Source organism: Excalfactoria chinensis, chromosome 6 (assembly GCF_039878825.1).
Source record: "Excalfactoria chinensis isolate bCotChi1 chromosome 6, bCotChi1.hap2, whole genome shotgun sequence".
In the NCBI taxonomy this organism is placed as follows: Eukaryota; Metazoa; Chordata; class Aves; order Galliformes; family Phasianidae; genus Excalfactoria; species Excalfactoria chinensis.
The window spans coordinates 7,230,542-7,374,720 of record NC_092830.1 but is presented as its reverse complement, the minus strand read 5'-3'; the positions used below and the strand labels follow the sequence as shown (position 1 = coordinate 7,374,720).

The 144,179-nt window shown below is 40.6% G+C and overlaps 1 protein-coding gene across 4 annotated transcripts; it reads right to left on the bottom strand.

Moving 5' to 3' along the window:
- Positions 1 to 43,421: 43,421 nt before the first annotated feature.
- Positions 43,422 to 139,759, bottom strand: BICC1 (BicC family RNA binding protein 1). Of its 4 annotated transcripts, XM_072340832.1 has the most exons (23): positions 139,174 to 139,200; positions 105,908 to 105,954; positions 96,533 to 96,659; positions 93,635 to 93,787; positions 91,496 to 91,565; positions 68,536 to 68,615; positions 67,216 to 67,374; positions 66,056 to 66,109; positions 64,918 to 65,112; positions 63,824 to 64,075; positions 61,632 to 61,763; positions 60,347 to 60,533; positions 59,187 to 59,345; positions 58,611 to 58,807; positions 58,208 to 58,349; positions 57,099 to 57,255; positions 55,592 to 55,754; positions 54,520 to 54,559; positions 53,698 to 53,852; positions 51,752 to 51,905; positions 49,002 to 49,162; positions 46,885 to 46,984; positions 43,422 to 46,368 (listed from the first exon to the last, which is right to left on the bottom strand). In XM_072340832.1, the coding sequence occupies exons 4-23, from the start codon at positions 93,674 to 93,676 to the stop codon at positions 46,238 to 46,240; spliced, it is 2,730 nt and encodes a 909-aa protein (XP_072196933.1). In that variant the 5' UTR covers positions 93,677 to 93,787; positions 96,533 to 96,659; positions 105,908 to 105,954; positions 139,174 to 139,200; the 3' UTR covers positions 43,422 to 46,237. The 4 variants fall into 4 exon arrangements, with proteins under 4 accessions (XP_072196933.1, XP_072196932.1, XP_072196931.1 ...); XM_072340831.1 differs by lacking the exon at positions 96,533 to 96,659 and having other exon boundaries at positions 139,174 to 139,244; XM_072340830.1 differs by lacking the exons at positions 93,635 to 93,787; positions 96,533 to 96,659 and having other exon boundaries at positions 139,174 to 139,759.
- Positions 139,760 to 144,179: the final 4,420 nt, after the last annotated feature.

Sequence of the window (144,179 nt, the reverse complement as noted above, 5' to 3'; positions counted from 1 at the left end):
GCACTAATAATAGGTGCCTCTTTTCTCTCCAGCACTGACTTCCTCCCTTCATCATGCATGACCTGACGTAGGCCTTGTCTATCTGTGATATCTCGATGCACAGCAAGTGGGAAGAGGAGCCTTTGTCTGCTGTTTTAAAAGCAGGAGCTCTGAGCAGAGAGTGGGTGATTAAAATGCTCCGTGTGGCAGCGGCAGACAAGTGACTGTCTCTGTCTCCCTGACAACAATGATAATGCTCACATGAATAAAATCTTGTGTTTACATGCAAGCACTGAAGGTTCAGGTCCTAGAAACGTCAAAAGAAGCTGAGATGGGTGTATAATTTAGTATTGCTATTGATTTCTTAATTATCAGGCATGGAGCACACTGATATTCAAGTTTATACTATTTATAGTATTCTCTTTTACAGTTGCTATTCCAGAGAAACATAACATTTATAAAACTGTGGGTCCAACTACACCATTTTTTTTCTAGTACATGCTGGTAAATGCAGTGTCTGATACATTTATTGCTCGACAATTTCTAAAGCAATTCATTACATTAGGAAAGAACATTATTAGGTTTTCTTTACTGCCACAAGGCATATTAATATTAATTAATTACATCGGATGTTCACATAAATTTCCCTCATTTCTGTAGAAAACATATGAAGTTAATGTTGCGCAGCTTTGGGGAAGTGATGCCATTAGGTCTTTGAGAAGAACTCTGATGGGAAAGGCGCCTCATTTCTGCATGGAATATGGGTTTAGGTTTCAGCACCAGTTGCCTCTCATACTCCAAATCTACATCTACAACTTCATAACAGCAAAGGAACTACATGCTTGAGAACTGTAACCAATAGATAAGGGCAGGTTCACTGAACTAGCTGCAGTTAAATTGTGGCCCAGAGGTTCCACCAGTAGCATGGCCTCGATCTCCAGGGCATGGTACTTGCTCTGAGCAACAGAGAGAGCAGCTGGCACTGCGCTGTGTGCCCAGGCACATCCACTGCATTGGCAGCACCTCCTCTGTAAGGACAACACAAGGCTGGGCAACTGAAGCCTTGCACCCTGTGAGCTCTGGATACCAAGCTGCCCTGTTGAGCTCTCATGTCACGCAGCAGTGTCAGCTAAGACTCCCTCAGACTAGCCTAACCACTAAGGAGCTGTGCTCTCTTTATACCCTACATCTTCCAGGATAAAAAGCAACCCCACTTAGCAAAATGACCAGCAGGTCTTACTGCTGCTGCTGCTCTTGCACCGGCCTGGCTTGAGGAACATGCCCAGAGCAGGACAAGCTGCTGCCTGCCTGGCACAGCCACTCTTGCACAAGGCTAGGGCTCTGAGCTCAGTGCTGCAGCACAGGGCAGGGCAGCACTTGCAATCAGCACAGGAACTGTCAAGATATGCAGAGCTGTACAGAATGAGGACCTTAGAATCAAACCATCATTTGAGCTGGAAGGCACTTTTAAAGGTTCTAAATCTCCTCTCCCTCGGATCATTTCTGTGGCCCTCCTGTGGGGGAGGAGTCTGTATCTCTTCTGCACTGAGGACTCCACATCTGGATACAGTACTCCAGGTGAGGCCTCACCAGCACAGAGGAGAGGGGCAGGATCACCTCCCTTGCCCTGATGGCCACGCTTCTTTTGATACAGCCTGGGATACAGTTGGCTTTCTGGGCTCTGAGGATATGCTGCTGGCTCATGCCCAGTTTCCCATGCACCGGTACCTCCTGGTCTTTTTCAGTAGGGCTGCACTCAAAAAATTGTGTTGAACTTCATGTGGCTCTCCCAGGCCCTTTGCTTGAGCCTGTCTGTATCTCTCTGGATGGTATCCCGTCCCTCAGGTGCGTCAACCACACCTTATCTCTGTCTATGCAAAGTGGATGTGAACTAGGTTTACTTAATATGATTCACACAAACCTGCCCCAAACTTTTTTCATGCTTTTACAGATCACGTCTGTAAGCTTCTCCAAAGAGGCCAGCACCTTGTGAAATCACACGTAGGTTCCCACCACTTCACTTGTTACAGATGCACAGATCCCGAAGTGTCAGCAGAAGCAGACTGACCAAGACCACAATCAAGAGTACTTGCAGCGCTAGCTCTCAGGCCACCCAAGCCCCCTGCATAGCAAGTACCCCATGGCAGCAGGTTGGCCCTAGCTAGCTGCCAGGCCCCTGCTGCCAAATGCTTGCTGAAGCCCAAACCCCTTCTCTGAGCCTTGCACACAATTGGGGCTTTCTGTAGGAACTGCTTTAACAGTGAAGTTCTCTCATTTCCAATCTTCCAGTGAGTGATGTCAAATGAGAAGGAAATTGCTCAGGTGGTACAGATCGTGATTGTAACAGGCTTGCTTATCACACCTTTGCTACCCATGTCTGTTATAACAGTGCTCAGGTGTGTGATTGCTCTGAGCAGCGCACTGACACAGGGGAAGGCGATTCCCTGCATGCTGATTGCCTTGCACAAATTATGGTCTATTTTCCTGTAGTTAAAGGTTGGAAAAAAAACCTGTAAACACAGTGCTCAATTTTCAAGGATACAGCTTCTATAGCAAAAGAGAAGTAATTAGTAGTGTGGTCCCTGGCAACCTGACAATAACCATTTGAGAGGTTTACTTTGAATAACTTCTAGAGCTGTCTATTCACAACATGCTAGTTTCATTCCTGGGGGACAACTAAAATTTTCCTTCCTTTGTGATGGAAAGGCACTCCAATTAAAAAAAGAACTTGAAGAAGCAGTAAAATGAAGTTTGGATTTGAACTATTTCTTAGAAACAACCATTATATTAGTTAAATGAAATAAAGTTAAAGCTCGCAACAGTGTGAAAGATAACATCAAAAAGGGAACTGTAGAATATGCTTCTTTGTTTGACTGATTCTTTCCATTGATTTTAACACAATTATTACTGCTTTTCAATCTGTCTGTAACTGGGCTTTACTCTGAGGCTTTGGCAACACTTCAGTCCGACTTGCTCTACAACTCTTATTCCTGAGAAGCTAAACAAGAGAACTATGCTGCTTTGGCCACTCAGCTCTTCCACCTTTGGGCGATGAGCTGAAGCACCATTTCCTAGTGCTCTGCCAAGCAGAGCAGCAGCACACTAACTGGGAAGCACAGAGGGGTTTCATCTCAGCAGGATGAGCAGTCAAGGCAAATGCTTCAGACTGGAAGTTTTCAGTATAAAAGCATTTATGAAGATGTTCAGTAGGCTGAATTCAGACACTATAACCATCTGTTCACAGATAATTCACAATAAACAAGGAAAAAAAAAAAAAAACCAAGAAAAAAAAAACGAATGGATTATTTACTATGAATAGCATGCCAGGTTGTGGGCATAGCTGTAGCAGATCTTGCACATTTGCCCGCTCCAAGCATGCTGTGAAATGCAGTCAGGGCTGCAAAGCTGATGTGCAGAAGGGGTGGATGCTCTTTTCCATCCATCTCAGCAAAGGCAAGGGCCCGATTTAGTTACAGTCACAGGTACAAAGCACTCCTTTTCAACACAGTCACCAAAAGTAGCCCTGTGTTTTCACCAACCTGAACAAGAATCTGCATGCTACTCTCATGAAAATCTGCACCAGCAGAGGTGACCCACTGTTGCTGTAGCCTCTGCTGAAACACAGCACCCACCACCTCACTGTGCTCACATCCACTGCTTGGTCTCCAGAAACATTCAGCAAGCACTGATGAACATCAACAAGTGCCTTTTCTTTCCCCACAGCAGCTGCCATGAGAAACACAGTTGCCAATCACACCAACCATCCAACCATGCCAGTCAAGGCCCACAGCAGACAGAATGTAAAAGCATCAAAACTTAAGGCTAGTTTCTTCAGGACTTCTCATTACGCCCCCTAATTTTGTATCATTATTTGTATGGACAGTACAGAGGTAAAACTATGGAAATAAGAAAAGGAAGACTTAAGGAAGGGGAGGGATTCTTTTCATGATAACACAGACAGACAGACAATCCTCAAGGAACACTCGAGTAACTGAGGATAGCAAAGACTATCCTCAAAGAACACTGCATAGGCTTTATTATAGTACAATCAACAAATATACAGAGTGGTGTGGTTAGGCTGTTATTTTATAGATCATATAACTAGAAAGATTATCACAGTGGAAAGGGATAATAAAAAACAAAAGAAAATACTCATCCATGTCCTAGGCTCACAGAAAAACTCCCAAGGGAGTGATCTCCAGAAAGAGATTCCTCCTCAGTGGCAGTCAGCCCTTAAATGGGGTCTAGGAGAGGTGCAGCCAGGCTCCCCGCTTTCTGGTCACACAGCTTCCCATACAATTATGTTATATGCTTATCAAAGAATATTTTTTTTAATTGAACTATTTGGCGATTTACATGTTTCAGTCTAGGCTGGGTATTTCCTATCTATTCCTGCTATCATCTAGTGAGATCTAACAAGCAAACATTTTGTGTTTTTTGGTGCACGCAGCTGGAGTTCTGCTAAGAGACCAAACCTGATGTTTCAAAGACGATGTATTTTGGCAGCAAATGATTTGCTCAGTCTGTTTGTCTTTCTCCTGGATGTGGGTTTAAGCACTGGTAAAAGACTGTTGAATTTTTGTTTGTTTGTTTTCTTCAAGAAAAAGAGCAAATGCCATTTCATGGAAGATAACACTCTTAGAGGCTATGAAGATACCATGACCACAAATGTGAACTGAAGCTACATCAGCTCTCTGCATTCCTCTGCATCCTCCATGAGCTGTTGTCCCTCCTTCTAGGCAACAATAATGACAGTGAAATAAAAGTTACTGATCACCCTTTCATCACTACTAGCTTTCCATTTCTAATGTATATGGTTAAAACTCCTCACATCAAATCAGGCCTTTGCAGAACGATAAAGAATTGCTTTATTTTCTCCACTGTGCTGAAGAACAGGCCTGTGTTAGTTCATCTGGAATAAACGTGCATTCAGCACTCACTGTCCTCTGGTTATGTTGTTTACAGTTGTTCACTCTGTCCAGTGTGTGGTAGCTGCTGGCTGTCACAGATGCATACTGTGTCAGAAAGGACTGTATCTGCTACCAGCATGCAGGAGCTATCACTCTTTGTCTTCCTATGGTTTTCATTAGGTCTTATTCACATGTCCCCGAGAGTGAGAGAGTCAAAGTCATCTGCCCTACGGTTATTATGCTATTGCTCAAAGGGGTTCTTCAGCCCACAGCAGGAGACTGAAAATAAGCCTGTTGACAAACTATTATGACCCATCCTATTTGTATTTAGAACCATTGCAGCTGTCCTGAAGCTGAAGTTTACGTTCCCCTCTGTACACCCAGGATTTTACATCCCTAAGCAGAACAAAAGCACCGTGGATGGAGGTCATGTCAAGAAATTCAGGTGAGGCCTCAGCTACCTCATATCACTTCTTTAAGTATTGAAAAGTACATGAAAAATTATCTGCATATTAAACTAAATGAGCAATTTCTCTCCCCTAGCTGGTATCACAAAGCTGAGCATACCACTGGGCTCAAGATTTCACATCACTAGAAGATTATGTCAGAATAGGTACAGAAAACAACTTTAAATTGTCACAGCCAATGAGAAGACACCGCTAATAAGCAATTAACCCATCTTACACATTTTTTTCCTGCATGCCACAAAACCCCAAATTGCTTTACCAATAAATGCACAAGATTTCCTGCAGTCTGGAACAGAAGTACATAAAGCTTGAGATGTGTACAGGGGAAACCAGGAAGTCAATAACTAAAAATGAATACCTACAGCAGCTATTAATATTTCTGTTAGAAACAAAATACATAACAACTTCCAGACGGAAATGAAATCCCTTTACTGTTATTCGAGCAGCTTCCACAGAGCAACTGACTGTACCTTAGGAACAACATTGATTTTTCAAAGGCGCATTTGCTTCTGATAGATACCTTTCCTATCTGACATGATTCAAAGTGCTTTATCACATGCAAATCCCTACAGTGAGGAAGGCAAAATCAAATATGCAGTACTGTGTCAGTGATAATGTGTCAGGCAGCAATACACAGGAAAGCATTAAGAGTCATCCTCAGTGGAGCAGGCATTTACAAAGCAATGCTGACAAACAGGAGGCAGATTTCATGGGCTGCATTAATAAGGCAGGCAGTGATTCCTCTCTATTCAGTGTCAGTGAGGCCTCAGTTAGAATAATGAGTACAGACCAGAGCCTGACACTCAATTTTTGTCTTTAGAGGTTGGGGAAATCTTTGTAAAAGGGTTTAAGAAGAGGTTATACAACTGTTTTTCAGGAATGCAATAGATGAGCTTGGTCTTAGCAGAGAGTTAGACTGAAGCCTCTCCAGAGGTTGCTTCCAGCCATATATAACACAATTAACATATGTGAATATCAGCCCTAGTGCCCCTGGTTAGAATGAAAATAAAAATAAGACAGCCAAAATTAAACCAGAAGGCATCTGCTGCACTAATGGATTTTGTGCACTGACCTAAAGCTGGTATTAATGACTGCTGCACTACACCGTTTCCCAAAGATATGTATTCTGCAGTAAGTGGCCCAAACATTCTTAAATATTCTTAGATTTCAGCATCAAAAAACTGTCTCCTTGCTACAATCTCTATCTCACAATGCAGATAATTTTCCAGAACTGAATTATGAGATGACAACTACTTCAGTCCTGGAAACAATGGACTCTCAAAGGAAAAGTGGCAGAAATGGCTGCTGTCTATCCCTACCTGGGGAGATAAGGATTTCCACGGGAGTTAACATGCTAGGACGGAGCAAGTCTGCCAGCACAGCCCAAAACAGGGGCTAACATAGCACCCAGGGAACCATTGGGCTCACACAGCTGCCAGCTTTCCTGGAGCCCAGTGGAGCCTTGGCAGCTCCTGCTTGCCCTGTCCAACCATGAGCAGCAGCAAGCAGAAGGCAGGCTGAAAGCCCCTCTGCCAACAGGCACCAGCACCGAGGCACACAACTATATGTGGTGATGAATTATTGGGTGCTTTCGGGTTTTAGAGATGCAGCTCCAGCACTCAGCTGGGGCGGTGCAGACACAAACCAACTCCTGACATTGTCTGAATGCATTCTCCCTCAGCCTGATTCAATTAACAGGTATAGGGAGCGCTAAGTCTAACTGCCTCCTACAGATCTATCGTCCAGCTTCTCAATCAGCTAACATTTAAAGTGGATTTAAGTTAACCCACACATAGTTAGACCTGGACCATGATTGCTGGCAAGTAATTTATGTTCTACATTTACCTACGTACAGGTTTCTGACTAGCAGGTACCAAACCAAAAGCAGCAGAAGGATTATGCTGCTACTCAAATCTGTTCATAGGAAATAATCAACTCAAACTTTCACTGTCTTCTGAGAAAGACAAGATCCAGTGTGGCTTTTCTAATGTTATCCCAAAGTAGATATAAAGTTTTAGTTAAAATGAAGCACATTACTGAAGCCTTTCCAGTGTCCGTGGAGTGCAAGTGCCCTGAGATAGCCTAGATTTTGTTTCTGAATCCTGCTGTGATCAGCCTGAGAGGTTTCTGCTTACAAAGAACTGAATATCCAGCATCTCCTATACAAAAGCAATGGAGAGTGCAAATTCCAATTCTTCATACTGTTTTCTGGATTTGCAGCTGCTTTGACACTGTTGCCAGAAGGTGCAATTCACAGCCATTCCAGACCAAAAAAAGAGCCCAACCCTCACAAATCAGTATCTTTGCCTTGATGCTCTGCACCTTCCTAGGAGGTGAGAGTTCTCTTCTTTCACTGATCCCTACGAGAAACAGCAAAATGGGGAAATGTACAGCTAATGCCTCCCCCACGTAGCATGGCCCAAGCTGCAGCTTTTAAGGAGTTGTTATGATGACTGTTCACAGCAATCGAGCTCAGCAGAGGCTTTCGTGTTCAGCACACTGCATCATCTCCAGGGAGCTTCCTTTACAACACTTATAAATGAGAAAACAAGATAACTTTAGACTGCACAGCTGCAGGGTGCAGGAGGAAAGCGATAAAATAACACTGAATTAATCCATTCATTCAAAGGCCACTAAATTGTAGAGGATGGATTTAATGAGATCTCTAAATAGCTGACAAGAAAATTAAAAATAAAAATAAAAATTAAAAAAAAAAGGAAAAAGCCTGTGCTTGACCCCTCTCACACCACACTGAGCCCCCCAACCCACCTCACAGGAACACGGGCAGGCAATGCTGCCCACATTATGTAGGTCAGCACTTACTCTAAAATTCATCTGGTATAGTGAAAGTAGAGGGCAGGCACGGAGCTCTGTTTCCTGACCCCAGCCCTTCAGAGCCCCCCAGCCAGAGCTTGCATGCATTTTTCCAGGCACCGAGCATTTTGCCCCTGGCGAGGCTGGAGCTCGGCAGTACGTGCAGGTCAGGTCACCCTCCCTGTGTGGGAGCACAAGGGCTGAGCAAGTAAGTTATGACGCTCTGCGGCTGTCAGAACAAACTGGGCACTTGTGGTTCAGACTTAAGCACTGCTGATATTTTTGATAATTACACGTTATAAGCTGAGCCAGGCAATAAGAGCCACAGGGACGTGGGACTCAGAGCAGCCTCGGACCTGGTCACTCCCCACAGGCTGCTTCTCCTGTCTGCCCAAACACACACCATCTGTCCCTGCAGAAACTGCTTGCACCTCCCTTGCTGAGAAAACAGGACATGGACAAACGTGTGACATTGATATACTGCACGAGGCACTCGCAATTCAGGCTCATCAGCCTGGGATAAGGATCTAAGCAGAACAGTAGAGGGGGAAGAAACGTGACATTCTTTTAGGGCATAATATCAGGCAGAGTCAAGCTTTGCAGATGTGAATCACAGGAACATTAGGACTACTGCATCAGGAGAGACGCACAGCGGTTGCACAGGGTGGGGGATCTCCATCACAGCTCTGCATTGCTGACTCAGAGCCCGCGATGCACCACAGCGCAGTGCCGACACCGGCACTCCTGGAGAACAAAGCAGCGCAGCTCTCTGCAGCGGCAGCGCGTTCACAGCCGTGCACGGGCGTTCAAAGGCGCTGCTTAGTGCCTCAGTGCTGCAGCAGGGGCTGGTGCTAATCTCTGCTCCAATCGGTCACGGTCTTGGATGGGACTGCACTGCTAGCCCTAGGCAGGGTAGGGCTTTCACATCCTAGTTTTCCTCAGCTAGGGCTCTGCTAGGAGCTGGACTCAGCAGGATCTTACATGTGAGGCATTACAAAGCAATGTGAAAATACAAACACCATCTTGTAACCCAAAATTAGCAGTCAGCAAGCTAAACAAGCCACTTCTGCACAGAGAAACTACTAGACAGATTAAATGTTGCCCTAACAGCTGATGCTGAATTCCTGTCTGTGACAGCTTCCTGTGCCAGCAGGATGATACATCTTATAGACAGAGCAGGGGCTTGCAAAAAGAAGAGGTTCAGATGCAGACATACCTCAAGCACGATTTAAGGACCAGCAGTGGTATTAAGCTCTGGGAACTCTTCCAAGCTCCTGGGCCACACTGACAGACACCCACTGCTTGGCAAAGCACTCTGCCCCACGCTGCCTCACACTTCACCATCCGAGACTGCAGTTTCTGGCATGGAGAGATGAGTCCTTAGGCTAGGCTGGATTTTGAACAGGTAATACCCCACAGTAGAAACTGCCTCATGCACATACAAAACAACTTGCTCCAAACTCCAATAATTTATCTCTTGTACAATCCCTAAGAAGGATTATTCATAATCCCTGTGGATGTTTTGTGAACTCTCAGGGAGCAGATGAGGGTACAGGGAATACCACAGGTTGGGAAAAACAAAGCCGTGGATAGGCTATTTCGGACTGTCAGCTCTACCTTCATCTTCAGTACAACAGGTGGTGGCAGCGTCCCATAGCAGCTGTCAACCCCCTGCCACGCATTCATTGGGACATTCTGGCCATAAAAACACAGGGGAGGTAAAAGACAGCACCCAAAAAGCTCTGTGAAATTACAACCGCCCTCTCAATGTGAGTCTCCAAGTGGGTGATCACCCACAGCAGACACTGCCCTTCCAGTTCCTCAGCTCTCCAAACCTGTGCATACATGTGCAAGATCAGACAAAGAGAAAACCAACTCCCTAAAATACCTGCCCACAGACTTTTCATCCTGTGCATCAGAGACAAGTAACCCACTGAGGATTTCACTATTGCTATTGACTTGATGTGAGAATTACCTGATATAGCAAAACCCCAGGTAGCAATATAAACCCATCGAAAGAATGCACTAAAAATAACCAGATCAATAGAAACTACATACAATATTTCCTGCATCAACTGAACAAAGGTGAAGAAGTTTTTTTAGGCTGATCACTGAGATCAGAGTTTGGAAACTCAGAATTTCCTCATTTTCATAAATTTCATCCTATTCCATCTGCCCCATGCATCCCTCCTGGTATACTTTTTATGTACTAGGCTTTCAGTTTATGTACTCAAGACATCTTTATAATCTTAGCTGTACCTCAGCACAGCACGTTGCCTAAACACTGCAGTGACAGCAGAAACAACCCATACCACAGCATAGCATCCCCACCTTCATTTCTAAGCATGGTTCAGCTCTCCTGGAGACTTAAGACATTTTTGGATTTACTCCAGTTCAGTGCAGACTGTTTTAAAATTACATATATATACACACATGGAGATAAACACACTCAGCGTAGGTGTGCCTTTGACTCCATCAAAATGATGTGCCCATTGGACTGTGAAGAGCAAAATTAGTTCTGCATGGAAAACCTAATACTCGTATGTTTTCGGTGATGAACCCCCTCAGACAGGAAAGGTGTTACTAGCGCTGTTACTCTGACACCATCACACCCAGATCCCTTCAAACCAACTTTCTTCTTTCTCCTCCCAGTAACCTTCTCACCAGCCTGAGTGCTGCAGCTGCTGCCACCAACGTGGCTTTCCAGCTCCCCAGAGCCGTGAACCCAGGGTTTCTCCAGGTTACAGAAAGGAGACAACTGCTTTAAATCTCTTTTGATATGATGTCTGTCAGCACACCGAACACCACTCCTGCCTTCAGGTGACTGGGAAGGCATGGAGGGGCCGGTGCATTGCTCCTTTGTGCCTGTGGGGATGCAGGGCACAAGGGCCACATCTACCTAAGTGACCTCCACCATGCCCACGGGCACAGCTGGCTGCCATACCTCAACACCACAATGTCATCAGGACTTTATTCTTTAAAGAACATTTTAGAATTCAACTCCTCCTTGTCTGGGATTTGTCATGGTCTCGTTCTCTATTCATTTGCTGCTGGGTATGGTTAGGCAAGATCTGAGAAACACAACAAAAGAGAAACAAGCATTTATCTCAGCTAACTCTCACTTCCAACATGTGGTTATTAATGGCAAGGTATATTGCTGCCAGGGGTGGTTTGTTTGTTTTCAAATGGAACATGGTTTACACTTCCTAGCAGCAGGCAGGATTTCTGCTAAGCACTACACTGATACCAAAATTAGAACAATTTACTCAAGATCACATGCAGATTTATCTCAAATGTGTGTGTCTTCAGTCCTCAGATTCAGTACTTCTTTGTAAATCTCCCTGATTAAATAAGCCACTTCCAGGGAAGGTTGCAGTTTCATTTTGATACAGTCTGCACTCTAATCAAAACAACAGAAATACTAGGCCCACTGGGGAAAGAAAGAGATGAGAGAGGGAGAGAATGCTGAACACACTTCATTTACAGAAAACAAAGATAGCCTTGTTTTTTATAGCACTGTACTGCAGTTTGTGCTTTCTTCATCTCAAACCATTCAATCTCTTCCCAGACTCTCTCCTCTTCAGTATCTCCTCTCATCCATTTTCATCCTCAGGCAGGAAGCCCTGATTGAGACACAAGCAACTTCAAGTCTACAGGTAACACAGCAGCTGTTGTATGCTGTCTGACAGGGCAGTGAAGGTTTGTCTGTCCTGAAGGGTTTTGATTTTGGTTATAGAATGTCTGACATGCAAACGACAGTATAAAGGAGTAACCATGGGCTTGTCAGCATCTGGCCACATAACCCATTTCTAAATGACCATGCTGCCCAAAGGAACATGTTGTTGCCTCTGATGGTGAATGTTTCAGGAGGTTCCAGGGTTCTTGATTTCTTGACTCACTTTGTGCTCATGACTGCCTGGTAGAATAAGCTGGGAGGTCTGCCCTGGAGATGGCAGCAGATTATCAGGCTGCTCCTTGGTGGCACCAGCATTGCTCATCAGGTATCTCTCAGCTCTGTGCAAGAGAACAGGCCTCATTGTCCCTAACTAACAAGGCAGAGATGCCTTTTATGGCAAGGCTGTTTATTCCTTTGTACATCTGCTCAAGCTGCTGCCAGGAGATACTGGCAGGGACTTCAAAAGCTGTTTGAAATCGGCACCTAGTGAAGTCACAGGCAGGTTGAGCCTTGACATCCTCTATGGAGCTGCACCAAGGTTTTAGCACATTCCTGATCCCACCTGGCCTTCAGCCAGAGCTGAGCTTTTCTACCCGTGAGAAGAAAATCTGAAGGATATGTAAGCACATGCATGCTCCCTGCCTGTCATTGTCCTCGTGGAGCCTATGCTCCCTCTCACCATTACCACCACTGTGCACAGAGCTGTCCACCTTTGCTTCTGCATGGTGCCATCCTGCAGCCTCACAATGCTCGCTAGAAAACCAGACAAACTCAAACCAGAACCTCATGGTTCCCTTTCAGACTGGGACTGCTTTCTGCAGACCCCGAGCAGAAGTACTGCTTTGCAGCAGCATGCTCTTCCCTGGCAGAACAGATGCCAGGTTGTCTGCAGCAACTGAAGAGTGTCACTGCTGGCTAGAAAAAGCATGAAATCTCACTCCCTGAACATGGAGCTTTTCTCCTAAGGAAGAACCTGTGATTTGCTGCCTGCTCAGTGAGACAGGCCGAGGGCTGTGCTATCTCCAAAACACAGAACCAAGGATGTGGGCAAGCTCAGCCCAGCTGTGTGCTATGTGATGCTGCCTTGTTAAAAAGCTGTACAATTGACTTGTGGGGTGTGCTTGCATTACCTGAAACATTTTAAGACTTCCTACCCTTCAAAACCCCATTTTCCTTCCCTCCCTGCCTGCCCCATTTCTTTTCTATGCATGATATAAACTCTAATGACAATCCGAAACCCTATTTTCTCCATCCATAGGTTAGGTTCACCTGAAAGAAAGATCACTATCAGCTGCTGTACATAAGCCAGGCAAACACAAGCCTGAGTGCCACCGTTTCCTTAGCTGGCCATCTAATGTATGTCTGTCTTTTCCCCTCAGTGAAATTTGGGATGAATTACCCACTTCCCCTCTCCTCCAGCCCAAGGTGAGAGACAGACTGAGAGGTCAGTGACAGTGCTTCAGACCACTCAAGTTGTTGCAATCAAAGGGAAATATTTTCCCTCGTGCACATTTGGAAGATGTGGCTTCTGTGGTTATTAAATGCTTCCGTGATGTGCTGACATCTAACCATTCTTTGTAAGCTGTTGAGAGTACATTGCAGACCATACTCTTTCTACTGTGGCATTATTTTTTAGTTCTTCTAATGAATTGTATGCTTTTGTAGTAAACCAAGTAGTAAATCACATAGGGAATTGGTTTAACAAAATGGCCTTCAATTAAAGCACAGGGAAAAGACCAGTGAGAAAGGCAGTTCAGTTACTACCAGCAATTATACACTGAACCCTTAAAGCCCATTTTCTTGTGCTGCTCCAACCTTCATGCTCCACACACCAGGGCTCACACACCTGGAGGCCACCCCACACGTGCCTACCAAGCACCCCCAGCCCTTGCATCCTCCTACCTCACATCCCCCACACTGCACAAGTCATCTCTGCCCCGCTGCAACCAAAAGCAGACCCAGCAGGCACTGGGTATGCACTTGGACGCTGTGCAGCTGGCTCGAGCTCAGGCTTGGAAGGAAAGCGGGCAGAACAAACATGGGGCAGGAGATGCAGCTGTGGACTCAGCATTGTGGAAACCGGCACATGGGTCTGGGAAGTGCTGCAGCCAGCCCAGCACACCTGGAGCAGCTTACAGCTCTTTGCCAATCATAGCTCAGTAAAGCTATCCAGAGGATGCAGTGTAAATTAATTGAGCAGCTTAGGCACATTGGTGATGCTACACTCTGTAGAGATAATTAACATGCTTTCTCTGTGCAGAGAAACTACTTAAACTTTGCATTGTTTCTGCAAGAACCAACTGAAGCCCACTTCTAGCTTGCAAACCACCTTATGCTGAACCCCCAGGAATTCTGAGTTGAACAGCAGGATTAAGATACAGCACAGTACACTCTAGGCTGACACCCCTCAAACTGGGGCGTGCAGTGGGAGGATAAGGCACAAAAGGAGAAAAAAGGTCAATAAAGAACAGAAAGTATAGCACACAAACACCTGCCACAAAACCCTGGGAGTTGGTTTCAGTCCGTTTCTAGTTGTTATCTGCTATGTCCAGGATGAGGGAGGGGAAGGAATCTGAAAACATAAGAGTCCCTGTGGGATATTTGGAGGGTGTGGGACAACTGCTTTCCCTCCAAGAGCACCAACCTGTACCCGTTGGCATTTAGCAGGCTGACAGCCACGGGGAGGTGACAGATTTGAGGAGGCATGAAGATCTGCCTGCTTCTCCAGGCTGTGCCATGCAATGCCACTGTTGTATCAGCCAGATTATAGAGCAGCCCTGTTCAGCCTGCAGCTGTGTTTATTGCTGATATAATTGAAAGCCAACCCAGAATGAAGATTAAAAAAAAAAAAAAAAAAAGCAAGTGAAAGAGACAAAACAACACGTTTTAGTTTTGGCTTATGACACTTGGGGCATTTTATATCAGAACAAGTGGGTGTTTGTCTGGAGTAGTTCTGCAGAGACACTCCAGCTGAGATGTATTTATTATTTATCCAAGCTCTGGGCCCGAAGAAAGCAAAAGGCTTACGTAAGCCCCTCAGTTGGGATTTCTAGATCCTCATTTAGACATTTGCTGTACCAGCTTCGTGTGGAGACTGCCCACTCAAATCAGGGATAGAGAGCAAAAAGGATTCCTCCATCAGAGTGTAGGTGCCATTAAGTGTGTGACTTTGAGCTGCTCTTGTGCAGCTGAAATGTAATTTTCCTCGAAGAGGGAGTGGGGGGCAGGAAAGAGCCCTAAGGACCCACCGCTGAGAGCGAGCTGCAGCTATTACCTCTGCCCACACAAAACTGTCCAAGCCAAAGCAGCTTGGCTCTCTGCTGGCAATAGGAGGAAGTGGCAGCCCCTGGCCAAGGCTGGCAGAAGGAAAGCAGAGGGCTGCCCCAGCGCACAGGGACGTACTGTCCCCTTCTCTTCCTTCCCAGCAAGAGGCTAAGTCACAAATCCTGACTTTCCAAAACTAATCACAAAATTATCTAACCTACCATTTACACACTCCTCCTCACTGTCAGGCAAACCATTCTTTAGGACCCCTTGGTGTCAGATCCCCAATACCACGGAGCAATGGACCCCAGCCAATACCCACAGCTCCAGTTTCAACCTTTCATTGGCCACTCTCCTGACAATAGCAGAGGCCGGTGAGATGAAGATGTACATTATGCACCTGATGCACAAGTAGACAAGTCCCAGCTTCAAAATGGTCACCACAGTTTGGTGCAAAGCTTTGTAAAAGTTAAATTTTTCAAGAATTCAAGCATATGTCTGTAATTAAAAGGCTTTTGCTAATAATGTTGACTATGAAATAGTTGGCACCCAATTGAAGCTCACACTGCACAACAAAGGTCAAAGAAGCAAATCATTTTTAATTGAATATGCAAATTAGATGAAGTGTCTAGATGTCAAGAAGGCTGAAAGCGAAGATGCAAGTTGGGTAAGTCAAATGAGATCTGTCTAATTAATTAATTGTAGTTGGAGGGCTCTAAAGCAGCAGAGGGAGCATTCCCACCTGCACTGGGAATTGGAGCCTAACAAACAGAGATACGGCATGAAACTATAAATGAACTCTTGCAGACTGAGGATAATTTGAGCTCTGAAGGAGCATTACTATTTATTACATATCCAGCCATTTCCAAATAGCTCCAGGCACTGCACTTCTACATTCCAGCTATTTATTTTCTGATTTCACACTCTTTACGCTTTCTTCCATTATCTTTCACTGCACACACGTAAAAGCCCACAAAAACAATATCTGACAGACTGTGCTGGGGAACAGTAAAATTGACTCTACACAACGTGCTGTAAAATGCAATGAACTAAACAAATAGAAAACCAGGTGGTATCATTTCTTAATTTGTTTCATCTACCTTGAGTGTTACTTGGAGCAGCACTAGGCAGGCATTTGCTAACAAACACACAAGTTTGCAGCAGATGGTCCTCTACTAAAAATGAGCTCTCAGACAGAGAGCTCTGGGAAGCCCTTGGAGAGCTGAGGAAACTAGCAGAGTAGTATTTATGCCTCGCCCCAGAATTCAGGATATAAAGCCAACCCATGTGAGCCATATACCCAAATGAAAAGGATAAGCAGCTCTCTCCAATCTCTGCCCTGTCAAGGTACTGATTCTTGGCAGGGCATGCGTGGTCTGCAGCAGTGTTCTTTAACCAATGATTGCAAAAAGATGTTGAGAAGCAGCAACGGCAAGCGTCAGCAGTAGCTTCTGCATCAGCCAAAGAGTGGCCACAAATAAATCAAGTTAACAGACAAATTGGTTCTTGACAAAGAGCATAAAATACCATTTTTCTATTACATTTCAATGCCCAGGGAAGGCTGGACTGTGTGGTTATGTCTCAGCTCCTAGATTTCCCCATGCTGCACATGGATGAATTTTTAAAACCTGATTTTGATACAGTATCTTTGAACCTCAAAACCACCAGACCAGGTGAGGACTTGGCAGACATCATGTAACTGCAGAAAAGGGTATTTTATGTTTTGGGACACAGAGTAACCCTAACTTGTCTGGAAGGATGACTGTAGTAAGTCCCTTGTGCATATCTCTATGTGCAAAAACTAATTTGAAGGCAAGGAAGCATTTTGCAGGGCCATCAACACAGTGCAACCACAAGTGCAGCCAGGCTTGCTGGGATGCCAGAGCAGCCCAGGGCTTTTCAGCCTGTGAGAGTCAGCCCTGAGCTGCCATCCCTACCCACACAGACAGCAGCACCTCTGCTCACACCACAGCCAGCCTGCCAGCACAGCACATGGAAACCCAAAAAAATCCTCCAAGAGATTGGAGCTTTCAGCTAAAGCACCACCCATTTTAAAGGGCTGAGCAGTGCAACACTCACACATGCTGCGCTACTGCACATCAGGAGATGAAGACTTTATGCATTTTGGAAGATCTACCAACCAAAATCAAGGGCAAACCTTCTCTATGACATCCGCTCTGTCTACCACCACTGAGGTGCTCAAGACAAACACACTTATCCCACCCGAAGTGGGGTCACAGGTTGGTGCAGGGAGAGAGAGGTTCTGCTCCTCTTTGTGTGTGCTTGTGCCGTTTCCCCATATTTAGGACAGAAATAATCCTTTTTATGTCCTGTGTGGATCATTTCAAGATCTACAGATAAAAATTCAATAGCAGGTGATTTCATGAAATAGAAAATTACAATTCCAAGTGACAGGGAAGATTTGCTCAACCCGGACACCGCAGCTCCCCCTACAACACTGTGCTGCTTCTCCCATACCAGCACTTTTTCAGGTTGAGAAGAGTGCTGGCCTCAGGTTTCTCCCTGATGGAAGCATTTCTACATATCAAAAGGGGGGAAGCTTACACATCCCATTCACCTCCAAACATGCTGTTTACACAATACAGCCTTCTCCTAGCCAAAGACACGGAAATCACACAGCCTGTACAATTTACTCCATTGATCAAGTGTAGAATCCTACTGGAAATCTGGCCAAACACAAGATGTTCTTGAGAAATTAAGATGTCCTTAACATCGAACAGCAAGGGATTATTACAGCTGTTGCCTGCAGGCATTTTCTTTCCTTCCTATCTTTGGCTCCCAGACTCCACCCTGAAGATATTACTTCTCTAATAAATACATGCGGCAACAGAACACACAACTGCTGCAAAAACATTTGGTGCTCCAGTTGCTTGGTGGTAATATCCGAATGGCTATAAACACTCATCCATATTTCTGGCTAAGCTATTTACAGTAATCCCTACTGCCAAAAAAATGCAGGTGCACTTATTTACACACATTCCTGTGGCTCATTCCTGAGATGACACTGACTTCCACAAGAGGAATCCTCAGCTGTGACAAGTACACACCAAAGGCTCCCTGCTGCTGCACAGCGAGGAGGGGGGCAGGGACCCACGCAGAGCCTGTGCCAGCAGAGATGGGCAGAGAGAGATGGGGATGGAGAGCTGCATGGACTCAGTCACACAGGTGTGAAGGTAACTTCTCTTGGTATGGTTCACTGCCTTGCCTACACTGGAATAGATGCTCATTTTTATAGCTGCTATCACACTGGGATGGTTGAATCACTTTAAATGTCCTCCCAAAAATAGTACAGCAATATCTTTAGAGAAATAAAGCTGATTCCAAAGTTACATTATCCATAGGAGGATAGCTACCTTTTTTTCTTCTTTTTCTTTCTTTATTTTAAAGCTGCATCTTTAAGTAATACCACCAAGTCATCCAACACTGTCTGGGTTTACAGCTTTGGTAATCCAAAATGCATTATAATTGTCTCTGGATCCTTCTGGTATCTCAGAGAACGTGCGCTTTAAGTCAAAATGATCTAATAGCTGCAAACTGATACAATATTTGGGGCAAAGATTCTTACTTCCAATCTTGGAAATATTAGCATGCCTACCAAATCTTACTGAGCTTGTCCTACAAACCCCTCTGCCCCGTCACCACATCTCCCATCTGCAGGCCATCAGGCCCAGAATCACCATACAGCTTCTGTTACTGTATGGAAAAATACTTCTAATCACAGAAAAGCCAATGGCTTACAGCAGCAGAATACTGAAAGCAACAGAAAGACCTGAGCACACATTGCTTTATGTTCCTGCCTCAAATCTAGGGAGAGCTCTCAGGTGCCCACCGGTCTCCTGGCCTTCAGAAATCTGTGGGAACACTTATTTCCTCTCCTCATTTCCCATACAGAGCTGTGGGGTACACACAAGGGCTGGCAGCTGTGCAGGCACATCCTGGCCCTTCTGTTGCCACAGAAGCCTTTAATAAACTGGGGCAGGGCATGAAGCAGCAAGGCCAGTTGGGCAGAGCACCCTGCCAGAAGCTCCCCAAGCTTCAGCATGGCTCCGCAGAGCCTGGCTCCTTGCAGGGAAGCTGCAGCATCACTGCTGAAGAGCAGGGCACTTCTGAGTCATCGCCACGCACCTCCTGCAGATATCACGCTTGATTTGCTTCATTATTATCAAAAGCTCCACCACTGCTGCCTGGCTTCATTTCACAGCCCAAAAGCATAAATACAATTTCCCCATCTAGTGGTCCAACAGAGTAAAAATGACGCTTTGCTGCTACAGCTGCTGGGTGACAGTATCTGGAAGGGTCACCCCAAGCTGCACACTCAACCCCCCCCCGGGCAGTGGGCAAGGAGCAGGGTAAGGACGATGACAAACCTTGTGCAGGCTGCAGATCTGCTGAAAAGATGTTGAAAAGCTTAAAAACAAACATACAGAAAAAAGCAAGCAAAGTTCCTTCGACTGCTCCAAAGAAAGCCACATAGAAAGAAGCGTATTCCTCTGCATGATGTAGGATCGAGTAAGCCCAGGGCATTCTGAAGCAATTAAACTGGTCCCCTGAAAAAATCAGAATTACCTTGGAAACTCTGACAAGCTACGAGCTGTGACAGCAACAAAATGGCTTCCTGGAGCCCAAGCTCTCTGATCAAATCCTCCTTCACTGCTCCAGCAGCCAGCATTATTGAAGCAACACACTCGCAGAAATAACAAACCAAATCAATTCGATGAGGCAGCATTCGGCTGCAGTGAATTACATTTTCATGGACTTCGTTGCAGTGATTCTCCCCTCAGTGACAGGATTAAAGCAGTGAAGGTGATGGGGCTGCAGCCCCCAGCCCCTCCCTCCTTGCAGTCAGCTGGGCTTCCCAGGAGGCTTCAAGGTGTGAACAATGCTGCCAGAACAAAAAGCAGCCCCGGCCCCAGGGGCCACCAGGCAACCATGTCTGGGCATTTCTCCTTCCTCACCTGCCACAAAGTGATGTTAATTCCTGTGCCGTGCTTCCTCACATGCTTGCTTTGTGGCAACAAGGCCTGGAACCAATCTCTGGCACTACCAAAGCAGCAGAAATCTTCCCTTCACAGATCAGCTTTAACTCATTCTCCAGGAACACCCGGTGCCTGGTCCTCACAGCACTGAGAACAAACCACGCTCACCAGCTGTGCCATCCCTTTCTAGTCCAACACCAAACCACACTCCAGTCCCTTTTCTTTACTTCCACTTGGGATAACCATCCAAAGACTCTCAGAAACGGACACTCTGTGACATTCACTATTACAGGGACTCAGGGCAAAGAGAATTTAATATCCCAAGGAACACAATCCATCCGCCTGGATGCAAATCTGAACCAAATAACCCAAACTCATCTCAACTTGATAAATTTTCTTTTAGAAAGAGTACCCAGGGAGGTATTTTTGCTGGCCTCTTTGTATTTCAGAAAGTTTCTCCTCTACTATTCTGCATCGGTAAAGAAACAGTTTCTTATTTTCCATTTTATTTTATGGATTTTCCATAGGGATCATCTAACATATGAAAGAATGAGGTACACCCAACTCTTGTAACTTGAAAACATTAACTTCTTTTAAACATACTGCAACTTATCTGTTCCATACAGTTTATATCTAGCTTGGTCTGTTCGCGCACACACAAATATCTTTATAGAGAATGAGGTATTCCCATAAATATCAGATTTCATTTTAAGAGAGAAAGTCTTGTTAATCTCACAAGAGAGAAGAGAAAGAAATTGGCAGACCAGACTGCCTTTCCAGTGCTATTATTTGGGCCTTTTCTTGACCACTCACATTAATGTGACAGACAGCATTTTTCCTAACAGCCTTTGGTTCATACTGGCTGGAGCTGAGAAACAGTTTAATACCTCAACTTAAGCCATGCAAAATATTTCACTGGCGACCTGCACAAGGAAAAATCCCCCTGGGGTGATCTGGTCTGTGCAGCAGGGCTGAGAAGCAGCTTCTGGCCTGTGACTGTGGATGACTTTGAGCTTGGAGAATGTGAAATGTGAATGAGACACCACAAGTGGGGAGCAATGGGCATCAAAGGGAAAAATCTCCCTGGCCAGCAAACACTCCCTGAGCAGAGCCTTATCCCTGTGATCAGCTGTGCTCATTCCTCACAGAGAGGACTTGGAGAGAGGGAAAGCAAGCCTGCCAGATATCTAATGGTAAAGCATAGCTAAATCTACATCCATTTTGTCATAGCTGTACTGAGGACAAAACAAGCCTTTTTGAGTTTTATTATTGTTACTGGAAGAAGCAGAGGCTGGGGACTTAGGGAGCGCACAGGAAACTAATGATGCTTAAAAAAATAAAATAAAAAAAAAATTAAAAGAAAAAGAATAAGGAAATTTAATTGTATAAATAACACGTCAGAAAAAAAATAAATAAAGTCCATTCATATCCAAGGGAAACAGCCCAGCAGGGTGAGCTGTGAAGCCTGGGAAGAACGCCCAGCCAGGCCAGGACACCAGCCCAGAAGGTGACTGGAGGGAAGGGAGCTTTCAGTGCACCATGCACTCATGGACTTGTGTTTGTGCAGCAGCCAGCACTCTCTGCGCTCACTGTCTGTCATACCAAAGGGAGGTGAACCTGCAGAGATGTCACCCTGACAGCCTGGGTCATATCCAACAGCCTGCACAGTTTAAGCACAGGGTGGCTGAGTTTCTTCCAGTAGTTCCCAGTTTTAGTGCTGACCATCAGATGAAGTTTTGTATGATGCTTCTCTGGCAAGTCAAAGTGCTGTCACAGCGCCATTATCTTACAGTTCTGAAACCACAAGGATCTCATGGCTCTCCCTTCAAAGAGTAGGCTTGCTTTCCTCTTTTCCCTCTCCTTCCCCTAAGCAGATGAATAATTCCCTCAAAACCATGCCTTTGGATTCAGGAGACCCAAACCACTCTCTCCACAGAGCATAAACTACTTGGAGAGCAGCACTGAAAACTTTCCCACACTGAGGCCATCACCTTCTCCCCTCCCTTTAGGAGGATCACTGAAACCAAGACAGTAATTCAGCTTTCTGGCCGTCTCCCCCCTTTCATTCCCTCATTCAGCACTAACAACAACATGGCTGCATGCCAAGCACAGCACAACATCTGAGGAGAGGACATGCACACGAGACGGGTGGAAACAGAAGATGCAGCCCATTTCTCACAGGCCTCCTCAGAGGACAGCCGTCCCCTGGGCCTGCGTTCAGCCACTGCTGCAGGTGTGGTGCAGGCAGCTCCACATCCCATAGGCTGTGCAGCCTGCAACCTACAGATCAGTGAGCAAACAGGGAGAAGAGCAATGCACTGTGTGGTGGAGCAGTGCTGGCCATACTGCACTAGGCTCATGTGGGCTGGTCACCAGAGACTGACCAAAGGCACAGGGATCTGGCAGCACTGCCCACCCAACGTCAGGCACCTCCAGCTTCTGTCTTACTTCCCAGCCTGTCCTCCAAGAAGCTGAGCTCTTGCACAGTGCTATGGATTGTGGACATAACCTTCTCTAAACAGCTGAATATTGAGATATGAAAGAGCCTGGGCTGAAGCCTCTAGCAACAGGAAGGAGGTTGTTACAGCAGTAATTTACTGTGGTAGGTTTTGCAGCATGATTGCAACATATCATTACACCAGTTTTATCCCTTTCCATTTGGCTGACGCTGATTCCTTCCCCCTGTTCCTTACAAAGCGCAAGCCAACATGGCAGTGTTTCAAACGGTTTTAAACTCTGCCAATGACAATAAAAAAAAATAACTGAAAAGTTCTCACAATTGCATTAGCTTACCCAAAACCAATACACACACACGCACAAGTGAAAAATACACAGAGCTCAGCCAACACATGAGGGCGGTGCCAGAGCAATGGTAAGTTGGGCTGCTCAGGGCAGGCAAAATGAGCTGACTGCGGGCAAGTGGGAGGCTGGAAGAGGGGCCTGAAGCTCTCCAGCACGTACAGCCTTTCCTTCCTCAATAGCCTGCCACCTCACACATATTTGGAGCTTTGCAGGCCACTCTGCCAGGCCTGTGTGCACTACAGGATGTGGAATCTGAATCACAGCCCTCAGGGATGGCAGAGGATCAGTGCTACACACGCTGTGGGGAGGGAGGGGCACTCAGGAAATAAAATGCTCTACTGGGTTCCCTGCTCTTAGACTCCTCTTTGCTATTCCTGTAGATCAATGGAGTCCCACAGTGAGAAGTACACAGAGGTTCAATACAAACCTTTTTCTGAAGAGGCACGAAAGAGCTGAGCCTTTTATTTACACTAACATAAATAAGAAATAGCTCCTGTTACATCAATAAGTTTGACTAGGACACAGCTGAGGAGAAAGAGGAGCACTCTCAGTCTTTGTGGAGCTCTGACATGGTGGGACTAACAAGCTCCGTGCAGAGACCCCAAAGCCATAAGTGGGGAGGGCAGTGGGGCTGCCCCTGCCTCCTGAGAAGCACAAGGAGGGTGGGCTTTGCTCTGCATATCATCCTGCATTTCTGCTGAGGCATTTTGTTGCCCTTGTAAGCTCTGGGATGATATGGCAGGATGCTTCCTCTGCTGCAGGAGCTATTATCATATACATCCACCAGAGCAATAAAACCAAGGAACAACGTCACTGCCAATCAGCATCTCCTTGCAGAAACCACTGCTCCTTCTCACTCCAATCAAGTTTTCTTTTAATGGGATGAATTCAGGAGCACACAGCACAGAGTGAAGAAGGTGAGGGAAGCATAGGGAAGAGTCTGGGTTCGGCCAACCATGTCTTCACAATGCAGTCAGAGACCCAGCACCTACAACAGCCTCTGTTGCTCATGCAACAAACACACAGAGAAAGGCATTTTCTTTTCTTGCTAATTTTGATGGAGCCACAAGGCAATACACAAGCACATCCCAGATGTAACAAAGTGCCCTGGAAGACAGAAAAGTCTATGTTCTCCTGCTTGTACCTATTTAAACGCAACAGTTTAATTTCCCCCTTGAAAGCAAGGCATCATGCCCAAGTGATGAGGAGAGAAAGAATGGATATCAGCCACAAATGGCTCTCACTTCTCTCACTCAGCAGAGGATGATTAGGAGATAAAAATAGGGCTACATATTACTCGCTTATTTAAAAGAAAATAAATTCCTTTAAGATACTGGATTCTCCTTCAGAGGAACAGTTTATAATTTGATTCAACTAACACAATTCTCAGCAGAATTCATACATCCTGGGAAGGAACTTAACTGTAAAATATATTGAAGCAAATAGTTGTGAAAGTTGCAGCCATTTTTCAGCTTAGACCTAGGAAACTGGCAATTACGCATAGCGATAATTCTATCTTTGCATTATAGATTTGAAAAGCTGGTTGAGCTCCAGCTCTACCCAGAAACACTTGCTTCTTATCTGCCACCTTATGTACAACTTGCACTCAGACTTGGCATCGATGGCAGTTTCTTGCATTTAAATTCACATTTATGATTTCAGGGGTGCAGCACGAGTAACCATAAGCAATGAAATAATTTGTTTTCACATAAAAAAATGTGAAGCATCAAAAACTGTCTTCATTAAGAATGGACTTCAATAACTTGTCAGAGCAATAAAATCATTCTTTTAAAGGTCGCCTGTTACACTTTCCATGGGGAAAAACAGAAGAATAACCTCATTAATCCTAAGTGACTTCTTCAAATGAAACCATAAATGACTTATTTCCTTCCATTTTACAGTGTATATTATCAGCAAAGCATTAATGAAAGGAGACTCCGGTGAAAATCCCTCAGAGGGCTTTTTTTTCCAAGTAAGGATCAGTTTGGTACAGCACAGCAAACATACGTGGTCAGAGGGAACAGTTTTGCAGGAAATAAATCTGCAGAACAAGTAGTTCAGCAGTTAGAGGGAAAAACTCATACGATGTACAGTGTTTCCATATGAAATGCATTTGAATATGAATGTTTCTATTTGCAGAAAGACCTTTCATCCAAGCATGAAGAACTGTTTTTAGAGTTCATATTTCTGCTAAAGCTTCACAAAGCCAGCAGCCCGCTCCTTGCAGCACGGTGGGCCCCACTTCTCATGCACCTGGCCACAAATCCCAGACGTGGCTCCTCAAGGAGATAGATTTCACTTGCCCAGCAGTTTGGATTAGCAAAACTGAGCTTGAATGGAGGGGGAGTGAATTTCACTGTGTGTAATGAGCCAGAAAAGGAAGACTGAGGTTTACCATGTTTTGGTTATTTTCCTCTACAACTCCAAAGCCAGTGAATACAAGAGTGATATCTGCAGTAGTTTTTGCTCCCATCAGCAGTTCAAACAGCTTAAATATTCACATTCATGTAATAATGTTGCAAAAATTAAATTTACTTAAAAAATTACACAGAGAAAGGCACAAGGGAGAGAGGCCTTTTTACCAGAAGGTTATTTTCTCATTATTTAACAGAATTTCATGTTAAATGCCATGCGGTCCATCTCTGAATGATAGCTCATAAAAGGCATAATCCTCTAGAAATTAAACTCTTATGAAATGCATTTTACTGTTCTTACTAAGGAACTGCTGCCAGCATAATTCTCAAATCTCGCCCAAGCCTACTTATGTCAGGTGAGCACAGAGCAAAGAGAAGAAGCTGGAAATACCTAATATAGAGAAGCACTGCCTACAGAGCAAAAAGACAAGCTCTCACAATTTCCCTCTGAATTACAGACTCTTACTTCAACCACATAAAATTGTCACTGCTGCTAGAGCTCCACTGAATTAACACAATCCCTGATACAGAGGAAGAAAAGGGTTCTGACACTAAGAAACAAACAAACAAACAAAACCATCAACAAAACAAACCTCTTTGCAAACTGAATAAGAGAAACTACCAACAAAAGACTGAGAAAATGAAGAGCAAAAACTTTACACTAGACTGGAGTGAAAGCAAGGTTATTAAAATGGAAACGTACTCACATGCCACCCAAATAGATTAAGACTGAGGGGGATAGATAATGCACTTTATTTACTTGACGGGATATCATGAAGAGAATCCTTTACTTGAATGAAGAAACATCAGGAAAATCCTACCTGTTGATCATCAAGGAGAAAAGGACCAGAGTGCTCTTTCGTGGCACTGAGCTGACATCTTCCAAGAAGTTCCTCTAATGACCTTGGAAACTCTTTCCTAAAAAGCCAGTCACTCATTCTGAGCTCTGAGTTTGCCCTGCTGGAGCCACATCCTGCCATTACTGACCATAAAATTTATTTCCATCAATACAAAGTCCTGACATTTTCCCTCGTAGCTGCTCAGAATCATAAGAGCTGTATTTCTACACCCAGAGCAATCCTGAATAACCTTCCCAAATGACTTCGCATTTCCAACAAACTGTCACTCACTGGTCGCCCAATCCCTCAGAAACTTCTAAGTTCACTGAACATTGGATAGCTCTGGCTTCTCAATGGAGAAACTTCCTCCTGTGTGAAGGCTGGCTATTTGTTCCTCCCTTTTTGGCCTTCTCTTACCTATATCTGTTAACCCACCAGAAGGAAAAAAAAGTAACCCCTATTACTCCACAACAGTTCAATATCTGTAGGAACACACGCTGAAGCACTTAGACTGCCACAGTAAGTTGTTTTGTTGCTCTTGACACCTTAAAAAGCACAGGTGATTTCTCTTGGTGACAGCTGTCATGCTTGTATTATTTGTTTCTTATTACAGTATTCCATTTCTATAGCATTTTGACATATATTTAATGCCTACATTCTTATTTAAATCAGACTCCATCCCATGCACCTTAGGGTTTTTCTTATTCTTTTTTTTTTAAGATCTGCAGCATTTGAATATAGAATGCATCTACATTTGCTACTAGTCCTGTCTGTTTTTATGTACTGTGATTATCAGAGGCCATTTGCTTGCTGTATTGTTATTCCTTCATAAATTTTATTATACCCTATCATTTTCCTTTATGCATTACAGGATTTTCTTATTCCTGGATTACAAGACTTTCATCATTCCACCGCCTTGTGATCCATCAATCAGGCAAGTGGCAAAACACAGCAAAGTATAAACCTCAATGATGTGTTGTACAGTTGTAATTGTACAATTGTAAAGTTGATGGATAACCAGAGCTTATGTAGAAAAGAAGATAAACAACAAATGCTCACCAGTGTTGAAGCTCGCAGTAAGGGTAGATGCTCGCTGATGCCAGGGCTCACTGCAAAACTCCACACAGAAGCAACCTGCAGAAAGAGAACCTGCCTTAGTGGTGGTCAGCCCTTAATGAGGTCTAGGAGAGGTGGAGCCAAGCTCTCTCCCATCCGGTAGCACAGCTGAATTCCCTTCACCTGTGCTCCCACAGTTGACACATCACTTGCCTCAGATGGTTAATCATAGGTTCAGGATGTGATCAACAGTTTCCCATACATGTGTAAATGGTGACAGGCTGAGAGCTAGGGCTCTTCAACCTGGAGAAGAGAAAGACTAGGGGGACCTGATAACGGCCTTCCAGTACCTGCAGGGGGCCTACAGGAAAGCTGGGCAGGGACTTTTTAGAAGGGTAGGTAGCAACAGGATGAAGGGAAATAGCTTTAAACTGAAAGTGGTAAGACTTAGACTAGATATTAGGAAGAAATTCTTCACCATGAGGGTGGTGATGCAGAGGAACAGGTTACATAGTGAGGTTGTATGTCCCCTCTCTGGAGGTGTTTAAGAGCAGGCTGGAGGGAGCTGTGAGCAACTTGGTCTAGTGAGAGGCATCCCTGCCTACAGTAGGGGTTGGAACTACTTGATCTTAACGGTCCCTCCCAACCCAAACCATTCTATGATTCCATGATAATGCTGCCAGGGCATGGCTGAATTGAGGCCCATCTCTCTTGCATACGTTTGCTCCAAAAGCAAAAGGTTCCTAAAAAACCTTATCCCTGCACCTGAGTGCTACCTTTTTAAGTCGGCATCCACCTTTGCTGCTTAGCCCTGGCTCTGCAGACCCCTGTGGGAACATCCCTGGCACAGCAGTGCAGCTGCAGAAACAACCTGCACAGCTGACTCTTTTCTGCCCCTCTCCTGTGCTCCTGTGCACATCTCCCCTCCACTTGAGCAGGACAGGTCTCTCAGAACAGCAAAATGCACACAGACACGACCCTAGTTGGTTTCATAAGTATGTGGAGGAATAAAGGAATACATGAAGACTCCCTGAGCAATGAAGCTGCTGGCATAGCAACAGCAGAGGGGAAAATCAGAGCAGAATATTTTTCTACTCTGCTAAATCATTATTCTTCAGGAGCCTATGGTTAACCCTTACCTGCTTAGCAGGCTCCTTATCCGAGTGCTGTTTGTGAGGAAGCAGGGAGGAAACTGTGTTTATGTCACAATTTCAGATAAAACTTTCTGAAGCTGCACATCAAAAGCAAGTTCTCAGCAGATGATATAGCAAGAAAGCATCTTGTTCACTACCCAGTGTGAAATGCTAATTGAAATGGAGGTCAAGGTGATTTGCATCTCAACGATCAAACAACATATGTTCAGCAAAGGAAAATATTGCCTGATTAGCTCGATTGCATTTTTAAAAGAAAGTAACAGAGTTAGACTAAAATGAATTAGAGACAACTTGATGTTTATAGATTCTAGTAAGGAATCTGATATATTACTGCTTGATATCCAAAGGGAAGCCATTAATTAAATTGGCTCTCTCTGAAATGCAGCTAAATTGATACAAAGCAGGTCAAAGAGCTTCAGAAAACATGTAATACTACTCCAGAGTCCTCACAGTATCTATCAGAGCAGGCAGACTGAGGTTAAGTTCTTTGTGCAGCACTATAATGGACCCAAAAAGCCAGAATGGGAAAGGCTTCAGTTTGTGAATGGAGATGGTACTGCACACCCAAGGAGCCACAGGAATCCAGCCCAACCCTAAGACGGCGGAGCTAATGAAGTGAGGTGTGTTTGGGGCACTGACAACACAGATGTTGTCAGGCTTTGAAAACAGCAGCAGCAAAAGGAATTTGGCTGTGAGAGCAGAGGGCAAGTTACAGCCCAGTGCACAGTGTGATGTGGTAGCAGAGTAACCCAGGAGCCAGGCAGCTAATGTTGCCTTATCTTAATGATCTGTGTAACCAAGGTCTGCAGCTAATGGTGCTGTATTTTACGTTTGTGTACACATGGTCTAACTCTTTCTCTAGTGCATCTGTATCTCAGAAAAATGCATTTATGAACACAATCATGCATAGCCGCCATCCACCTCACAGTCAGCACTCAGGTTGCCCACATTCAGATATTCTGCAGCCCCAAAGGCACGTAATTTGAGAGGAAATAGGTGAATTCAGCTATTAGTATCAGGCCCCACACATCTGGAGACTGGTTTAGTGCTGGGCTGAAACCAAGCTGGTGCCTGAGCTGGATACTGATCAACAAGTGCATGACAACAGGTTTCCCTAGCAGAGTCACAGAGCCTCCTTCTGGGGCATGGCAGAAGGAGAAGGCAGAAAAAGAGTTTTCAGCAGACATGTATGTAAATGGAAAAGGAATGCTACGCTTTCTCCCTCTCTAAGATTAAAGTACATTTGCTATACTTATGAGAAAGGCTGGTGCTGGCTCACTGTTCATTTGGTCTTTGAAACATTAAGTGCGTTTCATACAAATAATGGTATTTCCTGAGTGAAGGACGTCACACAACTCAGCTCTCAACGACTGGTTTTGTGCTCCCAGGCCTCTGACACCTGATTCACAGTTCACCAGCAGTGCAAAGGGAACTTGAGGTGCCTTTGGCAAAGAGGGGCATGCAGTCAGTGCACCCTTCTCCTTCACTACACCTCACCTGGTCACTCATCATGCTCTCTCTCTCAGGCAATTCCTTGTGTGGAAGCTGTCCCTCTGGACCACTGCAGCCCTTCATCTCCAATGACAACAGTGCTGTGCCCATACCAGAAAATCCACAGCTGTGGGGGATTTCACACTGCATTCCATATTTCAGGGAAAGGGCCTTTTCTTTAAGGGACAGAACTCCCCGTGCAAGCATTAGAGTGAGGATTTTCACTTCTCAAGGGAAGAAGAAATCATCTGGGCTACAGAACTGCCCAGATCTCTGCAGCAGCAGACAGGGATTATCACGAGACCCAAGTTCACCCACTTGGTAGTTTTCCTCCAGCCCTAGCCAGCAAGGAGTGGAAAGTGAAGCTGTGCCCCCATCCAGCCCTGCAGCCAGTGCAGTGCAGACATCAATCACAGCCATCAGCTGCCTCCACTTGGGGAATGGCACCTTGGTAAGGACAACCTTGACTACAAGGCAAATTACACCCACTTCTAAGGCTGTAAATACAGTATTCTTCATTAAAACACTGTAAACAGTTATACCTGACTCTAATGGGATTTCATCAAAATAGAGAAACAACTATTACTAAGACAAGCTGTAAGCTGCTTATCCCTCATCCCAGGGACACTGCTTCTTCCTTAGGGCTTGCAGGATATGGCATCAAGTCCATGAAAGCTTCCCAACGTGTGGAGAAAGCTGGATGAGAATCAAATGAAGCAGGAATGTTGTTTTTGTTTTTTGTATGAAAAAGTATGCATAAATAAAAACTAAATGGAACAATGTGTTGGATTTGCTGAGACACAAAGGCTCGTGCAATTTTAGTTATGCAGAATGTTTAAAAGGAAAGAAAATCCAGTCTCAAATGTTACCCCAACATCCTGACAAACCCAGGGATACTAAGAAAGAACAAACCAAAACTGTGCTGGCTGATAACGTGGAAATTTGTTCCCTAACAAAATATCTCAAAATGCAGCAAGTTTCTGCACCAATACTGACATTTTTATTATAGTAAATAGAGAACCTTGCTTGGAGCTCTACTGCAGTACACCATTCAGAAAAATCTCAAGCAAGAAGATGTCACAGGCCTCAGGGTTGTTCTGACTTCCCAGTCACCAGCACATCACAGAATCATTAAGGTTAGAAAAGACCTCTAAAATCATCTACTCCAACCCCAGCCCCTCACTGTTAATAATGTCCTGGATCCTACAGGTCCAAACCAACTCACAAGGTCTTCACCAGCCCTACTGCCTTTAACAAAGGTTATTCGAGGAACAAGCAGCCCATGTTAACCAAGCTGCTATATACCTAAAGTGCCTCAGATCAAAGGGTGAGCGCAAATATTCTCATGATACTACTGCACAGGCAAAAACTGTCCTAGTAAGAGCTGATTCCCAGCTCATCTGTAGAGAGTGCAAGCAGTTTACTGGACTAGGCTGAACTGTCCTGCCACATTCATGGTATAGTCCAGATTTGGCACCTTCTGAATTCCATCCGTTTGGGCCAATAGAAGACAGACTGCATGAACAAAGTTTTCCTACAAACAACACCATCGTAACAGCTGTGAAACAGCAGCTCACCTCTACTGCTGCAGATTTTCATGAGTGCAGCATGTAGGCTCTTGTTCATTGCTGGCAAAAACGCACAGCTATTGCTGGTGACTGTGTTGTGTTTTGTAGCTGAGAATCTGCCCTCTGAAACTGTTATAGTGCTCTTCTAAGCTGCTATAGTTTCCATGGAAATAAATAAAAGGTACTACTTTCATAGTGACCTACATACATTTTATTTAATTCTGTTGACCTTTTAAGTCACTTTACAGGGGTATAATGCCATCGAAATGGTCACTTGGGAAAGTAAAACCTTTGTCTCCATATAGCATCCACATCTGAAAGGGCTAGTTCTTTACTGCAATACTATGTTTTCTCCTGGGAACTAAGCACCTACAGGATACGAAAGCCATCTGCCAAGTTGCACACCTAAAAAGAGAAACTGGGAATACCTTATTCCTTTTTTCCTTTCCTGCTTAACAGGGAGAAAAATCACCCCACACTTTCACAGCCAAGTAGTCACACAGGCAAACTGACCTTATAAGAAGGCGAACAAGAAGGTGTGGAACATAGTGGGGGTAAGCTACATGTGAGATATATTACAACTAACTAATCTTTTTTTGCTACAGATGTTCCCTGGTATTGGTGAATTGACTTACCTTTTACTGTACAGGGAACCCCAGTTGTTGTAATAGGAATGCAAGAAGGAAGGAAGCACACATTTGAAGTTTGTTGGAAGGACCTGAATTAATGTTTAAATAAATCCATTTTTTTTAGCCTCTCTTCAAGCCACAGATACTTGAAGGGGACATCAATGGGATCTAGAGAGCACTGGGGGATGAGCCCTGATCTCAGTAGAACTGTAGCCCTAAGGCTATAGGGTACTGTAGCAAAAGCTGTCATTTGCACCTTTGCAAAATGCCAACTACAATGTCACATGGCAAAAGGGAGTAGAGCAGCAAAGTCTTTTCTTACCTCTCTAGGACCTTTACCCTAAAGTATCCACATGAGAACACTTTACTGAGGCACTAAGGCCACTAGCAAACTCCTGCGTGTACCTCTGTTACTTACAGTAAGTCAAAGACATTTGGGGATTCTGGCCCTCACTACTGCAAGGTCTGTGAATCACAGCTTCCATTTACAGCCCCAGAACGCAGCCAGAGCTGAAACTATTCCAGAGAGCTCACAGGACTCCTGGATTTTCTTAAATCTAAGTTAAAATCCTGCATCAATATGAGTCATACACATCCCGATAGACTGCAAAAATACCCCACAAAACCAAATCACCACCAAAAAAAAAACACCCACTAAAATAATCAGATTCATAGCCAGACCTAGAATGATCTTTTTGCAAGTTGTCTCTGATGCAGACGTGGACAGATGGAGCACACAGCATTGCAGTCAAAACATCAGCTCCATCACTGTGTGATTGCAGTGTAGCAGATTAATATTGCTGCAGCGAACTGAGAAATGGCATAGATTTTCTCAGGTGCAGAGAACTCAAGGTTTTGCTACCAGAGCCCAACACAGCCTTACAGACAAACCCAAGCAAGCATCTCTGTCAGCCATTCAGCAGGGGCTGCCCTTCCCTTCTCACGACAGCCCTCTCCCTCTGCTTTCTTTGGGGGCTGTAAGTGCACGTGCACAGCTCGGCAACACAGGGCTCAGCACCCCCCCACAGATGTGCTGACCCTACAAACACAACCCTCACAGTGCCACCCCAAATCAATACCAAGCAATGCTGCACATGCAACCCTGTGATGGAGAAAAAATAACTGCTAAATAATAATAATAAATCAATACTTTAACACCTTGGCCATTGCTGGTCTGCTGGAGAACAGGGCAGAGTTCGAGCATGGGAGAGCTGTGTGGAAAAATAACCATTTGTGCAGTGAGCAGCAGGCCAGCTCAGCAAGGGGCCTTGCTTTGAGAAGGGCCAGGACAACAAATCTCAGCATCCACCACCTGGGGAGCTGCCATGGCTCAGCACCACAAAGGAGCAGCACAAGGGAGCATTTTCCCAAGGCAGGAGCAGCCCTGCTGAGCTGTGGGAACAGAGCAGAGAGCCTGCACATCTCAGTTGGCTGCTGCAGTGATGTCTACTTTACCAACAGGACTTTAAAGAGGCACCTAGGACAAATATTTAAGACATAAAAATGCCTAATAAAGTGTTGGCCTAAATTGAATTTGGACTACATTTTGGCTCTCTAACAACAGCTGAGGCATGTTGGTACTGGTTTCATTGGTGAGAGGTTAACACCCTAACAATTAAAATTCTTTGCATACTGATGTTTTCCATTTGTTCCTTAACTGTGGAAATAACCACAGAGACTTCACAGTGATTAATCCTAGTGCGTAAGAACTCACGTGCTGTCCTTCCTCAGCGTTGTTTCTGGCTGGCAAGGCATGCAGCACTGGGGATGTGCAGAGCAGAACAGCAGGACCCAGGGGCTCCTCTCCCACCTGGCTGGCAAGCCAATGCCAGAAATCAGTCATCTTCACAGCCCTCACCTGAAGTTGAGGCAGAGCCCTGCTTGTCCCAAATGAGCGTGTGCACAGTTCTGATGGTAGTGGGCGAGTTTCCTGAGGAGCTGCTGTGTTCTCTCTTGTCCACAGTCAACTGTTTGTTTTGAAACTGTGACAAAGCCTCTACTGCCCTCCAGACAACGCTGTTGCCATGTCAGTACAAAACATCTCCCTCCTCTGCCTCTATCCAGCCACCTCTCCCTGCATGCGTACAATGGGTGGGAGGAGAACAACTTCCTTTTGCTAAATGGTCCCCCTCTGATCTCACCTCAGTTGTCTCTGGACAAGCCTCAGATTACATTCCTCTCCCAGCCACATGCTCTGCTGCTTTCCATGATGTGGCTTCCTATTCTGGTCAACCCCAGGCCATGACATGCTACCCCAGCTGCTCAACATCAGTTCACTTTGGGGGCTGGCCAGAGCCCCCCAGCAGCCTCTCCAGCAAGCACAAGAAGGGCCATTCAGATGATGGAGGTCAAAGAAGCAATGTGCTGCATGTTCTTTTTTGTTCCTAACAGCATTCCACATGCTAGGAAAGAAAGGTTCAGGAAAACAACTTTGGCCGCAGTACTTGCAGTGCTCAACTTGTGGATGTTTTACCAAGAGATATCAGTGTCCAAGAAGAGCCTGGAAGAAACTGCAAATGAGCAAGCAAATTAATGCTAGGTTTTTAAAATACTACAAACGTGGAAAATATGTTACTTAGAATACGTAGAAAAAGGTAAAGAGATCTCTATTTCAGCAAAGTTGATGTGAAAAATCCTGTGTAGGGTGTATGGTTTGCAGTTTCTTCAGGATATTTTATCATAGCAGAAGCATTGGTTCATTCTCTAAATGTAAGTATGGTATGTGATATATGATAATAGTGACCAGAGCAAAAGAGAAGATTGGCAGCTGTGGTACATGCTTGGTGGCTCATGGAGCAAATGTGAGGCAGAACGTCAGGCAATAACACACACAGGCACAGAACATTGACTGGGACATGCACACTTCTGCTAGAGATGGGAAAGCTTGCACATGTCAGAGCCCAAACACTGTTAGGGGCAGATGGAAGGAGGTGCTGGATCTGCACACAGAGCTCCTCCCTTTTGCACAGTAATCACCAAAGGAACTCACACACCCCTGAACAGAAGGTCTTTCCCCTCCCTTTGCACTCCTCTCCGCACAGCCACTCGTCTCCTGCTCCCACACTGCGGGCATTCCTCCCAGTGACACCCAGAGAACCGCAGCCCATGGACGGCAGGGGCAGTCAGGGCCTAACCTCAGCTGCCTTCCCCAGTGCCATGCATGCACCTATCCTTCCTGCCACAATGGAAATAAAAAAGAGGAATTCAACACCAAGAAATGCTACAACCCATCCAAAAAGCACAAGCCAGCATAGCAGGCAGCCAGCAGGGCCATATAAGTATGCAATACATGACAGCGTGCTGCGTTTTATTAAGCAGCAAGCACCTCGCCACAGAGAGGCGTCTCCAGAAGGTTCATTTCCCTGCAGCTGATCGGCAGCCCAGCATTCAGGCTCTCACTGCTCCGACCCAGCACACGTGGGAGGGCTGCTGGCAGCAGCCACAGTGACAGACGCCAGTGAGTGATGGTAAAGTGCTCTCAGTGCAGAGGAATCAGTGCATTGCTCAGAGAAAGGCCAGATACTGCCCCAGTCCTTTGCTCCGGTTGTGGTGCATGGGGCTGGGATATAAGGAGGTTCACTGCCTGTGTGCAGGGCTCTCAGCAGCCCCATCTGCACCCTTGCCTTATTCAAAGGCTTTAACTTCTGCACTTTTTAAACACAGAAAGGCTCCTTTCAGACAACAGCATTTTTATTTTGTGGTTGCTTTGTGTTTGACTCCACAATCAGGAAGGAGACCACACTGTCCTCATCCCCCAGTGCCAGCGGCACAAACGCCCGCCTGCAGGAAGGCCGCACACAGAGCCATTGCCTTCCCGTAAGTCAACAAACAATGTTTAGAAAGGTCTGTGGTGTGGGAGGATTTCCTAATGCAACACAAGGCAGACTTAAAACATATGCCTGCTCTGGTCAAGTTAATAAGGCAACAAGGCCGTGCTATAAAACAGATAGAGGAAAACAAGAACTTTCTCCTGATGACTTCATCCCACAGGGGTCAGCTGCAGATCAGGGCAGCTTTGGTTGGGAAAGCAAAGCTCTGGAGATTTCATGGAGAACGCAAGAGGTAACTTGTAGATTTGAATAACTAAAACAACATTTATCTTATAGTATTTCCCAGCCTTGTACCATAAGAATATACTCATAGGATGTCTGTCGCAGCATTGCTCCACAAGCAGTGTGCCTGACACGAGCACCATCACTTTTTTCCACTCCTCTCTTAACATGTGGACAGCACAATAACAGGGATCACGAGGCCTCTCCCATGTACCACACTCATCTGTGTTACTCATGCAGAGAACTGAAATGGCAGAGCTTTGAAAAAAAGACAGTTACAGAATTAAACTGTGGGCCTTTCTTCCATGTTCTCAATGTAACTATCAAAAGCTGAACCAGTGATCTGGAAGACAGCAAATCAAATGATCTGCTAGACCTCAAGTTCTATTCGCAGCTCTCAGCTGAGCAGCACTGGGCAGGCAGACCTTTCCTGGCCTCACTGTGCCTGTTCCCAGGTACACCATCTGCTCCCTCCAAACTGCTTCACAAAACAGCCTTCTTTATTTGTTTGAGGGTATCTGGCATGCAAACAAAGTGCTCGTGTGGCACGCTGCAGTTCTAAGAGCCTTTTTCCATTGCTTGGAGCACAATAACTGGCTGTCACGTATCATGGGGAATGTCTTTCTCTCTACAGCTTCACTGCCTCTACAGGTGAGCCATCAGCTCCTCTTCCAATTTTTAGTAAGAAGTTTGTGGTAGAAAAGCGCATTAAAGTCCCACTGTGACATGTACATGAAAAAAGTACTCTTCTATGGTTCAAGATAAAAACACACGTGCTTATCTTAACTCCTGCAACAAGCTTTAACCAAAACGCTTAATCTACCTTCAGCTTTAGTGCAAACAACAGGAGATCCACTAAATCTCTTCTTTCCAGTCCTGAATTCAATTCAATATTAACCACTGGAAACAATAACTATACTCACAAGAACATCATTGCTGCCAACTCACTACAGCTTCTTCAGAAACTACTTCCCCAAGGCTAGTTAGAATACAGCACGACAATGGTAGAAATCAATCAACCACAGGCTCCCTAACCTCAGCCCAAGTCTTTCACCTTCTTTCCTAAAAGCACACAAACCATAAGATCAAAGAAAAACATGGAAGTAGAAGTTACTGCAATTCCACAGACCACTACTAAAATGTTTACCTTACCTTCTTCACTTAAGAAAGAGAATAATAGAGAAAGTACCTCAGTGCTGTTGACTATGGAATTCTGAGACTGGAAGAAATATTAATAAGAAATAAGTCATTTTCTGAGGCTTCGCTAGCTGTAAGATCTCTAAGGATGTGATGTTTTTATTTAACCCTGTAAAAGCCTGTTTTACTGCAGCTTCAGCAAGGGCAACACGCAGCCACAGCTGAAATCTCCCAGCTCACTGGCTTCACCCACTGAAGCCACTGTTAGTCTCAATACAAAGTTTCCAGCTACAGAAGCTTTTTGTGATCAGGCTGAAGAAACCAGGCCTAGTGTTGAAGTAGATCCCAGCTATAGTGAAGTAATGGAGTTTGCTCCTGGGAAGATTAAAAGTAAAGTTCACTGCAAAACTGATGAGAAAAGACTGTTAAAAAAGCAAGTACAGGAAAGAGGAAAACAAATGTGATTAAAGCCAGTCAGAATCAGAAGAACATGCATGGTGAACCCACTACAGCTGAGCAGTCTTGGAAGCGGTGGCTTAGTGCAAATTAAGAAAGATGGAATTGTTGAGTTCCAAAGCATGGAGAGCAGCTTGTTTCTCAGAGCACCAAACACATCAGCTGTGGAGTCTCAGCACTCAGCTACAGTAGGAGATTCAGCCCCACAGCTACCCAACAGGACGCTTATTTCCACAACAGACATTAAAACTTGAGAAGCAAAGAAGAAAATTTAGTTTCAATTTAAACATACTCATTACTCAGCAATGCAATCAACCAACAGCTCTTAAAAAAAACAAACAAAAAACCCATTCCAAAACCAAAACCGAGTCATTTGGAAACATGTTAACTTGTGCTCCTCAGTTATTTAGGGTACCATGGCAAAGCCCCTCACTAACAATTAGCTGCTTACCACAAGGCCAAGAAGCTGATGTTTCCACAGTGACACAACTGCTGCCATCGCTGTCCCAAACCTCAGATCTACAGAGCTTTGGAAGTTATAAGGAGATAGTAATGTTTCATTATTTTGGACTGCTGAAGTGAATAAATTGCAAGAAAACAAAAGGACACAGATGATGCATGAGGTGAAATACAGGCTAATCTAGAAGCTTCTTTTCTACCTTCTTCCCCCCCCCCACCGAAAGTTGGAGCATAAGAGAGTTCTTTCCATCATAATTAGGCATTATTTTAACACTTAGAATAGCAAGTACAGGTGACAGCAATTATCCAGAAATAACAGAGCACAGAAACACGCTGGAGCTTCTGGATGTTATACAGAGGCTTATGGAACACTGAAAAACCCTTGCATGTAAGTATGTGGGTTGATGAAAAACCTCAACTCTGATATTTCACTTCAGAAAAAAAAAAAAAGAAAAAAAAAAAAGAAAAAAGTCAGAAAAGGCCAGAAGCAAGGAAAACCTCACAACGTCACATGGAGCTTGCTACATCTCTTCAGTGCCCCTGGGCATATCCCTTTCTCAGTATTTACTGCTCTCCCCCAGCCCTGCCCTGCCCAGCACTGCCTGCCAGCTCCCCATCTGCTACCACAGCAGGGCGCTGGGAGAGCTCTGCTTACACGTCATGCTGCTGAGAGCTGGAAATTTCTGCCATCTGCCCTTGCCTTTACTTCCATGCTCTAAAGGAACCGCTTTTCACTTATCAGATGCTTAAAGATATTGTTAATTCAAATTGCAACTGCTTTTGATTGCTCTCATATTCAAGCAGACATAACTAACAGGCACAGACTAAGAAATTACAATAGATCGAGTTGTATAGATATTCTGCATTCAAATATATGCAAGCACCCACTCCAGAGCTACTTCTCACTTCTCTTTTTTTTTTTGGATGACTCTTAACCCGTGCAAATAAGACCCTTCCCTGCCAAAGCCCCAATGCATCACCAAACAACACAGTATCACACAGGGCAGCTGCTGCTGTGTGACTTCAGGGAACTGCTTGCACCCACACTAGGACTCAGTGAGGCTCTACACACAACAGGAAATAGCTCTGTTTACAGCACAGCATTTTAAAACAAGTTAAAAGCCAGCTTTAGAAACTGTTAGAAAGGACTCACCTTTGCTGCTGCTGCTCCCCAGCACAGGCCCACACTGCCCCTCACACAACCCACAGCCCCCCATCAAAATGCCTGGGAGGGGTGGGCCCTGGGGCAGTTCCTCAGCAGCCCCTCCAAATGCATCTCATCAGCACAGAACCTTTACTCCCACATTGTTCCCCCACAGCTGCCAGATCCTTACCTTTGTGTGTTACCAAGCATGGCCTCATCTCCTTGGGCTGCAGGGCCTGAGGGGTGGCAGCAGGTGCCATCTTTGCATGGTTGAAGACTGCTGAGCAACGGTGCAGCCTGTGCTGAGGGTCCTCTCAGGTGCCTTCCAGCTGTGCTAGAGCTGCTTCCAAACACACCCTGCAAGAAGCAGGGGGCATCAGGGCCAAGGAAGGGTTTAGGGCCCATACATGATACCCAGTAAGCAGCCATAAAGCTGAGGGGGCTCTGTAACAAGAGACCAGAGTCTCTGGATGATTCTGGAAAGCTCCAGCTGCCCCACCCCACAGGGCACAGCTGAGCCCCTTAACGGAATCTGATTAGAGGGAGAGCAAAGGCCCCACAGGGCAACAAAGAACAGGAGAGAAAGAAAAAAAAAGAATTCTTACAATGTAGCATTGGCTTTAAGTCTTCAAAAAAAGCATTGCATTCAAGATTGAAGCACGCATAGAGGAAAGGAAGGAGTGTAATCATGCTGTTTGTTTCCATGCTTAAACACAAGATGACACTCGCTAGCTTCCAGCAAAGGGAAAAGCTGACCTGGTGCAGTTAGAGGTCAAGCAGAAGAGCTTTCAACATCTCTTTGATCTTTCCATGCAACTCCCATGTTGAAGGGCGTGGAAACACATCACAGGAGTTATGGGAAATTGATTTTCCTTCAGGAGCCGTAAAGCAGTTCATGTGCCTTGCAGCAGGTTCTGTGAGCTTGGAAAATCTCAATTAGATAAGAAGTGCTTAAAGATGGAGCACTGAACTGCTAGCAGGTGTGGGAAGGGAGGAGGAAGGAACCCAGCCTGTAACTCACTGTCACAGCAGGCTGAGTTTTGATATGTACAGTGTATGTACATAAAGTTACACACAAAGCCAGGATATGATGCCTCTCCAGCACTTGATTCCTGGAACAGCCTCAAACAAACAAACAAAAAAATTAAAATACAAACAAACAAACTATATCTATCTATACATATACATATATGGAAGAACCAGGACACATTGAACAGAGCAGTAGTATTACAGACAGAAGGGAAGCAAGGAAGAAAGGTGCTGTTCTACTCTAATAATTAATGTTAGGATGATGGGGATAGACACTGAAGAGTCTATGATAAATTACCTATTATTGGTTACAGGAGTCACTTTGCCTAATCTTTTAAAAATTGTCCTAGGAATACCATGCAACAGAATAGATGCTCCTCTTTATTAAGGTATGTAAAAAAAGAACAAGGCAAGTAAACAAATGTTTGCTTTACTTATTCTTCATTCACAAGCACCCATCTGAGGAAGCGATGCCCTTGCCTTTACTGGCCTTGTAATCGCAGTGTATCATTTTATCTTTTACAATGTACTTACAATTTTTACCTTGCCTAGTGATGACCACCAGCATCTGTACCTTCACTGCTATAGTTCATAGACTGCTGAAATCCATACAAGAAGCAAAGGAAATACAACTGCCTGAAAATGTGGAGTTCCTCAGAACGTCCCAAGAGTAGTCCTCTAAAAATTCACTGCTCATCAGAAGAGAGTAGAAACTAGGGCCAAGTGTGGGAGAGCCAAGATCTAGGAGAGGTGAGCAGACAAACCCAGCAGCCAAGAAAGGCAGCAGTGCCAGAAGTGTTATTTCCAGTCTCGTCTTGACTTTTAAATCCCTTAAAGCAAAAAAAAAAAAATCCTCATCCACACTAGTGGTTCTGGATAGCCTCTACATTAATCACTTGCATGAAAACAACTCGACACTACGCTTGGGCAAGCAACAAGCTCATGAAACTGCATGTGAAATTTAAAAGTTAGCTCTGCGTAGCATTTGGAGTTCAAGTATGACAGAAAGAAAGCACTGGCTCAACTATAGAGCATCTGCAAGCACTTTCAGTGTAGATGGAAGATAAGCTGGTGCTAGAGGAGCCTTTGTGCGTGATAGACGCCTCCAGCATTCCAGCTTCCTGACTATTGTCATCATTTGGTAGGAGGAAGAACACTGCTGGGATTAAGTTAATTTTAAAATAGTTGCACAGAAATATTTGTTGGCCCACAGAATAGTCAGCTAATTGTCTCCCATCCAGTTTCCAAGCAAGATTCAAATTTGTCAACAACTTAGGATCGCTTACAGTGTCATCTTGATTTGTATTGACTTCTAGATGCTGGACTACACAAATGTTTTTCAGAGTCAGACAAATCAACATTTTAAATAGCCAATAATGGAGGAAAAAAAAAGAATCCTGCTAGATGAGAAGATCATGGCTATTTTGCTGAATCTGAACTTCAAATGTCACTTTGTTTTGAAATGGAGTCACTCTCAGGTTCCACCTTTTCCCTTAATGCGAGAGCACTACACGCAGCAAGTCTTACTGTATTTCATACTGGTTAACACTGAAGGTTTCTTCTATCATTTCTCTCAGACAACTACAATATTTTCCACTACTTTCCTATATTGTCTGTATACAGCTTGAGGCTGTATTTTCCATGGAGATTTTTTTTTTTAGGATTCTTAGTACCATGTCCATGTCACGCCTCTTCAATCTATCCTTGTTACACAAAGAACTGATTTTCTTGTCCCAGCAAAATACTGTAACAACATCCATATCAGTTGATGGTCCTTGGGTTTCTAAAATAGTGGTAACATTCCTTAAAACATTCATCGCCCATTGTTAGAAATGACAAATTTTTACTTCATTATATAATTGGTCCTTTTTTTTGTGTGCGTATTATGCTTTGCTTTTCCCATCTGTTAAGTTTCCATGAAGTTGCAACACAGTTTTGGCACAAACTAAATAATTTCCATCACATTGTATTCATCTCTTCTCATGTTTTGGTCAAACATCTGGAATCGTTCTGCATCTCTCAGTAGAGCAAACATTGCCCAAATCTTAATCCACAGAAGAGCAGAGAAACTTGACACTAGGTGACGCTCTGACTCGTGTACAGGGTTCTGCAACTTCATAATCAAGCATATTAATTTCCCAGCATAATTCAAGCCCACTCTGATTTAATACAGTGTCAAATGTACGGAACACTTCTAATAATTATAGCCCAAGATACACCACAAAGGAGGAAAATAAAACAATACACTGTAAATATACATATATACATGCAATTCCAAGAATTTCAGAGCATTTTTTGGACTCATTTAAGAAACCGTATACAGCTTGGAGAACCCACCTCTTTTCTCTTACATATCGCCAAGACTTCTTAATAAGACATCCTTTTCAGACCACCACCTTTGCTTACCTGAATAGCTGAAGAGTGTAGCAATGAGCATCTCTACAGCAACGCCTCTTTGCTCGAGAAGCACTACTGTTAATTCCCTGCCATGATAGCTGCCAGAAGCACCACTCTCACTGCAAGGAAAGTGGCTGTCGAGCTCTCATGCCTCATCACTGCCCCTCCTCTTACTCATACCATCTTAACCACTCTGCTAAATGAAGCCATACAGTAGTCCCATTACAAGCAATATTTCCAAGTACAGAGTCTGCAAAGGAAACTCATTTCAGATCCCCATAGTTAACTACTGCTCAGGTATCAAAGGCGCAGCACTATTTGCAGGTCCACCTGTCTGTGCAGTTTTCACTTAGTTTATGCCAGTGCCTGTTAAATAGTTGATCTCTCCCTGTTGCCATATAATTTCCCTGGTACTACTAGGCCTAACAAGATAACCGATTTTTAAAAGGTCAGTGATCCAAGAACATTAATTTGAGTAAAGCATAAAATGGGAAGACCAAAAGGAAGAACGAAACCCACATAAGCTGAATCATTAGCACCTGCTCTGAACTGAACCGTACAGCCAAGAAGGTACTTTCAGTTCAAAGCTAACTGTACTGTGCATGACATGGGAAGAACAGTGACATGTAGTAGAAGCGAGTGAAAGAAACATTGCAATTATATGAAATACTGCTTTTCATATTTTATTAACAAGCAAGCATCCCTGGAACTGGGTCTAAATGGAAAAAATACTTCACCAACCAATCAGAATACAAGGCAGTTATATAAATTTATTTTATGCAACATTGATTAGTTTTGAAAATTCCCATTTTTAATGCTTTAATTTCATCTTCATTTTTATTTTTTAAAAATCACTAAAAGGACACAACCCACAAAAATACAATCTGTATCTGCTCTATATTTACAGATAACTGGTCACTATTAAGGCACAGATTTAAAACTAACATTTTTATGTAGCAAGTCAAATATTTGTGCATAATATAACACTAACAATACGGTATGTTGTACTGTCATATTCCCTTTGTGGAATTAAAATAAGTGAGAAATTTTCATTTTCCAGTGTGTTCTTTTTTGTGTGTGAAGCCCTATTGAAAATCATGCTGTTAATGGGAAATTCTTCACTCTGGTGTAGATGATATAAGCACTGCTCAGGAAAAGACCACATCAACTTAATACTGTAATAAGTTCAGTTTCCAAATATATAGTACTGTCTAGATACATAGCATGTACTTATGAAAGATTAAAATTTAAGACTGTAAAGGTATTTTTGATGCTTTTAGGTTTAGACAAAGTAAGCAAGAAGGGGTTGCAGAAAACTCTGTACAAAGTGTTGCTGAGTATGTCATTAAAATATTTCAGAAAATGAACGTAACTGAAAACTTCTTGATTCTCCAACTAGTCTTAAAAATGAAAATACTTAAATGAAAGCTCATTGCTAAGCACATAAGTCAGTCCATGTCAGTGGAGCTACCTACGTGCTTATAAGCAAGCACAAGCGTAAATACTTCTTGAATTAGGAGTTGTGGCTTCCACAAGGCATGGCAGGAAGTTGCTCTTGCCTGTGCAACACACACAAATACCTCACAGATAAGTGGATATTTACCTACAACATTTGAGCGCAAGAATTTTGATGTGAACAGCTGTGCAAATACAAGATGCGGTTCTATCCATTCCAATCCAAAAAACAATTTCCAACCCAGAGTAAGCTACCGCTATTTGATCAAAAGTGGAAGTCACCCAGCTATACACCATTAAGTAGATATGGCTGAAATAAGTACTGAGCAGTTATATTTTTCTAACCACAAGACTTGGTATTATTGCTTGATCATCTATGCCCTCAAGTAACAATTTCTTTAAATTCCCTTTGTGTGTGCAAATTTATCCATACATCACTGTTTTCTCACCTTGAAAGAATTATCCTTGGAAAGTGTCAAAACTATTTCTCACCCATTCTTGCATAAAAACCAACTACTGTAAATGTTACTCTAATGCCTTCTGTTTCAGAGCACTTGACAGTGGTTTATGTCCATTCTCGAAAGGCTTGTACACCAAACATAAATAATACATTACAGTAGAGGTAATTCATAATATTTCTCATGGGAATGCTTTTCAAAAACATAATGCTTGGAAATGTCATATTGCATTGCAGAAAGAGGCACTTTAGGAAGTCCTTCATCGTACGAGAACCCTTCATAAACGCATAACAAGACGCTCATAAAGACAGAGGAATCATATTGTCAAATTATTTGGACTTTCACAGTATAAGGATGCAATAGTTAGCTCTCGCCACTTATAACGTGGACTCTGTTGAACATAACTTGTTTCAGAAATAGTTCATCTCCAGATTTTTAAACACTTCTGCAGCTGACCATTACAAATCTCAACTGAACAAAACACACTATTACATCCATTTCAAGTTGGTCAACTTAATCGCTGCATGCATATTCACGTAAGTAATATTCGTCATTTATTAAATGGCAACACTGCTGTCTTGTCAAATTAGATTAGTTCTGTTTAATCAAACTGACAGCCCGGAGCTCTAGTTTGATGAATGCCTTTCATTCTCTACCATAAGTCTGCAGTAGATCGGTACAATCTGTTACATATTGTAGATGCATAGGATCTAAAAATAAAAGTCTGATATAAATAAATGTCCTTTAGTGGCAGGATACTAAAAATAGCCCTTTGCTTTGAGACAACCATTAAAAACCGTTTTAGCATAACAGGCAGCAGTTAAATATGATGGCTGCAAAGGGTTAATATTGCAAGGTCCATTTTGGTCTTTCATTGCATCTGTTACAGTGAGTTTAATTGCAAGCAGCACTACACTGCTTCACCATAGCATAATAGGACTGGTCCACTAGCACGTGGCTTGATTTTAGAACAGTTTCTTCAGGTAGCTACTGGGAGACAGAGAGAAGGGAAAAATGCCTAAGAACCAGCTCCTATAGTACCATTATAGTGAGATGTGACCTAATGCAGGAACATCTGAAAAAAAAATAATTGATTAGTGCCAATATAAAAATTGATATGGAAATGAGAGGAATAAATTTCCACAGGACAAGAAATCAGAACATGTAAAGTGCAGAAAGACCTCAATAATTATTTTAAGCAGTACCAGAAAAATCCATCTTGATAAAAAGCAAAATCTATGCTCTCTGGCATCCCAGCCCTTCATTCTTCCTTCATTCAACAAAGTAAAAATTCAGTGCATACATTATAGATATAGGTAATAAAATACTAAACAAAGAACCCTATATTATTATTATTATTGCAAAATCTGTCCAATCTACTTGAGTAAAACGTAACCCACATTTGGTGTTTTGAAAGACAACAGACAAAAAAGTGTTTTCTCTTATTTTTGGCACAGTATCGTGCAGACAAAACGCTTTGGTCCTTGATACCCAGACTCCCAAAGTGCAGAGGGTGGTGTGCAGTGAAGGCTGTCCACAGGATTGCCATGTCCGTCTTTTACAGTTGACTTCTTGAGCCACAACTTACTGCTACCAGCGACCGCTGACACTAGCAATGTCCGAATGATACTGACGTGGCAGTCTTCCACTTGCTCCACCTTCCAGAAATGAGGCACGTATGTTTGATGGATCAAAAAGTTTTCTTCGGTTTTTATTCAGTTCTGCAACGTTGAGAAAAGCAACTCTCATCAGAAATGCAATATTTTGACCTATAAGCACACCAAAACAGGATTCCCACGTAACAGAATTCCATGTAGCAGCATTTTATTGCAATTAGAAAAAATACATAGCAAGGCATCGCATGCTAACTAAAATGCATTCTAAGAAATGATGTTTTGTCTTCTTTCTGCACATAGGGTACAAAACAACCTCATAATTCCAAGTAAGGCATTTCATTCCAAACTATTCATTTTGTTGAAACAACTGACTTTGAGCAAAAAACTAAGCAAAAATATACCAGTGAACTGCTTCCAGCTATGAGGAGCGTGAAAGCTCCATTAAGTCTGGTTTCAAGTGCCTTCTGATTAGAGTTGAGTCACCATGACCTCTGGGGACTAGATCCTTACTTTTCAATCTTACCAAGATCCTTTGACTACTATAAACACACAACTCAAATGAGAAGGAAACAAAAGACTAAAAATCAGCAAATGAAAACCTGTGCGAAGTTGTTTCCTTACCCGAGATTGCAAGCAGCATTTTTCTTCTGGCGCCAAAAGTGGTAATGCCTAATTCTTTCAAATCTTGATCAGTAAGAGTAAGGAACGTTTGCAGATCAATCTAGAGTGAAAAGAAATAGAAAATTCAGGTAAAACAAGTCTTTTTCCAAAACTACCAAGTTCTAAGTGTTGGTTCAGAATAGTCTTGCTTTCTTTTTCCCCACTGCAGTTGGTGTGTTCCATAGGACTTCATCAAAGTTTCTCACTTGGCTATCTTTGACAGAATGCAGTTGTAGAAATCACAGAAGATTCAGTAACCACATTTAACTTTGACTACTGAAATTGCATGTATAGCAGAATTACTGCAGCACAACCGGAAGCAGTCAGGTAGACGTGCCTGTAGATACAGTTGGTGTTTCAGACTTCACTAATTTAGGGGAAGATTGCCCAACTACTAGTGATGTAACTGAGTTAAAGCACCGAGCGTTTCACAACATAGAAAGTGTGCGCAACCATGGACATTTGTGGTCTGCTGCTCCTCATACAACTCATGGAAATATCGTGGAAAACTGCTTAGTTAGAAATTGCTCTGGCCAAACTGCTTGGCTCATCACACTTAATCAGCAACTCTTGAGATTAAACAAATAAAAATGAAAATCCCATCAGACAAAAGTCATTTTTAGTGTCAGAAACCAACACAGCCACTTCTTTTTTTCAGGCACCAAGAGTAGCCTCACAGTAATAGGAAAGGATTAATGGGCATTAATGGGCATGGCTAGCATGGGCATTATTAAACATGCAAAGGAGTACAAAGGAGATAAACCAGCCAAACAGCACACAGAATTAACTGAGGCACAGCTGGATTTGTATTCACTCAGACTGAATATTGACCCTGCCACACAGACTGGTTGCACAAATAAAATTCCTCCACAGCAACAAGAAAGAAATATTAGAGATGAGAAGCACTATCAGGAAATGCACCAGGTGCAGCTGCCTTGGGCTGAAATGGCAACACATTTCAGTGGACTCAGGATGATTGTACGAGTGCATACACATCATCAGTAACCTAGAGTGCAGAAGGTACAAGTTTGCCTCATGCCTACCCTTGGAATCCTGCTATATACACTTGCCCTGATGTGCACAAAGCAGTTTTCCTCCCACAGAAGCAAACCTGAACACTTGTATGCTACTGGAGAAACTCAAGTAAATGAAAGGTCCACTCTGTTGGTTCTTTTGAACACACATACAGTTCTGCTAATAAAGCAGTCTGTGCAAATACCCAATTTGGATGGTCTGTTGTGACCAAACATGCAGATGCAAACTTGAGACCAGCAACTGGTGCAGACTCAATCACTGCTGATAAAGATGCAAAGCAAACACATGATCCAGAACTTATAAAAAACACTAAATCTACCTCCCCTCTACCATGGATCAGCAGCACTGACACAACTCACACAGACGTACCTGTGCTTTGCTCCCTAGTACAACCAATGCCAGCAGTGTGATATGACACACAAAGCTTCCCACATGACAGCGCTTTCAGGAAAAGATTGGGTACTCTGTGTATAAGCCAGCAAGTCTTGTAGTTGGGCTCACAGTGCTCTTGTGACACAAATTATCTGTCACCAGATTAAGCGACCAATGGATAACCAAATTGACAACAGCATTCTGCGGCCACAGAATACTAGCACCTGACCTAAGGTTAGATATTGACTTAGTGGGTGCAGAGGTAGAAGAGAGAAGGTCCCATACGTGACTAGCCCAATCTCCCCGCTGGGAACAGACAATGTCCGTTCCACTGTTGCACAGGATGAAGCAACAAATGAATGTCTGCACACCTGGCTGTAGCTGAGATGTTGCTGCTAAAGGTAAACTAGATTTCCATAAACTACAGACTGACAACTATTAAATTCAGGGTATCATCCTAGTTTATATGTAAGAGCGAAGGTTTACAACTTCCTTGAAAGAAGATATCAGTTCAGTTTTCTATATAAATTAAGAGGTACATGATGAAATCATATTCATGCTAAGCTGACTGGAAATTGATGAGAGATGACACACATTTGTTCGAGAAACAGAACAGCTACTGTTATAAAACACACTATCAACACAAAGACACCTAGCAAAAGAACACTGACCTCTTGCTGTTGAAATACATCTGTATATTTGCCCAAACCAAGTTTGCTGAACAGCTCAGGCAGATCAGATCCCTTGAAGAGGCTGTTCAGGTTACAGCCATTGCTTCCGGTCAGCGAGGAAATGCAGTCCATGTAATTACTGCTACTGAGATAGTGTTCAGCTGAAAGGAAAGAAAGGGGAATTTTCAGTCATGCCACAGAAGTGCACACTTCTCACAATAACGCTGTATTCAATTACACCTTCAGTAGTCAACCTAATTTAATTTTATTTAATAAGAGGAAGGAAAAAAATCAAAATGCACCTTTAAGTGCACTGAGACAACAATCAGATTGAAGTGATTTTTCTTGCTAACTTCCACATTTATTTTCAATTAAAAGATGTTCAGGTGAATCTTTGAAGCAATAAAATCACATTAAGCAAACAGTCACCTGGATACAACTCAGGACCTCATAAAGGGGAAAGAACTGCAATGCTCCATTGCTTTTCCCCCGTCCTTAAGCCCTTCTCCTCTTTTTTCCAGTAAGTATTTTGGAAAACATCACTGCTTATGACCACCACCAGCTACTTCTGGTTGGGATGGGGATATCATGCCAGAGCATTCTTGGTAGCGAGACCAGAGTAGCTGCATGATTTGGTTATCACTTCAGTATGTCACAGACAAAAGAAATGAGTGAAATAGCTTTATAAAGACCACATCTGGAAGTACGCTACCTATATAATTTTAGATTACTTTCCCTAAAAGGTATATTAAAAAAAAAAATAAATTAAGGGCTGGGTTTTCTAAGAAAACAGATTTTGTTGAGTAATCCATTTCCTCTGCACATGCATACTGATAGTACACTGCAATACTACAAGACCAGACAGTTAATAATGATTTCTCCTCCCATTGCACAACAAGAGCAAAGGTAGCTGCCCAGGACTGCATCAGGAACGTGTAAATGGGGTCACTTGTTACAGACACCTGAGTATAGAGTAAAAGGGTACTTTTCCAGGTGAGTGAAATTCAGATTGCTCCAGATCTTTCTGCTATAGTCTTCACTACTGACAGCCAACAGCAGGCTGTAAAAACACCACTTTTCACATGTGCTTTGCTAGGGTTCTTATTTTCTGGGAACAAACTACTTAGAAAGTACCCAAACTGTTAATTTGACCGCACGTGCCCCCACCAACTGTGGCTTCATTTTGAAAGAGAATTTTCTAAGATAGTGAACTGAACTACTCAATGTTCAGTGTTGAAAATATGAAATTAGGTTTGACAGATGATGCAAGTACAACGTTGGCATTTTAGACTTTAAAAGGGGCTGCCTTCATTTCTTCTGCATCAGAGGAAAATAATACTCAAGATACTCAAAGAGAAATCAATGATCCTTCACATGGGGAAGTTTATGCGAGACAGTAGTGTACTAAAAACAACAAAATTATGAGATACTTATTAGTGAGGCAATCATGAAGAATTATTTAAAAACAAAGCAGAAGCCCAACAGCACTCACTATGTGACCATAAAAATCTTGCATTGTAGGAATACTACACAATCCCACGTTAAGGTAAACACAAACATTAGTCCAGCCAATTCATAGCTGTTTCATTGATCTCCTTCCCTTCCCTCCTATGGAAAATGCAACAGTGACAGCAGCCTGAGAATTCCCACGCTGTCCATTCATTCAAATTCCAGATTTTCTTCTAATGTGCAAGTAAATACATTTACATTTTTTTCCTTATTTAGGCCAAACTTCCATTTTATTCAATTAACACTGAAATACTGGCATGATTTCAAAGAAATTTTTCATCTTTTCAATACCCTGAGTACTTCAAGTAATGCACGCAGCCATTCCATGTTGAACTAATATACTTCTTAGAAATATATTACATATATCATACAAAACATTACAAGTCTACCAACCACAAATATTTACTTGAATTGAAACTATCCATTCCTATGATGTCCAACTTCATTTTTATTATCTGTGTGCTTTGCAATTAGTCTGGGATTTAGGTTTTGTTCACCTTTGTATGAAGAACAGAAAAAAGTAAAAACAGCCATAATGCCATCAGACAGTCTGGGCCCAAATTCTCTATTTCCTTGTCTTTGTTCTCTTTCAAAAAGGCATATGTTAAGTTACTGAAAAATGAAATGAAGTTTCAAAGCATGTGGATGAAGTAAAGTTGTGATCTTTAAGTTTTAAACTTTACTTTTTCTTTTAAAAAAGGAATTAAAAGACAGCCTGCATCCAAGGAAATGAGTGTTTAACACCATGTGCTAGGTCTAGCCAAACACATTATTTTTATCATCATAAAGAGAATGCTTTAAAATTCACTATCAGTACAGATTATAGCCGCTCCAACAGCTAGCAGATAGCCCAATAAAAGCCTGGCTGCTGCTGCAGTGATAACAGCAGAACTATGGTAGACTAGAAATAAGCTTTTATTAAGGTTGTACACCTTGAAAAAGCCTTCCAAGACAGCAAAGATCTTTTAGAAAAAATGTCTTGAATTGAAAAAAATTCCTCAAAGGTTTTCCTTTTGGACCATTACTTGTATATTACGATACACAATCTTACATATGCCTTCACTTTCCAATTTGTAAAACAACAACAGAAAAGAAACCCGAAGTTTATTAATTCATTTTAGAGGCAACAGTAATTTGAATCCCTAGTGATGTAGTCAGGAAATACAAATATTAGAGAAAATATTTACTGGTATCAATTGGGTTTTAAAATAATAACAATCAGCTCTTAAGACATTATTAACCTGATTTATTTTGTTTCCGCTTGGGGCTGGCAATTGAGGAGACAAATTCATGAGCTGTGGGTCCAAGGCCATTACGATCTCTCCAGTTATCAGATTCACTGCCAGTTCCCAGGTGCTCCCGACTGTTGGATCGTGAGAGGGACATTGATGAACCCTGCAAGTTGTGGAAAGAAAATTTGGGCAGAAAACAGAAGTTTAATTGTGATTCAAATGTTTTCTTTCCAGCAGTTCAGTTAAAAAACTCCAACTTTAATACTTTTAAGCATCTTCTTGGCAGTTGATCAATTGGAAAATAATCGTAAACCAGACACAAAAACAGCAGGTGTTTAAAACATGTGGTTTCAGGATTTCAAACAGAAGTTTAAAGACCACACTTCAGAATCAATTACTCAGTATTCCTAAGTTTGTTTGCAAAGGTTCCATGGTATCACATTCCCACACAAGTGGCAAACAAAGCGGTCTGTATACTGTATTCCTTCCTGGTCACTAGTTGGAGGGAAGTGGATCCATTATACACTACTTAACTACTACACTGTATAGCAACAATTATGCAACAGCCTGAAAATTTGTTTTAAAGCAGACTTTCATATTTCTACAAAGACCTAATTATCAACTCTTTTCAGCACTGCTAGTCAGTGTTCCCAATTAAGGCTACGTTCCCTGAAAAGCAGCAGTTAACTATGGAATTGGGGTGGACATACCCCAAAATTGGGGTGATACCACTTACTTGCATGAACTGAAGACAAGAGAATTCAGTGAACAACTGAACTCCATATATCTGCATCAAATCCTAACTGAAAAGCACAACTTAAGCAGTATAAAAGTTGCTTAACTTTCAAGAAAAAAAAAAATCAACACCACAGGTGAAATAAGCAAAAGCTCCTTGTCATTGGCAAAATCAGGAATGCATGAAATAAGGTTAGCAAATTTGACAACTGAAGAACAGAATGGATCTACTCCAAGTTTCCCAGACAAGCAAGAAGAGGCCAGGCTTCTACAACGCATTTGATCATTGTGATGGTTAAACTTTGGAAAGCAAAAGAAGATGTCAGTCAGTTTTTCTGGATAACTAAACATCCATTAAAATATCACAGAGAAGTTTAAATGTTCAGTGAGCTCATTTTACAAATTAACTTCCCAGACAGTAGACTATAATACCAACACCACGTCTGTTCAGAGGCTGGGCTCTCAGTATATCCCACACAATTCACATCAAAAACACACATGCAGGGGAGAAAGTGTGGCAGTACAGCCTCTGACACTAATGGCATAGAAGACTTAAGTGGAAGCAAGAAGCAAAGAATGCAAGATTTTTATTTTTCCTCACATGTTTGCTATGAGCTATTGTGGAAACAAGAGCGACAGGAATCCCAAGGTTTCACTAGAAGCAGTTAAGTCTATGGTTTGTACGTAGGCAGAGTCCAAGGGACTAAAACACAGTATTCTTAGAATGTCTTTCCTTAGAGAGCTTTAGTAGTGTATCATAGTCTGAGGGAAAAAATCCAGCTTATCTCCATTAGTATAAAAACAACTCTAAATAAAGATACAGAGTTTGTTTGCTTCTTCTCTCTCCCAGAGTTGCTGCTGCAAACTCAATACCAACCTCCAAATCTATTTCATATAGTTGAAAGTCACACAAAGTTTGTATCAACTGGGGAACATCACAGTACCCTTCACCCTATTGTTAAATATCTCATTTGAATTTAAAGATAGGTACATCCTACAGAAAAGTTGTCCAAAATTCCAGACCGGGAGAAAGACATTGCTTATATTTTATAGAGGCAGGACTGAAATAAAGAAAAAGGGAGCAGAGAAACAGGTACAGCAAGGAAGCGTACCTAAAAGCTACAATCTTTAACTTTTTAAGTTACAGACTTCTTAAAAGTAACATTTATCACCATCATTGACAAGAAATACACTTCCATTACACCGTGGTTTCTATATACCTCATATGTAGTTGTCATAGATGGCTTATATGATACATGATTAGCTCTTCTTAGTTCTTTGATTGTTTCTGCAGGCATAGATTTAGAGAAGCCCAACCCGCTCCAAGTATTTGTTGGAGTTCTCACTTCTGTTACAACCGGCTTCTTTAACATAGCTGAGAAACGAAGAGACAAATTAGTAAACCTCAACCTTAAAGGAGGTACTGAGATGATAATACTGAAGTCACATATGCCAAGACTTCTACACACCAGTCATTTTATCACTTCCATTTGCTACAGATCGAATTCTACCCCTTCTGAGGGCAATTTATTCAGCTAAAAGTAAACCCCATAGGGTTGCAAGCAAGTAAAAAAATATTCCAAGTATCAAAACAGATTCTGTTTTTTCTCAGGTGCAAGCATATTCAGTTTATTTTTAAACAAGGTCAAAAGACTCTTATCTTTTTATGTCCCTTATGAATTCTGTAACTTCATCTAGTCCTGAAATAATGATGAACTTAGCAAATACAGCAAACATCCTAACACTTAAACTTCATTTAAATAAAGTCAATTACAGCAACTAAAGCTGAGAGGCTTTTGGGAAAAAAAAAACAGTCATATGCATATGGATATACTCACACAGTATCCCATGTGCAACTTCTCTAACACTACGATTATTTCATACTATGTTGGTGTTAAAAAACAGATTTGAAACATGAAAAATAAATGTTTTACTATCAGCTTTAAATTTGATTACAAGTGGAGTTATACAGCTGAACCTTTAGAGAATTATTTCAGGGATGAACTCACAACTGTCCCAGAAGTCTCTGTTTATTCACATACCTTTGGTTGCTAGTAGCTTCTTCTGCTCATAGTCAAATGCCTATAAATTAAACAAACAGAAGAGAGTTTACCTATCATTCTAAAATAGATCTTTATAAAAACAATTTATTTCACAGGCTATCAATAACTGGAAGTTTCCCCTGTATGTAAAATGCTTTCATACAAATGTAGGTGAATTTTGAATAATTATCTCTATTTAGGTGAGGCTGCGGCACTATTTAAAAAGGCAGATTCTTTCTGTATAAGTAGTGTTTAATGTATATTACTAAGATATAACTGGTGTGGTTACTTCAGTAAACATAACTGTAAGACGAGCCTGAAGTTACAAAGAAGAAGTTGCATTGACATTCCTTACGGAAAAAATATCTTACCTGTTATCATATCAATTTTCATAAAGTAATAAGACTTTGCACACAAGTATTTAAGTGTAGATTCATATAGCTATGCAATTTAATTTGTGCTGAAATTATTTATTCAACAGAAGCATTATTTTAACCCCCTCTTTGTCTTCCTTTACTTAGAGCTGAAGACTGAACATTTCTTCTGTTTCTTCATACTCCCAAGAAAGCAAGATTGATGCTTTTACTAAATTAAGTTTTTATGAGACATGTGATAGTATTTAATTACTTACTCAAAAAGGTCTCACTCTACTATGTGAAAAATAACCAGTAATCATAGCAGTTTCAGCACAAAAGTGACCTTATTTTCACCCTTCTATAATGTATCACTACTTTGGAGATCATTTGGAACTGAGGGAAATATAAAGTTTGCAAGGAAGGCAATAGATTCAAAAAAGCCTCCTATAAACCACACTCATATTCCCATGGTAAGTAACCATATTTCATGTAACCTCACAAGACCAGGTACCTCAGCATTATTTCACTATCTAAAAACCAAACAGCCAACCCAGATACAACCACATCCATGTACCTAGAAAGAAGGAATAATTTCTCTGGGAAACAGTAATGGCACATCAGTGTGCTAGCCAAGAATCCCCTTTGTACTGTGTGGTGCATACGCTTTGCAATTATCAAGTTTTGGACTAGATGCAGGACTATTTGGGGAAGCATACCTGCATATTTACATAGGATGGCTGAGCCAGACGTGCTCTTTCGGAGTTCTGCTGGGCAGCTGCTGCTCGCTCTGCTGCTCGCTCACTTCCAGGAGCCTTTTTGTCAGCCATAGGACTTTCGGAAGCACTTAACTCTGCATCTGAGAGCAACCTGTCGGTGGTACTGAAGAAGCAAAGTCAAGATAAAAATCCCAGCCTTCTCACCTTAACAGTAAGTATTCAAAAAGTTTTCATTAACCAAGTTTTACCTTCAGAAGAATGGCAGCAAAATTCAACAAAAGCCAACATGCATCCCTCATCTTTTACAATGCTTCCAAGTCTCAGCTTTCCTTAACCATACGTACCTGTTTTTTTCCTGTCAGTGAAACAAAACAAATTGCTGCTTTGTATGCTACCAATTATGAGGCTAAATTTGAGCTTTCTGGAGTCAGGAATCTTCACATGCAATCCCTACATAGTACAACGCCATGCTATTTAGCCTTGCTGAGGCTAGCAGCTCAGCACATCTAACAGATTGACAGTAGTAGGATAGAGAGAGACAAGTCATGGAAACTGAGGAATTTAACAGAAGCCCTGTGTATCAACTGTTGCAATTCTGTTTGCCTTTGTACCTCCTATTGAAATCCTTTGTTTATAAATAAGAAAAAATACTTAAACATAAGCTCTACTGTGCCTGCTCTATTTAAATGTACACTCCTCCTTCCTTACTTCAAAACACAGAGATGGACTCACATTTTAAATGATTATCCCACAAAAAAAAGGAAACATTGAGTGCTGTAATCACAACAAAAAGAACAAAACATACAAACAACTGAGTCCAAAATCATTGAATTTCTCAACTGTGAGAACAGAACTCAAATAATATATTATAGCTTTAACAGCGTAAGTAAATGAGGTAAGAAAAAAATAACTCAAAAGAGTCATGATAAACAGTTTCCAAAAGCTACTTAACATTACTTGGAAACATTTCATTAAGAACAAGACACATGACTCAAAAGAGCCCTTCCCACTGCTAGGTCATTAAAAAAAACAAACAAGAAGTCACTGAGAACAGTGTTTGAGAACACGCTGTTATGCCCTGCGTGTAGCTTTTCTACTAAGGAAATTGCCTCAGATACACACAAAAGCAAACACCCTTGCAGATGGGAAATGATCTCAAAACAATCAATAAGAAGGCAAAGTCCAAGAGAGCATCCTTTAGAAAAACAAAAACCTAACAACAAAAAAAGCCCTTTCTTTTGGGATAGAAAAAGCATTTATCTTTCTTGTGTTCCTCCTCTCCTCTGTCACAGGTACAAACTAAAGAAAAAAACCCCTAGGACGTACCAAAACTATTCAAAGTTTGCAATCAAGGCAAACCAGAGGGAACATTACAAAAAACAGTTTCAATTTAAATCATCTCTGGAATATCTGAAGCTAAAACATCCATTCTACCTACAAACAAACATACTATGTATTCCCATATGGTCACAGTTCCATTTATCTGCATTTTGCACTTTGAGCTTACTGTAAGTGAGAGTTTTTGGTGCCTTGCAGTAATTCAACTGCTTGCCTCTTTGCACAGGCCTGTTTGGAAGAGCTCAACATCTGCTTCAGATCACTGGTATTTGCTGAATGGGACGGACTTCTTGGCATGCCCACTTCTACAAAAGCATCGTTGCAACCTACAAGATCGATAAAGAGACTGGTTATAAGAACCACATTAATCTTGTAGCGATTGTTACTTTAGTAAGTGCACTACAATACAAAAGCACAACCTGCTTTCCTTCTTACAGCAATAGCCCAGTCTTTAGGAATAACATCTTGGTTTGAGGTAAGTCAGAAATTTAAGTTCAGATGCACTAAAAAGAGCCAACAAACCCACACATCAGCATCAAAAGATTATCTATTATTTCTTGCAATTATTTTTCTTTCTTTATTCAAGTAAAAGCCAAGTAACATTAAACAAATTTAAGGTAATCAGAAGTGACTAATTATTATGAACAAATTTGTTATCTAGTTCTGTTAAATCCTGTCAGGTGCTCAGAGAATCTTCTCTGGAGTAAAAGCACTGCCCTTAATGTTCAAATATCTTTAGAATGTATTTTTGCTAATATTTATATCCTTCATTGGTTGATGCATCTTTCATTCAGACAGCCTCTCAGATGACCATAAGCATTAAGAGCATCTCCTTTATTGGTCAGCATTTGCAAGGGAAGCAGGGCCTTCACAGAAATCTACACAAGTTCAGAAAGGAAATGATCTTCCCTCCCTCCAAGAATTAGGGAACAGCTCTTTATGCTGCACTTCAGGAACTGAAGTAATCAACTGAAATGTTATTATAAAATGTGCAAATAAATTCTGCTTGCCAGCATCATCGAGGTTCGATCAACACAATTTTGTGCAAGAATAAATCTATCAAAGGCACTGAATCTTCCCTTGCACTGAAAAGCAAAAATAAAACATTGCTTAAACCAGCAGAGAAATGAGCAACGAAATTAAGCAGCTATAAGCAAAACCCTAAAATTGTACAAGCACTGCATATTTGTATCACAACCTACAGATGTTGTACATTTGTTTCGTGAACACATGTGGGCTACACAAACACTATGAAAGAAAAAAGCACCCAAATCTTACCTTCTGTACCATTTGACTTGGCAGCTACTTGTTCCGACGCACCATGTGTGCTTGTTTGTCTTGCTGAATCACTGTGGTTTGCACTCAACACATTTTCTCCCAGTGAAGTGGCAGACAGCGCAGCATACTTGATATTTGTGGTCTGAAACAATTGTCAAATTGAAGCGATTGTTAGACTTAAAATATTTCAAATTCTGCCTGTCTGCACAAAAAAAGCAAAAGATTCATCTCTGACAATATGTTTGAATGCCCCATTTTTCAAGAAGGAAGGGGCACATAACACAATGTTTTAAAAACACTACTGTTCAATTTGAAAACGTAGTAGCCTTCAGAATCTACTAACATCACTTCTTCATCCCTTCAGACTTCCTCAGACAAGGTTCACGGAGATCATGTCACCTACCTTCACGTGGCCATTTAAAGAAGCTGACCCTTTTTTACTCTCTGATTGCATGCCATTGACATGGACTTCAACAGGAGTCAAGCCCGGTGGTGGAGATGGAGTGTTTTGACTATAATTAGGTACTCCAGACAGCAAAATACTAGTTAAAGTTGCTTGAGCAGTTGATGGTATCATTAGGTGTGGAATAGCAGAGAAACCTAAGAAAGAATAATGGTAATGCTGTAGTTACATTTCTCATGTAACTCAGTGATTCAAATAAATACCTATCATTATGTAGTTTTGACACGCAAAGAAGTTTCCTTTAGAATCACATGCCAAAAACGTAATGCTTTAATCATCACTTTGTGGCTTAACAAAGTTTATGGTACTAGCCAGATGAAAGCGTTGCATGTGACAGCGTGTTATAAATGAATACAAAGTTGTAACTCCAAATTATGACATTTATTCATTTGTGTGAACATAAAACTTGGGAATTAATGCTCTAAAAATTAGTGATTCTGCACTCTGTTGTTATTCTTACACTTTACTATTGAACAACCAACAAAACCATTTGATCCACATTTAAATTCCACCAACCTGTGGCATTTGTGTTAGCAAGAGATGTTGTCCACAAAGCGGGGCTAGGTGTGCCTGAACTCGGACTCTGTAGGGGACTCACTGAGCTATTGAGAGCATTCAACAGAGAATTTGGAGTAGTTGAGGTGTTGACAGACAGCGCTGTTGGACCTAAAAGGCCTGCCAAAAAATTACACGTGTGAATCTTTAGTTAAGTCTTGATAAAAGACATTCGTGCAAGTTTTTAAGTAGCAATAAAAATGAAAACAAGAAACAACCTGAGTAGCACCAGCATATACCTTACAGACAGATCTTAACATTACGCCTGATGTTAATTTGGTGCAAACAGCACACTTAAGCACCAGGATTCTTAACCTGGGAAATTTGAAAACTGTAGCACTCTTCATATCCATCTACTGGACTGTGTTGTAACATCAGTCTGAAATGACTGCTTTTCAAGCTTGCCATCCATTGTGTTACCTCCATCGCTTCTGACAGCTTGTTTCACAGAAGCATCACTTACAAAATAAGAAAGCAACCACGCTTCACAACCTTGCTTTCATTTCAAACAACAGCTTTTTTTCCTGAAAAACTCATGAACTGAATTACTACTTCTACAGTAAGAACTATTTAGATCCTTTTTGCAATTTCAGTACTGGTAGCAATCATCCTCCAAACACATTTCCTCAAACTAGCTCTCAATCTATGAAGTCAGTTCAGAATTATATTGAGATGAGATAAAACCCAATCTGAAGGCACAAAATGACACAACAAAAAAATTACAGCAGGAGCCATGTCAAAAACCACAGTCAAATGGCACAGTAACTTGCATGTGAGTGATCTTGACAAAAGCAGCAACAGAATTGCACAGCACCCCTGGATGGCAGACTGCAGGGTAGTCAGATGGTAACACTGAATTCTGGGGATCAGTGCCATTAAATTGGTCACAAAATTCTTGTTGAGTTATTCAGTCCTGTACTTGTTTGGTAATTGGGTCTTTGCAGAGCTTGAAGAAGGAAAAGTAATTCTAGTCCAGACTACCCATTCTTTCTATGAAATTATATCAGACAGGAAACCCAGATATTTCTGTCCTACACTTGATACTGGTAACTAAGGTCTAAAGTAACAGCCTGTGCTTCCATTAACTAAAGCAAGATATATCAATAAAGTAAAATACATACCAAGTCCAGTGAGCCCTAGTCCTGCTGAAGACAAGATATCCAAACCAGGACAAGACAGACCAACAGGACATGATACAGTAGAGGCATTTGATGCTATTGTGACTCCACTGCTTTCAAGTCCCAGAAGACATTTCCGTGCCTCATACATATTTAAGGCATTTCGTTCAACACTTTTTACAATCACAGACTGGAGGTAAAGACAGACACAGGAGCAAAACAAAAGGAAAGAAGAGGAAAACCAGTAATGAACAGCTATATAATGCATCTGCAACATGCGCAACCCTTAAATCTCCCCTAACAATAACATAGCAGCATAAGATAGCATGAGAAAACATCCATTAGCAATACTTAAATTCAGTGGCCTCAATGGTTAGGTTGGGAATTGAGTATGCATTCCACAAACAAAAAATGACAAAAGTATTTTCTGTCAATGGTTATCATTGTTGATTCTAAAAACAGGTAATTATTGAGCCTTGGTGGTATTTGGCATACCAATTCCAAAGTGCCCCAAGGCCTAGAAAAACAATCCAATAATTTAAGCCTCACACTCTTTTACCAGAGCTCTACATATCAAAGTAGACAATTTATATTAAAGCAGTCAAATTCCTAGTTGTCTATAAAAAGGCGTAGGTAACACCTGAAAAATTAAGGAACAACATAATTATTTGCCTCCTGTACATTCTCCTCACACTGCTTCTTGGTGTGGAGGACTGTGCGTATCCCTGCATGGAGATGTTGAATAGCTAACACTATTTAGATAATTATGTCTGCTGTAACAGTATGTACAATAGTACAGATAACAGTACTTCATATGCACATTTACCTGAGTATGTTGAGAATATCAATTCCCAGAAATAAACTGTAATTCTATTCGTTGTGTTGCTTTTTTCCCTTCAACTTCTCATGCAGACTTAAAACTTTCTCAAGCAATTCTGACTGCTAATGAACACTGCAATCATGTGGGAGGTGCATGATTCAAGGATTGTCTTTAAAACCAAGGTTGGGTCTTAATCAGATCTATTATTTCCCTCTTATTCTTTCCCCCTCACCTCAGTATTTCTATATAAGACCTCATCACTGTACTGGCAAATATTTAATGAATAGATTGAATTGTCATAAAGGAGAACTATCACAACATTTAAATTAATATTTCAAGCAGAAAATATGTATATATTTTGCAAGTTTACAATCCACTAAGACAGGAAGGAAAGGCACACATGTCAACTCAAAGGCTCCGAAAAGCTAGCATGAATGCCTAAAATGAATACATGAGCTTTTAACCAACCTTGCTTGGTTGCTTTGGCTTCGGCTTAATGCTTATGAAGACATCTAACTGCTCCATTAGCTGCGTTATAAATTGTGGTTCTACTTCAATTTCTTCCTTCATATCAAACATGAGCACAAGAGGAAGGCAACCCTGAAAAACAGATGTAAAAAATTTAAACATATGCTTTCCTCACATTAATGTTAGCAGTAAACTGAAATACATATAGGCTGCACACGTGCATAAGGATGTATTAAGTTCAGAACAAAAACCAAGGATGAAGTTTTAAGTAAAGCCACTTTATTGCCAACAAGAATGTAACCATAGCTTTTTACTCTTGGATTCTGAATTAACAGTTTGGTGGTGTAAGGATGAAATGATATATTGAATACGTTGATATCCAAGTCAGTGCATATATGCCCCATGTTAGCTACCTAGCTAAATTAAGAGTGTCTAGGCATGCAAATTCAGAAACAACTATTACATATCAAATCAGAGTAAGGCACTGTCAGAAGCAGTCCATGTTAAACTCAGCTTCAATAAGGGAAAACAAAAGAAGTCCACATTAAACTCAGCTTGGAATAATGGAAAACAATTCTAAACAATTGTCTCTGCAGTCACTGTGGTCTAATGTTCAACTTCCACTTTCCTTTTCCTATACTCAGTAGGTACATCAGGATTTTCCACTAGTATAGATGGCATCGCTGAAACCTTTCAAATACTAAGCTTCAAATTAAAAATAACTGAAAAAATACTCAACAAAAACAACCAGCCCTAAAAAACAACCAACCAAACAAGAAAAAAAAAATATGAAACAGATAAATGCAATGCATCCTTCTCAAGGTACCCAGGGACTATTAGATTGCTTGCAAATAACAACCATGTCAGTAGAAGACAAGTTCTACTTGTTGTAAAATTGGATTCACAGTGAAATAAATATTATACCACATGTATCAGGAAGAAAGTGAGTAAGAAAAGAGACATTTGACTAAGATAATGATAAAACCAAGGGGTTGGAGATGAGGGGAAGACAGAACAAAAATATTTTATCAAGACTCAAAGCTCTCTCACTCCGTCTACTGGTTAAAAGTCACTACATCTTCTTCCTTCCTTTTACAGTTGGCCTTCATCACTGCAATGATCATTGCCTTAATATGAATATTTCTCTGCAAGCAATATGCTCATGATTAGAAACAGACTAACAATGTTATCAGAGACCACACAACCAGAATTTACACATTAGATGGCCTTATCAATGATATTAGTTACTAGCTAATACTAAAGTTTCCATTCAGACATATTATTAAGCATCTACTGAAGAAGTAGCACTGCTACACTACATATGTCATAAACAAGGGTACATATTAAAGGCATATTGTCAACTCTGCAAACCTTTATGGCGTTTCTTTCCTTGGTGCAAGTGTCTAGATTCTTCTAGCTAGAAGATCCCTGAAAAATTGACCTTTGTTTTTATATCACATCTCCCCCATTCTATAGGGCACTTCTAAGGCCTGACTGTGAAACAGCATCAACTATTATTCTGGCTGAACCACAGCAGCTGGAAGGAGCCAGGAGCGAACGTGACCATGGGAAGAAGGCCAGCATGCAGATCCACCTCACAGAAAATTGCTCCAAAACATAGAAATTTGATTCCACTGGACTACATCAGAGAAGAAACTATCAAGAAAATAGTGCTTTAAATGAAGCTCAGAACGATTGCAGCTACTTAAATTTGTCAAATGACTTATAACTAAAGATAAGTGTTTATATCTGAGGCTGAAAAACACAGCTTCAGAACTGCAGCTAAGATTTTATCTGGTTAGTTGCTTCTTCCCTCAGCTTTTCAGTTGACTAAATAAGACAAGAGGACAACACAACAACACAGCACACAGCAATAACTCCTCCCCTCACCCTCCAGTCTGCCTTCCTTTCAGGAGCACACTTACCATAAATACAAATTGCTTATGCTGCATTAATATTGCCACAGCCTTTTTTCAAATCACGCTACCACAGATCACAAGTACTTTCAGTAACTACAAACACACACAAAACACCGACAAAATTAGAACAGTCAGCTGATTTAGCATTTTGCAATGTAATAAACCTTCTTTTCTAACACTGACTTACATTAGACCCATGTGAAAAGGGTACATTTTTTATTTTTCATTACTTAGCATTTTCATAAGCAAGTTTAACTGCAAGCATTTACCTACCATGAGATATTGCCTGGCAAGACAGACAGACTCAATTGTGCCCTGGAGGTAGACAGTGGATTTCTTCTGTGGGTTACTAGGGTCCGGGAAATGGATCTGAGCACCAGTCCTCTGCATGATATGTTTGATGTTACTGCCATTTCGACCCATCATAAAGAGATGATGCTGCGCTGCAATGTCTAATTGCGTGCTCACAGGAATTGCAGAAGCCAAGCTCCCAGCTAGGTGTTCTAGAAGCATGGCTGTTCCTTCCTGCAGGGGCAAACACAAAAAGCTGATGATACGCTGCTAACAGGAACACAAAAGTTGCATCAGACTGCACTTGGCATTCAAGATAAAGAAATTTGTTTTGATCAAAAACTCGATTTATAACAAACTTCACTATTTCCATTTCACGACAAAATGGAGAGTTTAGATGTCATCACTGCAGATAAACATTAAGACATCAAACTGATCTCAGTAGAACACCTGGGTCACATACAGCAATAACAAAATCAATTGAGACTTTATTGGGTAAGTACACTTGCAAAATTTATCTTTCAGTTTTGGCCTGTTACTCTCATGGGCTTGAGATACACCCTTATGAGACAATATTTATCTGTCACACTGACAGTCATTAATAAAAGCTTCTTAACTTTATCACAATAAATAAGCTCATGGTAGTTCCTTGTCTATTAAATTCACAACTCCCAATCCCAGCTTGGCAAAACAACTTAAACCATCAAGGCACATTTCAAAGTTAAATATTTGACTACACAGTAAGAAAACTGAAGTCCGGAAGGCTTTTTACTACTGCTTTTCTTTAAGATGTGGGCAGGATTAGGACACATTCCAGAATTGTTGCAAATCTAAAGAGGTACACAACAACAACAACAACATTACTTGATGATGTGCTGAGCTTTTAATCTTAAAAGTACCACATTTTCACACTTGATCTACAGCATTTAGTTTTTCAAGAATTAGTACTAAGATTTTAGAAGTGATTTTGCCATCACATGTGTGGATGAGAAAAGATATAACACTAACATAATACTTAGATATGTAAGTTACAAGTACATGTACAACATGCAGAAACGTCCTTAAGATGACATTACCTTCACAGCACTAGTATTATTTTGTGACCCTCTGACAATGACTGTAGCACCATACATTCGAGAGCGTTGTTTAAAGGAAACTGAAATGTTGTATGTCTGAGATATATGCTGAATTGTGTGAGAATTAGGATCAGGGATTGGTTGCAGAATTCCAGCAATAGGCAACTCAAACATGAGTACCAATGGAAGCAGCTCCTAAAACATTGAACAGATAATATTGAAAAACTAAGTCACGCTCAGTAAAATTAACACAATGCTATTACTGAATTACAACATATTGATCAGTTATAATTAAACTAATATAATACATCCATTTGACATTATCTGGAGATAAAAAGGCATTGCTTTTCTGAGGAATCAGGTTTTATGCTTTGTTTTGGTTTTTTGTTTGTTTGTTTTAATGGCAATTCTTTGTGCTTGTTCAAAATAATAGGAATTCTTAAAGTTATGTAGCAATCATAAAGCCAATTCATTACCTGTATTTATCCACACTGCTAACAGAACTCATATGTGAATATCCATAGAAAAGCTTCTGTTCTGCCACAGATAACTAGAGCTCTTAAATCAGGTACAAAGCTACATAATATTGCTTTCATGCCTTTGAAGACCCACATTGGTATAAGTAACACACCTGACCACAATTATTGCTGGGGGAAAAAAAGATCCCAATTTATTAGATTTGTTACCTATGCTATGATGCACGCAAATCAAAACTGGAAAGGGAAGACAGGAAGTGCTATGAGTGGAGAATGCAACCAAATTCCCCTATAATTTTAGCATTTCCATACACATAATAACAATAGTGGTCGCCTTTTAAATTATATTCACACAGGATGCCTGAACTTCTATAGGTCAACTGGGGAGCATAAATGAAGGTGCAATTTTAAACACAGTATGGGATACTTCACTTCCTTCTTACACAATATACAGTGTTCAGTGTCATCCATGAGTTAGTTAGAAAGTGAATAGTAAAATCTATATAAATGTCCTCTGTACATTACTCGTGGATACACTTGTTCATTCTATATTTCTTCTGTCAGAAGGCAGAGCCAAGCAACCCTAAGGACCTCACATCTACACGGCAATATTTTCCTTGCAGGTATTTTCAGAGGAGCAACACACTGAAATCAGCTATTACCCGAATTCTAACTCTTGCAGACTCCACTCCAGCTGGCTGTCCTGCTATTGACACCTGAAAGAGGAAAAATATAGAAAACACTGCATTACATTTTCAAGTGAGGCATTTTAATATTTATTAAAATATCAATGCTTTCTTTAAGAATCAACACTGAAGTGACATCCAGTAACATTCCTGCTGTTGTCTCAACTGTAGCTGAAGATTTAATCTCACTTTAAGATCTACCAGTGAATATTGCAGCAGCTTAGGCTATGCACACTTCAGTAACTAGAAGTTTATTAAATGATCATTACACTTTTATTAATATACAGGATTAAATACTGGAAATAGTATATACTCTATATGCTCAAAACTCCTAAGTATGTTTCTTTGAATGCTTCAAAAATGCTGTGTTTTGCTGAGAAGCCACTGGGATGCCCAAAAGAGATTCTAAGCACCAAGATGCAAGATGAGAAGGTTAGCATTACAGGAGACATCCAAAACATATATAATGATTTATTCTACTGAACTTGAACTCTTAGAATAGTACGTTTGTGTTTGCTGGGTATGCACCAACTCTCATTTCCACAAGCATAACAACATGAGTCTGAACCAACAATAAATTAACCACGACTCAATGAGGAGTTTACAAAAAAGAAAGGCTTTGCTTCTCCTAGTGCTGCTTTAGCAGAACGCTCACACTAAGTTGGTAACCTCTATACACTCAAAGTAATTTCAGCTTAAGAAAAAATTGAAGCGATTCATGAAGCAAAACAAATTGTTCTGTTTATAAAGCTTTCTTTTAGGAACTCCTGTGCTTTCTACAGTGTAAATAACAAATAATAATTCTCTGAACTTGAATTCCACTCCTCTCCAAAAGAAAATTAAAAAAAGGTAATTGGAAAAAAGCATAGAACTGTTTCATACTGATACAAAGATTTGCTCAGAGAAACTGTGGATGCCCCACATGCCCCATATCCTTGGAAGCATTCAAGGTCAGGCTAGAGTGGGCTTTGGGCAACCAGATCTAGTGAAAGTCATCTCCACCTTGACAGGAAAACTGGAAGTGGACGGGCTTTAAGACCTCTTCCAAGCCAAACCATTCTACAGTTCTAAGATATTCTAATGATCTACGATATAAGTTAGCTAGAATTCAGTAGTTAGAATAGAATTATACATACTTGATTGCTTTTCTCTGCTTGATTATTCCTATTTGAGTCTGGAAAATGGATATGGCATCCTGTTTCCTCCATCACTTTTTTAATATTATTGCCACCTTTCCCTATCACATGAGAATGTTCTGTATGTGAAACATCCATCTTCAAGGTTACCCGATTGCTCTGGAAATGAAGCAGCCATGATTAGATATGTTAAGAGCAGAACCTGAGTGTTCTAGAGTACTGGAGTTAAAAGAATGACACTAAAAATTGCTTCTTAAAGCATTTTTGTAGTGGCTTCCATTCAGATAAAACACTTAAATATGGAAAATGGCTATTAGTATTTTCTAATACAGAAATAACGTGTAAATAAAATTAGGCCTTCAGAAGACCAATTTTTTTCCCGGTACTTCATCATTTAAAATGCACAAACATTGTCTACAGCTTTTCTTAACAGTTAACAGTTGCTAACATTGTTTACAGCTATAAAAAACAACATTGCTTATCACTGGAGAGCTCCTTCTGGCTGGGTGTCTAAGAGAACGAAAAGCTGGCATACAACTAAGCAGAAGCTCCATACATTTACATATAAATTTGCTACTAGATGAGATTAAAGTCTGATAAAAGTATAAAAACTCTTGGCCTGATTCTAGAAATGTTAAAAAGTCTGGTCCAGATGTTTCAGAGTATAAAGACATAATAATAGCTAAAAACAGAAGTATGTAAGTGCTCTTAAAATTAATCGATGCACATTTTCAACTTCAGACAGATCTGTATTGATACATTTGAGAATATGAACTAATACATCTACCGGCATCACCTTTGAATCTACAGCATAACAACGCAATTATGATGTCTTTTTGGTACAAGACACCCATAGGTGAATAGTCGTATGGCTTCAGAAGTCAAATAACCATGAAACAGGAGGAACAGATATGAAACACTTAGAACTGCATATGTACAGACATTTCCTAAATGCCACAGACATAGAGAAATGGTTACAACGAGGATTTTCACAGAATTTTACATTTACTGAAGGGGCCACAATCTACTGTTTGCAATGAGGTAGTACTTCAGGTGTTCAAGTTTAAAAACCAACCAAACCAATGAAGAAACAAGGCACGGTCACATGGCTGGCTGGGAAAATTATTTCTAGAGAGTTCAGGTACGAACAGGTGCTTCGTCTAAGTCTTCTCCTGTTGCATTTATTCATTGTTTTTGTACACATCATAAGTCTACACCTAGAAAAACTTCTTTTTGTTTCTATTTACATAAGCACATTTATAAAGATCCATTTCACAACAGAATTACAGGATTAAGGTCTGAAAGTAAATCTTTCCTTACTTTTGTATCCAGGACTGACATGATTTTCTCTTTAGCTTCTTTAACATTTTCCTTTTTTCCAGAGACTTTAATATGAGGATCTATAAAATAAATAAATAGTTTTGAGGAAAAAGAAAACCAATATCTACCAAACTTCTGTCACTGATTAAACGATAACAGTCTGAAAAAAGCATTTTCAAAGCTTCCAACATTATTTTTACCCACTTCCTACAATTCATTGAGCAGCTGCACCATCAACATTCAGGATTCAGCTAAAATCAAATGTATTATTCAGTCCATTCACTGAGGAGGTCAGGATCACCCGATGAGTTTATTAAACACTGTAACCTACTTACAATAAATAGAAATCACATGCCAGATGCGACTTCTCAGTATTAAAAATAATACCTGTGATACAGTTATGTAGCTAAGAAACCACATCTTAAAAAGAAAGATTAAGACAGGGCAAAGAGAAAGCTCTTAGCCTGCCTCGGTCAAGCTTCTCACAATGAACACATCAAAGGGGGGCAACTGATATCAACACCCAACCCTCAGCATCACTTCATTATTTGATTTCTACAAATGTCCTCTGCTGTCTTAAAATGGCAATAAAAAATAAAGGTGCCTCCACCAGAAGCAGATTTCTAATTGAATTCATCAGATCAAATTTAAATAGCTCCATTAAATAATAAATAAATCAAATCTTTAAAGTGTTCAGTACATTCACTCGCTATTAACCTAGATACTCAAAACTTACATCAGCTGATTGAAGCTTTTGCCCCTTGAAACGTAAAAAAGCAAACTAATTTGCATTATAATTTTCAAACCATTGTCCTTACGAAGTCTACTTTGTTCTGCTGAGCTAAGAGGCAGAGTATCATTGAAGTATCACACACACGGAAGTGTGAAAACCACACATTAGATGGTTTAGCAGCACCACCTGGTGTCCAGAAGCATAAAGTACCAATGCAATCTAAAATACTTTCCAAACATGAGGCAAACACCACCACCCAAATATTTAAGCCTCAGAAACACAGGCTTCATCCTGCAGGTGATGGCAGGCATGTTTCTCTTCCCCTCATGTTGGAATAAATTTGAAGGAAAAATAGGAAGCGCTTTACTCCTGGTATAGAATGAACCGTCCTCGAAACAACCCTATATCCTCTTCTGGTTAATTAATGCTAAAGTTGGCTAATTCATTAGGCTAAACTGCTATAGACAGTAAACAAATTAAAGGTGAATGTGTTTTCCGTGGCAGGAGAAAATAGCGTAAGACAACACGTCTGCTTTTGTCATCATCTCAGCAACAGAAATATTTCATTAGTACACAAACGCCAAATAATACAACTTAACGTTGTCAACCTGTTGTATTCAGTTGAGAAGTGAATATGTTTTAGTCATGCCTGAATACTCTTTTTCCAGCAATAAAAACCCCCTGGTGTATTACCACTGGGAAGTTTGAACGCATTCAGCTGGGAACACAAATGTTGAAGGAACAGAAGATTCACTGCCAAGCGTCATGAAAGGCAAGAAAAATGTGGCATTTTGAGATCTAAGAAACAGACACATTTCTTTAAAGAAAAACAAACATTGCAGCTGCTAGAACATGCTATGTGCATAGAACCTAAGAGAGGCCCTGAAAATTTGCTGCTTCAGCCTTTTCACAACAAAGTAAGAAAAACCAAAATAGTCTAAAGGGACTTTTTTATTTATTCTGCTTTAAGTTGACAGTAAGCCATGTGGTTCTAATGCGTTTAAGCTGTGAGTGCTATTTGAAGTGAATGGCGCAGGCTGAAATTCCCAGAAGCAGATTCTAGCACACGATGTGTGCTCCAAGTGCTCAGTAGAGGCAACCAGGAAAAACACAAAGCCAAAAGGAAAAACAATTCAGGGTTGATTTTCACATATTTGTAAACATAGTATTTCAATAGCCATTTAGTCACAAGCATGAAAAATATCTGGAATCACAGCTGGCATCCCATAGCTCTTAGTACCAATGACAAGTACTGCTGCTCATGCAGAGAAGGAGGTATATTTCAGGTCATGCACTCTCTCCCTCATTCATCTCACTTGGATCCCTTTCTTGTTGATACTTACAGCTTCAGAAATAAGCCATTCTGTATTGCTGCACTTCACTTTTCTTTGCTTTTAGAGGAAAAAAAGCTCAATTCCTCACTCTGAGAAACAAAAAGAACCCAGAGTTGTCAGTGACAAATCTAGAATACGCTATGAAATGTTTCAAAAGCAGCCTTAAGTACTCTCTCCTCATTTGACTCCATCTCAGAGCCACAGTGGTTGGAAATGGATATGAAGCAACTTGTTTTTAAGTTACCAGAATTCCCACTTAGAGGCTTACTCACTCCTTCAAGGAAAAGCAGTTTAGATAGGACACTTCAGACAAAACCTTGCATTAAAAAAAACCAAAAAACACCAGGCACACAAAACCACAAACACACATGCACAAAACAAAAACAAGCAAACAAAAGCTAAGTTCAACCAATAGACATTGAACTCAATGAATGAGCTGACTGCACTGGAAGGATGTAGGGCTGTCAGGTAAACCAGCAGATACCCACACAATATCAAAGCAATGTGCAAAACCAGGTCACCACTTCAGGAATGGATTAAAAATTCAGAGGAGCAATTGAATTAGGCAGCCTAATTTTCTGTGTATTACAGACACACACTTCTTAAATATACCTCTCCAGAGAATCAAACTGTTGCTTTGCAGTTCCCCTGTAAAATGTGGAGAAGTGGGAAATTTTCTACTCTAATGATTCATCAGATTCAGCCTCCAAAATCTGTACCTGCTTTGTCACTTTCTTTACTTCTACACAGTTCTTGTTCTTTTTTTTCCCTCCTGTCCTGCTATTAAAGTGACAGCAATTTCCTCCAGGTAAGGTACATACATGCAATCAAGCCACTATCAGTATATATATCAGTATATATGTATACATATGAGTATGTGTATAAATATTCGGAGCCAAATCTGAAATCCTACTTGCCTATCAAATTCCAAAGGAAAATGATAAGTTGCTTTTTTTTTTTTGCCCCTGTCTAAACTGTACATTATAAAAGTAAAGGTCTTCCTACTTCAGTTAGGAAACATACAACAGGCTTACCAGTGGGTAAGCAAAAGGCAAGTTCTTCCCAAGCTTCTTGCAAGCCTCCTGCAGACCAGGCTGCATTTGTCCTTAAAAGACTATATGCCAACAGACACCATCTGCCACTAAAGAAATAGGCATTCACTCACAATTTCAGTTTTTTTGTTAATCTAGACTATTTCCTGCTTAAGTCTGACATCAAATGGTAACCAATAATTGTTTTCAAGGTTTATATCACTGAATAGGATTAAAAGAGCATGTTCTATTCTTGATGCATCGATACAGGAAGGTAATTAAAACTGTTGACTTGGGCTTCCTAAGCATTTTCTGTATTTTCTGTTCCAACTATAAGGAAAAAAGCACCTTAAAAAACCTTGTTCCACTACTTTTTAGCAGCATAAACAAAAGATCTGGTCAAAAATCAGTTGTGCCAAGTGATGTCTGTTGGCTGCTGCATTTACATTAGGTAAGGCTGAACAAAACTTTTCCATGCTACTTACTTTTTCTGAAGTGCAACTGTCCATTCCTTGGCACTTAGCAATTTATTTTTAATTTTTCTTGAAATAAGTTTTACAATCTCACCTCTAGTGAAACAAAAGAAATATTTCTCAGGCCAAGCTCTGTATTTACCATTTGAAACACCCACACGCTATGAGCACAGCAATGCATTCTCATCGGACAAAGTCCCAAATAAGATGATTAACGCTGCTTTGAGTGAGAAAAGCATCAACAGGCAGAAAGGTCTGGCAGGTGTAACATATCAGGACAGCTCCTGTCAGTATCCAGATGAACCCAAACCCCTCACACCACCTGCACACGTTCTTAATGTAAGAAAGCCCACTTCCTAAGTAAGCTTCCAGTAGAACTGGCTCTGCAAGATAGGAATACAGCAAGGCCATTCTCTTCCAGATGACAGTTGGGTCAGATCATGAAGACACTAATTATTTCATCCTAAAGAACAAGGGTTTTCTACTTAATTTTACTAAAACAGTCCTCCTACACTTACTGCCCCCCCCCCCCCCCCCTCGAGGCTTCTGAATTCAATCAAGATTGAATTCCATACTTAGCAGCTCCCTTGACTGGAAGCGTATTTTAAATGTGTAATTACAGCAAAGAACAGATGCTTATTTTGAAAGAAGGAATGAGATACTGAATCTTTATGAGCTACTTGCTACAAAGACTAAAGGCTTCAGGAAAACCTGTATGCCAAAAGCAAATATGGCTGTGCACCATCAGAAGCTGGAGAAGATTGTGACTTAAACAACATTTAACGTCTTGCAAGAAGTGGAAAACTTCATTGTACCATCATTTATCTCATAATCTGCTTTGAGATGGAGCATCTTTCCTAAGAATGAAAAAGATGCGACTTACTTTAACAGTTTGGTTTCCTTTGAGCATAGGGGAATGTTGATATAAAATAGAAAGCTCAAGTTGCACAACAGAAAACATTGGATGTTTTTCTCAACAGTCCACATTTTGCCAGACTCCTGCCTTGAAGTGGCCTTTTATTGCTCCTCTCCTCAAATTCCTCACTCCATACTTTGGCAGCTTTTCCACCTCCTCTGTCTTTGTCCACAGCTCTACCAGCAAGCTTCCAGCTTTTTCGCTACTATTGTGTGCAGCCCTTCTGTAAACAAAATAAAACTCCTCCAAGCAAAACCATGTTTGTGCCACTGCAAATGAATCTACACTAACTTCTGCCAGGAAAGAAATACTTCAAATAATTAGACATTTAACTTGCAGGCATCCACTGTAAATCAGAGATTACATTTAATGGGCAAGTTCTTTAGACCACAGTTACGCATCAAGCTTGTTTACACGAAGAACGGGCTCAACTTACATTGCAGAAACACCACGACACTAAAATTAGCTAGACGACTGGGCAACACAAGGGCAGATGACAGTCATTCTCAGTAAGAAGCTAAATAAGATGCGGATAGCCCATGTGTATACAATTGCATCTGAGCTACTCAAAGAAAAAGACAACAGATGTAGCATTTTTAAGGACAAGTTATGAAAAGACAAGTTACGAAACTATCAGCTGAAAAGGTATTAAAAACTCAAGAAGCTATACCAAAAAGCCAAACAAACGCATGCTCAACAGAAAGAACAGTATTCACTCTACAGCAACAAGACAAAACATGTCTATAAAACACTGAATTAATCAGAAAAAGTCGAGCAGAAATTAGTATTAATGCAGAAAAGAGGTAATTAGATTGAAACAAAGAAATATTATTTAATAATATAAGAAATATTGTGTACACTGTTGCTAAAGTGGATATTCACTGACCAGCTGAGCCAGTTTGAGGTTTGATGCCAGTACCTAATATAAACTTGAAACAGGCTCAGTCTAGTTCCATGGAGAAAAAGCAGTAAGGCATGCAAGAAATACAAGCAGCAAATGCAAGCAATTAAGGGCATATGCAAATTTACTCGATGAAGTGAGAAAAGAAATTTGTCATTTGGGCACTTTTTGCTGTTGGCTCATCAGTTCAGAAGCATTCTCAGCCTTCTCTCAAAAACACCTCAGTGCATTCACTTATCTCCCTGGCATTTAAATCACAGAAGAAAGAAGCTACTTGTATTGAGGCAGAACTCGGTGGGTCATTTCCTAGCACAGCCTTCCCCTCTGTCCTCACAGCTATCACTGAATGCCATGGGTCTGAGTCTCTTCTTGTTTATTATTTATTTCCCTCACATAGTTTAAATTAGACTGCAGCATTGTCATATCAGAAAAACATTCTAGCTGGCTAAGTAGGAATCATCAAAAGCCCAGCCAAAGCACCACAAAACTCAATATGGGCTGCAAGCAATTAAGTGTCTTCAAAGTAGACGTATCCTAAGGCTCAGGGCATTCTGGAGGATCTATTTGTTGTGGATGAACAGATGATTAAGAAATGCTCTTGTGAAAAGCTAGAACCACCACCCATATGTATGCATGCCCTTGAGAGGCTCTTCTCAATATATATATCATACATATATTTTGACTCTCGTCCTTCCCTCTTACAAGCATTTAACTCTAAACCTTCTAAAGAAGAGCTCGCGTTCTACTCAGAATGACAAGGAAGGTGGAAAGCTGTTGTCACAGCTTCAGGGAAAGCAGTTCTCATGCAACCCTTGACTCATTTTGGTTACTGCTATTTAGTCACCTGAGGAATGCTAGATATCAGAGCATCACCTTTCAGTCCTACACACTGTAACTATGTATGGTGGTGAAGCCTACCATCTTCTCCTTACTTCTCTCCAGCATTTAAAAAGAAGTACACATACATACCTACACAAACGTGTACATGGATGGGTCCACATAACTGATTCCTGAATCAGAGACTGGGTAAAACAACAGTGACACCATCTTTCTCCCCAAAAGCAAAGAACTCAAGAAACACTGCAACATTTGGTAGACCTGATAAATGAAACCTTGCTCCTCCGATTTCATGGAATATAGAAGGGAGTTTAAAAGATGACCTCAAAAATGTTAATGGGCTACTTCAGGTAAAAGCTGTTTGACGTCATCTCATAAATGAATAAAACCAGGTGCATACATACATCAAACCACCAGCTGAATCCTACATTCTCATCTTCTCGCAGCCTTGAACATGTCACTGCAGAACACCAGAAATATAATTCCAGGCCTTCTAAACTTTTATAACAATTAGCCAGAAATATTAGAAAAGCTTAAAAATTGATTACCTGTAAAATTTATTATTTTTGGAGTAAAGCATTGATGACTGGATTTCGGATCCAGTGACAGAGGAAAAGACTTCTCTGAAAGTACAAGCAAGGAGACAAGACAAGGGAGAGATAACAGAAGGCATGGCAAATCGAACAGAAAAGTAATCAGATTTGAAGGGAGAAGGGGAAGGCCAAGGTGGAGAAGAATAAAACCTGAAAAGAAGAAATAAGAATGAATTAATTGTGGTCACATGAAGAGTTCCACTTCAGATACACAGTTTTCAGAGCACTTCTCCTATTATTAGCTTAGATCCTTTTACCTTTTTTTAAATATCACCATTAGAGACATTTCATAAATGCACCCAGACACTAGAAGGTATATCATCAACACTGCTACTCTCTGGATGGTTCTTCTTCAGCCTCACCCTTAAGAGCCACCTCAAGCAAGGCAGTCCTTAGCATGACACAAAGTCTCTTATGTCTTGAGTATCAAAAACACACAAATGAATTAATAGTTCATTAATATTCCATCGCCAAAGCTCAAATGCAGAACAACAATGCATGGGAAAGAGAATAAGAAAGAATGGGAGGAAAAAAAAAAAACGTATTACAAGAATAGTAATAGATGACAAATTCCTGTGACAACTAACACCATTGTGTCTTCACTGCACACATACTCAAATTCAAGACTACAACTTTGATGCATAAGCCTGGAGATAATTATGTATTATACACACATACTACTCAAAAAAAGTCATTGTAGCTGTTCTTTGCGAAATAAAAGGAAAAAGAAAACCATCACAGAATTTGATGCAGCCACCTAAACATATGCCTTAAGTACTGCCTTCATTGCAAATTGCCCTGCATCCAAATCCAAGATGCATAATTTACATCTTCATGCCTCCTGATTACAGATGCTCCTTTTAATGCCTTATTGCTCTAACTGCATCCTACTGCGTAAGTTGTATCCTATACAGCGATGGGAATAACTTATTAGCACCAACCATGTGGCTGGAACAGGTGGATGCAACTAGCCTTTCAGTAAAGAATACTGCACTGAGAATACCTGTGTGAACAGAGCAAACAACAGTCAATCTGAGAATGAATAGGAAACAAACACCTATCAGAAAGACAGGAACAGCATGGTTCTTGACACTGCATTAGGCACTTGATTAAAGACAAAGGTAATTAAGGATACCTTTCTTGGTTACCAATTACAAATACTTTTTGTTGTTGTTGTTGTTGTCTTTCTCTGCTTTACTACGGTAGTTCCACTAAGTGAAAAGGGAAAAAAATTCCTTTCCTGGATAATGCAGTTTTAAGAAGTGTTTTTTATCATTTGTGTTCCTAATGAACAATGCTAAGGCAGTTGTTTTCTTCCCTTAAGAGAACAGTGCCAAGTACAATACAGAAACATGTGAACAATCTTCTTGACAGCTTAACTAAGTAGCAACAGCTACGTGGAAATGGTTTGGATCAATCTGCTCTGCATCAGTTCTGTACATCTGTCTATCTCCAGTGTAAGATCAATTGTAAAATCCACACCTGAAAATTCCAACTCCTACTGAGCAGCCACGTGATGTGAATGCCCCAAATCTGAGTTCAAATAGAACCATGGGGACGATACAGACGAGCAGTCACTCTCAGAGCACACCGCCAAGTACAGAAAAGCCTAGAAATCTAAGAACGTTGCATCAGTTAATTCCAGTTTTATTAGCAGAACAGATAGCAACAAATGTGCATTCAGGTAATTTAATTACAAGGATATGAATTTGTATTGCTGCATTCCAGGGCCAGAAGTTTTAGTTTTACTGCCATTCCTGCCAAGTGCTCTCACTGGATGAGCCCCTTGATAATTCCTGTCATAACTGCGCTTGTATTTTGGCTCTGCCTTATCTACTTGAGTATAAGCAAACCACTCTTCTTTACAGAACACACAACAAGCCCTGATCAAAAGCAGAAAAGCTTACAACTTTGTTCCTACTTCTCATGAGGAATGATAAGAACTGAAGTCATTATTTTTTTATTTTTCTGGCCTTCCCCTTCTATACCATTCCCACCTGCTACCTTGCTCACTACTTCAAGTGTTCCCTTAAATCATTCACAAACGTGACGAGACAGTATTGCGTTTTTCTCTAAGCTAATACTAATCTGTCATTTCCTAGCTCGGTGCAGAAGCAGCACAAGCACTGAGCACAGAAGACTCAACAGTTTCCCCACAAACAAGTTAAGTCTTCAGCAAATATGACTTGCTTTTCCAGGTTTCTCAGCTCTCACCTGTGCTGCATGCAAAGCAGGGAGAATTATCTGGTTTGTCTGCCTTTGGAAATGGTAGCAAGCTGAAAGCTCACATAAATAACTCCAGTAAATGAACCCTGTGCTGCCAGCTGCTGGCACGCGGGATGCTGTGAATTTGTGCATGTCAAACGGCTCCAATTGAAGAGAATCAACTCCTGCAGCCAAATTTTTGCGTGGCCTGGGACAGTCGCCTCACTCATTGCAAAACAGGGAGGAGACACCCACGCCTGGGTCAGCACCTCCAGAAACGAACAGACATGAAGGAATGGTCATCTAAACACAACTACTCTTCAATTTTTAAACTACACAATTACAAAGTTAGGGAATTTTTCTTCAAAATATGAGAATCAGTTTGCAGTGATAATTTCTCATCTATGGAGAAAGTTAACAGAAAGCAGATGCAGCTCATAACACAGAGCCTGCAGTACATGTTGTAATTAATCTGGTATTTCAAACAATAAACAGTGTCAGCAAGAAATTTGCTTTAAATCTTGAAGTCAATTATGTATTGATAGCCTTAGCAACACACTCAGGAAAACATTTACCCCTTTTCAAAGCCTTGTGAAGATGATCCCTAGTTAAATGACTGTCCAACAGGTAGCCTGTTGGTTAATTAGGAAACTTCACAGGGAGTGAATACATCAAGACTACAAAGACCCTTTCCTTCAATGTACTCATGAGCCAAGCACTGAAGACAAAACAGAACAACTCCAGCTTTCCAACTTTTTCTCTCATCCTGATGAAAGCAACTACTCATGGAAGAGTGTGCCCACTTGCATGCATCTTTCAGATGACAAAATACAAAGATGGTCATTCTTGGCACCTTATGAATAGAAAACAGTGTAGTATAGGAAATTTGGGCCATCAGATAGAGAAAAATGACTCAGGAAAAGGGTAGTGGTGGTTGCTGCATTCCATTTGAGATACTGAAAAACAAAGAAAAGCAGACTTCCCTGTTTTCAGTTCTACATTCACCACTGGAAGCAGAGAAACTTCCAGTGTTATTTCCCACTAACTGTCTACAGCAAGAAAGAAAATAGAGCCCCTTCCTAGCAACCAATCTGTTCAATCATTTTAAGGTAGGAAAAGGCAGAGCAACAGCTGTGGACAAACAACATTAAGACAGCTGAGAATTGTCCCCACAGTTGAGCTGTCTAAATATTTGTGGGAGAAGACAAGTTTTCTGTTCAATGTAGACAAGTCAAAATTCTAGCTTTCAAGTAGAGTCAAAAAATGTAAAAAATAAACACTGATAATTCAACCAATAAATTCCATATTCAAAAGTTCCTTTCAACTTACTTTAGTCTGACAAATAAGTCAAAATTGTTTGCTTCCTGCTATGACCAGACATAGGAGTTACTCCAAAAGCTGCCTGCACCTACAAGACTTACAAAGCAAAGAGCCTCCTTGACAGAAACTGAAGAGCATGACCAAGAGACGGGCATGCTATCATGGCCAGGTTGCAATCCCTGAAGGTCAATGCTGAGCACAAGTATTTGAATTAGAAGCTTTGTTCTTGTGTACTTCGTGGCCTAAGTAACCTACAGCCTTCCCATTTAAAAAAATAAACAAGCTGTATAGTTAGAGTTATATTAAACCAGTACCAACTGAATGAGGTTAGGGACATAAATGGGAGGGGAAAAAAAAAAAAAAACAACAAACAACAAAAACCTAAGCCCACTGCAGCAGCAGGAAGAAGAGATTTAAAACATTTTCAGAATGAAAATCGTCAGTGACACACCAAGAAACACCCTGCATCTTCCCAAAATCCTGGCTGATTCACCCAGCCCTCTACAGATCTATAAACACCTGCACCTGACCTCTGCGCTACAGAAGGTCAGGACAGGCATGGGAATGCACTCCCAAGTTGCTGCACACAGCCCTCTTCTTCAAAACCCAGCACATCAGGGTACCCTGCTACCCACTAGCAAAAATGACTGGCACAGCAGAACTTTCATTGCTCAGTTATAAACATCTAGGCAGTGTTGATGGCAGCATACTAGCTGTGACACTGCGACCACACAGCCATACGTTGATGTGGATATGGAATGAGAAACAGTGGAAACTAAAAAGTGACTAAGTGTTGAGAAGAGTCCACCCCTGTGAGGCACAGCTCCTACACACACCCCAGCTCTGTGCTCACTCCCATTCCCTGCCATCAGACGAGAAGAGAGCAGCAGCAAAGGATACCACATTCAGATACTGATTTAGGAATCTAAAAGTAGATACTGAAACACGAGTTACAAAGCATTCATTTGCAGCTGACTGTGGTACAAGTTTTACTATAATTGCAAGAGAGGAAGAAGCAAAAATTATGCAAAAACCAAAACACCAAACACTAACAAACCACCAGCCAAACTACCACAAACAACCCTGCAGTATTATCTATCCTTGTCTTCTGCAATAGGTAAGAAATCTCTTCTCAACACAAGTGTTTGCTTATAATCCTGCACTAAGACACTGATAACAATCACCTTTTAACTAACACCATATTAATTATTACCATTTTAATATTCAAAACATTAAGAAAAACGTGTCCTACTTTGTTTTTAAAGCATCCCCACTGTTTTTTCCAGTAATCTCTCCAAGTAGTCCAAATCCTGACAATCAGCACTGCTAACTGCACATGGTAGTATTTATGAGGTTTCCCTTGTGAATATAAACTAATCCTTTCCCTTATTTACAAGCAATGAATCTAAAAGTAGGTCCCATTTTGCTCTATTCTGGGATATAGCATCACACTGCACAGTCTGTTTAACCTGTGGTGTGTAGTAACAGATAAACCCCTCTCTTCAACACTGCATTCCCTACCTTTCTTCTCAAAGCAGCCTATGGCTAATTACTATTATTGAGAACTTAGTTATATTCCATTGGTGTGCTACAGTGCGCTCTGACAAAAAGACGCACTTCTAACTCGATGCCGTTTGCATGCTTTGAAAAATACATACTAATCCATCCACTAGTAATCAATAAAAACACTGACCAGTACTGGACAGCAGTCAGAAAAAGAGGCCAAGTGCCCTATGGCAGTCACTTTGAGGGTGGGCAGCCACCCAGTCTCCCTGCCTCCTGGAAGCAGAGAACAAACACTGCACTTAAACATTCATAACTCATCTTTTATATCCCTATTTTTCTAGAATGTGAATACATTCTAAATGCTTGGATTTCTTTGAAGTGACCAAAGGTATATTCACACACGCCAATTCACACATTTAAAACTTTCCAAGTCAGAGGCAGCGCCCATTGGCAGTAAAGCTAACACTAACAGCACTCCTACAATTCACTCCATATTGCTACAGCAGAAAAGAGGGAAGAGCAACACACACACACTATGCACACCTATAAATTGGGATAATTTAACCTACTGTCAAAATTCTTGATGGGAGCTGTTAGGCATCACAATACTTCAAGCAAGTTCCACAAAAGAGCTTGCATTTTCATGAAGCCCAGTACTGTCTCAGCTCATTTTACCACATTTTATTCTCCTCCAATGTTACAAAACCAAATGGTTTACTTTATCTGACATCACACTGGACACAAATATAATTAACTAGATGTTAGTTGCACTCAAATTTAATCCCTTTTGTTGTCTTGTTTTACTTGCATGTATTCTGATCCTGTTTTGTTTTATTTTTAGCAGGAAGTTGCAATACCCCCAACTCCCAGTCAGGAAACTATGTTTTGTATTCCCTGCATTTTAAATCAAACGTATGCTTTGATTTAAGACACAGCACCTGTTAAAAAAATCTACCTAACCAAAATTGGAGTCATCTAAGCTAAATCTTTATGTCAGTTGCATTAAGAAATTAGACATGGTAGCATGGTAAGCATTAAGTTACCAGTTTAAAACAGCAAGCAAAATCTACATCAACACAATGGTATTTACCAGCTTTTCCCCATGATACTCTTCCAGCACACACACTGAACGGGTGTCCAACCTCACTTCCAAGATGAGGATGTGTATCTGAAGTTCTGTGGCAAAGAGCCACGAACGCTGGGTAACAATCCTTCCCACTTGGAATGTTCCTTGTCACTGTTTTCTTCTCCCCAGTGCCTCCCTCTTTCCACCACTCATCTGTTTTCCTGTTCTCTTAAGCCACTCTCTTTATTACCTCTACAACTCTCCATTTTCAAAACCTTCATTTCTCTGAGACTTCCACTCTATCCTCATGCTTCCTGCAGACCACTTCCTGAACCACATCTACATCTTCCCAGCTTCTTGGGTCTCTTCATCAATCTGTCATTTCCTCTCAGCTTCTCTCCCTTCTACTTAATTCCCAACTTGTTTCTTTCTTGCAGCTTTGCTCCCCTTAACAAGATACCATTTGCTTCCTCTTTCCACGTCAGTTAAGGTAGGGGCCAAACATTGCCAGTGTATCTCTTAGCCTTGGCTGATAAATATCACCGAACAGTACCAATCTCAACAAACAAACAACACCAAGTTAGCAGCTGCAGCCACACAGCTAGACCTACAGGCTACCAGAGCTCAAGAAAAACATTGTCCCAAAGAAATGATTATTTCTTAACTGCTCACCATCTATGGGGAAACAGCATGTATCCCAAGAACACTATTTATGCCCTGGATTTTGCTCTTTGGATCTGACTTGCTTTACAGGAAATATTAGTCTTGCCCAATAACCAAGACATAAAATTACTTGCACAGTTTATACAAAGTTAAGTTTGTTCAGATCAAAAGTCTAGAGTTCAGAAAGCCATTCCATACTATAGCTCTTTTTCAGATATTCCCTCCTACTGCTTACTCCAGAAAGATCATATGATTCAAATTAGAGCTTCCAGAGGAAGTCATTAAAGAGAGTTTTTATCAATGATGGTTTTGTGTGTTTGCAGTCAGCCTTGGGCACAGCCTTGGCTATATTTAGAATCCACAATATGAAGAATGTTTGAAACGAAAGCAATCTGAACATAAATATTTCAGAATTTTATTTATAATACAGCAAGATCTACAAAGAATGTATGATACTCACATTTTCCTTCTAGACAGTCTATAGGTGGTGTGCCAGTTTGGAGAGAGTATTATGGCAGACCTGCTCTTCCTGCATTCAGCAATAAACCTGAAACATATCCCTGAGGGGAGGATTGCACATCAGGCAGCAGATACAGAAAGACAGTAGTATGGGACTGGAATGACAGCATAAGTGTGGGATTTCTTCAAACATATAATAGAGTGTATTAGGTAATATTTCTTTAGAGTGTAAAAACATTGCTCTGACTCTTCAATTAAGTTATCACTTTTTTTTTTTCCACTAGTACTATTATTTCCAAGTCTGACAAGTTCTTAAACTTGATTTCTGCTGTTCACGCCATTTTCTTTATGCTCTTGAAAGCTGTTTTGGGGTCCTACCCTCCTACACTCAAGTCAATTCTGCTTCAAATCAGAACACAGCAATTTGCACCTTGTTTGCTAACCTCACATCATTATTTATTTATTTTTATATATACTGACCAAATCCTAATGCATAAGTGATCTATTTTAATTAGCATCTTTAAATAGGCTTGAAAAAAACTGTGTGTCATGTGAATGCTTGACACTAATATAGCACATAAAAAGGACACCCAGAAACTTCTCTAACTTAAAGGGTTATGAACCATTAGGGTTTAAACACATGGAAACAGGAGCGAGTTCAAAACAACACGTGTCCTTTCTCAGTGCTTTACCAATCACATTCAAGATAAATTACGTGGTCCAAAACAAAACCAAAAGCACTATGGGCTTCAATTAACACTTGACGCCCTCAAAGTTGATTGTCCCTTATGGAAAAGTTTTAAAGATTATGTATGATCCCCCCACAATAGGCATAACGTATTAGTGAGTGCTAATAGTAAAAAAGCAGATGGTACACAAATGCCGCTATCATTGATTGTTTGTTATTCTGTATCTTCAAGAAATACATTCTAAAGCCTAACAGCCTGTTTCTGATTGATAGGAATTATCCGACCATCACCCTCAAATCCCAAGGAAGATGAAGGTATTTTTGTAATCCTCATTCAAAAATGCTTATTTCAATTCCATCATAGCTAGATCAAATCTTGAAGCATTTCAGATGATCTGAACTGCAATCCAGTGAAGTTACAAAAAGCCACAAAACCATTGAGCAGGTACTTCTCTGTACTATACCAAACTTCCATAAAGAAGGTATTCTGCATTTCAGGTTATAAAATTATTCGGTTTTATTAATATTTACCTATATGGAAATGCAAAACAGCATTATTTCTGCTGTAGAAAGGTCAAGCACGAAGATACGTATGCCATTTTGATAAACAGAAAAAGCTCGCTATTTACCAGATTACCTATCACAATGAATTGATTGATTTTATGAAACAATTGCAGACAGAAGAAAGGATCATTCCTTCCTCACTGAGTCTTACTAGTATCCTCAAGAAACATTCTATGGAATCCTTTACATAACGACAACTGTCTACAACATGCAAAAGCATTCCATTGCTAAATTCACATGCTGCTCAGATATAAGCAGATTTAAAACAAGAAATTAAGTTTGTTTTGTATTTTGGTTTTTTAAATTCTACTTATATACAAAGTTATCAGCTACCTATCAGAATGAATCTCAGGTTTTTTTCAGCAAGGTCAAGAAAGAGCACAGGAATTCTACTGCATCCAGAACAGCCAGCCCAACCGTTCTGTTGTCATGGGGCACAGTGAGTAGAAAGCAGACACCAAGATTAAGCAAACCTTTACAGAAGTACAGAGCTTTACAGAAATTCCACTGAGAAAAGAGCACTATTCTAACAAAGCACTGGTGCTGGGTTCCCTCCACAGCAGCAGGTTTGGACACCAGGGCATGCCAGGCTAAAGGGGCCGAGCTGCCTAGCAAGCAGCTATAGAGATAGAGAGACACACAGCAGGCATGCAGGAAAGCACGAGATAAGACCACAAGCATGCTGGTCAGCAGCTGTGAAAACAGCTCTGTCTGCCTTAACATCATTTCTGGCAAAAGTGGTTACTGGTCTTTGCTGTTGGAGCACTTGGAAGAGGCACAATCTAGCACAGCTTTATCACTGCTCACAGCATAGGGGAATAGGGCTGTTCCAGGGGCATGGTGACCAAAAAACATCCTGTCTATTGCTGCTATCTGAAGGTGTCTTGAGTTGATGCACCAGGATCTTGTTCCCACTAACAGAGGAGGAACAACATAGACAGAATCACACAGAAAGGCCTGGGTTGGAAGGGACTTCAAGGACCATGAGTCTCCAACCCTCCCAGCCACAGGCATGGCCACCAACCTCCACATCTAATACGAGATGAAGATGGATCAGGAACTGAAACTGATCAGAATTATGAAAGATTACTGCTGCTTGCTGCATTAATACATATGAATTATTTGGCAGTTCTGTGACACAGTATCACACCTTCCAAGGTGGGGCTGGAACATTTTTTATTGACATGAAGTCAACCATAAAACACATGACTGCATTTACAGAAACACAAACTATGGACCACTTTTACAGCAAGTTGTACTCTTTACTTTGGTCTTCAAACTTGAGAAAAACCTTTGCTATGTGATAAATAAGCTACTGGGAAGCATACAAGCAATTGCAGCACACGAAGCTTTGTTTCCCATGTCATTCTGTACAGGTTTTTAAAGGTTCTCTACAGTTACAAGCAGCAAGACTCATCTTAGAAGTGAATAATGCTATAGGACTTCTGTGATAAGTCTCCAGGTGCTTACACAAGATTAAGTGCTTGAAGAACATCCATACAGTTCACACAATCAAATTCCCTACAAAAGCAGCAGTCACTTATCTTCAAAGAAGTAAAACAGTATCAAGTGCCAGTAGGAAATTTAGCCTTTGTAATAACAAGTTTCTATACAACTTGAACCGCTTAGGAAGTAAATAACGTATAATTTTTAGTAAAAAAGTACACCCTGATGTTGTAGCTCAGGTTCACACTCAGAAGAGACCCCTCCCCCCACTTCCCAACCTGAGATTTAAAAAGCAATTCACCAAGTATATACAAAACAGATGAATTTGAAAGAGTTTATGGCCTCAATATGAAAAAATAGCTAAATCTATGTAAAGAAGCCTGTGAACACTCAAACTTACTGTGTGTATTCACAAAAGAGAGTTGCTTATTTTCTTCTACTTACATATACACTGGCACATATGGTTTTATTCTGGGCTAGATTCATACGCTCCATGAAGAATTCAGTAACTCCCCACATTATGCTAACAGCTATGTGGCTCATGCAGAACAACGCTAGTCTGATATCTTCTCTTACATTCAAGAAAGCATTAAAATAGACTAAAGATTTTTTCCCTGGCCATTTTACGTGATGCCACTTTTACATATCTAGATAAAAAAGAAACAAAAACTAAAAGTAAAATCAAGTCCTGCTTCCTCGACATCCATTTCTAGGAATGCTTTTAGAAATGCTCATACAACACTGTACAAAATATAAAAGTGATGGAAACAAAAGCATAGACACCTATTTTAATACATAATTCTTACTGCTAACATCAAATCTGTTGTCATAATACATATGGGGTTTTGGTTGTGAAGTGGGTTTTTCCACAGTTGTTTTATCCTTGTTTCTGAGAGTAGTCAAACATATAAGAAACAGCACCACCATGCCCGCATCCTGAACAAAAAGGTAAAAACAGAGTTGAGCTCAACGGGTCTAATTAACAGATGCCACATTGCCAACACTAGCAGGTTCTCCACAACACAGCTACTTACAAACTGAGTTTTGTGCTAATTTAGGCTAAAAAGTAAAGCCGACACAGTATATGCTCACTGTGAAAAAGAGAGCAACTAATCTCTCTGTAGCCGATCAGTCATATATGGAAAATACAGAATAACAAAGCCCCATGACAGCTGTAAATACACTAAGTAGGAATAATGCATAGAAATAACGCTTGAGTAAAGGAAAACACTAGATTTTTAATCTCTCTATCTTCGACAGGCATGGTTTTCTCTTTCTCTTCATGCATATAGATGCACACATATAGCACTACATTATATATTTAAACTGCAAGGTCATCAAGTCTTGTAGCTGCCAAACCGCTGGAAACAGTCTACAGTTTTCAACATAAGCTGTTATATAAGACAGAAGTAAGTAGTCTAAACTATTAGGTAATCTTCAGTTACTTTTATGCTTGTTTGACTAAACTCAGACTTGGCCAAATTCTTGGGTAAAACTGCAGTTTATATAACTGCTCTTTGCAAACATGCCAACTTCTGAAGTACACCAAGTCTCCCGGTATTTAGAAAGATGATTATTTAACTTACAGTTTAGTAGCTCTGGAACCCTTTTAGTATTCCTGCATTCTCAGTGATCACAGGAGGTAGAGAAAACTACTAGTTTACCCCAACTTCGCATTTAATACAAATTAACAGCAATGCAGTGAGGAATTCCTGTTTGGGAGTGCCAGACCATTTCTTTAAGCCACACACTTTTCATAGTACTGAAAGTTCCCCATTGGCTGCATCGTTAGTCTCAGTTCTAAGTATATTTGAGGACTAGGCCCATTTCTCTTCTGCTATTACATCTTGGTACAGAATAGCAAGTGCAGTTTGTAAAGGGAGGGAACAAATAGTCAATTGAGACTGGTAAGCAGCTCTCCTCCTGTGCCCCAGGTAATGCTGCATGGTTAACATGGGCTATGTGCCAAAGGAGCATGAAGAGGGAGCAGTCATCCATGGAAGAGATGTGACAGATATAGCACTCAACTTCAGAACACACGCAGAACATCCTTGCCTTACCTGCACCCCATTTACTTCCAAAGGAATCAGCTCACTGATTCGCATGAAGATATTCTGTTCAAACACAACCATTCCTGTTTCACCTGCATCCATGATAAACTACAATACACAATTCTGAGGTGTTGCCCAGCTTTTATGCCATGTGTTTTACTGAGATCTCCATTTGAGATCAGCAGTCTCGCCTTTGTGTGAATCTGGGTTTCGGCACAGTCCAAATAGCTGCAGTGCTCAGAGATACATTAGCATGTTATGAAATGAAGTCATCCCTCCAAGGAACATGTGTAAATTATGAAGTGTCCTGCACATGTGACACTAAAAGCTGGCAAACAAAACGCTGAACTGCTCATATGCAAGCCAATCTCCATGTACAGTGTTTTATTACCAGAAGTCCAGAAATACTGGATTTTTCCCTGTTCTCTTAGTTTACTTCACATTTCCTTTTATCACCTTTTGTAATCTCCCCAAGCGTTCCCTGCCTCGACTCTCTGAGCTCACTCCTGCCAAGTGTCACTGATTCTCCAAATGAAGCTATCTGCGGGCCGGTCATTGGCCAAACGTTACTGCAGGGCTGCCTGTGCTCTCTCTTGAAATGCAAAGGCATGGAGGAAGAGAGTAAAAACACTAAGAGGAGGCATCAAAGAGATAAATGCGCATGAAATCTAAACTCTAAAATCCAACCCATTTCCCCAGGTTCCTAGAATGCACCTTAAACTGCCAACATGCACTACTGCTATCATGGTTTTCCACCAGCTCACACTGCTTCCATGCATTAGGCATTACAAGTTCACTCAACCACGTAACAAGGAAGATTGAGGACTAAGTGTGGGTTCAAGAAGCTAGTAAATGCACAGAAAGACATATCCAACAGTAAAAATTACCTATAGTTACTCTTAATCCATGCTGGTCCCTTCATATGACAAAATAAACAGGAGCAACAGCACAACAAGAAAAGCTAAACAAAACAACAGGACCAAGAAGAGGGCAGAAGTACTTGGAATGGGATAAAGCAAACATTTTAGATCTATCACCTAGAGTTTCATGCCCTGCTGTGGACTTGAGCATTACTGAATAAATCTTTTTCAAGGCAATTAACAGCATTTCTAAGCATCATTAACCATACTAGGGGGCATACATTAACTGCAAAAGGGCCAACAAAACAATTCCTCTGTCCCAGCTAGATCTGTAATTCACTGAACTTGGAAAGATCTGAAACCTCAAGAAGATTAGTTGTTGGCCCGCCCTGAACTCCAGCCCTTGCATCCCAGAGGCACATGGCTCAGAACATAAATTCCGGTTGTTTCAGTCACTGGCAGAGAAGAACTGGGCATCACAGAGCTATTTCACAATGTTTTACTTCCATCTCTAAAGCCTTAATGATACGGAATCTCTTTGCAGATGTGAACAAATAGCTTTCTTAAAGATGCTACTGGAAGACTCTCTGTTTGTCTGTTTTCTAAACATGCATTTCAAAATACTTTACCCTCATCACTTAAGCAAGACTGCAGCATCTGGTATTCATTAAAGCCAGGAAATTCCTGTTTCGGTCTCTATGTAACTATTGAGAGCTGATAATTGATTTGTGAATTCTAGCCTTTGTAAAGAGTTATTCTAGCAGTTTCATACTGAAACAGAATTTTTAATTAACAAATGGTTTAAATTCTATACATGATAAGTCCAGACACAAGTATTTTGCAGTTCAAAAATCTTAGAAAACATTTATCAAGCCTGAATGAACCCCTGTTACGATACACAACATACAGTGTTTCACAATCATTACAGCAAAAGTTGTAGCGAGTACAACATGAAATAAAATTTAGCAACTTTGAGATTTCTATGCTGAACGTTTCACTTTTGTCATCACAGATTTCTCCTCACAGGATCAGCATACAATGCAAGGGCTTGTACAGAACTTCGCCTTCAGATCCTTTCTGAAATTCACTGCTGATAGATTGCCTATAAGCTTCAACTCATGTGCTGTAATAAGAAAAAAGCTATATGCTGCCCTCCCTGGGACAGCATCAATAACCTCAAACAAGAAACTGACAACAGCAAGAAAAGGAAATACTTCATAGTAGACTTGACATGACAGAAGCAGCACAGACTTAAGTCTACCTAATGACTTTTCTTTATCTTCTGGGACAAAACACTGGGACAAAACCAAAAGCCACATATACCAAGAGACTATGATGCTACTGAAATTGCTGGCAAACTTAAAGTTATATGGAACATTATATGAAGAATGGGGTTAAATTTGATTATGCTAGCATACAAGACACAGCTGGGTTGCAACACTGCGCATCAGTAATTGCTTCTCCCTCACTGAATTGACTGCTAATCAGGCACTCTGTTTCCAGCCAAGGAGATGGCAAAAGATAGTATGTTCTCAGAGTTCAAGTCCACTGAGAGCTGGCCAGTTATTTGTTTCAGACTCCCGACTCAATCACAGCATCATTAAGCAATGCTGGAGTATGTTAAACACTTAGAGTATTTTCCCCCATATAAACAGCTGCTGTAGCCACAGATGGAAAGTTACAGAATTGCAAACAATTGACACCAAATGTAAACAGAATATATAAACTACTCTTTATTTCACAAGAAAAGGGAACCTCTGGGTTAAGGGGTTCCTTGTACACAGACTGTAATTTACTATTTTAGGTGTATATATACACAACAGCCCAGAATAAAGCTAGCTAGAGACTCAAAGCCTTCACTCAAGAGCCACCCCGCAGTTCCCAGGCATTTGAAACATTTTTAGTAGTTCAGCATACTGCTCAAGTGCCTCATTTGCAGCCATCGCTATCTAAAATTTCTTTTGGCACGATGGCCTTCCAAGATAACCACTCCCATTGAAGAAGCACTCAGTATACCCAGCTGAATTATGCATTTCTTTTCCCCTTCTATTGATTTTCGATTGTTAGCAGCTCATAACTTTCAGCTATTTTATTTCCCCTGATATTCAAATTAATTCTATGTACTTATAGAGCCTCACAATCTATTTTATCTTGGAGATAAAAATGAAAAAAGAAAAAAAGAGTTAAATTTACTTAATCTACATTTTTAATTACCGATCCAGAATTTCAGCCAGCCAACTCTCTCATCCCTCTTCATAGCCTTTAACCCATGCTTTTCAGCTTTGGAACAAGGCTGATTTAACTTGGCAAGAAAAAACAAGGCAAGCACTGCTTTATTTCTTTCCCTCCATTAAAACAAAACAAAACAGCTACCATCACCCAATCATCAGCTTTCTCTGCCTTAGTTTCCTGAAGAACTTTTGCTTTGCTTATATTTGCAGCAACTTAGTCCCACATATGAATATACATGCACAATAACAGCATTTTTTTCCAGCCTGAATTCTTGCTCCATTTTCCTTCTCTGGTTCTTTTTTCCCCTCTATACAGGTGGAAAATTCATACTTCAAGACTATGTGGAATAGCACCTCAGAGACTGAATCTCACTTTACACCATGTTATTAAACCTGAATGTTTCTGAAGATATTATTTTTCTTCTCATAAGACCTTCTTCGCTTACAAAGTTTGGCTACAACTCCACCAATACTTTCTAAACAAACCAGCAGTTACTTGAACTCCACTTTCTCGAGTTTAAATATGTATCAGCCTGAACAAAAATACAGGCAGGGTTGAAAAACATCACAGTTTCATTTCTTTCTCTGCAGAGAAAGAAGTCTCACTGCCATTCAGTTGCATTCCTTTAAGAACAGAACCACAAGGCAAATTTCAGGAAGACTCTCCCAACAGAACTCTCAATAAATTTTAGTAGGCTGAACTTCTACAAGAGGCACAACTTCCATGTGATAATACCAGCCATTAGTGAGGAACAGCCCTTATTTAGTTTCTTTAGGAAACCAAAGCAGCATAGACTTTCACACTGTCAGGAATACCAAGGACATATGTTATCTTAACCAGGTTTAACCAACACACATCTTCTCAAACTATAAAGGCAAAGAAAAAACAAAACTAAGCAGGAAGAGGAAACCCTCTAATATACATTAACAGGAAAATGAACTAGATTTGGCTACAATAAAAGAAACCATTCAAATTAGATGTAGAATTACACAGAAGCAAGTATGAATGCAGAAAACAGAAGTACATCAGTGTTGATAAAGTACCTACAGAAACACAGGTTGAAAATTTCAACAAAATTGTACCTTTTTTTGATTTTGCCCCAATCTTCAACTTCGATGGCCAAGCAATCTGTGTATTTGTTTCTTCCATAATCTGTGGAAAAGAAAGCGTTGAAGAAAAAATTAAGTTTCCACTGTTCTCCTACAAAAGATAGGAGTACACTCTGACAAGACAGATTACTATACACAATCTTGCTGCTATTACCCATAGCTGGCACAAGTAATTGATTTGTATCACTGCTGATTTTCTTGAGAGGGCTCTTAGGTGACAGGCAAAGCTGATCTCTGCTAATATCAAACAAATCCTATGGGCAAATCAATCACCATACAATGCTTTGGGTTGGAAGATACCTTTAAGATCATCTACTTCCAACCCCCTGCTGTAGGCAGGGACACCTCCCCTAGACCAGGTTGCTAGTCAATAGCAACCTGCAGCATAATGCTGCTCTATTGTTTCCAAGAAGTTCAAGACCGTGTTAGTGACCGCAGCATTCTCCAAACCCACCGCAGAGCACATTTCTAAAGACTTACAAATCAGTATAAATACTTTTTAAGTTACCTTCAATTGTTTTCTAAGTAAAGACCATTAAATTCAAAACAAGTCCTTTGAGATGTCTAAAGATGTAGCCATTTGCCTTCAAATGTTTTCTGCTATTGGGTGTGGGGTTTTTTTTTGCCTCATCTTGACCTGAATGCAATGTTGTGTTTTTTTAGATACAAACCTATTCAGAAATCAGAAGTTTTATCAGATCAGCTGCTCAGATAATAAATCTGACTGTATTTAATCAAACAGTTTACAACCTAGCTGTAAATCTCATGCTAGTTCATAGAAAAAATAAAACTCTGCAAACACACAAGCACCTCAAAAGCCGTGTGATCATTTGGCTCAATAGAGACTTCTGCTGCATTCTTTGCTTTAGTGAAAAAACTACCATGCAGAAAATATTTTGCTAGAATCTAATAACGACAGTTATAATGCATTACGTAAACATTTAGCATTAACATGGAGCCAAATGACACCCAAGACTTCACAAACTGAAATTCAGTTCTAAAATACATTGGCCATGTCTCTACTGAGACTAAAACACACTTCTGCGTTGAGATCTTATCAAGCAGTATGATGGTGAAACACCTCCCGCTGCACTAGAGATGGCAGTATCTGATCAATATGAGTACCAAGATAGTATTTTACCTGAAAAAATGAGAAAGACCTGCCCATATTAGTCCATGACAAGATGATTATGTAGAGCTATCATTAAAACACACCTAGTAAAAACAAATACTATCCCAGGCTGGATCAAACACCATGTTTTTAATAAGTTAGCTAATTATAGAAGATACAGTTTTATCTAGATTAAGTAGCTCAGTTTTGTTGGTACACAGATAGGATTTTGTCCAACAACAAGAAGGTCCTTGCACCTTCAAAAATTTTAGTAATCAGTTTTCACAGCTTCGCTACTATCATTGTAACATACTAGTTACTGCTAGTAACAAGTACATGAGTGCTCATCATAAATTTATGCAGTAAACTAGGAAAAAAACACATGAATTCAGCTCTTCTAATATATACCTGATTTACATAAGTAGGAAAGACAAAAGAAAGAACAAAGAGCTTTTCAGATGGCAGCTCTCAGGGCTCCTCCTCCATAAAAAGTTTAATTTCTACAAAAGCAGAGAAAACATAGGGATATGTTCTTTGGATAGCTCATACAAATGACAATTATAATAAACCAAACATGGATATTATCCAAAAAAAGTCAGCTCACTCACGATGGGGGTGAGGGAATCAGATGAAGCAATATATTGTAACATTTCTAGTCATTGGCAAGAAACACAAGCAATAATAAAAAAAAAATTAAGTCCAAAATAATTAAAGTCACTTCCAAGAAGAAAACAAACATATTAAGAAATCAGCTGCCTTACCAATAAATTTTCAACAGCAATATAGATCAAAATTAAGGCAGACTTTGCTAAGAACTCCTAATTCTTATCTTTTCTATTCAAATCTCTACTATACCACAACAACTTCCAGATTAGCACATCACATGGAAAAACTGTTAGATTTCATTATACTATATTTTTGGCTTCAGCAACTATTAGTTAATAAATTACAGCTGAAATAAGACATTTCCAGGAAGATGAAATTCTATCAGCAACATATACCTGCTTCTCACAATTTTCCAATCCAGATGTGAAAAACACCATTTCCAAGAATCCACTTGTTTAACAGAGGTCTTCGGGCCAGGTTACTCTTAATCGTACAGCAGGAAAAGAAATAGAAGATAGCAAGGAAGAACTGAAAGGAGAAGGGAAATGCTGAAACAGATAGGAAAACAGAACTGAGTGAAAGAAGTTCCAACATCAAGAGGACTACAACAGAAGAGACAAAAGAGGACGGGATAACATTTGTCTTGAATAACGCTCATGTCCCACCAGTACTGTAACCTCACATAGCCGGGAAATTTGTTTAAGAAATTAAACCCTTCATACTTCAATAAACCAAAAGAAAATCAAAGTCAGCAACTTCAGAGATGCACACATTCCGAGGACATACAAAGATGCACGAGATCTTCAAAGGAAAAGGAGTTAACTACCAAGCTCTGAGATTTGGCTAACCAATACCTTCAGGCTCTTTTCAGAACGCAAGCCTGAGAAGTACCAAATTAGATGAAAAAGAAGGTTCACAAATTGGTGACTACAAGGATAAGTTTATCTCCTGTATCAAGCAGTTATGCAGAAAAATGTGTGGATGCTTTTAAGTTATGTTCATTTATTGATGTTTAACCACAGTCAGAGTACTGTCAGCTTTGAACTCTGAACAGTAAACTTAATAAATTCCAATCTGAGCATAATTATCTTTTCCATATGCTTGAAAATTACATATTATGTAATAAAATGTTTCTGCTGCACAGTTACTTCTTCACCCATGAAAATAACCTCTTGTCTGTCAAGCATTTTGTGATTCATAACTACCTAAAAAGGTTTGCCAGGAAAGTAACTTGTTACATTTGAAAAATCAGGGTTTTCATAGGAATCCTTAAGAAGGATTTGAGCTGTATGTCAAAAATAAGGCCCATATACTACAAACAGATAGCTAAGGAACTTTTATGAAGCAGATTGAAACCACAAAAAGTTGCATTTCTTCAATTTTTTATTAAATACTTACTGCAACAGAAGAAATGCCACAAAGCTCTATAAGAAAAAAATCAGCTGCTTCTTTTCCAGCTGTTAAGCTTGAAGGAAATTCAGCATAGTATAGAAGACTGCTACATCAGCTTCGAATTTTATTTTACCACTCCAACCAGTTTTAAGTGCCCAAAAGAGCAAGACAATATTACCCAAGATTTTGTTGTTGGTTTTTCTTTCCCTGAAACAAACTTGGAATCACTCCATAAAAGCCTCAATTTCATGTTGCAATGGAATATTTTATTAGTGAAAACTCGGTGTTACACAACATACCCTGAGAACAGCGGTGCTGCTCTCACATTAACAAAACAGAACTTGCTCTGCAAGCAATACGTGTACACACACATTTCATTAGTACAAATACATCAGTTATAAAAGAGAGAATTCAGTCAAGGGATGAGTACATTTGAGTTCCTGACCATCTCTAGACTGCTGAAGATCACCTCTGGTCAGCTTTCCCTTCTTTTCACATTAAGTAAGTAGCCAGGTTTGCACTAATCTATACTACCTCAACCCTGAAGGATCAACTGACCAGAAGGACTAGGCGCATTTGTCAGCAAGACTTAATCACATAGCAAATAATCAAGGTGGTTCTTCTCAAGAGAGGATCTCAAGTTATTTATCCCTATCTTATTCCTTGTCCCCTTTCCCAGAAGAAACCGTGGCATTTATATAGGCAAAAGATACAAGTTATACATGCAGTGGAAAACACACAAAAGATGACAAGATCTGGGAGGCGCAATCAAAACAGACAGGGCTGTGCCCTGACACTGAAAACCTGCCTCTAGTTGCAGATCACTGAGTCTTTAAGAAGAAAAAAGTAACATAGAGACTTCCAGTTCAGACAGTTGGAGGAAAAACTTTCAGCCTCCAAGAACTGCAACTACTCTGGACTTATCTGAGAAACATATGGTTTAAACACTTGGGGAGTTTTTACATTATAATAGCTGATTTTGGATGAAAGCTGGAATGCTCTCAATGCAAAGGAGCAATGAAGCAAAACTGCATTAAAAAACACAATCACTTCAGAATTCAGACAAAGTAGATGAAGAAAATGCTTTACTTATAAGCGGTACATTAAGTGACAGCAGTTGTCGTAATTTGTGTTAAGCAGACTTTTAAGACAAAAAACTTCCTGGTCCTTGGGTTTGATCCTTCTCACCTATTTCTGTATTAATCCTTACAATGCGAAGAAAAAGGGGTAAAAAATTCAGCTGTCACCTTTGTACATCTGCCAGACCATCTCTGCAATTGTTTGTATGTTTGGGCTTTTTAACTTTAACATAAAAATTAGTTCACTCAAACTGAAATGACAAAAAGGAACTTAAGAAAACTACAAATTTAGCTATCAATTAAAAAATAAATAAATAAATAAATTATTTCATAAATGAGCAACCTTCACTTTCAGTGTGGGAAATCAGCCTCTTCGGTTCAACCTTTATAACTACAAAAGAAAATACGAGGGCTGCTCTGAAACTAATTCCTCCTATTTTATTATGTTATCCTCTGATGCCAGAGGCAGATGTTGATCAGCTGGCAGTAGAGGTTGACCCTTCTCATCAATATTTCATTACATATCATCGTCATGCAACAGATGGCACCAGAGGGGCAGTCTGACACAATGGCGCCTGACATGGAAGTGAGAATAAAGCAAAGTTGTGTCACTGAACCACTCCATGAGCAAAAGCTGCATCCACTGACATTCAGTGATGTGTGATAAATGTTCATGGAGAACTAACAGTGGAAAAGAGCACAGTGAGGTGGTACGTTTCAGCAACAGTGACAACCACTTGAAAACAAGCCATGTCCCACCAGATGGCCATGATGTACAGCTGTCACATCACAAAATGAAAAGCATCCAATCAATCAGCTCACCTTCACAAATTGGTGGACTATGGTAAGGGAATCACATATGGAGCTGAGCATCATCTTCAATGCATTGGAAGCAATGGTGGCAATGTTGCAATACCACAAGGCTTGTGCCAGGTGAGTCCCATTAACGCTCACACAGGAAGAGAAAGAACAGCATATGTAAGTTTATCAGGTTCTACTGAACCAATACAGGACTGAAGGTGACAGTTCTCTGGATTGCATCATTACTGGTGACAAGACATGGTGATATGGTGTCATCATTATAAGTCAGCATCAAAACAGCAGTCCATGGAGCAATGACATGAATTCTCCATCAGAGAAAAAAGTTCAAAATACAGCCCTCAGCACATAGCGGGTTGTGTACTGTCTTTTGGGATAGGAAAAGGGCGATCTTTGGATTTCCTGGAACCAGGACAAACCATCACATCTGATCACTATATCATGACACTGACTAAGCTTAAGGTTTGAGCTTCCAGAGTCAGACCAGAGAAGGCAGCAGCCTTTCCCTTGCAACACAATAGCGTCAAGTCCCATACAACTTGGAATACTGTGAAGCACTTTGCCAGTCTCAGCTGGACTCCTATTACATCCACCATATAGCCTGCGTTTGGTGCCTTCTGACTTCCATCTGTTTGCACTGATGAAAGACGGACTACATAGGCAACATTTTCCTACCAATGATGCTGTCATAACAGCTGTGGAACAGTGGGACATCTCCACTGATGCAGATTTTTATGAGCACAGCATGAGTGCTCCTCTGCATTGCTGGCAAATAGGTATAGCTAATGGTGGTGACTTCGTTGAGAAAAGAGCATCTCGGGGCTGAGAATTCACTCCATCAAATAATGTTATTGTTCTCTTAGTATCTGTTGCTTTTTGCATGAAAACAAATAGGAGCCATTACTTCCAGAGTAAAGTACAGGACTTCTTAAGGCACAGAGCTTTTAAGCAATGAAAAATTATAGGTTTAAAAAGTAACTTCAGCATATTAAATTCCAAATTTTGAAAACTACATGCATCGCAATCTACATTGAAGAACTTTTTATTTAACACACTGGAATAGGTTTTTGCAGATACTTTTTTTCATGCTATTAAAAATAGTCTAGAAAGCCGTTAAATTGCATGACCACTGGTAGTTCTTATTTGTTTGTCCAGGCAGTGTTTTGAACAGCTGAGTTCTTGGCTTCAAAGTCATTTCCTTCTAGGTTTTCTACTTTAGGCACAAAAAATACACATCCCTCTAAGGCTCGGATCACCAACAAAACTCCAGATATTTTTACATGGTACTTCAGCTTTCACTGCTTTAGAGCAAGGAGCTGAAATGGTAACCTGTAGCACAATTCTAACTGGCCCCTAAAATTCTGCATGCTTAGTCTTGTGTCAGTAAGAAAATGACTCTGCTGAGAGGTCTAAAACACAACCCAAATCACTTTCAAACAAAGGACTTGAAAGGAGTCAAATGTTCAAAGCTGAGTCTCTTGCTCAGTGGCAGCCATGGCAGGTCTGTTGGTCACAGGGCCCAAGGGGACCTGCACTGGAAGAGCAGCTTTGTCTCTGTCACCCTAAATGGCACTGAACTTGCATGAACATGAGAATTACTCCATACCTTGCTTTCAGCTACCAAACAATGCAAGTTAACAAGTACTTAGTTTTGCTACTTGGACTGTTTCACAGACCAACATGCATCATTTCTGATAACAGGACTAGGCACTTCGACAGGCTTTGCAGTGACAAGCATTTCAAGCTCAACATCCTGCATGAAATAGTTTTAGTCACAAACTACAAGAACAACCAGCATTCCAGTACAATTGAAGATATTTTTAAGTACTGATGCAACATTCCAGTAAGCAACGTAGGCAACAAACCCCCATTTTGGTTTGTCACCAATAAATAGAAACCTCTTCTCCAACAAGAACTACCTCCAGCATTCTCAAGACTAGAGGTAAAGTTACTCCCTGCCAAGTCACTGAAGAAGGCAAGCTGAGAAAATTCTCAACAAGTTAAACTGAATAACTACAGGCTATCACATCCATGACAACCGAAATCATTCTTGTCTCTGAGGCAGTATAAAATGGATGGATGTGAAGCAAGGGAAGAAACATCAAAAATACAATCTAATAATGCATAAGCAGGACAAGGATTCAGTCCCATTTGGGCAAGGTTCTGAAAAATGTAATTGGAAAAGGAGCCTCCCAGGTACAAGAAGACGAATGCACATGTCTCTTGAAGGGTGGGGAAGACCCATAAGGTTTTCCTGTATTATTTTCCAACTGCTAAAAACCCCAAATGTTTTTACAAACCATCTGTATGCGACTACTTGGCTAGTCCTTCTGCAACTTTACCTGTCTTGGAAAAAGGAAATATTGAAATGATTTTACAGACTATCATCTGGGATACCCTACATGGCTAAGGTTAAATATTGGCAAAGAGAAATATTTTTTCATGATTCCACTGTGAGTTATTTATTCCAGGATCAGAGGAATTTGATCTTCACATATGAATTAGTCCGTTTTCTTTCAAATGATTTTAATTTAAAATTACCTTCATTAAATGCCAAAACAACCTCATCCAAAAATAGTCAAAGTGCTTCAAAATTTTCCAGCTAATCTAGATTCAGGTATAAAAATGCAACAAAAAACATCTCTTTCCAAATGACATTTCTACAGTTTCTAGCCAAAAACTAAGCAAAAATATGAACATGCTTTCCTTTAACTTCTCATGACCCATAATTTTGTGGTCCGCATGTACAAACGTTGAGACTCTCACAAACAAGCAAGCTGGATGTTTTAAAGAACAGATTAACTCCAACAAAACTCATCATCTTCAGATGATTTTTCGATGACCTTTTAAGAATCCATTCTTCACGTAATTATCAAGAAGGTAATCACATGCAGGATGATGAAACAGGGAAGTAAAAATTAGAGAACAAGATGAACATCTTAGGCAGTGTAGTAATTTAGTCATAGTACTGATCAATGAATAAAAGCTTATATTAAAAAACTTCTTTAAGTATTATATAGTAAGGTAAGGCAATTAAGGTAGCACTTGAAAACAAGATCAGCCTTAGAACTTAAACTTACAGGTTATAAATGAAGACTCTCTTAAGGAGAAAGCTGAGGAAGTGGCCTAGAAGCTTATGGCTGTGGAAGTTAAAATTGTTCCCTTTTGCACTATGATAATGATACCGTCAGATTAGTAACAGAAAGAGTGAAAGAGAACAACCACAAACGGCATCTTTTTCTTTTAAACAAAAACCTTCACTTTACCTAAAATGAACTGCAAAAGTGATTCATAAAACAAGAGTCCGCTAAGTACTGTTGCTGCATCAAAAAACAGCACTAAACAAACCTTTTGCACCAGTAACACTCACTGAACTCCGTGCTTATTTATCTTATAAATACAGCAGAGAAGAAAGTTATCAGTCAATTGCCCTTAATTACAGAGAAGAATTTAAGCCTTTCCTTGACTACCACAATTCACTAGCCCTCTACTGAAATACTAATCCATGGTTATGTTTTTCTTTTGAATAAAGAGCTAAAACTATACATAATCTTTTTTACTAAGAACACAAAATAAGCTATAAACGTATCTGTGCTACAAAGCGAACTCTAAGCAAGTAATAGGTGGAAAAAGCAAACATTTATCTGAGAATACTACTTCGCAGTGATATCCCACAACATGCTGAAGGAAGAGTGATTGACAACCAACTCTTCCCCCCAAGAGAACAGGCCGTTCCCTTCCTACAAATCCAGAACCCAGTGCATGTTATCAGTGTGCATCATTCGCACTCACCTCTTCTTTCAACAGTTTCAGAGGAAGAATAAAAGCATTTCAGGGTCAAAAATCCTTTTTTCTGAACTTTCTAAGTGGAAAGAATTAAGCATCTCAGTGGGGACTGTGGTGACAAAGTTCCCCTTTTGTTGCTTTAAACTGCAAGAGAACTTGCACAGAATCTGAAGGATAGCAGTAAGATTACATAAAAGAGGACTTCCTCATCAACGAAACTGATTTGTTTAGTCCTCAGGCTGAGCTCCACATCATGAAGCAACTCCTCACTCCATTAAAAGGATTAAAATGCCCTCTCCTGACAGCAGGAGTTAATCACAACAGGATCAGCAGGCACAGTCAATGAAGCGACCATCACATATGAAAGCCTTAAGAAATAGACCCAGACAGCGTTTTCACACTGCAGGGTAACTCTCAATAATCACTCTCTATCAGAAGCAGCAAAGAATAAGCTAAAGATCAAGATTCTTTTCATTTGCATTTTAAGGGTCTCGTAAGTACCCCATCCTCTTAACAGAACAAATGCTAGTTAGAAACGTGACAAACACAGTTTTCTGCATAAACATAGTACTCCCATCACTTAGTAAAATGTCCCCTGAACTAAGTAACATGTTCAAGTAAACACATAGATTTACCTTTTTAGAAAAACCAATCCAATCTAAGTAGTCTCTCCATACCTTTCACTGTGGTTTTGCCAAAAAGGGGACCAGATTTTTAATCTCAAGATTCCTTACAAATATTAACTACTGACATCCTTTAGACTCTTGCATCCCTACCAAGATCATGGAGCAGTCTCTCTTCCTGCTAAATTGAGAGGAAGCAAAACAAATCAGAAGCTCATGGCATCGCAGACTAACACAGACGGCGGTTTGAAGCAAGTACTGGAACTTAACAAACCCCTATCACACGTTTTGAGCCAAAAATCTACATATATTTTAATGCTGATGGAGATACATGGATTGATTTCTACACAAAAAAAAAAAAAACAAAAAACCTGAAGATGTGGAACCAGTATCTGCGAATCACAGCTGCTCCTGGTTCTCGCAGTTGAAATATAAACAAAACTCACAATAATAATGATGTATAATTAAAGCATGAATTCAGTATGTCTCACGTGAGAAATACATAGCACTGGAAGAAACCCACAAGCCAGTAGTTGCACAAGGGCCATCAGAAATCAGAGTATAGCCTTAGGGAAACATTAATTACAAATAGAAAGTTGTAGAGAAGTCATGGATGAAGAGCAGACAAACCCCTTCAAAAGTTACTGCTGAACAATGACTGTAATCGGTTTGGGACATCTTAGTTTCAGGTCAATGATTAATACTTACATCTGAAAGAGCCCCAAAGCCAACCACATTTAAAGCTTTACCTACACATTTCATGACCAAAGATTAAGAAGCAACACTGACCAATTTCCAGCGTGACCTAGAGCAGACAAAGACATCTAGGGTTCTATTTATCTGTAGAAGTATGTACTTACAAAAGGATCCACATACACAATAACTTCATCAGTATATTCACACATGCACTTTGCAAAAGTGAAAGTCTGCCTAACATCAACCCAAAAAATGCTCTTCAAAGAATACATAAGTGAAAATAAAGGATTTTGTAGAATAAAATAATATCATCTGAAATGAATTGAACTTGAGGCTGTTTCCTTACTACCTCTGCTACGAGAGCATCCTAAACTAAAAGTAATGTACATTCATTAACTAATGCAAATGAAAACTTGAATATGACCAACAAGTGATGAAAGATGCAATTAGGCATATCTATTTGCAGTTGTTTTTTCCATATCATCGTTTATTGTAGTGTGTTTCTGATTTTTGTCCTGGAGAAGTAGCTAGCTTTGAAAGATAGTTTCATTGACCAGTGTTTCTAAAACAGCTGCAGTACATTCCAATGTCCTACACATTTAATGAAGAAAACGAGCAAAGAAAACCCTAGCCTTCCTTTAAACACTGAACCACGTTGCAGTGAGGAGCTTACATATGCCCTATAGTTAAGCACTTGGGCTGAACCCCACGAGCACATTCCCAGAGCCCCTCCTGAACACAAAGCCCCATATTAGCCTAAGAACTCCAATCAACTAAATCCCAGCATTCTCCCATCAGTCCTGAGGTTCAAGTTCTATGTATGTATCTCCTGATGCACTGAGGAATTTCAGAGTAAGAGGTTATCATTTAGCACTAAGATTTCCAAATATTAGAAAAAGATAAAGGCAAGACAAGGAGGCTAGAACAAAAAGCAAGCAGAAAAATGATGTATTAAATTCCCCTCTGTCCATACAGCCAACCCTCATCTGTTTTGGATTACAGACTCCTTAAGACAGAGACCCATCACCTTCTTACGTTTTACATGAAAGTGCCATGCACATCTATAGTGCTACATAAATTATATGTTCCCTGGAACAATGTACTGGCTTTGTCTGGGAAGGGCCTTGCTAGCATACGAGGCGTGAACCAGATGTTATGGAACTCAATGGAAAAATTCTGCCATCAACTGCAAACGGGCTTCAAGATTAAGTAATAATTCTATAATAAATATTACTCATTGAAAAAATTGAATAACAGAAAGAGCAAGGCCTGAAGCAATCTTTTAAATTAGCTGCTTTACATAAAAGCAGCATCCAACCAATCCACACTAAACTAATATTACCTGTCACTGAACCACAAACCAGAGTGATCTGGAAAGAAAACTATCATTTGTCCTTCTTAAGTAGTTAGCAGCTGCCAGAGGTTTTGAAGAATCTATTAGATTACATTAGGGCTTCCCCCACCCCAATTCTGAAGCAGTAGTAAAGCTTAAAGATATCAGAAGTATGATGAAGTCCTCAGATTATTATTAAGTAAAACTATAGGAGCACACTCATCTACTTTCCCTCTCTCATATTTCATTCCATAGAAGAGGAACTTGTACTTCATCAGCATCTTCCCCACAACACAGCAGAAACAATAGCCATATTTGCCCCATACAGCTAGGAACTGATGTGAACAAGGACAAATTCTGCATCTCCATCAGCAGAACACATACTCAGTTCTGCTAATAAGCTCAGTGAAATATTGCACCTTGATATTTGAACTGTTATTAAGCTTTTAGCTTTAGGAGTTGATAGGAGCAGTTCACATCCACTAAAGCCTAACTTATTACAAAAATTAATGGCAGCAATACTGCTCGCTCACATTGAAAGATCAGTAAAAGACTTAGCACCACAAAACTTGGGTTAATAATCCTGGATGTGTTCTGACTTCAAGCCCAGCTCAGGGAGCATGAGTAACTTCTGTTCCTCCTGATGTCTAGCTTACACCAGCTGAGCTGTCTCTCATGGCCCAGCCACCAAGCTAGGCCATCTGCGAGCAATCAGCATTGCCTTACTGCCTCCAGTTCTGACCTCCTCTCTTCCCTTTTGCTCTGCCTCTCTCAAACTTAATCACCTTCTGAACCTTTGCCCACTGTCACTGAAGCACTCGCATGAAAACTCACACCCAGCCCACTCCTTTCAACCCACAGTAAGTGCAACACATTTGTTTGTCAGAAGACATTTGTACTGTCTGAAGAGGTAATGCACAGCAGCATTTATGCAAATTACACCCTCAAATCTTAATGTCACTCTTAAGCAGCACCCTTCTCACCAATCAACTCCCGTGTCTGATAACACAGTCCTGAAGAGAGGCCCATTTTAAACCGTTTAGAAATGTCATTTAATACATCTTCAAATTCATATTAAGTTTCTGAAAGTATTTTGCTCCTTAGTTTCCAGTGTGTTACCAATGTTTCAAGTCACTCTTCCTCTCTGCACGACCTGGAGCACATCAGAAGTCTTCATTTTACCTCCAGAAACTGCCTTACTCATTTCACACGAGAGAAAGGAAAAAACGTAACCCCGATTAAAGGAAATTGCACAGACAGAGACGGTGAGTAAGCCATGAGACACTGTCCAAAGATCTTTTTTTTTAACAGAAAGAAAACTTGTGAAGATAGCTTCCATCTGTTTTTATTAGCTGTAGTATCACATGTATGTGCAAAGAAGACTCACTAATGAAAGTTAAACTACAGAGTTGCTGAGACATTAAGAGCCTTAGTTAAAGTGAAGCAGTTTTAGCCTGTTGCTACGTCTGCACTGTGTCTGAATAATAACTACACAAGCTTATGACAATACATTAATGCCAAAATAGCAATATTGATACTGTGTTGTCCTTTGTGAATAAGAATGTATTACTTAGAATTACGCATCATTAGTTTAGCAAGAAATCCTGTTTTGAATTTAATAGGAAAATAAAATGACTAAGGTAGGTTACACCTCCAGTAGATTATCAAGTATCCAAACACATTAAACATGTAAGTCATTCAACTCCACAGAGGAAATATTCAGCTGTAAGAATTATGAGCAACGTTACATAAGAGTGAGAAAATATCATACCACAAAATCATGTGTAGAACAAATTATTTGCTACTAAGGCTCAGCTTCATTGCAACAAGTTAAAAAAACAAATCCACACATTTTAATTACATCCTAAGGATAAATTCTTGATATGCCCCCCCCATCTGTGCACACTAACATTGAAAAATAAAGCAACACATTCAGAAAAGTAACTCGATTATCAATCCCAGTGTAGCCTAATGTCATCTAAGAATCCCATATAATACTTAATAAAATAGATATTGTGCCATTATCCACACTCCTCCCCCTCCAGCCTTGATCAGGGCATCTGCTGATCTCATACAGGATAAAGTGTTCTTTCGCATTTAAAAACATATCTTCTAAAAGTATGACCTCTAAACATGAACACAATATGGAAAATAAGGGCAGCTACTTGTTTTAAAGACAGCTAATCAAAAAAGTTTCAAGGCATTTCAGGATACAACCTGAAGGTTTACATTGTCTTCTCTGGAGTACAAAAAAAACCATACAACAGCTCATTTTTATTTGCATACTACATGCAGTATCTTCATCAATTCATAAATAATAATTTACACATTATTCATTAAAAAAAAACCACGTTGCTTTGTAGAAAGCAATTTCAAAGCCATTATTCTTGTTCATGTTTCTCTTTGTAGTTGAGCTGCTGTGGGACTATTTTTTTCCAGTCCTTCCGTGCCTCTGCCTAACCACAAACTTTATTGAAACACTGTGTGGATTGTGCATTTCTTTCTTAAAAGGACTATGCATTTCTCAACCAAATATTTATGCTTTCAATGATAGCACAGTAAGTTTTATGTCAGTTCTCCAATAACAGGATGTAGTGTTTATCCACAGACAATAACGTTAAGACCACCACACCATCTTGCTGGTGAACCCTCTGCTATTAGAGGGAATACTTCCAAAATGCATCGTTTGAAACTTCCAATTAAAGAAGATTTAAGCTTCTAAGTGAATTACAGTAGAATACAGCAAAGATCGTACTTGGCATTACTGTCCACATACAGCTGACGGTTAGTAGGCATTAAGCAGCAAAACTGAAAAATGTATTTGATCACACAGTGGAAACTGCACAGTGAATTTCACTAGTAGAAATTGTGAATGAACAACCAGCACAATTTTTCTTTGTCTAGTCAGTCGTTAGTACAGAATTACGGCAACTTTCTTACCTTCTGAAAAAAGTCTTCCCCACTTTTCCCTTTGCCCTCAGCAGCAGCTGGAAAACAAAAATGACATCTGGTTACAAAAATACCTGGGAGAGAATTTCTAAGTCTACATATAAAAAAAAACAACAAACAAATCATCAATGAACCCTTGTTACTGTGAAATTATAACTCTGGGTAAGTTTTGTCTTATGCAATAGACATTTATCAACAACTGACTAACACTTGGAACAACATCTCATGAGTCATTTGCAAAGGATCAGTTCCAAGCACATGTTTATTTGCATAATGGAGCTACTATACATATATACTTCGTAACTAAAACTCAGATCTATGATCACCTAAGTCCAATGATTTATTTACACCACGTGCTTTGCCACACAATTCTATTAAGATGTAAAGAAAAAGCTGGAAGTGCACAGCATTCACTAAATCAAGATTAAGAATCAGAACCAAAACAAGACTAAGCAGTGAACTGAGTCTGAATCACGTTAGTAAGTACCTCTATTCTACTATTAACTTTTTCTTAATATTGAAGGGAAATAAAGCAACTTGATGCAATACTCGCTGCTCTTTGTTTTACTGAGGTTGACAAAGCACCTCAGAAATCCAAGCATGCTTTCATGCTGTTGTATTTGCTTGTCAGGCAGTGAATTTTTGCAATATTCCTTTAGACCAACAGCACTCCTGAGCTGCTACAGTCAACACAGGTGAAAAGTTGAAAGCAGCCCTAGATCCTAGGAACAGCCCGACGTACAGACCAGAAGCATTAGCAGTTTTGAATGCAGGAAGAGCATTCAAGAAAAGTAACCTGAAGCTAGAAGGTGCACTGAATGGGGATGCTGGTATCACTCAGCAATTAGCAGATATGAGCCTGTCATGAAGGGAAAACACTGTGAGGCTGCTTCGGCTAGGAAGTTTTACAGGATGAAATCTGAAAGTATTGAGTCCATGAAAAACTCCTCAGAGAAAAAAGCAGCAAACAACAGAAACAGAAAAGCCATTAACTTAACACTAGTACAGTTTTGTAGGTAAAAAGCACAAAATGGAGAACACCACTCTCTTCCTCATGCCTAGCATGGTTTTAGCTGTGTGAAATTGTGCTATGCAAGAAGTCAGATCTGGAGGTTCCAGATCTTGAGCTTCTGTGATGAAGAGCAGATAAAAGGGACATGGGCACAGGTGAGTGCAAGCAACCACTAACCTAAATATCCATAGGCAGTAAACAAAGTATGCAGTTTGAAGAATATTTTTCCAAAAGCCTACTGGGGTGTGGGGAGGGGGGAGAGTTAGTTGGGAGGAATAGCAACAGTAGCATCATTTCAAAACAGGACTTGCAAGCATAGAAGAAACAAAGATGCAACTTAGTGGTTTCAAGAACAAAACAGGGATTAGGGCTCAGATTCATTCCCACATTAATTTAAACCTCACGCTGTACTCAGGGGTGATGTAAGGGGACTGCTCTTAAAATGCTACAACTGTTTGCATATAACATATGTTGTAGCTTATCTGTGTTGCAACTTGAGACACAGCAACCAAAACACAGGAGGTCTTTCAGAAGCGAGATAATTAGGAGAAGGATAATTGCCTCTTCTCCCCAAAAGGAATACCTCCAAATGAAATTCCAAGTGAAGGAAACAGAAGAGACGTAAAAACAAGTTTCCTGACTGCAAACCAGGATTGCTGAAGCCAGTCATTGTCTTTGGGGAATTTTCTCCATGTCTCACACACAGAACAGATGGCCAGTTAGCCCCACCACCTACCTTCACAGCTGTTCCAGCTACTTAGCTCTCTCTGCTCTTTCGATGACACAAGCAATTCCAGACAGAGCAAAAGCCACTGAAGATACAAAGTAATGGCATCAGATCACTGCTCCTATCCCAGAAGAATCAGTGCCTCTATAATTGAGAGCTTCTCAAGAAGCATCGCTAACACCTAAATACCACAGACTAACCCACAAATCTCTAAGCAATTCAATACGTAAGTTTGCGTTCTTTCATTCAGAGTCAAAGCAGAGGAACCGAGTGAACCATTCACCCTGCTGCAGAGTAAATCCCAGCTTTACAACCTGAGGAAAGAGCAGTGCTCTCCTCATCCACCAAACCCACACTGCCTGTGACAGAAGAGCACACTGCTGGAAGCTTCAGCAGAGCAGGGTTTCTGGAAACAAAATCCAACTTGTACACTGTAAGCCACAGGTACCAGCAAGAAAACTGCTAACAAAAACTAACTTCAGACAGCAGCCACTTCATAGATGCATGTTGTTTTTACACATCTTTCAGTAACTCAGGAAAAGCTTTGAAATATTTTAGGGAGGCAAGTACCACAACGCTATTTCAAATGATACATGGGCCCAATGTGCTTTTAATCAGAGGGTCCAGAAGACAAACTGTAGATGAGAAGATGACAGATGGGAAGCTGAAGTTGTAGCTTTGAGAATAGACAGATTTTGTTTCAGCTGCAAATACATGACATCTAAACTGAATACAAATAAGAGATGGCTTAGATAATGGCAGCGATGCTCTGCGAGGCATTTAAGGAGAATGCTGACAGTGCAAATTCCAAGTTCCTTATTGTAGGTTTGTTTTTAATCTGAATCATTCTGGTGACCTGATTTACAGCTTGACCCGACCAGCAAATGTATGACACAACACATGGATCCCAAGAAGCATGGACAAGGAAGGGAGAGGAGGGAATGGGAGCGTCCTAATGAAGTTGGTGCAAACAGCATTTACAATTTTAGTCATTGTTCGGTGTTTTCCAATGGCTTAATTATAACTGCTTTACTTTATTTCAGGATTTCCTATGTGCCTATTATGTCTGCGCTCACTTTATTTTGTATAAAATAGTTGCTGAATATTAAGGTGGCCTAACAGCTGCCATCTCTAATAAGCACTGAATGAAAAACACTCAATCATAACTTAAAACATTGAGTTAGGCTTGAAATGATATTTTCCTCTTCTCTAGTTAAAGCTAAGAAAATAAGTCAGATAATCCACACGAAGCAGCACATCATGTTTATCGCTAGGTTAGCTATTTTCCACTTAGTACTCCTTCTGCCATTCTCATTAAACTTCTGGTAATGATAATATTCTTATACTGTGAGGTTACTCCGTCTCCTAAGGAGGAAAAATTACACTTGAAAACCCCCAAAAAATACCATCGTTTATATATTGCATACATTTAATGTATGTTAACTTCCAAATGAAGTATGCATGTATGCATATACGTACACATATATATTCACAGAAGAAAATTTAACATTGATAGTTTTTAACACAGTGAAGATTTTGGAAAGAAAGAAAGGCTTTGCAATGGTAAAAGAGGCAGAGGATTTGTTGCTTCTAAAAATGGCTACAGTTGCCAAACACAAGGGAAAAGTTACCATTTCTTTCTTAAAAGAACAGATTCTGTTCAAACACCACAAGCTCAGTATCTTTGGCAGGGAAATGAGCCCCAAAACTATTCCCCAAAATTTTACATTTTACACCCAAGTCATCGAAAATGGGTTCCAAACTGTGCAGCATTCGCTACAATGAGCTGCAACTCAGCAAGCTGTTGAGATTGACCTCAGTCAGACAAACTGAGATAAAAGCAAGCGCTAATTTGTGTTTAGGGGAAAAAGCCGGAAAGGTCACTGCATCCTAAGCTCAACTTTTTTTTCTAAACAAATCTTGAGAATTAACCCTGACTTCCAAAACAAATCTTGTCTTTGAAACATCATATTGAGAAGCTCTCAGAATTCATAGCTGACGTTAATATCCTGGCAGATTATTTTAGTTTTTTTACAAATATTAACTACAGTGTTAATACGAAGCCAACATTTCCTCAAAAACCAGATATCACAAATATGGCACACATATTAAAAGAGCAGTTCTTTTATTTTGTAACAATAAGTTTCACAGCAGAAGCCCTACCATGTCAAAGACAGCATTCCTCGAGCTCAACTACATGCCCAGCACAAAAAGTCATCAGCAACTATACTGAGAAACAGAAAAGGATCCATGCTTAGACAACATATCCAGGTGAGCTCTCAAATTCCATGCATGGTCAACAGCCTCAGACCACCACACCCTTCTGTCAGTGGCTCCATCCCCAAAGTGAGCTTGACCACATCACTTACCATTCTGCCATGTCAAGCAGAATGCTAATTAACACCATGCACTGACTCCTGGCCAACAAAGCTTTTCATCTACACCAGCCTCCCCTACTCAGCAAGTTTTGGTTTCTTGGAAACAAAATTTACTTCCTCATATTCAATAATTACTTAACTGATCTTCACAAAAACTAGGATTATTTTTACACAAAATGATAACATTGGCTTCAGAAATACAAGGAAAGACTAAATAAATGTGCATAATAGGCATTTTATATTTTAAGCTATACTGTGTTTATTATAATTTCTTCCATACCATGGAATACTTTATATCAGGCTTTCACTTTTCAAGATATACTGGATTACCAAGGTCCCATCCAATACAAATATGGAACAGTTGAAACAGGTGTTAACTATTATTGTACCCATTAAGTACATTGCTTGTCTACTTAATCACCAAATCAGAAAAAAGCCAGATTGTAATTTAAGTTGACACAGACCAGCGAATTTTAACATTTATTTTAAATGTTCTTTTAATCAGCTTACGAAGTAGACCACATTTTACAGGAACCGAACCAAAGGCACTCGAATTCAGTCAAGTTTGGTTTAAAGATGCCATTACTGCAAATTGACCTCACAAATCAGCTTTGTGCCTCATTCACTAAGCTCTTGAAATTGGTATTGAAAAGCAACAAAAGATATTTGTATATTTTTCTTCAGGTTGGTTACTATCAGAATTTCTTCCTTTCCCTTCACTGGGGGAAAAAAACAAAAACAAAAACAACACATTTATCAAAGAATCTGATTGCATGTTCTTGTCTCAGGGTTTCAGCTATGAAACAATTGTTACTTGCATCAGAAAATTCATTTAAAAGAGCTAAACGTATTTGAGTTTTAATGAGACAAACCAACTTAACACTATTCTATCCAACTGTCGAATAACAAACCTTAAGCAGTAATAAAAAAAGTTATCCACTAAATCACAAAGAACTTCTAAAACCTGTTATTTTCCTCATATTGATCAGTTAACTTTTTTCAATGTTAAAAAGAGAAGTGTTGAGCCAATGCTGATTTGGTTGTTTTTGTTTTCAAGAATTGATCACTCGTCAGAAACTCACTAAAGCCAAAGCCAGAGTTTTTTCCTCAGAAGGTACCAAGCAAGTCATCACACCAAAAATACTGTACATTTCATTGAATAGTTATGCTTGAATCAGAAACCAACACAAAAAGATGATGGGTTTTTTGTGCACAGACTATAACCATACACACTCTGAAAGCTTGCCCACATCAAGCCAAGATTAAGAATTCCACCCACTATAGGCCACTGAGTTAAACCAAATTGCTTCAAATGAGCCATCAGTAACAAAAAAAGAGCATACGCTATTTAAATAACATGACCTCCAGTTGAATTTGTTGATATCCAAAGTAAGTCACTATTTCTCTTCTAATCATAAAGCTAGTCCCACTTCCAGTTTCCAGCTTACAAAGAAGTTAGAGTAAAAGCTGATGAGCAGAAATGAAAGCATCTGGCAAAAGAATGTAGGAAAGCTTAAATAAGCAATCCATTTGCATAACAACCTTTAATTCTATTATTTTATTGGCCTTTCGACAGTATTTCAGCTACATATTCATCTCACTGCAAGGCAGCTTCAGTTTTCTGTGTCTAGTTTTGAACCTGCTGCAAGTTAAGAGATATTCTTTCTGCACCAGAATTAACCTTGTGTTCACACAAAGTGAGAACTTCCCACAGTGTAGGAAAAAAACCCAAAAGTCACCAGCAACAAAGGGAGAAAAAGAACACTGATTTTATAGTACCATTAAATATTCTGTAACTCATACATTCTGGTATTTGAGGATTTCTATGAGCTTTGTAAGCATTCCAGAGTCAGTAAGCAGAGAAAAGCAAACCAACCAACCAAGTGAATCAACTTTTAGATTTTATAAGGTTCACTGCTAAGGTAACCTGTAGTTCTTGAGGATGCTCACCACAGACCAGGTAGAGTATACCACAAAGTCTCTACTGGAAGTATCAGAAAGAAGGGTAACGGATGGAACAACACACAGTTCTCTAGAAGTTATTGGAAGTCACAACTAAAAAAGCTAGCAAAAAATGCACCTGTCCATATCTCATGCTGACAAATTTACCAAGTGAGGAACTACAAACGTATCTGTAATAGTACATAATTAACCAATGTCTACATATTGTGTGGTGAAAGGATTCCAGGACTGTAGGTAAAAATAAAAGCATCGTCTTTTGTTAATACATAATTTAAGAGGAAAAACAATTGAAAACCAAACAAAAAGATATCCACGACACAAACAAATTTTACACGGGAAGTTTCTTTCTCTAGTCGAGCAGCCGAAGGAGAACTGGAACAATTTCAGCATTCTCAGTAAAGGACAAAAAACAGTCTCTGTTAAATAACTGGATGTTTTTGGGTAGGTTCCACTGTATCTCCTCTTGGAACGAGCTTAATACACAAGCTATGAAGCTATTAGTGAAAAAGCCAGATGTGCTAGAACTTCTGACAGACATAACTAATGGGAAAAGGGAAAAAAAAAAAAAAAAGAAGAATGGCCTCTGAACAAACACTGCTTTTATGCTGTTATTTAAATGCAGCACTTTCTGAGCACTGTGGAAGTGCAGCACCTATAGCCTCTATTTCAGTTACTACCTAGCTGCATAAGATTTCTTGAATTGAGGTCTTTCCTGTATGCACATAGACAAGTTCATATCTTTCATTCAGCCCCCAAGTCCCCATTTACTTTCACATATAAAATTATCAAGACTATCTATCATGTAAACTACATAAATAGTCAAGTACTACAACAATTTTTCAATAATCTTTTTCCTCATGCTACAATAAAATAAGGCTTCTGGAAATTAAGTAAAACCATCCCACAGCTAAAATGCAAAGTTCCCTCCATCTGTTATATGCAATAAATAAGGGGAAAAAATTGTCAAGAAAAGAAACAAATTAAGCTTACTGCCACTGCATACATTGCCAAGAAAGAATGCTATATACACTCAAATGACCTAGATGGTTTTGAACTTCCAGCACTTCTAGTATCTTTAGGGACCTGATGGATTTGATGGCTAGAAACATCAAGAGTTAATGCTACAAGCTATCGCCTTGTCAGTTCTCTCCCTGGCATCAGTATTCTTAGAATTGCATAGCTATGAAGTTCATCCAGAACCAATGGCTATAAATTTTAGATATATACCAACAGATTTTTCTCATTCTGTAGAACAAATTTATCTCTAGGGAAAATGATTTCTGCCAAGTCTCTGCATAGAGAAAGTATGCTTATCTATGCGTTTCTATCATCAGATCAGAATGCAAGCTAGCTGTGAAGCTGGGGTTGCCCTGAGACCTCTTTTCCATGTTGGGGATCTCTCCTTCAGAAGGCAAATGGGTCTGGCTCATCTACCCAAGCACAGGATGCTTTCTTATGAGACAAGGAGCACAGAAGACGTTATGGGTCCAGAATTTCAGACTTCAAAGATAGGAAGTGAGTGCTCTACTTTCTGCCAGCTACTCTTAAGAAATCAGCCAGGAAAACCAAGCAGCTGTCAGTAATGTATTACCTGATTGAAACTGCTCTATTAGTTCTCTTAGCATGGATTACTCAGTATTTAAACCCAAGAAACCTGCACTTCTATTACATTACTTCTCTTCTCTGGCATGCATAAATTCTTTGCCCAGCAGCTTGATTATAATTCTTGCATTACAATTAAAAACAGAGATCAGGAAGAGGCAGAGGGAGAGGAGGAAAAAAAAAAAAAAAAGCAGAAGTGAATAGTAGTGAAGTCTGTGGAAGTCACTGTGCAATGTCTTCCACTCTCTGCTTCAGTGTATCAGGTGGGTACTGCTGAAAGCTTCCTATATCATTTGTCAGAGGCATTCAAGGACCCCAGTTGCTGCCTCTAGCAAACATGCCAACTCATGTTTCAAAAATCAAGTTTTCAGCTTCCCCTTCTCAACACACAAACTTTGATTAGCATTAGTTTGATGCTAGCTTTCTCAGAGTCCATCCTCACCTTCCTAATCTCACTCATCTAGTCAAAAGCTAGACTGCAACCAAAGGCTCTTCACTCTAGTTATACTTAGTTGTTTAAACCATAAGCAGAAAACCAAGGAGAGTCGCTATGTATTCTACACTTTAAAAAAAAAACTTGTGAATTATCTGATGGTCAAATTATGCTATTTATGATGATGAGTCATTCTTTTATCTGTACAGTGGTTCAGAAGAGTTAACATACTACACCAGGGAGACTGACAGCTGCATTGTATCTAAATGATGTAGAAGAGCTATTAAGAATCTTTCATTTACTCCAATTTCAATAACAGATTAAGTCATCTGGCCTGCTTCTGGGAACAGTTGAGGGCGCATCTGAAATTCCTTAGCTAATTAAAGTTCAACAGAATTCTACATAAAAATAGAAACCCTAAGAAATTCCTTAAAGTCTCAGAAATCTCAAGCTACTCAAGATTGCTTTTCAAGTCCTGCACACACAGAAAGCAAAGCTTACTGCCAGGCTGTAGGTAAGGAGATGAGAGTTCAAAGCAAGAATGAATTCAAAACAGAACATCTCAGAGAACTGGCAGCCGTAATAAGAACTAGATATTTTATGAAAGAAAAGGAACAGTTGTCCCATTACTCTAAGTATTCACAAATTAAACTTAAAAATGGTCCAGTTTTAATTATTTCTGGTCTTAACACTGGGACTTAAGAAGCAATATTCTAATATTGGCCATAAAGTCTAAGAACATCTTTAGCACTGGCAAACTCTAGTTTTATTTGCTTTGTCAAGATGAAGAGCAGCTTAGTCTTTTTATGATATTTCACCCAGAGAATCCTGTATTACTATCAGATTTATAATATATTTTTTCCTCTATTATGCTCAAAGTGGACAAAGGCAGCTTTTCAGCATCTAAATTTTGTAGTAGCAGAGTTCTATTTCTGATTTCTCTTTAAACAGAAAAAAAAAACCAACCAAATACACTTGCAGCATTGATAAATGCTTTTTTTTTTTTAAAGAGAAAATACGCCCTATCACATCACACGACTTGCACTTATGACAGACAGGTTCACACAGCCTGTTAACATGAGCAAAACCTGATTAAAACACCATATTAAGTCCCTTTGTGCACCCTCCCTCACTTTAATATTGCATCCCCTCCCTCCCTTCCCCCCCCCCCCACTTCCCAGTTTTGAGACAAACAAACATATTACATTATATTGGATGTAGGATTAAGAAGCAAAGACTGCGACTGATCCTTACATTTCAAATCTGTTTTTGCTAACTGAACATATAAGAGCAAATAATCTATAATATAATAATCCCGCACTCCTTACCCAAGCTAAACTCTAGGAAGATAAGAAGCGGAACCCCATTGCCAGGAAGTATTGCATGCTGCATCTCAGTGCAGGTAAAGAGATGGTTTAGCTTTTGCCATTTTATTCAAGAGGTTAATTAATTTGCTCCTCTCCTTCAAAAGGCCTTTCAGCAACTCAATCTCAGGAAATACAGTAAATTTGTGGACCTGTGGTCAAAGGATAGTCTGGCAAAGTAAGATTTCACATGGTATCAACTTGGTCCAAATGCTTTGTAGGCACAATGTTGACACAACCAGCCCACAGCCAGACATCAAGTCAATGAGAACAGTGTTCCATACTACACACTGCCAAGTTGATACCAATTCCCTTGACCTAAGATCCTCTATAAGCTGGAGGAGAAGGGCTGCTTTGGTAGGTGCTAGAAAATCATCAAGATCCCATAGACCCCACAGCTGCTACAGAATGCTTTTAATCAAAGAAACAAGAAGTTATTTACCCAGGTTACTCATTCTTCCATCACTATAAGCCTACTCCTGACACAAGGGAAGAGACAAGAACAGTGCAGTTGGGTTAAGCCATCCCAGTCCCACTTCCATGCTGCCCATCTCAGCTGACTACCCTGATATCAACCTTGACTCCATGCATGACACCATCCTTGACTCCATCCATGAGCCAATACATAACTACCCAATGCTGAATTTGGAAGCTGTTTTTTTAGTGAAAGAAAAGATAGAAGACAAAGGAACTGTCTTTTAGGCCCCAGCATTTTTCCTCTTGCCTGAAAGCTAGCCACCAAACACTTGGCAGAAGCTGCAGAACAGCTGACAGAACAATGTTCATGTTGTCACACACCTAGAAATGAGACACAGGTGAGTCAAAGCATTCCTGTAAGAATAAGAGAAGCAGAATATGAACAGCCTGTCTTCCTGAAAAAAGGCTCCATGGCAGGGCTGCTTTCCTGAATCCCTGGGTGCTGTGGAGACAATTTCTTGAGAGCCTCAGGAGGCAGAACTCTTCTTGCTGCCAGTGACTGACAGATCTGAATCTGCCCCCAAGCCACAGTCTCCATTTAACAAAACTTGCTGTTTACAAGAGGGGGAAAAAATTATATATATCATTTCTGCAGTGCCCCAGGGGCTGACAGAGGATAACTGCCAAATACGAAAGCTCTGCTCTCAACAGATTGATGACTAGGGATACTCTTTCTATTTGTTTAGTGTTCCATTTTCTCTATATGCACAGCCACTTTTCTTGTCAGGTATGCACACAGATACTGTATGATTCATTACATACGAGAGAAGAACGCAGCGAGGCTGTAAAAAAAATTAGAAACAAAAGCCCTACAGATTTGGATAAAAATGTACACAATATTTTTCTGATGGCTCTGCTCATTATGAGTCACTCACAGATGTGGAGCTACAGGATGGAAGCCAAGATTAAGTCAAAGACAAAGCTTAATACAGGAAACCAGCTTAAGACTGTTGCAATGCAGGTTACGTACTGAGCTACAAGAAACAAGCCTTTCCCATCAGGAATGGGACACCATGCTTATCTGGAACCATTATGCTGAAAGACATACTCCAAATACATAGAGACAAAGAAAAGCAGTATTGGGAATTAACAGATCTTCTCCCTTTCTCAAAACGAACCAGCCACACTCTGCAGCTTTGTGGAGTTAATTGGAATAGGTGGAGGACAAAACAAACATGTCCCTTCTGTTGAAAAATACCACTTTTCATGTCTCATACTTCAAGTCTAGAGCAATGGAGCATCATAAAGCACGCACTGATATGTCACCCATTTTCTCATACACAGGCATAGAATCCAAATCACGCATCACAAAAACCTGCAATGTATGCTCAGCCCACAAAAAAACTAAAGTTGACTCACAGCATCAAGATCTTCCTACTTTCAAGAAGCTAAGGAAATGAAGTAATTGTTTAGGTAAGAGGATCAAAGCACAACAGAGCTCTAGACCTTCTGGTAAAGGTGAAAAAGTTTTATTTTCACAGCTGCTTTGTTGTCCACATTTTTGACAACTACATGATTTTCCTTCCCTATGATCAGTTCCCATATTAAAAAGCACAAGCGTTACATACAGCTGCAGAAAAGTTGCCTTTCATGTATTTGTATATAAATATGAACACAAACTCAGAGCAAAGAAAGAACACCACATTGTACAACTACAATTTCTGGAGGCAGTTTATAAGTTCAAAGTTCAGTGGCCAAAGTCAGCAGGAAGCTTAGCATCCATACAGGCTCAAACCATGCTGTAGTGGAAGATGTGAACTGCATTAGCTAGTAAATATATCAACTTGTATTTCAGTGTGGTCGACTGCTCAGCAGGGAGACAAGCAAAAGCACTGTGAGTTGCCAAAATTGAACAAAAATCAAGTAAAACAACTACATTCATTTTACCTCCCAACTTAAATTATCCTGTTTCAGAAAGCCTATGTGCTTGCTCACTGAAGTAAAGCTACGCATGTAAACAGTACTGGACCAAGACATAACATGCACATACATCCAGAAAGAAAGCTGCTCTAAACCAACATGCAAAGAAAGCCTTCTTAGAGACAACAAGATGCAGCTCTACAACAAACTCTGCCATTACACTGGTGAACTAACCTTTTCTTACCAGTGTTTTTCAAAGCAGATCTCCTAGGAGATGATCACAGAGTAGAAGCAAATGCTTGTGAATTTCAGGTTAACAGTAGTTCTACCTTTCCAGTCACTGTTTATATAGTTGCCTTTTCATCAATAACTACTAAAAAATGTAATATATTGATCTGTCCACAAAGAGAGCTGAAAGACAAGCAGATAAATCTATAAATCTTATCCACTTAGGGAAAAAAAACAGTTCTGAACTGGTTCCATTTTACTAAATGCTGGTTCAGAAACCCACAGAACTGATAGCATGAATATAATATAGGAAAAGAATTTCCAGTGATGATAAAAAGAAGTGAAGATGTACTGTTACTGTTTCATCAGTGTCACAGGTTAATTGAAAATCTACCTGCACCCATAGCAGGGGGGCAGCTGGCCTGCAGGGCTGCTGGCCCAAAAATGGGAAGGGAAAAAGGGAAAGGGAAAAGAAAACAGCTGCAACAATCTAAGGAGGCACACTTATTTAGTAAATACTATATTGAAATACAGAATAACACAATATAATACAAATAAATTGAAATTAAGACTAACGAATCAAGCAAAATAAGAGTGGGTCCCAAAAACGAGAGGCCTACTGTAAACTCTAGGCAAAAACAGCTGGAATGCTCCCCCACGCTCCCTGAATTCAAGAGAGCGAGTCCAGCCTGGGAGTGAGATTATATAGTGTTCTTGTCCTGTGACTTATCCCTGACTGTGATGTCCTCTGGGATACGTAGTCGTCTTCTGTGAGCTGAACATTCGGTAAAATTATCCATACTTTACATGATGTCATAATGTGGAATACTGATAGCAAAATTACAAAACCATGACATTCCACCCCTTATTCTACATCATTACATTATACTTAATACACACACAAATAGTTACGAGCAATCAGCGACCCTATTTTCTTAACAGTTTATATCTATTTCATGCAAACCCCTAAGCTGAGAACAAAACTCCATAACCTAACACACTATTATTTACTAAACCGAGAAATGGCAAAACTACTGGAGAAAAAAAGGAACATAACAGTGGTGGAAGGGAAAGGCAGTGCTAGTGGGGCATCCCCCACATCAAGGTGCACTCATCCCTTCCCAGTCACTGCAGCAGATTCCCTCTGAATCATACTTCTTTCCATGTGTACTCTACACATGCATGGCCAGTGCACGATATAGAGCCCAGATGGAAAACTTGCTTACAGAAATAAAATCACGAAATTAAGAGAATCTCTAGAACTATAGCCAACCATAGTCTACTGATAATAAAACTTGCCTAGTCTAGGTATACAGAAAGTGTTCCCTCAACATTAAACCACCTTTCTTTAATCCACCTATCTTAAGTCCTGCACCTAATTGGACATTCGTCATATATCTCTGAGGCTCTACTCATATATACATAAAATAACTGGCTGCACTCCCCAACCATCAAATTCCCTTGTGGTACACATTGGACATTCCCATCTTTGTGCATCACCCACCAAGTACAAAACCATGACAATCAGGATCTGCTTATTTGAACACTTTTGTGTCCTTGGTGCTGTAACATCCACAATCTTCTTCAGACTACCTTGGGACCAAGTAACTCCCATGGATGCTCAAGTACTATGAAACTGAGCTCACTGTATGTGCTATACAGCCCAACTTACCAACTACAAAAGCCATAACAAGTAGAACACTCTTTACCAACAAACACAAAGGACAGCTGGTAAACCTGAGGTCTGATGTGGCACCACTTCTCATACTGCACTAACTGATACTAGTTAGTTCAGGGTACCTCCCTGAAGGGATGCAAAGGCAGCAAAAATAAGGGCCTCCTATACAGATTTCAGTTAGCCTGTTCCAACCAAATCCAACTGTCTTCTGCACAAAATACTAACTGAAGGCAAGAGAAGCTAAACTGACCAAGACAGATTTCTTAGAGCTGTTTTCAAATCAAAGAAAATTATATCATATCATTAACATCAGCTTGATATGTAACCAGCTGGCACACACCAAGAAAAAAGTTTGGGTCATTTTTTTGTTCCATAAGTTTAGTACAAGATTTACTACTGAGACTTATTTCATGAAAACTCCAAATCACTTTTTGAACACTGAACACGGGCATGCTGGAAGCAGACATCACAAACTATGTACGTATAGTAGTAAACGGATATTTTCCACTTCTAAATAGTTCTATCTGCTCCATTCACCTGGCACTTTCACTAGGTGACTCCTCTCACACTCAGGGTGATCAAGACAACAAAAACTCGAGACAAGGATGCAACTCTTGCTCTTGTTCTCACCAGAACAAGAATGCGACCACACTGTACCAATAATTACCACCAACTGTACAGCTCAGCCAGACTTCACCCATTTTTGGGCCACACTCTGAAACGCGTTAATATAAGCCTGTCTATTTTCAGCCTTAATTCATTTTTCTCAATTTCCAAATCATGTATTGTGGCTGCACAGGAGATGTATATAAAGTTTCCCCTGCTTGCCCAGTCAACACGACAGCTATGTTCTTCCAACATTAGATCATTAACCATGAGACCTCTCCTGAATTTCCCCTCTACACAATGCACATGAAGGCATCACATGGGGCAGCCAGCCCAGTCCAGAGGGACTGCTGGGTCCTGCTCTCCCCCCATGCAACTGCAACACTTGCAAAACACAGAAGTCTACTTTTGTGCTTCTCAGTTTTCAGGAAACAATCTTAAGCCTCTCATTCCTCATGTACAGATTCGGGTAGTCGAAGGGAATAAAGCAGAACAGCAGTAGTCAGATTGGCTATATGTAAACACCGCCGACAAATTTATGTTACAGGATTTGAAAACTAGTCTCTGAACCAGTGAATCTTCAGTTCCAAACAGATTCAACCGAGTGAAATGTTGAAGAAACAGTCAAGAGAGAGTAGTTCTGACATGACATTACCCATACGAACTGGCAACAAGCCCGTTACTCCAAGCCTATCTGTGCACACCATGGAGGAGATGGCATACTCAGCCCTCTGCTAACTAATGTGTATTTTATGGATACAAAGCTACTTTTCAAACTGTTGTTTACAGGAAACAAATCAAAGCCAGAGAAATCCTACAAAACTATTTACATGAACCAGTGATACGGAGCAGGAAATGCTGAAGTTAATGAGCCCAGGTAAACAAGAAAGCATTGTGGTTAGACAACCCATTCTGAAGTGCATAACTCACTTATCTGGTTACCTTGAGCATTTCTGAAACTTAAAAGTTTTTCATGCCCATTCTTAAGACTAAAGAACTATCAATTCTAAGCAGAAATAATACCAGAAACTTCATTTTGTGCAAAGTAAACTAAAAATAAACTTATAAACTAAAAGGCTATGAAGTGTCATGTGCGGTTTAGTGAAAAATTTAAACAAAGAATGCACAATTTCTGCCAAAATCTAGAAAAACAAACGATAAAGAGCATGGAACTAATATTTGTCCTTCCTCTGCCTCCAGTTCCTGTGTGGGAGCTTTAGCTGAAGAAATACCATATTCTTGCAAACACAAACACTATTAAGCAGCATTAAGTTAGTGCAGCTGACAATGCAATGTTGTTTTCAGGAAGAATCTTTCCCATTTGTACTCTGTATTATTACACTCGGATCCTTTTAGCGAAGATTCATGCAAATATTTTCTTCTTCTGTTTTATATGAAGTAAGCATTCCTCTTTTGCTGTTTACACAGTGATCAAATAACACACATAGAAAAAAATAAACAACTTAATCAGAATCTAATCGGTATGAAAAAGCTTTCACACACCATAATGCACGTCTGAAACTAACCTTGGACACTACATAATATTTAAAATTGACATCTTAAAGTTCCTGCTGATCACCACAAGGTACACATACCACACATTTAATGATGAAATGATAAATATTGAACGTGCTATTTACAAAGGCATTGAGCACACGCTAACGTGACACTGACTAGCATTAGCAACATCTCTAAAGTCTCTATCAAGTTCTTTTTTGTACATTTATCCACAGCTACAAAACAAACAACCTTGGTGTATCTCAAGGATAATGGTAAGAGCCTCTTTACCCAGGTGACATACCAGTGTACTTCTCCAAAAACAAACAAAAACCTCAGCTTGCAAAACTCGGAGAAATAACTGATAAAGTTTACAGCTCTTTCAAACCAAAGCAGATTAAGTAACAGAGTGACGAAAACAAAAATGTAGCTTGAAAACTAAAAACAGAGAGTGACATTACCAGCTATCCACATAATGCAATAGGTACAAAACATCGTGTAACACTTCCGGTCACATCTCTTCACATGATGTGCTGCTTGCAAAAGACACCAGCTTTTATAAATATTCTCCATCTGTTTCGTGCCTGCATAAAGCATTTGCCAAAAACATTCACTTTCTGACATGGAAAACACACTCATTTGGAAAGAATGTCAGTGAACCAACAAGGAAAAAAAAAAAGGCTAGTTTTAAAACGTTGTCATTTGCCCCCCATTACCTGCCAATCTGAATCTTTCAGAGGAGCCATAATTAACTGAAATAACTTCATAGCTGTAGGGCAAACAACTGACTGTTATTCAAGAACTTGTAAATATTAGGTGGCCATGACATAGACTTAACCACAAGAAATCTTGCTTTTAGCAGGTGCATAAGTATTGATAAAGTTAATTTTAACCAGGGCAAGAAATAAAGTGGCCTAAAACATCAACTTCAATAACATAAGCCTGACAAAAGACAACATAACATCCACAAGCATTGACAAAAACAGCACAGCCAACAACTGCAGCTGTACACTAGAAGAGACTGTTCTTGACATTAATTCCAAGTAGGAATCATGAGGACCAGTAACAGACAAAATATTTTCTTAGGGAGCCATGTTTGCCCCTGAGAAGTACCTAACCATATTCATTGCTACAGTGTAAATCAAAATGTATTCATGATAGTTATTAATTATACAAATAAAATATTCAATTTTTAATAATTGTATCTATAGTTTATACATCAGAAAACATCGTATGAACACTATTTTGCACCCCATAACACTTGTTTAAAATGGACAGAAGCTGTTGAATTGCAGAGCTTGAAGAAGCAGAGCAAAGTAGCTCAAATTCAGCACTGCATTAAGCTTCTGAGATCAGTTTCTCATCAATAAAAAAGTGACTGTTAACAACAGCTGTCAGTAGCTTCTTCACCCAAAAGCAAAAGACATCAGCATTTTACATTCAACTGAAAGAAAGGTAAGGTAAAACTGGAGTACTCAGATTTGTTGATGAATAGGAGTACTATGGACCCTTCGCCATGAGCTACATACACTTGTTTGATACCTCAACAAAAAAACTGCTCTGCAGATTGGACAACATTCTGTATTTGCCGGTATTTTGCTCCACTCAAAAGCAGTCAGCAGTTGACCAAAAAAGATTTTAAAAATGCCTTGATAAAGTGACTGATTAGATCTAATCAATAAATATTTCTTTACTTTGAGAGTGGCGAGATGATGCTGGAACAGCTGCCCAGAGAAGCTGTAGATGCCCTGAAGGTGTTCAAGGGCAGGTTGGATGGGTCCCTGTGCAGCCTGGTCTAGCACTAGATAGGGAGGTTGGCAACCCTGTCTGCAGCAGGGGGGTTGGCACTTGACTATTCTTGAGGTCGCTACCAATCCAAGCCATTTTATGATTCTATGATGATTTCATGAATATTGATGAGATATTGACACACTTGCATTCACCAAACCCCACGTTAAGAAAACACAAGCAAGAAATAAACAACAAAGCAGGAACATCAGAACCCCATGAAAAAGTTCACAGTTTACATCATTTATGCTTTCTAATGACTACTTCAAGGCACATGATCTTCCCACACCAAACTGCAATGCATAAAACTAAGTATCATAATCACAGCAGCATCTGGAATTGTAAAGCCCTCTATTACTTATGAGTTTTAAGAAGCCCTTGCAAAACAAAAAACAAACAAAAAACCTAATTCTTTTGCATTTTACAATTAAAAAATGAAATTGACACCCTTCCTTAATAATAACAGTTCTTTTCAGTATATTCAGACATTCCCCTCCCTTTCACCACCCCTACCCAGATTGACTTAAGCCAGAGAAAGCTGTATCAGTGTTCTCACAGGTTGGTAAGTATTGAGCAAAGTCTAGGATGCTAAATAATCCCACTGAGTCATCTAGCAACAAATCTAAAAGGCATGAATGGGCCATTGGCTGAAGGAGTGAAACTTTAGAATACTCATCTTCACTAGAGGTGGCAGCCTTACATTCCACCCCCCCCCAACTCCCCCAATAGTACAGAGATAGAATGTGGAGCCTTCTCACAGAATACCTTCTCTTAAGGCACAGAAAAGCTAAACAAGTGATTACAGCCCTTGCTCAGCCATCCAAAGCAAGGATACACAAAGTTCTGTGGCAAAATATAAACTGTCCACAAAAGATTCCTAACATTCCTTTTCCATTACAATAATTTGGTCTTCAAGATGTTCCACAACATGAGCCGTAGCTTTACTGCAGTGCAATCCAACTACCAGAAACAGTGTGCTCTTACAGTTAAACTGAATTAGCTTAACAACTAAGCAGAAAGGGAAGACTGAACAAAGAATGCTAGGTCTTGCTGTTCCATTTCCTCTGTTGAATGTTTTGTAAAGTTCATGTTTCAGGAGTTTTTAAGCCAAGTAAACAGTAACTTAAGGCCGCAGAAGACTGCATTTGAGGAGAAAAAAAAACACATGAATAGAACTGTAAGTTATGAATATAATTTTCTTGCAAATGCATTATATGGAAAACTTGCACTTCCACATACAAGGCAGTGGCATAACAAGTGTCCCCTGAAGCTTTAAAGGAGCCTTTATTTCATTTGGTAATCTTAAATCATCCAGGCATTACGGAAGGATGAGTACAAGGCAAAGCAGAGCAGGTGTCCAGCTCTGCTGTCACCGTGTAGATGCAGTGGGCACATGAGAAAATAAGTGTTCAAGTTTAGAGACGTTCCTCTAAAATGGGTGCACCTGCTTAGCATAAGGAATGCACGATTACCTGATGACAACTCCAAAGAAAACAGCAACCATGGCCCTGCTCACACATGGCAAGTATCAAGCCAAGTCTTCCAATATTAACTTCATTTAACTCAGTCTTCATACAGTTACAGTTAATCCACAGCCATTTTCCTAGTTTCTCAGTTAACTGAGAAATCAAGTGATTTTACATTCCAGTTTATTTTTACAGTTGCAAATAATTCACACCTACACATAAAAATGAAGAACTAGAACTCACACTACTGTCTCCTGTACTGGTGTACAGATAGTCTATAAAATTATGTTCTAATAACACAATACATAGAATGTATAAAAACACACATACTTCATTTGGCTGCATTCAAAAAGACAGTGCTTATCAGCACTTGTTACTCTTGAGCACACCAGGTATTACATGAGAATTACCATCGTTTGCTTGCAATAGCATGCATTCAATGCACCAGAGGCACTTGCTTCAGAGCTCCATTAGAGAAGCCATTTCTCCTACAGACAGTTCTTGAGATAGACCTGACTGAGCTGAGTTCACCAAAGCATGAATAGCCATTTAATCATTGACTTAATTTATTGGTAGTTTAGCTGCTTCTTCTATGCTTTTCTTTTTCTTTCAATACCAGTGTTACTTCAATTACTTATAAAAAAAATTATTATTAAATTAAAAAAAAAAAAGACACTGCATACAATTAGAAATAATTAAGCTGTACAGAGAACAGTAGATCGTTCTGTAAGGACAACTAAGGAAGTACATCAAATACTTGTTTTCTATTGACACAGCAAAGTTCCCCAAAAGACACACTAACACTGCAGTGACCGGATTGAAAGACAAAAGAGCTCAGGAGATTCAGGTATCTGCAAATCTCAATTGAGAACAACAAAAATAAGATCAAGAAAGCTCAGAGGCAAAGTCTGCACCGTCCACTGCATTCTAGAATTCACGAGCCCTTAAGAGTGCCAAAAAAAAAGGCAACATTTCCTGTTTGCTTTTTTTTCCTTATTATTATTATTTTGATTTTAGTTGGATGTAGGTTTTCTGTTTCAATTCAGCTGGCTCTAATCACAGAATACTTGTCAGCTCCATAAGTTCCTACCCTGAAATCATGAGACAGATTGGCTACTATGAAGCCACAGTCTTGGCAAAACCCATTTGCAGAGACTGAGATAAATCTTCTCTGTAACTTGCTGAAATGTAATCATCACATTTAAGGTGTTCCAGAGGAAACATTTTGTTTCAGAAGTAGATTTCTAAGCTGCTGGAGCGAAACATTCATAACCTCTAGTGCCTACATACATTTTTTTCGAGCCCAATGAGAGAAGTTACACATAGAAGAAAAGAACGCAAGACCAAAATAGCCTTGGGTACAAGCTCCAGCACAGCCCCTCATGTAGTCCAGTGGACAATCAGACAGCTGCCAAGCTCTACTTAACACCAAGTCACTAGCTCCTTCCACAAAGGGAAAGAGCGTGCTGTCTTTAAGCAAAACAAGCTGCTAACATAGTTTGGACCTAGGGTCCAGCTGGAGAAGTGAACTGGCATTGATATCAGAGAATGCTAGAGTCTTTAATTGAAAAACAAACGAAAAATGAACTGAAGTCACAGAATAATTTGCCTAAAAAGACATTATCCTCTTAAACAACCCTGTACAAATCTTCTGGTCCACCCCAGAAACTGGTACTACTATCCCCATCAATGCAGTGCAGTTCATCTCAAGATCTATTATAAGAGGTAAAGCACCTCTGCATCTCTGAAGCAGAAGTGAGGAAATAGGACCTAAAAGCAGACTACAACATTTGGGAATTACAAGAGACCACAGAGAAGGATTTTTATTTTATGATTAGGAATTGCTATTATGACTTCACTTCTGCTGAAGCTGAACTCTGTTGCATGACATAAAACTAAGCATCATTTAGAACTCATTCCGTTGATTAAAAGAATGTTAGACAAGTTATGAGATAACACTACATACTAAGAACCAAGCGTTTCATAGTAAGAAGCTCCATTCAGAAGTTTATCACTTTCTTTACCAGAATAAGTCTACCTTAAAATTAAGCAAGCCTTCCTAATTACTTCTACCCATTTTTCAATTTGCAACAGCAATTGGAAAAACAAAATATCAATACTTCACAAGGCGAATACTCAGCTGTCCTCCTAGCTTAGAATCTCAGTTGCACACTCCTAGCATCTGCCACCACTACCACTGTGCTGCTGGGAAGAGGCAGAGCACAACTGACCGCGGCTTTCCTCTCCCTCTCCTCCCATAGAGCACCAAGCAGTAGGAAGGAGCAAGGGAATGTGAATGAAACTGCAGCTGACAGCTTTGCTCAGGAGTGACATGTCTGGTGCTCATACGTGCAAGATCTTTACTTTGTACTTTCATGGCTATCCAACTTTTCTTTTCTTTTCTTTTTATTTTTTTTTTAAAAAAAAACATCTTGGCCACATATCCACTTCTTTGCTCCAAGATTTCTCACAAAACCTTTCTTTCCCATGTACAAAAACTACTCAGCCCATACACTCCTCTATCTAAGCCACAGGAGCAGTGAAGCAGTTCTTCCCCTGGCCACGTACCTCTCCCACACCCACCCAGTCCTGCAGCATGCTCCTGCAAGCCACTGCTCCTCAAGGAGCACACACATCACTTCTGCTTCAGAAACGTACACAGAAGAGACGCACTGAAAGCATCCCAAGCAGAAGCTGACAGCACTGACCCTGCAGCATGCACTGAAGCTGGTCTCTAACTCCCTGCTAACTTCCCTCCAGCTGAGCAGGAGATGGCCCCAGTGCAAGCTCTGCAGCAGTAAGAGAGACTGATCTAGTTACAGGACCCTTGTCAGCATGCAATTGCTATTCCACATGCAAAGAAGTAGTCTGCGTATTTTAAGTATTAGTTGGAATAATATTCTCAACTCAGAACACCACCACTACACTCAGTTTCATACTAAACATATAGTGATTAAAAAGTTTAATTCAGCTTTAGACATTCTGTAATCTAAGCTCTTTCAGGCAGTGAACCACTTACAATCATATTGAATACTCAAATAGGATTCTCTTAGACTCAACACTCAGAAACCTACAACACAATATCAAGTCCAGTAAGTAAACACAAACAAAACTCTACAACAACAGCCCCGCTTTCTCATGGCTTAAACAATTCCTCATGTTTCAAGCACCAGAATGACTTTTATTTCTGCCAAATCTCTGAAAAAAAAAAAAAATAGTCAATCTAAAAATGTCACTGAAGGCCATTTAAAATAAAGAACCTGACTGTTACTAAGCAACCCAGAAAACATCCCTACATGCTCAATTGTTTAGTGCAATAAAACAATCTTACACGTAGGAGGAATCTGTGGATTCTGGACTCCAGTGATGGTAATGTCTTCCACATCGAGAGAAAAGTAAAATCTGCAGGATGTGTTCATACTTCAGAAAGGAATTGCTTTTAAAATACCAAGATTTGATCAAATTTCTTCACTGTTTCTGCACATGGAATAGATCAAAACCAGACTTACTTTCATATCTGCTGCTTGACACACACTCCACAAGTTTACTAAGGGAAAAACAGCACTTCTATTTGCTCTACTAACAGAATTACTGAGACACCTTTCTACCATACAAAACAAAGTTTAAACATTGTACTCCAAAGCCAGATTTTTAAAACAACACTATTTTAACCACTCTAACTGCATATAAACAAGGGACAATTGATGCCATTTAATATGGCACCACTTCATTGCAATTCTCACCCATGGATGCACTACACACCCAGGCAAATTGAGACCCAATCTTTTAGCCAGGCCCCAGAGCAGCATAGCAGGAGATGCTACAGCTCAGGTCAGAACACCCCGATTGTATTGTTAAGTGACTAAACTTACACTCACCATGGTGTTTGTAGTCCGGGAGAGTGTTCCATAAAGGAACTGCCTTACAACACAGCTTTTGATTTAATTAACCAGCAAACAGTTCACAGAATCACAGTTTCTACTCCCTCAGGCAATTCAATTGTCTTACTATAAGGGTCACGAGGAATACCTTCAAAAGAAGTAATCTGCTAAAGATTTCTCTAACATAAAAAATGTTTCAATGCTCCACTTAATTGACCTAATATTTATTTTGGAATTCAGGATTCCGTTTTTTACGTTTCTCAAGATGCTTGGTCTTAAGTTACTGGCCTCGTATATTCAGCTGCCATAAATTTATCGCAGACGCGCTCTGAACAGCACAGAGCCAATAAAAATAGATAAAATCAAAGCCCTCCATTCAGACCAAGTTATTGGCAGTAGGGAAAAGGCAGAATTAAAGGTCAGCCTTAACCACTACTCCAGAACTGCAACACAGATTCCTAAAAGCAGACCTTGCTTATGAGTGATGGCACTTTGTCCATTATAAGTAGAATAATACTACAGTTTTAATTAAGTAGTGATAACGTATTTAAACTTTGGAATAGCTGGTAACCCTACCATGAAACTCCAGAACAATAATAAAAACTCTAATGGTAAGATTTTATAAAGCAAGACACTAATAAGCCAGCTGGATGGTAGAGCAGAGGGTTTGCATGAGCGTGTGCATATTAGACTTAGCCCATGATCTGACCTCCTCCACAACTAACAAGAGGGTCTATTAGTTTTTTAACCTGCAATGAGTTGCCTCATTGCAGTAAGGGGTGTGAATAGATACTTCAAACCAAATCACTCTAAAACGTTAAAACTGACTCAATACCCATTTTTATGTTACCTACTTATTCACTTAAACATTCTCATTCAAGGTCTTTTGTTTTTTCCACCCTTAGCACACCTTTTCATTTATGGCTTTTGCTTCCATAGCAATGCAGTACCTACAGCAAAGCATCCCGTGGCATTACGTCCTTACAAATAGAAGTTAACTGCAAAAGCTGGAAAACATCAGAGAAGGACTGGAAGGCTTAACTCAATGACAACCCCATAGCTTCCTAAATAAAAAGTTAAGCAAGAGGGAACAGACAAAATCCAAAGAGTCTTTGGTAGCATCAGGGGAAAAAACATACTTGTAAAAGCTACAGTGTTGAAAAGAAATTCCTGAATAAGTATATACTGCAAGACTTATAGAAAGACTACAAGCAGAAGGATAGCTGCTTATTTTTTTCCTCGAAAACTGTTCCTACAGACCTCAATCATATCACTTTGCCTTAGTGGAAAATTGAAAGGAGACTCTGCAAAGCCTGCCGGGCCTGGCCTGGACATGAGTTTAGCAAATGGAAAATGGAAAGCTTGGGCTTCACTTGCGTCTATACAAGTTCCTAACAGGCACAAAGCCAGAAGAAGAATGGGAGTTGCTCCTTTCTGACATTAATATTTGGAAAAAAAAAAAAAAAAAAAAAAAAAAAAAAAAAAGAAGCTTCTCCATTTGACTTTATCAGCTTTTCTGCAGAAGCAGCATTTCTTGCAAGGCTTATAGCAACCCCTGCACAAGGAGCTTGAGGCTGCACCACAGCTGGCACTGTTCCTACCTGCCCCTCTCCCCTAGGTAATACACAAGGCCCAAACTAACATGGGCAGCAACTGAATTGAACTCTCAAGGCAGATGAGCGCTCATACTGCTCTCAGTCCAGCAGGTTGCATTCATACCTCTCTAGAGATGCAGCAACAGCTTCGAGCACTGAACTACACACACCACCAAACACGTGCTTAGGAAGATCTCCAGCTGATCAGACTGCTTGTGTCCTGGCACGCAGCCTCCTCCAGAGACCACAGGATGCTCCTATGCTCCTTAGCCTCTCAAACAAGGGTCTGATTTTAACCCATTTCTAGGCAATATCAGTCTGAGCAACTTAGAAAAAAATATTTCAAGTAGGAGCTTTACTTCACAGTACTTACAGAGCTGCTGACCTCTAGACGCCAAACCCTAAAGCAGTGGCTGTTGACCATCAGCCATTTGGGAGAGTAAATTCTTAAATTATACAATGGTACCTAATAAACAGCTTTAGCTTCCCTAAAAGGACAAATAAAAATACAAACTAAGCAAGAATATAAATTAAAGTATTAGCAATTTCCTAATTGTTCAGGAGAACCACAGCTTAAAAGTACAAAGGCAGCCTACATAACTAGTGCCCGTTCCATCACTATTTGAAATTTCATTAAAATAACACTATCCAGCATTAAAGAAATCTTAAGGTCAACCATCCAAACATCACCAGGACTTTGACACGTGCAGACAAAATCTTTCCTAGGAGATGCTTCTCACACTCCTGAGGAAGGCAAATCCACTACAATATTCAGGCACAGCTACATCAATCCTCAAGTACAGTTTGTGCTCTAAAGGACTTATCTTTTTTCCTATAATGTTGGTTATAGATCAAGCATTTACCTGGAAATAACATGATTAATCTCAGCTCATTAACTGAACACTACAAAATTGTCAAGTGAAGATTCCTATAGATTCTTGTAAAGTGGGATAATACAAAAGATGGTAATACTATAAGAAGGATGGTGATAGATAACCAAAAGGTTATCTATAGGAAAAACTCACCAATATGGATGTCTTCAGTCTGGCTGGAAAATGCTGAGGCTGGCTATCCAACCTCCATGAAAGAGCGATCTCAAAGAGATGCTGCCTTAGTGGACTCAATTTTGTGCTGTTTTCTTACAAAACCCTCCAGACTATTGTACAGCATTCCAATTGCCATAATTTGCTATCTACACCCTTCATCCACAATAATCAACAAAGCATGACCTCCACACAGCACCCAACCCATTTCAAAAGTAAATGGAAGTTCACTTCCAGAAAAAAGAAAAGGGTAGAAAAAGTAACTTCGTACCCTGTCAGTGGTCACCGATTTGAGAACATCAGTTTTCTTTACACCCCTGCTACACACAGTGAACAAGACCTCCCTTGTGCCTTCTACAACTTAAAGCAGAGCAGTCCCAGGTACCTCAATCCCTCCTCCCGTATCAGAGGCTGCAATCCTTCTGTCTCTTCGTTACCCTTCGCCGAACTCATTGCACCACATTCAAATCACCTGCTGGGCACCCAGGTCAGAACAGCACACACAGCTTCCCCAGAAGAGGAACAGAAGCTTCTGCCACAGCCATTCTGCAAGCACAGTGCTGGTGGGTGCCTGTCTGTGCTGTGTACCCTGCTTTCCATTGCACCAGAGCTACGCAGCCACGACAGTGGCTGGGAATAACCACTATAAATACAAGCATTGTATACACCCACATGAAGACAGGTTTTCAGCAGAAAATTGTTAAGCTACTGGACAAGGGATTTATCCATTCAGGGATCTAGCACTTCTATTTTACACTCATTTTAAGCCCCCTAGCTGCCAATGTCCAAATTTCCCCACACACATCGAGCTTTTCCCACCCAAAACTACAGCATCATGTATTATCACAGGGGAAACTCAACAAACACCCCAATTCCTGACTCCTATTAGAGATAACAGAAAGGGCACAGCTCTTTCTTATGAGGGCTGCAGTTAATCCAGCAGCACTGTGGAGTGAACTGACAGAGGGCTGCTTGCACTCACCAACCACAGCCTTCACTCCTTGCACATTTCACTTTGCTTAGATCTGTTACAGGACAGATCCTATCTGTGGCTGAGACTACAAACACACTTTCTCACCCTTAGCGTTCAAATAGGCATTTATCTTACCTCAGTCTTTTGAGAAAACATTTCCTCAAAATATCGACAGAACTTGAACAGGAAACTTAAAAAAAAATAATATTCCCATTCCAGTAAAGAGGATATCATTACAGAAGTCTTGACATAAATCAGATGTTAAAGTCACTGAAACATGAAGAGTTACATTACCCCACGCAATGCAGTCATCCTGATCTGAACTGGATACATGAAAGCACAGTCATTAAGATACCGAACAAAACCTTCTGGTTGCTTAACTCAAAATCATTACAAAAACTACCACTGATCAACACGTAGAATCTTCAAGAAGCAGCCCCTAAATCCAGTTCTCACTCCTTGAACTACAAGAATTACACGCAACTCATGAGCTACCCAAAGGCCAATTCACGCATAGTAAGGTTTTATGTTTTAAGTACAAAAACAAAAATCACTAAGCCTTCACAGCACCAGATAGTGGTGTCATAAAAAAATTAATTTAAAAAACACTATTAGTTTTTCAATGTAGCATTCCTGAAATTAAATAAAAGCTAACGTGTCTAATTGTTTGACAGGCATTAAAGCCAAAAGCCTGCAATAAGTACTCAAAATAGGACATATTTTCCAATGGAGGTAAAGATTACAATATAACCAACAGGAATGTGCAAGCCAGCAATACTTAACTCAGCAGCTCATGCCAAACCATGATAGTCCGTTGTACTACTTAAAAAACACTGAAACTTGAGAAAGTGGTATTATTACAATTGTTAGCAAAGGAATGCAAGAACATTTTTAAACTACAAGTCACACAAATTCATTTCATATATTTATTTTTTGTAGAAATAGACTACTCAGCACTTTGGGGATTTGAAAGCCTGACCAAGAAACTGAACTGTTTTTCTCCTGCTACATGTAAGTTAAACACCAAATGTAAATGCTATTAGAAAGGTTCCCATTACCCCACAACTATGTTCCCTGTCCAAGCTACGCCTCCACATTGCAAGGTACAAAGAAAATAGAAAAACGCATGAACAGAAATCTCATTAAGTACAAAAAAAGCATTTTCTTTCTCTAGGAAATAAAGTGTTTACAGGCTACAAAAATAAGAGCTTGAGGAGTTATTTCAGTAAGAATCCCACCAAAGAAAACAAGCATTTCACGCTTCTTATAGCTCTTCTTATAGCTCCAACAGGACCCATTAAGCAGGAATACAAATCAACAGCATTATGCATCTGTAAATTCAACTGCAAGCAAAGTATGCTAATTATTCAAATGAGCACTGTACATCTAGCATTATAAGTTAGATTTCTGCCACCATCATACATGAAAATCCAGAAGGGAAGGATCCACCCCGTCCAGCCATTCAAACATGACTATCAGCATATTTAACGCACAGGTCACCGTCCCCACACAGAAATCAGTCAGGACCACCCTATTTAAATGAAGACCACCTATCAAAGAAAGTAGCTCGCTCAAAGTCCATCAACTCACATCTTCAGGGCCCAGCTTCTAATAAAACTATTGTTTGCAGCAATGTCTCCAGATCTCCTGGAACATCTCCAGCTCCCTCCATATGCTCGAGTGGTTTTCTTCCCCCCGCCACACAAGCCTGGCCAGTCAGACATCAATTTGTCATTCTTTATAGCTGATACCAACTAGCCTTGACAGTTACAGGTAAAGCAGAAAAAACATACTTAAATGCAGCAAGTTCCATCTGATAGATCAGCAAACACAAAATAAATCAGTTATCACCCAGGCACCAGAGCCAGGCATTGCGTAAGTGCAGCCTTAGCACCAGGCAATGGCCTCAAGGGTGAGCTCTGGGTGAAGGAATTTACAATTGATTTTCAATAGACTTACAGGAAATAGGCAACGCTCACCTAGACTAAATGAACCAAAAAGTTACTCAAGTATTTCTGTTACACGTATCAAAGAGCAGCAGGGCTTGTTTGGGTCAAAAATAACCAGGTGAGCATTTGACTCCAAACCACAGGCAAGGAAGACCAAATCCACAGGAGAAAGACGCATCTACCTTATGTACATGAAGATTGACATGATTCCTACAGATGCTGACTTTCTTCAGTTAACAAATGAAAGAACTCATCAGTCAGTACAAGATGAGCCCAGGATGAGATTCACACTTGACAGCAACCTCATCTGGAGCACATTGCCAACAGCAGATGGGTGCTTCAGTAACTGAGAAAAAACAACAGATGACCTCTAGAACATGATAACAAAATTAAAGTTAACTAAAGGTGTCCCCAAACTGAAAGACGTGTTTTCAAAAGCAAATTCTGACAGGCACAGATTGTCACATTAAGGTTTTTTTCTGTTGTTGCATCCTTCTTTCCATAAGGAAAGATATGGAACATGGCATCTGCATCGTTGCTATAGTTAAGCTTCTCTTAAAAACCAGAAATGTGGTTTTTGTGTTGTTTCTTTCTTTTCTTGGCTGAAGTACTGCTGTGTGAGAGTGCATTATAAAATCCAAGTGCTTAAGACCATGCTCTACATACATCCCACCAAAATCCTCTTAAGATCATTGAAGAAAGAATTATTTTAAATAAACCTGGCATGAGGCTTGACACTTACATCACAATGCAGTAGAAAGGTGGTGGAGTATCTTTCCTTTTCTCTATCTTACAGGTAACTTCTGAGTCTTTCAAGGGCTGCTGCCCTTCTTGTCAGGTCGTAACTTCTCAGACAGCTTTTTCAAGTTTAATAGCTTTCATTTTTGTAATCATACTCAGCTGCTATGTTAACAGGCACTCAAATAATCAAAGTGAATTATTCCACTGCATTAAAACACCTGAGTGCTCCCCAGTACACAAAGGCTATGATATACAGGAGTAATATGAAAAGCCATCTGATGAGCTGTTGCTGCTGAAAAAATAAAACAACAGCTGATCTGCTTTAAGTTTGTTTCTCGGAAAAAAGCATCTAAGAGAGCTCTCTTCCAGCAGGCTGATTAAGAGATGCACCATAAGACAACATATATCCCAAAGTAAGGGTTCAGATTAATGGAACATGATCCCACTCACTTTAAGTCTTAAAACAGCAGCATGACTTTTTTCCACATCAAACCCTTATACTCAAAATGTTCACCACAGCTTTCTCATTTGCTGATCCCAGAAAAAGGAAAACTATTTGAGAGTCTCACTCTACTTTTAATGTAAATATTTATCTTCAGGCTATTAAAAAAATCCACCTTCAAAACACCAAAAACACTAAGGAACAACCTCAAAGTGAGGAAAAAAAGAATGAGCAGCACTCCCACACCTGTCAATGCTTTCTGCTGTCTCAGATCAGAAACGATTGGTAGCCAGCAGGACACATCGACAGCTTCTTGGAAGAAGATTACCTTGTATGCTTTGCCACACCACTTCTTCCCTCTATGGATTCTGCAGGTGACATCAAGTTTCCGAAGACCCCTATGCCATAAGTGAATTATACAACACATTTGCAATGCAGGTGAATCTCACTGAAGTCACCGCTCCTTGATATATTATGCACAACACAGCAGTTGCAGAAAAGATGAGAAATAATCGTGGCAGGAAAGAGAATTCAGTAATGCAGTCCTAGAAGCCAAAACATGCAGCATACTTATACTAATACTTAGACTGTTCAACCTTTTTCTACTACTGATTACTTCTTATATTTCCTCATTAGTAAACAGAAGATGTTGACTATAAAAAAATAAAAGCTGTTATCTAAGCAAGAAAGAGAACATTTCAACATTTCCTCATGGGATTCTTAACTCCATGCTGTCAATAATTTGGCTTTAATGACGACTAAACTAAAGGTATTTTATTCTTGCATTCAGGTAACCTAAAAAGAGCATCTAAGAACACTTCAAGCCATAAGTCTTTGCTAGTAGAAACTAAAGAAGAGACTTAATCCATCTAGCATGAGCAAGAAGCTGTATTTACCCCAGCTCAGGTTAAAAAAAAGTTGGGTAAATCTTACAAGTCAGAATCTGATGACCAAGGGAAGATGACCAAAATGTTTTGCTTCCACGACATCACTTTTGCATGTTTTAAAAACTTGCTCAGTGATGAACGCCAGTATTAGAAACAATAGGAAACATGACCTCATGAGTCATGTTTTCAGAGTCAGAAATTCACTTTAAGAGAAGCTGTAGTGATTTCCTAAGATAGCGCTTCTCCACCATTTCTTCCCTCTCAGGGTTGAGGGAAAGTTTACACTTACAAAAGATGGCCCACACCCATCCACCAAAATCAACTTTGTTTTGCAATCTGCAATGTAACTGACTCAAAACTTCTGGGTACCATCTATGGCTCTGGCTTTGCAATGCTCTGTGTGACACTCTGCTAAACTTGCTCAAGTGCCTGATGTACCCTCCTACAAAATGGGTAAAGTTAGACCTACCTGGTAGGTAAGTCAAGACACAAGATTAGAACTTGTACAACCGTGCTGACATTCAATAAACCATTAGTTGTTTTCTGATCGTTTTCTGCTTGCCTCTGCTACACTTCCTAGGAGCTACGCTTTTTGTTCAGCCAATAAGCCATAAAGTTTAAGCTTTTACAACAAACAAAAATCACTTGATTCTGAGTTCTACATGTGCTTCTCTTCACAAGAAAAACAGTGTCAAAAACATCCCCAAACCACTACCTGAGGCATGTACGTATGTACCTACTGGAAGGGACATAAAGCAACACAAAAACACCCAGCATTCTGTCTGCGCTACCTATCAGACCTCTTACTGAACTCTTACAAGGATAGGACTTCAAACGATATGAAGAAACTGAAAACAGAGGAGCAAACAAGAAGCCCCACACTTCACAATATAGAATATCCCAAGTTGGAAGGGACCCATAAGCATCCTGGAGTCCAACTCCTTTGACACTGGCTACTACTGGATGGCAGACTATATGGGACTTGGATCCTGCTCAGGAGCTTTGTTTACCCTCACACGCTCAGTACCTCGGGCAGTAGAAAGAGAGACTGTGTGGGATGAGATAATGGAAATTTATTTATTAGCACAGGAAAAGGTTAATGCAGCTGTCAAACTTTTCACAGCATTTGGTGCCTATGGAAGAGGCAGGGAAATGTTACCAACACTTTCTTTTCCTTACCCACCGATTTTAGTCCTAAGTCACTCCAATAAGCACATCTTCAGATGCAGTTGGTTCTGACTATGATACATGTTCCTCCGAATTCCTTATTCTTTACCACATGACATAAAGAGATTTTTCTACTGGTACCAAAGTATTAACTGATTAAAGATTAACCCACCCCCAGGAGACAGAATCTCATTTTAAAAAATTCCAATCATTGCAGTCACTGAGTCAGACCACAGCTCTGCAGCAGCCAATTCACCCACGCTTCTCTGCTGGCTCTCACCTGAGGGGCAGGCAGGTGCTGGGACAGGAGATCCAGCTACCTACCTGCTGGCTGCAGCTCTCGGAACGCAATAGCCACATCACACACCTCACAAACAACTGCAGCATATCGATGAGGGCTTTATTTTGAACATTAATAGATTACAAAGCAAACATAGCACTGTCTACAAAACAGCAGTCTCAAAGTGAAGAGCACACTTCTCCAGAGCACCCTGACCCTTCTGGGTCGCTCCCCACACACCCTGCTGTCTCAGGGCTGCACAAGTCCTGAACTCAGCTCAGCTCTCAGGGCTCTGGGGTCAGCAGCAGGAACACCCTGCATCAAACTGGTCGCTAAGCACCAACCTCAGTGATTTTAAACTCATCCATCTGCCTTTAAGAAGAAGAGCCAGACTTGTGATACTATTTGTCCAAAGCCATCCACTCAGATCCCACTGAGAGAGTCGGATAATTCAAGACACAACAGGACACAGCACGGAGTCCCGGGGGAAAGAAACCGAAGGCACACGCAGCCAGTTGTCAGCTGCAAAGCCCCGCCGTCCCCTCGCGACTCATCGGAACCGTTTTGCTCTCAAGTTACGAAAGACCCGCAGACGGCGCTCGGGGCTCTGTTCCCCCAGCTCTCGTCCCGCCGGGCTCCGAGAGCAGCGGCAGGGCCGGGCGTGCGGCTCCTCCCGGACACCACGCCGCACGGGGGGTGCTGCCGTTCCACGGCTCCTTCCCGCTACGCCGCGGCCTTCGGAGCTGTTCCTAGAAAGCGGCTCGGTCCGAAGCGTTTCTCGAGAGCCCGAGCCCTCCGCAGCGACGGCCCCGCTGCACGCTCGCCCCGGTGCGGGAGGCGGCATCTCACAACGCCCGCGGTGCTCGGGAGCGGCTACGCTCGCGACGCCGGGGCCGGTTCGGCGCGGCACCTGAGCGCCCCGAGGCGTCCCCGGGGCGGTTGCAGCACAGCCCGGCGGGGACAGGGGCGGTCCCAAGGACTCGGCTCCCCTTGTATGCGAGACCGCGAGCCGCCACCGCCCCCGCGCAGCCCCAGACGAGAACGCCACGCTGCCGCCCCGTCTCCCACCACCCCGGGACACTGACAAGAGGAGCGCTGGGAGAGGGGACCAGAAAGGCCGGGAGGGCCCGGACGCAGCCCCCTCTCTCCCCTCCGTCCCGGCCGGGGCCGCCGCCGCCCCGCGCCCCCCCGGGCACCGCCGGCGCCTCTCTCCGCCCTCACCTTGGAGCATGGCCTCCAGTTTCTTCCTGTCCACCCGGAATCGCTCCTCGCCCCACTCGGGGCTGTGCAGGGGCCGCGGCGGGCCGGCCGAGTCCTCCTCGGAGCCGGGCACGGGAGAGTCGGTGCTGCGCTCGCTGTTGGAGCCCGGGTCGGAGAGCGGCTGCTGCAGGTACCCGCTCAGCGGGTCGCACTGAGCCGCCATGGCGCTGCCGGGTGGCCCCCGCCGCCGCTCCGAGTCCCACTCGGCCGCTTCCCCGCGGGACGCTATCTGCCCCCACAGCCGCCCCCCCGCCTCATCCCAGCCGCCGCCTGCCAGAGTCCCGGCCCCGGCGCCGCCGCCCGCCTCTGCCTCCGGCTCCCCACCGAGTGCGCGCGGCCCCGGGCCGGCGTCCGCGGCTCGGCGGCGCCCCCAGCCCGCCCGCAGCCCGCACAGCATCTCCACCTCCATTGGGCCGCCGTCGGGCCGCCGGGGAGGGGCCGGGGATATCCCCGGCCGCGGCCCGGGAGGAGGGGGCGGCGGGAGGCGGGAGCGGAGGGGGAGGGGAGAGGCCGCCCCCAGCGGCCGCGGAGGCGGGCGGCTGTCAGGGCGGGGTACGGCCCCCACCCGCGGCCCCGGTCCCTGTCCGTGGGGCTACGGGAGCGCCGTCGCCGCCCCGCCCGCCTTCCCTCCCTCCCTCGAGGCCGCCCTCGGTGGGGCAGGGCTCGCTGGGGGACGAGCAGCCCCCGGTGTCCCCTCAGCCGCCCGCCGCCGCGCTCTGAGGGAGGTCCTGCGGCAGCCGCGCGGCCCCGGCTGAGATGCTGCTGTGCGATGGGCTGGTAGGAGTCTTGGTTCGGGGAAATAAGTGCAAAATAGCATCCCTCCCCCTCCAAAAAAAATAAAAATAATAATAATGATAATAGTTTAAAAAAAAAAAAAATCAATCTATGATTCCCCTCAACGTGGTCAAATGTGCGGCAAAAAGAAACAATTGCATTTTGTTTGAAACAATGTTTGTTTGTCAGCATGAGTTGGAGGCAGCGTCTGTCCTGCGCGGCTGACGGATCTCTACACCGCAGTAACTTCCACCCTTGTGGTTTTCTGGTACTGAGGCTTGGAAAGACAAAGTGCTTCGCATGAGGGTATGTTACAAAGCCCTGAGCTCAGAGGTATAACCACATTAATTTATGCAGGGTGGTCATGAGGTGGCCTACTAGCAGAATTCAGTCTGAGTTAAACACCGGGTTTTACCACAATGTAGTTTGTATCACTTTGCAATCGGTCTAGGCCCAAAACCACGCGCTGGTGTAACAGGAGTGTCATCAGACAGCATGGGGCCAGATAGGACCGAGTGATCTGGGAGTTCTTTTCCAACCTGAATGATTCTGTGATTCTACAGTACGGTTTCTGGTGGCCAAAGTGTGCTGCTGTTCACTGCCAAAAAGCAGTAGGACAGTGGCAGCTGACTCCAGCAGTGATTACCCAGCTCAGACCTAACTCCAGGTTGGTGGGCTGTGTTAGAAGTCATCAGGAGCTGTGCTGATGCTCAAGTAGATGCTCTATATTCACACAATGTGAATAAAGATCTTCAAAACAGTGTGATCTCCATTTGTCGCTTGTAGCATGACGGCTGGGCTGAGGGGAGGCTGAAAGCAGACTGCTGCTTTTCTTCCCGGTTCAGAAATTCAGTTATCAAAACCCTATTTTTGTTGCAGATGGAAAGTGAAGACAGTCCGCACCAAACCAACTGGGAGTCCAGAGATCGGCGCCAGCTGGACTTGTCTGTCTTCTGGGTGCCAGGACCTGTGAGTTACACAATCCAAATGTTCCCAAGTTATGAGTGTCGACAGGGCCAATTACAACCCACAGCTGCTACAGGTGCTTAGCACCTCTGAGCAGAACAATTACTTGGGTATTTTCCACTCATAAAGCAGTGAGATTTACAGTCAGGGATTCTCAGTGTGGGAGGTCCCTTTCTTTGCATTTTATCAGTTCCTGCAGCACGGCCACAGAATCGTTTCTCATAAATTAGCTATGGTCAGACTCAGCGGTATTTTTTCTGCAGCCATGTAAACAATACAGTAAATCAAAGATCTCTTTAAAAATAATGATGTACATGGTTTAGCTTTCATTAATTGGAAATAACCCTTCCATGGTGTGGTTTGAGACCAAAAATGAAAGGTAAACCTATCAAAATCTATATAAACAGTCAAAAAAGAACCAGTGTTAGAAGTTATTTATCTATAATATGTGTTTAGGAGAGTATCATTTGTGCTGCAGAAGCGGCATTTTATTTCTCCCGTATATTGCAGTGGAAGAATAAAATGTTACAGAAAAGCAGAAAACCACATTTTAATGACCAAATCAATATTAAATGTAGATAGAATTGGGGAAAACAGGAGGAAGTTGGCAAATAGAAGATCAAATGGCTAGAAGGAACATGAGCTGAAGTTGACTTTGGCATGTATAACTTGCGTTGGTCATTTTTCTGTGGCCAGTGGCTTGATCAAAGTAAAGAAGAAAAGGGCCTTCCTCATTTTGGCATAGCATGCATGTTTTGGTATGTTCTCTCCCAATTTTTTCACCCTCGTCGCTTTTCCTCACTTATATGAATTTAAAGGAGTTTTATGAATCAGGTTGAATTCTCTACTAAATGGCTTTGCTTTGGGACTGCCTAGAACCCCAAAATTTTGAGCTGTATATGCAAAGGAGGAGGAGTGGCAGTCACCAAGAAAAGTGTACCGGTCAAGGCTACAGGTCTGTCTTAGGGCTGCTGCCAAAGCATGAAGATGACAGCTGGGTATCTCTGTCCTTCACAAACCTGCGATGCAGAGGTTATCTATGAATGGAGGGGGGACACAGTGTAACCTATCAGTACAGCGCAGTGTTCCAGACTTTGCAATCTTTAATTTATTTAATGTTTTAATTTATTTATTCATAGCAAAGTGCCATTATCTGTATTTTTCCCAGCTGGAAGCCACGTTCAAAAAGAAAAAAAAAGAAAATAATAACAATAATAATGAAAAATATCTCACGAAGCTGTGAACTGAGAGTGAAAAAAGAGAAGATGTACAGAATCTTTCTAATTGATCTGTGGTTTCTAGAAATACTTCTCTAGAGAGAATGCTAACTTTGCTTTCAGTTATTTAGAAGAAGTTTATTACTGATGGGAATGAACGTTAGTGGCATTTTAAAATGCTTTATTTATGGTAATTATCTCCTCTGCTGAAGTAACAGCCTGTAAGATTTTGGCTTTCATTATGTTGTACTATATTACCCAAGCAGGCCCCATAAACATTAATTTCTCAGAATAATACTATGTTGCCTACTCTGTTGTGTACATATTGTGTACTTAAGGCACACCAGTAAATAAGGAAGAGGTCCTCCACAGCTATTATAAAAACTTTTCCACCCATAGAAATTCCCAAGATACATTATTTTTCTAACCGTAAAAGCAGAGAGGTTCTGAAACATCTTCATAATTGCATTTAATCATGGAACTATTAAAAGGAAATTGAAAGAGATGTCAAAAAGGTTATCTAGTCTATCTCCTAACTGTGCTGAGTCCATTTCTGAAAATAGATTTGTTTATCTTCTCCTTAACCATTTCTAATGATGAGGTCTCTGTGACCTCTCTAGGAGATTCCTGTGCTTCGCTTACCATCAGGAAGTACTTTTTCTCCACAATAAGTGACCTGAATACCACTTGTTGCAATTTAAAGGAGTAAGTTCTCATCCTGTCTATCATGGATACGGTGAATGGATTATTTATTATTTCTATCAGTCTATGATCCTTTGGAGACTTTTATCAAGCATCGATCACACCTTCTGTCCTCTTTTATTTTAGATAATTAATCCTATGTCTTTCAGCCTGCTCTCATAGGTATTATTTGTTGTTGCTCTCTGACAAACTCTTTCCACAATAGCCTACAGCCTTCTTGACATGCAAAGCACAAAACTAGAGAGAGAATACCAGCTGAAGCATTACCAGAGGTGAACGTAACCATACATCTCATACCTGCTTATTCATCTCTGCATCATGTTTGTTCTGTCTCTTCAGTGTGACGTTATTGGTTTGTGCTGCTCCACTAGACTCCCCAGGTCTTGTTCTGAAAATCTACTGTCTAGCTTGCTGTTGCTCACTGTGGATTTGTGCTGCTGTTTACTCTTCATCAGTCTGATCTCCTGGGCTTGTTTTTTTTATGACAGTTTTCCCTTTGGTTTTTATTAACATCTGTTTGTGCTAGTGTCATACTTCCGCATTTTATTTCCTTATGCCTCTAAGAAGCATACTCTAGTTTCTTCAACAATGCCGTCCCCGGAACACTGAACAGACACAGATGCAGAACAACAGATTACCACAGTCCTATCTTGTACACTGTGTCATTTTCAACCTGAAACAAGGATAACAATCCTGAATGGTGAGGTTTATTCACCTGTTTGTATGCCTTTTTTTTTGGGGGGGATCAGTTTTAGCTATATTGTATTGGAATGTTACAGGAAGGAGGTACAAACCCTGAGGTATGGCCTCTGCTGTTACCCTCCATTCTGCAGACTTTCCTTCTCCATCACAGTAACACAGCAGTCTATCTATGGTGACTACTGTGACAATTCAAATTCAGCCAATGTGTCTGTTTTCCTCATAATATCTATAGAAAATCATCACCTGATCATGAAGATATACTTACATCTGGTAGTGACTGTTTATGATATTTATTGTTAGGAATAGTAATGAAAAAATTTGCCTCTCTGAATTTTTCAAGGTTTCATTTTCTCTGAAATGGACAAATACCTATTTTTATCACACAGTTCTTTTCTTCCTTGTTCGAAAAAGTATTAGAGCAAAAGCAAAGGTACTTTATTAAAGTGGGAAGATTTAAGACATGTATGACAGGGTGTATGGGAAACTGGTAATCACAGCCTGAACCTCTGATTAATCAGCTGAGGCAAGTGCCTGGTCAGCTATGGGAGCACAGGTGAGAGTAATTTAGACATGCTCCTGGAAGGGGTGGAGCTTGACTCCATCTCT

Coding starts and splice junctions, on each gene's coding strand:
- BICC1 (XM_072340830.1), bottom strand. CDS start 139,621: ATGGAGGTGGAGATGCTGTGCGGGCTGCGGGCGGGCTGGGGGCGCCGC. Junction 67,375..68,535: donor TGTCAGTCCTGGATACAAAA/GTAAGGAAAGAT, acceptor CTTCATTTCCAG/AGCAATCGGGTAACCTTGAA. Junction 58,350..58,610: donor CTTTAAATGGCCACGTGAAG/GTAGGTGACATG, acceptor CAATTGTTTCAG/ACCACAAATATCAAGTATGC.